This window comes from Zalophus californianus, chromosome 14 (genome assembly GCF_009762305.2).
Source record: "Zalophus californianus isolate mZalCal1 chromosome 14, mZalCal1.pri.v2, whole genome shotgun sequence".
Taxonomy (NCBI): domain Eukaryota; kingdom Metazoa; phylum Chordata; class Mammalia; order Carnivora; family Otariidae; genus Zalophus; species Zalophus californianus.
In genome coordinates, this window is record NC_045608.1 from 28,714 (window position 1) to 172,892 (window position 144,179).

Here is a 144,179-nt window from a genome sequence, read left to right on the forward strand (position 1 = left end):
AGGACCCTCCTCAAGCCCTGACTCCCAATCCTTTGACCTCAGCTCAAGTGACAAGAAATGGCCAATAGTTTAGGTGGGGTTGGGTGCACAGAGACATTTGCTTTTCTGGCCCATGCTGTAACATTGCTGGCAATTTAAAGATCTCAGGGCTTTGATTCAAAAACGGTAGGATGCCGGGGACCCCAGTCGGCTTTCTGGAAACCTGCCTCTGGGCCTTGCAGCCCTCCCATCCCACCAGTTCTGCTCAGAATCCCTCCAGGTCACAGACCCACAGTCTTGGCTCCTCAGATGGCCCGGACGATGCACCTTCAAAAAGCGATCCCGGTGGGGCAGCAGGACACACTGTGGATTCCAGCAAATACACCTCCCAGAAACTGAGGGTGCTGCTGGACGAGCTGTCTGAAAACAGCCATGTCAGGGTTCCAGGAAGATACCAGAGGCACAGGAGTAACTGAGGAGCATCTGAAGGTCAGGTAGGGGCAGTCAGAGCTTCCAGACCCTTCTTCCCTAAAGCTCCTCATTCCTCAGCCTTTCTTCCGGTGATTCTGCCTGGTTTCTATTTGCCCCAACTCTTATCCATTGCCTTAGGCAGCAGAGACTCACGTATGCCTTTAAATGTTTTGGACATTGAATGTCCTCCAGTAGCCACTTCACTACTGGGAAAGTTGGTAGCAAGCAAGAAGTCCCAGAGGACTCCAAGGGTCTGGACTTGGTGTTTCCCTCTCCTGAGATGGGGACACCTGTGGGAGGTGCAGGTGGTCAGCTGGGGGAGGGGGGCAGGCACCTGACGTGGACAGATGGGGCATAGGTGAGGCCCGAGGCCCCCGGGGTATGTGCCTGGCATCCGGACTGGACAGGTCTTCAGAGCTGCAGACTGGCTGGGATCATCTTCAGGCTGAGGAGGAAGGTGAGGGGAACAGAGGGGACTGAGGAGCTCAGACAGGAGAGGGCTGAGCCACACTTTTGGGGGAAAAGCGGGGTTAGGTTCAGGCTCACAGGGACAGACCTTGAGGCCATTATGCCATGTGAAATAAGCCAGTCCCTAAAGGACCGACACTGGAGGACCCCACTTGTGAGGGATGGAGAGCACTCCCATCACAGAGGTGGAAGGAGCTGCTGGGTGCCGGGGCTGGGGAAAGGGAATGGGGGGTTAGGGTCTCGTGGGTAGAGGTTGAGTTGGGGATGATGAAAACATTGTGGCAATGGACCGGAAGTAGCCGGTGCAGAACAGGGAATATACTTATTGCCACTGAAACGCGCTTCATGGTATCAACTGTATGTCCATTATACCACAATACAAAAGAAGTGAGTCAGGACGTCGGGGCCGTCACGAGTCCCTGGAGGGCCCAGGAGCCGGGAGCCTGTATCTTAGTTCTCGCTCTCACGCTCTGCCCCTTGTTGGGTGACTGAGCTCAGTAAGTGCTTGCTAAGACACAGTGCAGGCAGCTGGTCCAGAGAAAGTGCACAAGTGCAAACCCACTGGGGGGCACTGAGGAATCCCAAGGGGACGTGCATCCAGATGGAGCGAGTGCCCACATTTCACAAACACCAGCATAGAAATAGCCATTTATTTTTTTTAAAGATTTTATTTATTTATTTGAGAGAGAGGGAATGAGAGACAGAGAGCACGAGAGGGAAGAGGGTCAGAGGTAGAAGCAGACTCCCTGCTGAGCAGGGAGCCCGATGTGGGACTCGATCCTGGGACTCCAGGATCATGACCTGAGCCGAAGGCCGTCGCTTAACCAACTGAGCCACCCAGGCGCCCAGAAATAGCCATTTAAAACCAAGGCAGGAACCTTATATAGCCCAGAGGGCTCCACACTCCTGGAGGCCGAGCTAGTGGCCACGGCCAAGGCCTCTGGTGGTGAGGGCACTGGGGGTCTGAGAGGTGACTCGGCGCACCCTGACCCTGAAGCCCCATGGCTGCGGTGAGGTGTAAGGACTGGGAGGGAAGACCCGGCCAGCGCCTGTTCTGGCTCCATGGCTGCTACAGGGCTGCTCCCAGCCCCAACAGGCAATGTCTGTTTAGAACCAGAGAGAAAACCTTTTCCCTCAATCGTTCTTTTTAAAGATGGTTGCTCAGCATTGACACAGAAAAACCTCTGACATAAAACTGGAGCCGTTCACAGTTGCAAATGACCCCGAAATGATCAAAATGTAGTGACCACAAAGAGAAGAACGTGTGCCCCCAGGCAGGCCTCCTGTGCACAGGGGTGCCTGGGGCGTTGGCGTGCCCGTGCAAGCAGTGCTGGGCTCCACACTTTCCCTCAAGGGGACAGAAGTAGGAATCTGCTCTGACAGCTCCGCTCAAGGCAGCACCCCCTGATGGAGACGGGGGCAGCCCCTCGTGACTTCCAGATGTCCTGGTGATTCTTGGGCACAGCCATGGATCTCAGCTTCTTCATGACCCAGGGAATGATGGGGGGCCAGCCCAGGAGCCTCAGGTCCCGCAGATCCTCCAGGGGACAGCCCAGCAGCCGCGGGTCCTGCATGGCCTCTGGGGGCAGCCCCTCATGAGTTCTGTGTGTCCTGGTGATTCTTGGGCATGGCCCGAATCTCAGCTTCTTCATGACAGGGGCAGCCCAGCAGCCGCGGGTCCCACAGGTCCTCCAGGGGACAGCCCAGCAGCCGCGGGTCCTGCATGGCCTCTGGGGGCAGCCCCTCATGAGTTCTGGGTGTCCTGGTGATTCTTGGGCACAGCCATGGATCTCAGCTTCCTCATGTCCCGGGGAATGATGGGGGGGCCAGCCCAGCAGCCGGGGGTCCCACAGGTCCTTCAGGGGACAGCACCTTCATGGGCCCATGGTCCAGCAGGTACCTGTTCAGGTGGCTCTCATCGGGCCACACGGCCTCAATCCCATTGGCCCAGCTGACCACCATCGCCTGGTGACAGGCCGAGGTCAGTCGGGGAACCTCCACCACCAATCCCCCAAAAAAGGCCCCCATGTAGTAAAAGTTGCCCTGGTCCCTGGGGATGTGGGTCTGGGACTGTGGCCAGTGCTCATAGCTAAAGTCCTCATGGGCTGCCCAGTAGAAACCGGGGTGTGGGGTGCCAAAGAGGGGGAACAGGATCTCCATGCCCACGTGGTCCCAGAACTTCATTCCAACATCCACGTCCACGCACACCAGGTCTTCCACGTCACAGAGGAAGCGCTGCTCGCGGAAGCGGTGATCATCGCTCTGTGTCGCATGGACACATCCTGCTAGTGCAGGACGCCACGGACCTCAACGACCACCACCCTCTGGCCCTCCCAGATCGGCACATGGGGCACAGCAACCAGCTGGTCAGTGAAGACGTAGTAAGTGACCCTGTGTCCACCATGAGGACCACCACCCTCCGACCCACCTGGAGGGGCACACAGGGCCCGGCAGCTGGCTGATTGGTGAAAACCTAGTAGGTGACCCTGTGCCCCACCATGAAGTGCTTCTCTGCCGTCTGCAGGAACAGCTCCAGGAAGACCACGTATCCACAGGGGCAGTGGACAGGGCAGGAAGAGGGTCACTGCCAGAGGCTGGCAGCAGGACCCCAGAGTTGGGGGCCATGGACGTGTGCACCTTCGTCAAGGGGGCAGGCCCCGGGCTGCTTTAAGCAACAGCCACCTCCTGACCTTCCTGAGGGAGTCTGCCAGCAGGACCTCCCTAATGTCTGTTCCCAGAGATGGGGGCCATCAGCACCCCATCTTCCAAAGGGGAGCCTGAGGCTTCAGAAGCTGGAAACCCATGCAGCCCCACAGTCAGCATGCTGGAGCCAGGAACACTCCCCCTGTGCTGAGCTCCTGTGCAAACCCTGCAGGTGCCCTCCACTGGCCGCCCCCCCTGCAGATCCCGTCCCCACCTTCCAGGAAGGAAGCACCTTTGGGCACAGCCCTCATTTCTATGTCTTACAGAGCAGCTAGAATCAGCAGGGCCGGCCACCTGTCCCACTTTGCTTTGAGTGGGCTGCCGCTGGCCCCCACAGACCTGTCTCCACTTCCTGTAGGGTCCTCCCTGGAAGGCTACTGCGCATCCTGCTGACAAGGTGCTCAGTAAGCCACTGGTATTCCTAGCAGGGGTCACCCTCAAACTCTGCCACATCAGGAATCAGGTCCAGCCCGTGGACAGGGAAGGCAAAAGAGGACCCCAGGAAGAGAGGGGGCTTGCTTAGACCCCAGGCTCGAATCCAAGGGTGTAAGCCTCCATGTCCAGGTCTACATCTCCCCGGCCCCAAAAGATTCAAAGTCTTGTCCAACCACGTCCCATGGCTGGTCCCCCTTTAAGGGTACTACCTGCTCCCCCCTGTGAGGACAGCAGCTCCCCCATTATCAGCAAGTGTGGGGAGCCCCTCTGAGACTGATGTGTTTGCATAGGCACTAAGGCTACTTCCCTGGGCCTGCCCCATACCTGGCAGGTTAGTAAATCACTCACACAGGGAAGGCGGGCACTACATTTAAATAGGGGACAAGAACATTCAACCAGCAGACATGAGTCAGGTCACCAGAGGGCAAGTCCAGACCCAGCCAATGGGGCAACAAGCCAGATATGAAGCAGGGGATAGAAGAGTGATCCTGGCAGAAGGCACAGCAAAAGCAAAGGCTTGTAGTCAGGCCCAGGGCACATGTGGGATGACCACACACTTGGGTGGCCCACAGAAGGGGGGGGCCGTGGTGGAAGAGGTGAGGCTGGAGAGGATGGGCAGGAGGGGAGCAGACCACAGAGAGGCCCAAAGGTTATGTTCCGAAAATATCACTCTAGTTACCAGAGGAGAATGGGTTCTGTGCAGTAGAGGACAGGTAGACCCTAAATCTAACCCGAACCCTAACCTTACCCATACCCTAACCCTAACCCGCACCCTAACCCTAACCCGTACCCTAACCCGAACCCTAACCATACCATAACCCTAACCCATACCCTAACACTAACCCATACCCGTACCCATGCCCTAACGCTAACCTATACCCTAACCCATACCCAAAACGTACCCTAACCCGTACCCTAACCCATACCTTAAACCATACCCTAACCCGTACCCTAACCCATACCCTAAACTCTAAACCCCAACCCCAATCCCAACCCGAACCCCTACCCCAGGTCCAAAACCATGAACCCGAACCTGAACTCGAACCCCTAAATGCTAAACCTGAACCCCTAACTAGAACCCCAAATGCCAAACCCAAACCTGAACCCCGAACCCGAACCTGAACTCGAACCCCTAAACCTAAAACCTGAAACCCTAACTCTAACTCCGAACCCGAACCCCCAACCTGAACCTGAACCCTAACCCCTAAGCCCTAGCCCTAGCCCAAACCCTAACTCCTAACCCCTAAGCCCTAAGCCCTAGCCTGAACCCCCTAACCCTTAGCCCGAACCCCCTCACCCTAGCCCGAACCCCTCGCCCCTTGCCCTTCACCTGGACTCACCTGTGAAAATCACCCTTCTGGCCGATCGCATCTTCCAAGCTTCAGGACCTTAACCCAACCTCAGATATACACATGGGTGAACACATGGACAGACATTTCTCCAAGGATGACATACAATTGACTAACAGACACTTGTATAGTGCTCCATATCACTTGGCTTCAGGGAAATACAAATCTAAACCACAATACGATACCCCAAGACGCCAGGCGGAATGGCTAAAATTAACAACACAGGAAACAACAAATGTTGGTGGGGTGTGGAGGAAGGGGAACCCTCTTACACTGTTGGTGGGAATGCAAACTGGTACAGCAACTCCGGAAAACAACATTGACGTTCCTCAAGAAATTAAAAATAGAGCTCCCCCATGACCCACCAATTGCACTACTGGGTATTTCCCCAAGAGATACATATCTATAGTGAAAAGAAGGGGCACCTGCCCTGCAATGTTCACAGCAGCAACATCCACTATAACCAAACTGTGGAAAGAGCCCAGATGTCCATGGACAGATGAATGCATAAGGAGATGTGTTACATACATACAATGGAATATCATCCAGCCATCAGAAAGGATGAATACTTACCATCCCATCGACCTGGATGCAACTGGACGGTACTATGCTGAGTGAAGTAAATCTATCAGAGAAAGACAACTGTCATATGGTTTCACTCATACGGGAAATAAAAGAAACAGCACAGAGGACCATACAGGAAGGGAGAAATAGCTCAATGGAAAATCATCAGAGAGGAAGAAAAACCATGAGGGACTCTTAACTCTAGCAACAGAAGGAGGGTTGCTGGAGGGGAGGTGGGGGGGGGATGCAATAACTGGATGACAGGCATGAAGGATGGCACGTGATGCAACGAGCAATGGGTGTTATACACAACTGTTAACTTACTGAACACCACAACTGAAACTAATGATGTACTGCAAGTTGGCTCACTGAATTTAAACTTTAAAAAAAACTCCAAGAATCCTAACATTTTATATGAAACCACAAAAGATAATGAACAGATAATGCAATGTTGAGAAAAAAACAAACCTGGAAGAGTCACAATTCCAGATTTCAAATTATACTACAAGCTGTAGTCATCCTAACAGTATGGTACTGGCACAAAAATAGACACAGTGACCAAGGGAACAGGACAGAAGCTCAGACATAAACCCAAAAGGCAGGCAAGAATATCGAAAAGACAAAGGACAGTCTCTACAACAAATGGTGTTGGGAAAACTGGACACCTATGCACAGAAGAATGAAATCAGACCGCTTTCTTACACCATACACACAAACTCAAAATAGTTTCAAGACCTAAATGTGAGTCCTGAAACCATAAAAATCCTACAAGAGGACACAAACACTAACTTCTCTGACATAGACCACACCAACATTTTTCTACACATGTCTCCTGAGGCAAAGGAGACAAAAGCAAAAATAAACTACTGGGACTACATCCAAATAAAGAGTTTCTGCACAGCACAAGAACAATGAAAACGTAATAATAAAAAGACAACCTACTGAATGGGAAAAGATATTTGCAAATATCATATGCAATAAAGGGGCAGTGCCCAAAATGTATAGAACTGATACAACTCAACATCCAAAACACAAATAATCCAGTTAAACAATAGGCAGAAGACATGAACAGACATTTCTCCAAAGACGAAATACAGATGGCCAACAATCACATGAAAAGATGCTCATCATCACCCATCGTCAGGAAAATGCAAATCAAAACTACAATGAGATATTACCTCGCAATGTCAGAATGGCTAACATCAGCAGCACAAGAAACAACAGGTGTTGGAAGGATGTGGAGAAAGGGGAACCCTCGTGCACTGTGGGTGCGAATGCAAACTGCTGCAGCCACCATGGAAAACAGGATGGAGGTTCCTCAAAAAATTAAATCTAGAACTACCATAAGGTAGTTCTAGCAATCACACTACTGGGTGTTTACCCAACGAATATGAAAATGATAACTCAAAAGGATGCATGCACCCCTATGCTTCTTGCAACATTACTTACAATATCACAATATTCTAAGTATGGAAGCAACCCAAGTGTCTATTGATAAACTGATAAATGATAAACTGTTGATAAACTGATAAATGAGATGATAGATGTGTGTGTATACACACACACACACACACAGTGGAATACTGTTGATAAACTGATAAATGAGATGATAGATGTGTGTATACGCACACACACACAGTGGAATACTGTTGATAAACTGATAAATGATAAACTGTTGATAAACTGATAAATGAGCAGGTAGATGTGTGTACACACACACACACACACAGTGCAATACTGTTGATAAACTGATAAATGATAAACTGTTGATAAACTGATAAATGAGCAGGTAGATGTGTGTACACACACACACACACACAGTGCAATACTGTTGATAAACTGATAAATGATAAACTGTTGATAAACTGATAAATGAGCAGGTAGATGTGTGTACACACACACACACACACACAGTGCAATACTGTTGATAAACTGATAAATGATAAACTGTTGATAAACTGATAAATGAGATGATAGATGTGTATACACACACACACACACACACAGTGGAATACTGTTGATAAACTGATAAATGATAAACTGTTGATAAGCTGATAAATGAGATGATAGATGTGTGTACACACACACACACACACAGTGGAATACTGTTGATAAACTGATAAATGAGATGATAGATGTGTGTATACACACACACACGCACGCGCACACACACACACAGTGGAATACTACTCATCCATAAAAAAAGAATGAAATCTTGCCATTTGCAGCCACATGGATGGAGCTAGAGGGTGTTATCCTAAGTGAAATCAGTCTATCAGAGAAAGACGAATACCATATGATGTCACTCTTATGTGGAATTTAAAAAACAAACATAAATAAATAAAGGAGAAAAGAGACAAACCAAAATGCAGACTCTTAACAATAAACAACTGATGGTGACCAGAGGGGAGGTGGATGGAGGGATGAGTGAAATAGATGAAGGGGATTAAGAGTACACTTTTCTTGAGGAGCACTGAGTAATATACAGAATTACTGAATCACTCTATTGTACACCTGAAACTAAGATAGCACTGTATGTTAACTCTACTGGAATTAAATTTTCAAAAGATTTTTCTTTCGGGAACCTCTTTGAAAAAGCTTTTGCTACACAATGTTCATAAACCCTACTTGGGACTATTCACTCTACAATAATTATTCACTCTATGCCTCGAATTCAAATTTCACAGACTTTACCTGTTAATCCTAGCCCACGGGAGCCATGGTCCCTTTCTGTCCAGGCTCAGCACCTATGCATTCAAGAGTGTAAGTAGAGACAGATGCCACTTCCCAGTCCAGGAGGCTATTACTGTTTCTGTTTTAGTGTGAGATGGTCACAGAGTGTGGGACAGGTTTCAGAGCAGTTTCTAATGAAGTACAAGTACAGGACTACAGTGTGAACAGAGGTACACAGGCTGCATGGTAGAAGTCCGTAATTCTAACAAGGGTTGAACCCCCCATTTCACAAAACCTTCCTCTGTCCCCACGGAACTCGTGGTCTGCCCTCAGAAAAACCCCCAGGAAACAAACTTTTAATCTGAATGCTCCCTTCACCTTCTGGTTCAAATCTTGTCCAACAACAATGATATGAACCTAGAAATCAGTCACAAGAAGAAAATGGGACAGTCAAAAATATGTGGAGATTTAACAACATGCTACTGAACAACCAACAGTCAAAGAAGAAATCAAAATAAATATTAAAAGTACCTTGAGACAAATGAAAAAGAGAACCTACAAAAACTTCTGGGATGCAGCAAAAGTAGCTCTAAGGGGGAATTCATAGAAATTCAGGTCTTCGTCTATCCACAAGAAAGCTCTCCAATAAACAACCTAATTTTACATGGTAAAGAAGTAGGGAAAAAAAAAAAAAAAAAGCAAAGCCCCAAATTAGTAGAAATAAGGAAATCACAAAAAGGAATGTGGAAATAAATCCAATGGAGACTAAAAAGACAAAAGAGCAATGAAAATAAGAGCTGCCTAAATTTGGAAAGATAAACAAAACTGACAGACTTTTAGCTAGACTCACCAAGAAAGAGAGAAGGCTCAAATACAATCAGGAAAGAAAATTATTGATTCCTGTCTCACATCAAAATCCTAGAGGAGAACACAGGACCTCTTCGACCTTGGACACAGCAACTTCTTGCAAGACACGTCTCTAAAGGCAAGGGAAACAAAAGCAAAATGAACGTTTGGGACTTAAGATAAAAGGCTTCTGCACAGCAAAGGAAACAATCAACAAAATTAAAAGGCAATCTACAGAATCAGAGAAGAAATTTGCAAATGACATGTCAGATAAAGGGCTGGTATCCAAGATCTATAAAGAACTTCTCAAAATCAAAATCCAAAAAACAAATAATCCAGTCAAGAAATGGGCAGAAGACATCAACACACTTCTCCAAAGAAGACATATAAATGGCCAACAGACACAAAAAAATGCTCCACATCACTTGGCATTAGGGAAATACAAAACAAAACCACAATGAGATACCACTTCACACCAGTTAGAATGGCCAAAATTAACAAGACAGGGAACAACAAGTGTTGGTGAGGATGTGGAGAAAGGGGAACCCTCTTACGCTGTTGGTGGGAATGCAAGCTGGTGAAGCCACTCTGGGAAACAGTATGGCGGTTCCTCAAGATGTTAAAAATAGAGCTACCCTCTGACCCAGCAATTGCACTACTTGGTATTTACCCCATGCACAGAGGTAGTGAAAAGAAGGGGCACATGCACCCCAATGTTCATGGCAGCAATGTCCACAATAGCCAAACTGTGGAAGGAGCTAAGATGTCCTTCAACAGATGAATGGATAAAGAAGATGTGGTTCATATACACAATGGAATATTACTCAGCCATCAGAAAAGATGAATACCGACCATTTACATCGACATGGATGGAACTGGATGGTGTTATGCTGGGTGAAATAAGTTAATCAGAGAAACACAATTATCATATGGTTTCACTTATATGTGGAATGTAAAGAATAGTGCACAGGACAATAGGGGAAGGGAGGGAAACCTGAATGGGAAGAATCAGAGAGGGAGACAAACCATATGAGGCTCTTGACTCTGCAAAACAAACTGAGAGTTGCAGAAAGGGAGGGGCGGGGAGGGATGGGGTAACTGGGTGCTGGGGATTAAAGAGGGCCCGTGATGAGTCCTGGATAATGAGCACTGGGTGTTAAACTCAACTAATCACTGAACATTATATCAAAAACTAATGATGTACTATACCTTAGCTAATTGAATTTAAATTTAAAAAATGTGAAAAACTTTAAAAAAAGGGAAAGAAAGATGAACCATGACAATGAGTATCAGAAAAATACAAAGGATAGTAAGAGAGTACTATGAGCAAGTAGAGGCCAACACACTGGACAACCTAGAAAAAATGGATGTTTCTACCAACTACCTAGAAAGACTGAGCCGTGAAGGAAAAATATCTGAACAGACTGATCACTAGTAAAACGATTGATCTGATAATCAAAAACCTCCCAACAAATGTCCAAGACCAGACCATTTCACTGAGGAGTTCAACCAGACAATAGAAAAAGAATACCAACCCTTCTCAAACTCTTTTTAAAAAATAGGAGAGGAAGGCACACGTCCAAACTCATTTTAAGAAGCCAGCATTACCCTGCTACCAAAACAAGACAAGGACACTACAAGAAAAGGAAAGGCCAATATCCCTCATGAACATGGATGCAAAAATCCTCAACAAATTATCAGCAAACTGAATTCAACACTACATCGGGAGAATCACACAACACAATCAAGTGCGATTTATTCCAGGGATGCAAGGGTGATTCCACATCTGCCCATCAACCAATGGGATACACTACCTTAACAAAGTAAAAGATAAAAATCTTATGATTGTTATAATAAATGCAGAAAGAACACTTGACAAGATTCAATATGCATTTATGATAAAAACTCTAAACCATCTGGGTATAGCGGGAACATACCTCAACACAAGAAAGACCATATATGAAAAGCTCACAGCTGACATCATACTCAAGGGTGAAAAGCTGAAAACTTTTCCACTAAGATCAAGAACAAAACAAAGATGCCCACTCTCACCACTTTCATTCAACATAGTATTGAAAGCCCTAGCCAAAGCATTTAGACAAAAAAAAAGAAAGATATGAAATCCAAATAGGAAAAGAAAACTGTCGCTATTTGCAGATGACATGATACTATATATAGAAATCCCTAAAGATTCCACCAAACAACTGTTAGAATAAACAAATTCAGTAAAGCTGCAGGATACAAAGTCAATATACAGAACCTGTTGCATTTCTTTTTTAAAAGATTTTATTTATTTATTTATTTATTTATTTGACAGAGCACAAGCAGGGGGAGCAACAGAGGGAGAGGGAGAAATATGCTCCACATTGAGCAGGGAGCCTGATGCGGGGCTCCATCCCAGGACCCCAGAATCATGACCTGAGCTGAAGGCAGACGCTTCACTGATGGAGCCACCCAGGTGCCCCAACTTGTTGCGTTTATGTATACTTTCACAAAGAAAAACTAAGAAAGCAATGCTATTTACAATTGCATCAAGAAAAAAAATCTAGGGGCGCCTGGGTGGCTCAGTTGTTAAGCATCTGCCTTTGGCTCAGGTCATGGTCCCAGGGTCCTGGGATCGAGCCCCACATCGGTTCCCTGCTCTGCGGGAGGCCTGCTTCTCCCTCTCCCACTCCCCCTGCTTGTGTTCCTCTCTTGCTGTGTCTCTCTGTCAAATAAATAAATAAAATCTTTAAAAAAAAAAAGAAGACAAAAAGAAAAAAATCTAGGAATAAAAGTAACCAAGAATGAGAAAGACCTGGTGCACTGAACACATGGTGGAAAAGAAAGGAAAAACGTGTGTGTTGGGGCGGCAGGGTGGGAGGGGGCGGATGTATGGGTCAGTGAAATGGAAGACAACACAAATGAATGGAAGCATATGTCATGCTCATTAACTGGAAGAGTTAATAATGTTAACGTGTCCATCATACCCAAAGCAATCTACAGATGTGATGAAATCCCTATCTGAATTCCAATGGCATTATTCAAAGAAATAGAAGACAGTTCTAAAATTCATATGGAATCACAAAAGACCCCAAATACCCAAGGCAATCTGGAGAAAGAAAGCTGCAGTCACCACACTCCCGAATTTCAAGCTAGATTACAAAGCTGTAATCATCAAAACAGTATGGTACTGGCATAAAAACAGACACACAGGTCAATGGAACAAAATAGAGAGCTCAGAAACTAACCCACACATATATGGTCTTAACTGACGACACAGCAGCAGAAAATATACAACGGGGAAAGCACTGTCTCTTCAGTGAACAGTACTGGAAAACTGGACACTAAATGCAGAAGAATGTAACTGGATCACTTTCTTACACCACACACAAAAATTTTAAATGGATGAATGAATTGAACATAAGACCTCGAATCCATAAACCTCCAAGAAGAAAACACAGGTAGTAAGTTTCTTGACATTGGTTTTGGCAGAGTCTTTTAGATCGGACACCGAAAGCAAAGGCAACAAAAGCAAAAATAAACAAGTGGAACAACATTAAACTGAAATTTCTGCACAGCAAAAGAAACCATCAAAAACTTAAAAGGCGACCTAACCCAATGAGAAAAAATGTCAGCAAATCATATGTATGAGAAGAGGCTAATATCCAAAATACTCAAAACACTCATACAAATCAAAACAAAACAAAAAACCTGTATAAAGAATGGGGAGAATATGTGAATAGATACTTACCAAAGATGGCACCCAGGTGGCCAACAGACACAGGAAAAGTTGTTCAACATCACTAATAGTTGTCAGGGAAACCTAAGTCAAAACCGCAATCAGCTATCACCTCACAACTGTTGGGATGGCAATTGTCCTAGAGACAGATGCCAGGTGTGGTCAAGGGTGTGTAGACAAGGGGACCCTGTGCACTGTTGGTGGGAATGTAAACTGGTGCAGCCACTGTGACAAACAGTATGGAGGTTCCTGAAAAAAATAAATACAACTAGCACATGACCCAGTTATTGCTCTACTGAGTGGATTTATGTGGAGAACACAAAAACTACCTCAAAAAGAGAGATGCACTCCCATGTTCACTGCAGCATTATTCGCAGTAAACCAGACATAGAAACAGAGACCTTGGGAGCATTATGCTAAGTAACTCAGACACAGAAAGACAAATACCAGATGCTCTCAGGTACATTCCATATGGAAAAAAATACTGAATGCAACTGAGAACAGATTGGTGGTTGTCAGATTCGGGGATGGGGGGGCAGGCAAGGTGGTCAAAGGCACAATGTTTGAGTGATAAAATGCATAAGTCATGGAACATTCTGTGCAGCATGGAGACTAAAGCTCACCCTGCAGGATGGGGTACAGGTTCCCCCGCTATCTGAAAGTACAGTGTTCCTAGGAAACCTGTCACAGCAGAAATCGTGTAAACCAAAGAAGGAATTACCATTAATTTATATGAAAAAGTTACTGAGCATGCTCAGACTCCAAAAATGACTTCTCTTTGGCTTTTCTTAGTCCTCAGGACACAACTTCCTAACGGATGCCCAAAATAAATGGAGATGAAGCACAGTAGATGCTCACAGACACAATTTAAAGTGCTGGGGGCTGGACGTGGAAAGCGGTTCCCAGAAAGGAGCTGGTTGTGGTGCACGCCGCCTCTGCAGTGGCTTCCAGCAAAACAGATGCTGAACGCGATGCTCACTTTTCTACTTTTTTCATAAGAGGGAAATCCTCTTCAGGTTTCTTCCTGTTACTGAAGCCGGGTAATGACGTAGATCTTTCAAAAAAGCCAAAAGTAAGTGTCTTACCAGGAACTTTTAAAAAGTGGGGAATACTTGTACTTGAAAGTTGCTGAGGGAGTAGATGTTAAATGTTCTCCTGGACACACACATCAGCAGATCCACCAGGAAAGGCACCTTGCTCAGCATGGGGAACACAGACAACCTCCTACCCCCAGAAACCTCCTCCTTCCTCTCGCTCAGGACAACCAACCACAGCTGGGAGTTACCCCAATTCCTCCTTTCTCTCATTCCCAATATCTAACCCATCAGCATTCCTGTGAGCTCCATCTTCAATACATACCCCAAATAGGACTAAACACTTCTTCCAAGGCCACCTGTCTGGTCCACACTGGAGCCCATCTCTTGCCTGAGTTCCTGGAAAAGCTTCATCATGGACCTCCCTTGCCGATCCTCAACCCTCTGTCATCTGTTCTCAACACTGTAGCCAGGATGGCCCAGTGAAACAGGGTCACATGGGGTCACAGCCCTGCAATGGCTTTCTGTCTCCCTGTCACCTCCCTGAGGTCATGTCCTAGGCTGTCTCCTGTGGCCACAGGGCCTTCTTGCTGCTCCTAGACATACCTGGTATGCTCCTGCCCCAGGGCCTTTGCACATGCTTTCCCTTACGTTTAGAATGCTCTTGATGTGATATCACTCACCTTCTTTAGATCTTGACTCAAGGATCCCCTTCCTAGTGAAGGCCCATCTGGCCCCTGTGTGAATTGCAAGCACCACCCCCACCTCCCCTTCAGCACCCCAGCACTGTCTCCTGCTCTATATTTCTGTAGCAGTTATCACAGTCACCAGTCCATCTCGGCAGGGCAGAAACGGAGGCCTACACTGATGGTTTTACAACTGACTCCTTCCGATTTCCTGGTCCAAAGCCCTGGGGGAAAAGGTGCCCCAGGGCTCTTGCATAGCCAGGGTGCCCAGGAGCAGGGGGTCCACCTACTGCGCCCTGAACACCATCAGGAAAATGAGCCACACGAGGAATCCGCCTGCTCATGAGACCTGAAACCAGACAACTTCCTCATTACAGGTAAGCACACACACTTCCTTCCCTTGCCTGAGGTGCTCATCTGAGAAAGCTGAGCAGACCCAAATCTCCCTCTGGCCAAGGTCCTGGGAAACAGACATCTGTCCTCCCTGCACCAACCACCTGTGATTGACGTCCAGAATCCTCCTGTGGTCAGGCAGAATGCTGTATCTGTCCCTCTTTACTGTGATGTCATCACAAACCAGGTTTTGCTGCACAGTTTTCAGGAAGGAGCCTGCAGCAGGGTCAGCAGGCCACCCAGGCTCGGCCTCAGTCTCGCATGTCAGGCCCCACACAGAACTAGACCTTCATGGAGACTGGTGTCCTGTGTGGCCTCGCAACCTAATGGCAGGAGCTGAGATTTCAGTTCCAGATGAAAAGCGACCTCTTGCACACAGCACAGGAATGTGGAGAGGACTTCTCAGGGGTGGGGCTCTGGAAGAACTGCTTCTGCCGGCTGAATTCACACACACCAGGCAGAGGACATCTGCTGTGCCTCCCCTGAGGAAGCAGGGGGCACGATGGGCAAGAATCGATAATGCTGCCTGTGGGCTGCTTCCCACCAACCACCCTGCTGAGCCGAGGGCTCAAGCACCAAACAGGAAGCAACTCTCTCATCACATCTGCAGCAGGAGGGCTGGCCAGGGAGGAGAGCCCAGTCCCTGTCCCCGTAGCAAGCTGGCCTGCCCATCATGAGCGACGGCCCACCACCACGGCATCACAACCTCCCAGCTATCTGATCCGACTACCCTGCCAGGCTCAGACCTGCTCACACAGTGAGTCATAAGACCCAGTGACTTCTTTCCACTCCAGCTCAATGCTTCTCACAGAGAAGCAAACTCCAGCCTCACAAATGTGCTCACCATTAGCTCTGGAATTCCCTGGGTGGTGTCTACACTGGCCCACACAGGTGTCCCATCCAGACCACTCCACAAATGCCCTAGGGTTTCAAGCCACTTTCAAGCTGCCCTTAGAAAGGCAGGAACTGGCCCAATTAGGCCCACCAGCCAAGAGACTCGATGTGCTGGAAACTCGGACAACATTCTCGCTGAACACCAAGGCTTCCAAGTCCGAGCTTCAAACCTTCGCTCACTGGGCATTGAGCACCATGTCGGCATCAACACTGGTCTTGCAATTCACTTGTCTCCCATTCCTTAAAGTTGGAAACCAAGCTCCAGTCACCACTCCATTTTCCCTTCAGAGAAATAAGGCAAGTGATAGAAAAAACACTACATGTACACAGCACACTTCTATCAAAATATAATTCCTTGGTCTTTTTCATCCGGCAGCCCTACATTACCCATACTAATGACAGATACCAAAAGTTCAATCATTATATATATATTTGACCTTGTGTTTTTCCTTTTGATATTTGTATCTCAAAGTCGATGTCTATATCGCTTTCTTTTTTTATTATGTTAATCACCATACATTACATCATTAGTTTTTGATGTAGTGTTCCATGATTCATTGTTTGCGTATAACACCCAGTGCTCCATTCAGCACGTGCCCTCTTTAATACCCATCACCAGGTTAACCCATCCCCCCACCCCCCTCCCCTCTAGAACCCTCAGTTTGTTTTTCAGAGTCCATAGTCTCTCATGGCTCGTCTCCCCCTCCAATTTCCCCACCTTCATTTTTCCCTTCCTGCTATCTTTTTTTTTTAACATATAATGTATTATTTGTTTCAAGAGGTACAAGTCTGTGATTCAACAGTCTTACACAATTCACAGCACTCACCATAGCACATACCCCCCAATGTCCATCACCCAGCCACCCCATCCCTCCCACCCCCCACCACTCCAGCAACCCTCAGTTTGTTTTCTGAGATTAAGAATCTATATTGCTTTCTTGAAATAAGGGTAATAACAATGATATGGTCACATAAGGGTCTGGATCACCATAGCCAGACAACATGGCTCTGGTCCAGATAAGGATGAAGACAAAACCTCAACCCATGAAGAAAAGCCCACACCCTCAGGGATCCCAACACACCTCATGGGATGATGAGTTCCTTTGCTACACGGAGTTGTAGTACAAAGGATGCAGGCACCCTCCAGGATTCCTTCTGTTTTCTTCATAAATTCTTCAGCTCAAGTCCCAAGTGACTCACTGGGTCAAGTTTCCAGAGCCCAGGATGGGCCACCAGGTAAACAGCCCCCTCGGGGAAGGCTAACAGGCGTCTTGATTTCTGTTGGGAGCACAATGAGCCACTCCACGAGCTCCTGAAGAACCTACACTCCTTCTCCATGTGCCCCTCTCACAAAAGGGCAGGGCACCCTGTCACCGCTCTGAGGCTGTGTTTTATTTTAAAACATAATTTCTAATATCAGAATGTGGTTCACAGAAGAGAAAAACATGAACACCCACAAAGGATTCTTTTAATATTTCAGAAGATTGTTTTCCCATTGTTTAATTAAAACAGGAAATAAAAACACACAGATAGCCCCTTCCACTAGCAGGTCCCATTCACTTCACTGATTGAAAGAAGAGCAGGAAATAAAAGAGTAACAGAGGTTCTGATGACACATCATTCCCATCATCTAAGTTTTACAACTTCACACACACACAAAGAAAGAAGCTCAAACAAACGTCTCGGCCTGGCAACTCTGAGACATCTGAACTGGAGTGACAGGGACAGACGATGACGTCGTGTATGTTGGGTGAGGCTGGTGGCACAGAAGAAGGTGCTCGGCCAGCTCTCCCCCTGTGCCTCACCTGTCCTCAGCCAGGAACCTCCTCACAGCCCTCACCTGTCACAATCTCACCCGGGAGACCCACAACCACCCCTGGAGCCCGCCCTGCCCACACCCTCCTGCTCGATGCACTCAGCTCTCCTCTGAGACCCCTGTGAATTTTACCCAGACCTGGAACTCCCCCATCTGCTGCAGAGCTCCAGGATTCCACCTCTTCTTCCAAAATGACACTGGCCCAAAGGTGGAAGGCTATGTAATGAATGGTTCACTACTTTCCCCTTCTGTCGTATTTCTCTCAACTTTCCTTCCCACCTGTGCAAACTGTAAGTAGCGTATCAGTGGAACATGGACATGCTCTGAGATCTGATTCTTTCATTGCAGCTTTCTGAGGACTCCTTGTGCGATAAAATACCATATCCTATGACGGGGGGGTTTAAAACTATTATTTACAGAATAATACAGCCCAAATCACCTCACTTTTAGTTGCTCTTCATTTTAGTTGCTCTTCAGGCAGAATAGTTTCTGTGTAAAAAGGCTTTCCATAGATACTACTTTCCAGCAATTTCACAAGGAGTCAACAGAAGCTCTGTGGGATAACCTGACTCACCCAGGGTCAGGCAAGCAGTTCCAGAACTCAACCCAGGGCTCCTGACACCAAGCCCCTTGAAGTTACCAGCATGCCTCTATCCGGAATTCCCAAAGACTCTCCTTCTGACTCCACCACCAAGGAAACTACAGAGAAAATATGGCATGTCAAAATATCTAGATGATTCAGGGCGCCTGGGTGGCTCAGTCTTTAAGCGTCTGCCTTCAGCTCAGATCATGATCCCAGGGTCCTGGGATCGAGCCCCGCATTGGGCTCCCTGCTCAGCGGGAAACCTGCTTCTCCCTCTCCCACTCCCCCTGCTTGTGTTCCCTCTCTCGCTGTGTCTCTCACTGTGTCTCTGTCAAATAAATAAATAAAATCTTTTAAAAAATATAGCTAGATGATACATTTAGTAAAACTAGAAAGTCAAGCTCAACTTTTAAACAGTACAAGGGTGCTTTGAATAATTTTGAATTTTCCCTCAACCCTAATTGTAACTCTTCTGATGAAAAGACTAATCAATTATGAAACATCACCTTTGACAAATGACATCATCCAAGTCTGTATCTGACGATAAAAAGCCAACTAACTCTAAATGCTGGCCACTCAACCATATCCTAGGCCCAAATGAATAAATGTTATTAGATGAAGGAACAAATGATATGTTAAAAACACACAAAGAGTAAATTTCCCCTTCCCTTTCTAATAAAAGTTATTTCTAGGAAACAGATGATCAGAATATATTTTGTAAGCATTGAATGAACAGAGAAAATGGGATCCCCTGCAATGTTTTACCTGCAGGGAAATTAAGTAACTCCTGCACCAAATGGAGAATGCTGACAGCTACTGAACTTTTACTTCGTGGCTCAACTAGAGAAAAGAGGAAAGCCCAGGAGGTTTGGGGTTCACGAGAAGTTTTACCTCCAGTCCTGACATGAAGATGACACTGTGCCAAATGGACCTGCTGCTTTCTCTGAACGCTGACGTCCTGTGACAAGCTGCATCACTGACTCACATGCTGACGTTCAGAACTTCGGGTCTCCTGGAGCCAGAGCAGAGAAGTGCTGTCAGGTGGGGATGAGAAGGCACCTCCGACCTATTGCCTGCACACCTGCTCCGGTTTCTGGGAGAAGGGGAAACACACGCTTGTCTCTTAAGTAGTAATTATCTTCATTCTAAAGTAGACCAATGACTTTGACCTTTTTGGAAAAGCGAAATTACACTTCCAAATGAACACTCAACTCTTCTCTTCCTCATGGAACTTGAGTGGGGTCTGGTTTACTCCAGCCTCCAGGCCCCCACCTGGAAGACCCTCCTGCACCATCCTGTCAGCCCATTACCACCATCCCCGGGGGACATGGGGCACAATGCTGAAGTTGGGGGATGACTCTAGGGCTTGTTGCCACCACACCTGTGCCTAGGGGAGCAGGAACCTGGAGGGCCCTCCCAGACGACCCTGACGGACCATTACCACCATCCCCCTGAGGACATGGGCACAATGCTGAAGTCGGGGGACGGCTCTGGTGCTTGTTGCCACCACACCTGTGCCTGGGGGAACAGGGGACACCCTGCTGAACTCGGGGTGCTGCTCAAGGTCCATTACCTGCACTGTGCCAGGGGACAGGGGGCACCCCACTGAAGTTGGGCACTGTGTGCGGTCCTTACGTGCACTCTTCCCGGGGAACACGGAAAACCCTGAAATGTCCGCAACCCATCCCACAAAAGCTCGGGTGAGCGGGGGCCCTGGAGTTCACGGGTGTGGGGGATACGGCCAGTTGACGGACATCGGGCAGAAGAGACTTTCAAGGGGAAAAGAAAACTCATCTGAGTTCGCGGGATTGGCTCGCTCGCCACAGCCTTCGAGGACCCCAACTCCCACCCGGGGAGTACCGTACCCTCGGGAACCCCCCCCCCCCCCCCCCCCCCCCCCCCCCGGCCCACAGCAGGTCTCACCCAGCCGGGAACTCTTCAGGTCTACTCTCTTCAGGGCCTCTTCACCTGCGCCACCTCTGCATCTCCCCCGGCAGGTCTGGGTCCGCCCACATAGAGATAGCTCCACCCCCACGCGGTGATTGGTCGGGGGGGCGGTACCCGGAGCCCATTGGATGCCGCGCCTGCCTGTACCGGGCCACCCTCCCTCACACCCGCGCCTCCCTGCGACTGCAGGTGGTCCCGGAGGCGCCTCCTCGTCCCAACACCTGGCTGGGCGGCGCAGGCATGGGCGGTGTTGTGGGCAGGCCCCCCCCAAACACACGACCCCTTCGGCGGAACCTCTGGCTGCAGACCACCCCCAGAGCCCTGCCCCTCCTTTTCCTGCACCAACCCTGCCTGCAGAGCTGTTCCTGGCTCCTGGCAAGTCAGCTGCTCTCAGACCCTCCAAGGATTGGGCTTTAAGAAACGCAGTGGTTTCCCACATTTCCAAGGCAATTTTAAGACCCAAAAAGTAATGCTCTAAGCGGGAAGAGCTTCACCTTCTGGTCTCACCCGTGGAGTGGATAGTGCTTCTTGGACCTTCAAAGCATCCTTGTAGGATGAGCCCATTTGTGCTGGAATATATATACGTATGCTTGGTTCTGCAGGGAAGCTCCAGGATGAAGAACAGCCGCCCTTCTGTGCTGTTGCAGTTGTGAACCAGGAACATTTATTTTTCACTTAAAAAGAAAACATATTGTGGACACTAAATGAACAAACCCTTCTAAACAGTTTAGAAAGAGCCAAGATGCCCTTCAACAGATGAATGGATAAAGAAGATGTGGTCCACATATACAATGGAATATTACTCAGCTATCAGAAAAGATGAATACCCAACTTGTACATCAACATGGATGGGACTGGAGATTATACTAAGTGAAATAAGTCAAGCAGAGAAAGTCAATTATCATATGGTTTCACTTATTTGTGGAACATAAGGAATAGCAGGGAGGACGTTAGGAGAAGGAAGGGAAAAATGAAGGGGGGGAATCGGGGTGGGGGAGATGAACCATGAGAGACTATGGACTCTGAGAAACAAACTGAGGGTTTCAGAGGGAAGGGGGGGGAATGGGTTAGCCTGGTGATGGGTATTAAGGAGGGCACGTACTGCATGGAGCACTGGGTGTTATATGAAAACAATGGATCGTGGATCACCACATTAAAAACTAATGATGTATTGTATGGTGACTAACATAACATAATAAAATTTAAAAAATAAATTAAAAAACAGTTTAGAGAGAAAGGAAGAGAGTTTTATTCAAACCCACCGCAGGACAGCTGCCTGGGAGACACAATCTCCAGAAAGAAGGGAGTGCTCTGGGGAAGGAACATCTGGGGCAGGTTTATATATTTGTTCTGTGCTGTTTTACATACAGAGTTACACATCGTCATGAGGGAGAACGTTCCAGAAACTTATAGACTTCTTCGTACGTTTTCCGTTTGTGCAAGTCGGTATGACTTTAATCTTATGGGAGCCAGAGAGGTTCTTCCGTTTTTCTTATCTTTATGTTTGCAATGGCATTTGGGGGTTATCTTTTTCTTCTCAAACCAGATGTACAATATGTGCTTGGGACAGAAATAGGACCCACGCTCTGAGGTTTTGCCCATTCGGAGCTTGGTAAAATGTTAAAGGGTAGCTTCTCTGGGAGCCCAGGATCCAGGCCAATGGATGGTAAAAGATTAAAATTTCCATTATCATTAGAATTTCTACTAAAGGGAGGAACTTGAGACATAAGCACCTTTAACAATAGTACCAAGAAATCAAAATGATGCCTACAGAAGTTTACCTGTTCCATGGTCCACACAGGTAACAAAGGGGTTCAGAGACGCTGGGCTCCTCCCCTTCTCCTGCCCAAATCTCTGAAGCACACAGATAACTTAAAGTCAGAATTTTAGAACTGCCAGACATCTTAGAGATGTCTGGCACCATTCCCTTAGACTACAGAATAAAACAGAATAGCTCATTGTCACAACACTAATTTAAACATGGGGCGCCTGGGTGGCTCAGTCGGTTAAGCGACTGCCTTCGGCTCAGGTCATGATCCTGGAGTCCCAGGATCGAGTCCCGCATCGGATTCCCTGCTCAGCAGGGAGTCTGCTTCTCCCTCTAACCCTCTCTCCTCTTATGTGCTCTCTCTCTCTCTCTCATTCTCTCTCTCAAATAAATAAATAAATAAAATCTTTAAAAAAAAACAAAACATGAAGTGCCCCCAAAGCTTAGATACACTAAGTTCTTTCCTTGCAGATTTTGACTAATGTAAGTCATAGTCATACCATATAAACACTACGATGGTTGGGAAGTAAATAATCGTAGCTAAGGGAATATTTTAGCAATGTTTATAAGCACTGTCTCGCTTTGTAGAAGAGGCTGAGCTCAATGTTTTTAAATACTATTTCAGACCTGTCTTACAGCACACTCTGAACATACCAGAGCCTGAATCAATTAAAAAAAAAGATAGTTCTTTCAGTAACTTTAATATCAGAAACATATTATAATGTCTCTATTCCTAGAGATCTTTGATTATCTTCCTCAAAGGTCCTCCACCGATCATGATGGGCAGAGGTTAAAAGGCCAGCTGAGTCTATTCTAGTTGGCCACACAACAAGAAAATCCTGATACTTGATATGTTTCCAGATTGAGAAGACCAGAGATAAGAGGGAAATAGTACCATGTGTGGAATAACAAGGGATTTGGAGTCAATTTGGGGATCCCACTTGGGTTTCTGACACTAAAATACTGTGACCCATATCGTCTCTGAGCTGCTGTCCTAACCATCTAGAAATGTGATTAATAATATCTACATCATAGTTTAGAAGTTTAAGAGGGAGAATTCCATAAAGAGCCAGTGTGATGGCGCTCAAAAGCAGGTGCTCAGGAAGCCATAATTACTATTTGGGTCAATTTCTTTTCCAGAAGAAAGAACACATATTGAATCCATATTTCTTTTTTTTTTTTAAGACTTTATTTGTCAGAGAGAGAGCACAGCGGGGGGAGTGGCAGAGGGAGAAGCAGGCTCCCTGTTTAGTTAGCAAGGACCCCGACGCGTGACTCGATCCCAGGACCCTGGGATCATGACCTGAGCCAAAGGCAGACGCTTAACTGGCTGAGCCACCCAGGTGCCCCCACCAAATTCTTCTTAAGCAAAAGGATACTTTCTCAGGATGACTTCACAGGACTTCACATGGTACAGAGCTCTGCACTTTGCCTCTAGGAGGTAGGAGATGAAGGAAACTGCAAACTCTCATGGTGGTCTCCCAAACACAATGACCTTCCTGGTGACAGGGAGACCCTTATGCACACAGAAGGGTGTGCTGTGACACTCGACTGTGGCTCGCTGGCACAGAGAACCAAACCTGTTTCCCTGGCTGACGTCTCTGGGGAACAGATGCCCCATATTGTTAATGAGCCCCTGTCGCTGAGCTGTCCAGAGATGGCCATCCTCAGGGAGAATGATGATCAAGGACAATGCCAGAGGAGACCTCATCTGTCTCTTTTATCATTTCATATTTTTGATAGTGGACAAATAACTGCCTAGAAGTCCCCAGCTACCTTAGTCTCATCTGTGAATGACCCAGAGGTTTTACAAAACACTTAAGATTTTGTCCTCACAATTGCCCAAATACTTACATATAAATAGATAAGAGTACAATCAGTTCCTTAATTTTAAATGTAAATGTGTGAATAAATTCTTATTTTTTAAAAAAGATTTATTTATTTTAGAGAGAAGAGAGAGAGCCCAAGCGGCGGGGGGGGGGGGGGGGGGGGGGGGGGGGGGGGGAGGAAGAGGGAAAGAGAGTCTCAAACTGACTCTGCACCAGACCTAAGCAGGGCTCGATCGCATGACCCCGAGATCACGATCTCAGGTGAATCCAGGAGTGGGGACGCTTAACTGCCCACACCACCCAGTCGACCCAATAAATTATTAGTTTAATTTCATTCATAACCAACTTCTATGGGATCACAAAGCTAATAATTAGGCATATTCTAATCTTTAACATGAATATAAAGGAGGGCAACCAAATTCTACCAAACTTCTAAAGTGGTGAAGGGTAACAAAAATCTCCAATTCTCTAAAACACTCTTCAGGTTATATCCACAGGTTTTAATGATGTACTCAAACAACTTTAAAAAGTTATCTCTTTTTAATAAAACATACATGGTTTACTTAAATTTAACTAGTCTTTGCATTTAAGTTCCAAATGGTTTTGCCTTTACCAGGATAGTTAGAATCATCACTACAGAAAAATGGAAGGAAGTTGTTGGGTGGTTGTAACCATTTCTCATAGATTGGTAAGTTCCACCTTCATTTATCATATGTAGCCTAAAGAGATTAACTACTTCCTGCCACAAACCTTACATTTGAATTTTCTGTTATTCCCAAACCAGTTAGATTCCATCCTGAGAATGAGAGGCAGAACTGGCAAAGACATTGGGCTCTGGGTGTCCTGAAGAGGCAGGGAATGACTGACCTGCTGTTAACACTTTGCATCCCAGGCCACGCGCCCTGCTGCTGCCTTACACGCTCAAATCGCTTTCATAATAGTGTGGCATTATCTAGTGATGCTGACCCACACTCACATTCCTAGATGCAATATTTTCTAGGGTAATGCTCAGTCACCTAGCCCAAGACATGCATCTAAGAATGCTCCACAGCAGCGTTGTTAGCATTAACCCAAACCTGGAAAAATCCAAATGCCCATCAACAGTAAAATGGGTAAAGAGTGGCCTACTCATAGAAAAGAGTACTCTACAACAATATGAATAAAACTACAGCCAAACAAATTGAAACAATATTTCTCATACAAAAGTGCTAAGGAAATGATGCAAATTACAAAGGACTAGATCCCACTATATAAGTTCAAACACAGGTCAAACCAACGGTTATTTATGAACGCACATATGGGTGGTAAGGCTGGAGTTACAGTCAAAAATTATACTCACAACTAAAAATGATATCAAAACGCAGATTATAATAAAGTCACCATGAAAGGGCAGAGAAAGATATGGAGTTGGATAGAGGCCATTTGAGGTTCTATCCAGGTTCCTTCGATATACTGACCCTTCACTTTTTCATTATTCTTTATTTTTTTCAAGGAAATATACTTATTTATGATTTTCTTGGTCACACAAACATTGATATGTATATATCTAATGAACATTGTATTATGCATCATATCACTGTCATTTATGTGTCTATGACTGGGAAAAAAAAAAACAGTACATTGGCCTTCTATAGTCTTAGAAGCTAGTCCAGCTTAGGTCCTCAGTGAAAGCTTATTGAGTGAAATAACGGCAACACCAAATGATTGTCTAGTCCATATTTAAGTCTATAATCTCTGATAAATCTACGAATCCCTTCATGATCTTGAATGTTCACCATCGTGGTGTTACAGGATTTGTGTACCCTTAGTACCTGTGGTTCTTGGTCATGCCGATTCCAAGAATGAAGAGGTAGACCAGACCAAGAGTGGTGGGCAGCAAAGCAAAGTTTATTGAGCAAGAGTATAAAGCTCCCAGAGAGGGAGGAGGCCCCAAGTGGGTTGCCCCCAGAGTTTCTCAGTTTAGGGGCTTTTATGAACTCTCTTGCAGAACTATCTTAAGCAATCGGTGTGCTGAGTCATGCCGATCAGGGTTGTGGTCATGTATCTGTCTACCTATTAGTTTAATGTCCACGTGCTGATGTGGGTTTTTTTGTTTGTTTGTTTGTTTTGCTGACATCTGGGGGCTTAGGTCTTAACTGCCCCTTGCCCGTGACATTGACAAATGTTTTTGTAGTTAATTGTCTTATTTTAGCACATTTTACAAGAGTCATTTCTACAAAGGCTGCGAAGCAGAATGTCAGTGTGGTCCTGTCTAAGCTGAAAAACAGGATGTCGGTGCTTTTTTTTTTAAGATTTTATTTATTTATTTGAGAGAGAGAGAATGAGAGAGAGCATAAGAGGGAAGAGGGTCCGAGGGAGAAGCAGACTCCCCGCTGAGCAGGGAGCCCGATGTGGGACTCGATCCCGGGACTCCAGGATCATGACCTGAGCCGAAGGCAGTCGCTTAACCAACCGAGCCACCCAGGCACCCTGTCGGTGCTATTTTATGTTAGCTGTCCTGACTCCATATTTTCTTGTTGGGGACTCTGACCCTGACTACCTAACTGTCCAACTAACTCCTAACAGTGGTTACATTTTAGTTTGTTAAGGGCCTTCTTTTTTTTTTTTTTTTAAGGTTTTATTTATTTATTTGACAAAGAGAAAGCAGGAGAGCACAAGCAGTGGGAGCAGCAGAGGGAGAGGGAGAGCAGGCCCCCCACCCAGCAGGGAGCCCAATGTGGGGCTCGATCCCAGGACCCTGGGATCATGACCTGAGCCAAAGGCAGTTGCTTAACCAACTGAGCCACCCAGGTGCCCCTGTTAAAGGCCTTCTTGAAATGCACTGAACACTGAACTGAATACAGAATTCCCACCATGGTCTAACTACCAAAAAGTAAAAGGAGATTATATCCCTCGTATTTTTAAGTCTCCATTTTGACAGCACCCTAAGGAGCCATTGGATATATTAGATCTGACATTCGCTGTTAATTCAAATCCAGCTCAATCTCAATAATTACTCTTAAATCTTTTTTTTTTTTTTCAAATTGCTTTAACCTCATTTATTATACAATTCTGGCTTCCAGAGAAACACTCATAATTGCAAATTTACTTATTTTTTTTCTTGGGCTTTATTTAATTTAAATTCAATTAACGTATAGTGTATTAGTAGTTGCAGAGGTAGAGGTCAGTGATTCATCAGTCTTATATAACACCGAGTGCTCATTCCATCCCATGCCCTCCTTAGTGTCCATCACCCAGTTACTCCAGCAACACTTAGTTTGTTTCCTATGATTAAGAGTCTCTTATGGTTTGTCTCCCTTTCTGATTTCATCTTGTTTTATTTTTCCCTCCCTTCCTCTATGCTTCTGTTTTGTTTCTTAAATTCCACATATGAGTGAGATCATATGATAATCGTCTCTCTCAGACTTATTTTGCCTAGCATAATACCTTCTAGGATATCTTTCAATAGATGAATCCACAGGCAAATGGGGATGCATCCATGTGAAAGAAGCAGAGTATGCCTCTTTGGCACAAGGATTGATTTGGGCTGATTAATTTTAGGAAATAGCAGGGGTGCCTAGGTGACACAGTCAGTTAAGTATCTGACTCTTGGTTTCAGCTCAGGTCATGATCTCAGATCATGATCTCAGGTGATGATCCCCGGGTTGTGGGATCAAGCCCCACATCAGGCTGTGCACTCAGTGCTGTCTGCTTGAGATTCTCTCTCCCTCTGCCCCTGCCCCCCACCTCTAAAATAAATAAATAAATCTTTTTAAAAAATTTAAGAAACAGCAGACACAGGAAAATCTCTGAAAACCTAGTAGAAGTTGCTGTTTGGTGAGCAAAGTTTACATTTATAAAGGAAAGCTCCATTTATAATGATGTCCCTCTCTGTACCAGGAACAGAATGACTAAAGAGCTCAAGACACTTTAATGGAAGGAGAAGGCACAGACTTAAATCTGCATAACCACCACACCCTCATTTACTGTGCCTGGCCTGATAACTTCCTATAACTGGCCTTCCCACCACCCAAAATCTTTCTTTTGCTTTTAGCTGAAGATGGCATTTAGGGTGATGGCTTCAGGCATTTTGGGGAGTTATTTCATTTTCCTGAGCATCTCCCATGTATACAGGATGTATACATGCTATTAAAGTTTTTCTCCAGTTAATTTTTTTATTGCAGGAAGGGATCTCAGCCAGGAACCTAGAAGGGTAGAAAGAACACTGTTTTTCCTCCCTTATACATTCAGTGTACTATTCAGTAATAAAAGGAATGAACCATCACCCCAAAGACATGGATGAATCTTACATGTATTTTACTAAGTGAAAGAATCCAGTCTGAAGAGGCTAACACACTGTATGCCCCATTTATAAGACATTCCTGAAAAGGCAAAACTAGAAAGATTGTAAACAGGTCACGGAGTGGTGGGTTGGAAATATTCCATAGGATACTTTAATGATGGATATCCATCATTGTGCACTTTTCCAAACCAATGAATTTTTACAACACATGAGTAAATCATAATCTATTCAAATTCAATTATTTAGGGTGTGGGAGTGTCACAGGATAGAATACAGAAAGTGGCAAACAATCTAACTGTAATGGAAATGTACGGAAAAATCACTACAGGTGGTGGGGCAATAAGTGGTGAACTGAGTAACTTTAGAAATGAATGTGATCTGTAGACTAAAGGCAAAATGAACCATACATAAACAGTGGAGTCTATTTGATAAAGTTCTTTCCCATGAGGGTAGTAGCTAATCATGCTGAAACAGCTATATAATCTGAAAGGAGGCAATGGATTAAATGACAGATGGTGGGGGCCAAGTTTCTCACTGTTGGAGAAGTTACAGATAAGCAAGTGGAAAAGGTTACAGTGTCCATGTAATATGTACCCAGCTGGAGACATCAGTATGAACTCATCTTTACTTTAATATGGATACTGACAGTTCCGCATAGAAGTTGTCAACCTTCAAAATAAAACAGCCAGTTATTTTACCAGTAACTTGAGTTTATTCAGGAAAAGTAAAGGAATTGCAATTTGGGACAAGCAAATTAAGGCAAACCATACACAAGTCCAACAAGACAAAAGGAAGGTCACCTTTTATTAGATTTCAGTATGAACTTAGGGAGGGTGGGTTTTTTTTTTTTTTTAAGATTTATTTATTTGACAGAGAGAGAGAGAGAGAGAGAGAGCACAAGCAGGGGAAGCGGCAGGCAGAGGGAGAGGGAGAAGCAGGCTTCCCACTGAGCAGGGAGCCCGACGCAGGGCTCAATCCAAGGACCCTGAGATCATGACCTGAATCGAAGGCAGACGCTTAACGGACTGAGCCACCCAGGTGCCCCTAGGGCGGGTGGTTTTTAAATCTTATTTTAATTCCAGTATAATTAATACACAGTGTTTATTAGTTTCAGGTGTACAATATAGTGATTCAACAATTCTATACATTACTCAGCAATCATCATGATAAGTGTACTCTCAAAGGGAGGGTTGTTTTACACAACAGTTTACTGTAGAAGAATAACAGTTGAGGGCTGTGATGAGGGGTTGGCTGCAAGCTCTGGTAAGTGCTGGGGCAGACAAGGATCTTCCTTCTTTTCGTAAAAGCAAGAGATGAAATTCCGATGTGCAAGATTTCTTATCTTCCTTTCCTCCACTGGTTATTCAGGCTGCGAGTGCTACCGGCATCAAAACTCCCCCTCCCAACTACATGTCAATGGAGATCAATGGAGCAGAATAGAAAACCCACAAATGGACCCACAACAAAATGGTCAACTAATCTTCCACAAAGGAGGAAAGAATCTCCAATGGAAAAAAGACAGGGGCGCCTGGGTGGCTCAGTCAATTAAGCATCTGCCTTTAGCTCAGGTCATGATCCCAGGGTCCTGGGATCGAGTCCCACATCGGGCTCCCTGCTCCGCGGGAAGCCTGCTTCTCCCTCTGCCACTCCCCCTGCTTGTGTTCCTGCTCTCTCTCTCTCTCTCTCTGTCAAATAAATAAAATCTTAAAAAAAGAAAAAAGACAGTCTCTGCAACAAACGGTGCTGGGAAAACTTGGGACAGTAACATGTGGAAGAATGAAACTTGACCACTTTCTTATACCACACACAAAAATAAATTCAAAATGGATGAAAAACCTAAATGTGAGACAGGAAACCATCAAAATCCTAGAGGAGAACACAGGCAGTAACCTCTTTGACATCAGCTACAGCAACTTCTTTCCATACATGTTCCTTCCCTCCAAGGTAAGGGAAACAAAAACAAAAATAAGCTATTGGGACTTCATCAAAACAAAAAGCTTCTGCACAGCAAAAAGAACAATTGTCAAAACTAAAAGGCAACTTACAGAATGGGAGAAGATATTTGCAAATGATATATCTGATAAAGGCTTAGTATCCAAAACATAAAGAATTTATAAAACTCAACACCCAAAAAACAAATAATCCCATTTAAAAATGGGCAGAAGGGGCGCCTGGGTGGCTCAGTCGATTAAGCATCTGACTCTTGATCGCAGCTCAGGTCTTGATCTCAGGGTCATGAGTTCAAGTCCTGCATGGACCCTACTTTAAAAAGGTGGGAGGGGGGAGACATGAACAGACATTTCTCCAAAGAAGACATGTGGATGGCCAACAGACACAGGAAAAGGTGATCAACATTTCTCATCACCAGGGAAATGCAAATCAAGGCTACAAGATTATCACCTCACACCTGTCACAATGGCTAAAATCAACAAGAAAAAAACAACAGATGTTGGTGAGGATGTGGAGAAAGGGGAACCCTCTTGCCCTGTTGGTGGGAAGGCAAACAGATGCAGTCACTGTGGAAAATAGTATGGAGGTTCCCCAAAAAGTTATAAATAGAACTATCTCACAATCCAGCAATTGCACTACTAGGTATTTACCCAAAGAATACAAAAATACTAATTCAAAGGGATATACCCACCCTGGTGTTTACAGCAGCCTTATCTATAATAGCCAAAGTATGGAAAGAGCCCAAGCCTCTACCGACTGATGAATGGATGAAGATGTGGTATATATACATACATATATTTATCAGCCATAAAAAATAATGAAATCTTGCCATTTGCAATGACATGGATGGAGCTAGAGAGTATTATACTAAAGTGAATAAGGCAGTCGGAGAAAGACAAATACCATATGATTTCACTCATATGTGAAATTTAAGAAACAAAACAAATAAGCAAAGAGAAAAAAGAGAGAGGCAAACCAAGACACAGACTCTTAACTGTAGAGAACAAACTGATGGTTGCTAGAGGGGAAGTGGGTGGGGGATGGGTTGGATGGGTGATAGGGGATTGGGGAGTGCACTTGTGATGGGCACTAGGTATTGTATGGAAGCACTGAACCACTGGGTTGTACGCCTGAAACTAATATTACACTGTACGTTGACTAGCTGGAATTTAAATAAAAACCTTTAAAAAAAATACATGAGGCTTATTTTCATAAATATATTTTTATGCAGGTTGGAACACATGCATGTATTTCCTTGCATTGTGAGCTGAGCACTTTGAGCTCCCACACTGAAGTTTTGAATACCATTTTCTAATAAAAGGGGCCAGGGCTCTTTAAAGAAATAGTTGTTACTATTGATGAAATTTTGAAGTTTTGAGTTCCCGAGTGAACAGCTGAGAAAGAATTCTTGAGACTTTTTTGGTGCAAAAAGGTGTTTTTTATTATAGCACAGCAGGACCTGTGGGCAGAAAGAGCTGTGCCTGCAAGTGTGAGGGATCGCTGGTTACATATTTTAAGTTTTGTGGAGGGAGGGGAGGTAGAGATAACATAGGTTTCTAAGGAATTTTTGCCTGCTGAAAGCAGGGTCTTACAGGACCTTGAAGATTTAGCTATTGTCAAGATAAAGTTACTTTTAGTCTTTAATGAAATATAAACACAAAGGATTAAGACATCCCTGAACGCCTTGAGGTACATCACCCTCTGCATGTCTCAGGCATCTGTCAGTGGGCTGCAAGCTGTAGGGAGATTTAATTTAAATGACATTTTTCTTGCTTCTGCTCTCATCACTCATGACTGCAACAGTAAATACAGCAGTCAGGACAATCCTGAAGTATCAGAAAGTAAGAGAGCACCAATAATAAAAAATCTACAAAAATGGGATATGTCAAAGGCAAACAGGAGCCAATGGAAACAGCTCTCAATAATCACAACAGAAATCAGCTGATCAACCAAACGCTGTAGTCCTAGAGTATAACCAAGGGCCTAAAATAACTACCCACTTGTCCACACTGATAAAAATAAATGATTACATATATTTTTTTAATGATTACACATGTCTGCTGAAGATTTCCAAATAATTCAGGTAGACACTCAGCCATCTACGACAGAGGTAAACTAGCCCCCTCTCCTCAAGTGTGGGCTCCGCAGAGTGACTTCCTCCTACGCTGGACACACAGTAAGGATGTGGGACAAGAGGAACTTCAGTGGGGAAACCTAACAAACCCTATCCCGGCCAGTGACCAGCGTTAACACCAACTGTAATAAGTTGCCTTGAGAGCAGAGGAAATGGGTGATTTCCTAGTAAAAATACACATGAACAAAACAGACCTGAAAATAAAGAAAATGGAAACTGACCAATTAGCAGAGAAAAGCTTGCAGTGCTGCTTAAAATCTCCCGTTGGAAAATAACTCAGGGAGACAGTTAACTGAGCTTTAACAAATTCTGATTTTAATATCAAAGCTTGGTATATATTTCCATTTTTCATCTAATGTAGGATATGTCAGTGTTTACAAACCAAACGTCATGTTATGTACCACTATAAATATGCTGCCATGTAAACTGAACTTCTCAACACAAGAAAACCATGACCGATGAGCTTACTTCCCTTAAAGCCAGAAAATTTTTAATAAATTTTATTTTGGGTACTCATAAATTTAAACTCACATGTATTCAGATATGTTTTCAAGTTGTCAGTATATTTTTTCAACTGTGCTAGCACTGAAACAACAAAAGGCCCTTCACAACACTCATGAGGGCAAGACCAGGATGGCTGGCCTTGCAGCCGCGACGGTCGCAGTTTCTCCTTTCTCTGCGGGAGGCTCTGCCCGGAAACAACGCTCTTCTGGGACAAGTACTACAGTGTGCCATGACAGCGAGCTGCCAAAGCTTTGATGCTACATCGTGCTGAACTACTACATGACAAAGTACAGATAAACCACTGAGAGAGTCAGAAGCAGATTATGCTCACTGCAGAAAACAAAATATCTCTAGGAAAGCCACAGCAAATCTCCCTCCTGTGCACTTTTGTTGTTGAATTCTAAGAGTTCTTTATATATTCTGCAAACTGAACCCACATCACATGTATCATTTGCAAATATTTTCTCCCATTCTGTAGGTTATCTTTTTAGTTTTTTTTTTTGATGTAGTGTATCTTTTTAGTTTCTTGATAGTGCCCTTTGATACTCATAAGTTTGTAATTTTGATGAAGTCCTATTTATTTTTTTCTGTTGTTACCTGTGCTTTTGATAATCATACCCAAGAAATGATTTCCTCTGGCTCAGCACCCAGACAGGCCTCCATTTCATCCTACCTTCAAAACGTCAGCACCTCCAAGCCCAGAACCATTTCATCCCAGCCCTCACTCTGTAGGTGACCCCAGTACCACCCAAAACCCGGCAGCCAGTGGCCAGACAGGATATGGTCTTCTGCCTGAGGCACCCAAGGGGTACACTGGAGACACCACGGTGCCTTCTTGGGCCAGTTGGGAGGCGATCACTGGCAGAGGCAGGGACACCATTATGGGTTGAACTATGTTCTACAAATTTCCGAGGTTGAAGTCCTAATCCCCCAATACCCTAAATGAGAACTGATATGGAAATACGGTCTTCAGAGATGATCAAGTCAAGATGAAGTCATTCAGATCATGATTATGTTGGTAGATTTTGCTGGTATTAACAAGAACCGGGCAGAGATACACACACAGGAAGAGTGCTGTGTGAAGACTGGAGCTCTGCGGTCCCAAACCAAGGAAGTACTGGAACCTGGAGAAAGCTTCCCTTGAGCCTTCGTGACCATGACATCACCCACATCACACTTCCAGCCTCTAGACCTGTGACACAGCAGATCTGTTATTCTAGGCCACGTAGCTTGACCTAAGAGATCAACAGAGGCACCCTCTGCCCTCTCCAGCAGTCTCCACACCATGGAGGGTGGGGGTGAAGGCAGGGCCCTTCACAGACCAAAGCCATTGCTGGGTGATCACTTCTGGCCCTGATTGTCTGGGAGGTCTGGCCACACCTCTCAACCTCCTGGGGCCCACGCAACTATGAAGACAAGGAGAGGCAGAGAAGTTGGCCTCCCTGGAGCTGATCACTGAACATCCCCCCTTTCACTACTGGAGCCCAGAAAGCCTCCGACACCTCCTCTGGGCCCCTGTCAGCCATCAGCCATCTGAAACAGCCACCATATCCCTTTTTTATCTCAAGAAGGAAAGTGCCTCCACAAGGCACAGAAAGAGGACCCTTGGCCTGGTCACAGCACCTATGTCCACTGGACGCAGGCTGGCCCCTTAAGGGGGTAAGGGCAGAACACTCTCTAGGGCCAACACATCTCCTCTCTCAGAGCAGCCTGGGATCAAACAGCAGAGAGGGAAGTGTGGACCTCGGGGTGGGAGCTGGGTGCACAGGCACTGGGCATGCGGGACGGGGAGAGGTCTCCAGCCTCCAGCCACTCAGGACGTCTGACCACTGCACAGGAGCCCCTCCAAAGAAGCTCGAGTCTCAGTCAACAGTCAGCTCCAGAGACTTCAGTCCACGTACCACAAAATGGACACGATCCAGCTGGCTGAGTCCGTGCTCTGGAACTTTCAGGATCGAGCCCAGGGTCTGTAAAGGGTGGGGGAAGGAGGCTCCCCAGGAGGTGCTCCCACAGCCCGTCCAGGAGGTTCTTGCCTCAGACCGTGACACCTCACACATAGGTACTTCCTTTCGGCTCAGCAAAGGCCAAGACTGGGTCCAGAGCTCTGCACATTTCCAGGGAAGGCCAAAGGGCAGCACCGCCCATCACACCCCAGGGTTAATCCCTAACCCTCCCTAAAGTGTTTATCAACGGTGCAGATATTTTATGCAGACTTTGAATGACTGAGGGCAGGATGAATTGGATCAGTGTGCTTCCTACGGTGACAGGGGATGCACGATGAGTTACGTACCTCAATGATTACAACAAATCACCACGTAGCTGAGTGGCACATAAGGCTGAAGAGCGAATCTTCATGGGTGTACACTTAGAGACTACACGAAGGAAGCTCGTGCCGTAGCGATGCCAGAACTGGTTGGTAATGTGTTCATGAATTATGAAAATGTAAGCACTTTAGAGAAATTCATGAGTCAATGGAAAGCTTGATGAGAAACAGCATGTTTACACAGTTTCAAAGCACTACCTCCCAAAATATATAAAAAGAGTAACTGTAGTGGAGAAGGTTGGCAGAAAACACCCTAACGAAGTGATCAAGATGAGCACCAACAGCAACCGGACAATCAAATTCATGTGCTGTCTGTAAGACAGCGTAAGTGCCTCGTGTCACTTCTGGGATATTTCCTGAATTGCAGGGAAATATCCAACATGGCCACTCTGGGGGACGTTCTACAGAGTACCTGGCTTGTACTCTAGTTCTAAAGTGTCAAAAGTCATTAAAATCCAGGAGAAGATTGGGCCTGTTGTGGCCTAAATGACAAGACAGTCAATGGCACGCAGCACATGCTATGTGACGGGATTCATCTGTCATTTAGGGTGTTGCTGGGACAAGTGATTAGACTTTAGTGGGGTCTGGAAGAAGGTGGGGAAATACCAGCACCGACTTCCTGACTGGTGATCGCACGAGGAGAAGGCAGAATTCCTCATCTCAAGGAAACAGGAATCAGCTCAGTAACTTGTTCTCAAAAGGATGAAAGGAAACAATGTTTGTGTCTGCAGCTTTTTATAAGTTGTTGACTGCTTCACAATAAAGAAAGATTTGACAACTAAGATTCCTGATTCTAGGGAACAGGATGTGAGTGAGCGTCCCTGAGAGGAAGTACATATTACTGCTGGTGCTTGGGCAGCACCACTGTGGCGATGAGGAAGGGACAGGATGGGTCCAGGGTCTACAGAGTAAAGGTGAGGGGGAGGAGTACGGCTGAGAGCCCTGGGGCTGTGGTGGGGGAGCGCAGGTGTCTCACCTCAGCTGCCCCCCCCATGCAGGAAGCTCTTAGCATCTTGTCATTCAAGCACCACATACCCTGGGTTCTCAGCCATCCCTCACTTCACACCATCCTCTCAGCAACTACCCACGATTGCCTGCTTATTCCTGACGAGACTGTGAGCCGCCTGAGAGCACAAAACTGACTTCGCTCCCTGCTCAGCACACAACTGTCAACTGACACAATGGGTAAGGCAAGGACCAAGGGCCTGTCCCTGGCGGTGACAGTCCTGAGTGTCAAAGTCACCTCTGCATCAGGAATCACATCACACTCGGCCCCCGGGGCCCTGTGCGCTCGGACATGGTGGCATCTAGCACCAGGGCAATTCCTTCTCCCACAAAACAGTCAGGTGAAGGGCAAAGGGCAGAGACGCCCACTGTGACGTTGCTTATAAAACAGACACATTAGAAACAATCAGATCAATAGGGTACTGGTGCATCAGTCAATGCACACTCAAACTGAAATGCCAGCCAGGGACAGAAAGGCAAAGGCCTGACAGGGACAGCTGTCCAAGATGTAGTTAAGTGAGTAAAAGGGGAGAGTTCAGAACATTGAACTGTAATTTAATTGAATAGAACATTTGTTTTACAAACACAATGAATTACAATCTGCGGGGAAAATGCACCCCGCCCCACCCTGCCCGAGCCATCCCAACCACATTAGCTTCTGTAGAAGCCCCCACCCCCAAGACATAGAAATGTCAGAACACTGCCCATGCCCCACTCGCCAACTTAACTGTCACAGGGCAGGGAGGGTAGACAGCAGTGCAACATTCTCCTCTATCTCCAGAAAGGCATTCTCTGCCCAGAACCTGCCCAGGAACTTGACTCCACACTCTCCCGCTGCCTGAGGGAAACAGACCCCTTGGACTTCTGAGCTCAAGAGCGTTTCTCAAATGCTTCCTCTGATACAGTGAGCTGCCAACCAAACTATTCAAACATGGCAGGGGGCTACGCAACCTCAATGCTTCTCACTGGGACGCCCCAAGGAACTCTGGGGTCCTCTCTTCAGTTGGAATAAAGCTCTACGTAACATGTGTTGAAAGGCTAGATGTCCACACCTGCTCCCCTGGGAGCACTGGCTGGATACTCCAAAGGGACATCTCAACCCAGGCTGCCCCCTGAAAGCTCAAGAAGCATCCTGGCTCCCCAGAAGGCATCGCTGGAGGCCTGGCCATCGGGCCACTGCACCTGGAAAGCCAACACAGCATCACACACAGAAGCACCTTCTGCCTGGCTCCACCTTCCCACCCTGCCACCCCTTACCTCCGGACCCACCCTCTCTGGACTGTCAGAAACACGAGCCCACAGAACCCACCTCCCAGGTCCCATTCAACTGATGTCCAGCCTTGAGGCATCCCTGCCCCTTGTTACATTTGCCTGATTTATTCACTCCAAAGGTATGACCTGAGGATCCAAGAGTAAAGAGGGACACCCGCAGTACCTGGTGGTAGGGTCTCACCTGGCTGGAGGGCAAAGGCTGGCTCAGGTCCACAGCAGAAACAGGGCTGGAGAAGGAGGGGCCCGGTGCCAACTCCAGGGGACTGGAAAAGAGACGTCAGGACAAGCCCCATATCAAAGGGGCACCAGGTCACGGTCCACCCTGTGAGTGACATGACCTGAGAGCTCTCTGCACATAAGCAGCCCTTCCAGGTACACTCTTCAAGAAGAGTGTCCTCCCGAGGGGGTGCACAGGTGCTAGAGGGACCTGTGTGACACCTCAGGCGAGTGGCTTGGGTGAGGCAGAGAGCACTTGAGGAGGCTCACAGAGAAGGACCAACAAACGGAAACCTGAAGGAAGAGGTCAAGAAGGGGCAGGCCTGGGGTGCCATCGGGATCAAATTGGGGGAGCAGCAAGGAGAGCAGGGAAGGTGACAGGTGTAGCCACTCAGGACAACAGTGTGGCAGTTCCCTAAAAAGGCAAACACACACCTACAGCCATTCCACTCCTATGCGTGTCCACACCCCAGAGACACGAAGGCACACAGGCAGACCCACATGCATCCAGGAATGCTCACAGCGACCCCAAACTGGGAATGCCTACCAACAGGCGATGGATCAAAACAGCATGGTCCATCCGCATCAAGGAAACAGAACTCACAAAGAGGAATGGACTGCTGATACCCACAGCAACAGGGAAAATCCCAAAGTACTGAAGCAGAGTAAAAGAAGCTAGACCCACCCTCCCTCCACAAGATTCAAAACTTTTGGATTTCATTCACATGGAATTCTAGAAAATGCAGCTAAAGAAAGGAGATCCATGGTCCTGCAGGTGGCAGGGATGGCGGCAGGGGGACTGATCTACATGGCTCAGCACATGGTGGATACAGAAGTTGCACTCAGAAAACTCTCATTTGTACCATCCAAACATGGTGCATTACTGAATGCCAATGATGCCCAATGAATCTACTGTTCCGGAAGGAACAGGTCGTCACATCGAGCAAGGACGGGCTGGGCCATTGGAGTGCAAGCATGAGGAACCTGGTGGCGGCATTTTCTCCATCCAGGTTCCTGGTCATGAATGGAAAAGTGAGTCCATCTGCAAAGTCTGCATTCTCTCACCCTCTGGCTTTCTCAGCAAGTAGAATTTGTGACTTGAGCAACTGCTCCCCTTCTGTCTCACACGCTGCCCTGTAATTCTGCTCTCACTGGGCACCTGGCGTCCAGCTCCGAGACTGGGGAGACTATGAACACTGGGGACCTAGTCTTGGCGACTCCTATCACAGACTCCCTGTCCGCCAGAGGGCCTCCGACTTCTCACGCTCCCCTAGTCTCTCTTCTCAACCTCCAGCTTCTCCTGGCCCCCACGGCCAGAGGCTGCAGCACCTAGGCTACTCACAGGCCTCTCAAGCACCTTTCAAACTACAGTTTGGAACATAAAATCAGGATCTTGATGCTGCTTAAAAACTCAGCCTCTGTCCGGGGAAAACAAAATGCCAAAAAGCGGCTTCTGGGATCCACGGTGATCTTGGGGAAGAGGCAAAGTGTGAGCACTGTGTCTGCTCTGATATTTCCGGGTGTTCTTCTGTCTCAGGGGAAACCACCCTCTTCTGGTAGATGCAGGGTGGGGATGATGATGTATTTTCCAGAAACCCATAAGGAAAGGACTCAATCTGCACATCTGCAGTGGCAAGTCTATGAACCAGGAATACCCTACCCATGGCTCTGCGTGGCTCACCTCTGGGTTAGGAGGAATTCGGGAGGCTGTGTCCCCAGGAAGCCACCCGCCTGTTGTTCTGCCTGGCCACCGCTGGTGCCTGGACCTTCCTCCAGGTACATGCTCGGGGGGTTGCCAACAGGTGGGTCAGCGAATCCTACACAGAAAAAATTCCACAACTCAGTGCTGGGAGGACAGAACACAGCCCAAGCAGCACAATCGAGACCTCCACGGAGAGGAGCAGCATCTGACCCGGCCGGCCCCAAGCCTCAGCCTCCCTTGTTGAGGAAGGAAGAGTCACAGCTGTTGATCTCAAATGCCTTTTTAGGCTTCCAGAAACAAAAATGAAGTCCAGTTTTGTGGACTTCAAATTTTGCTTCATCAACCCAGACTTTAGGCCAGCCCCCAGTGCCAAAGACTCAGCATCCAAATCTGCCCCACACGCAGGGCTGCCATGTGAGAACTTCTCAGTCTGTCCTGTGCTGGTTCATCAAAGCCTGGGCCACGTCCACTTTCACCTTTCACCTCAGGTTTTGCCACGATTTCACGGAGATGCAAAGTATCACTACCTTACCTTGCCCCCCTCTCTATAGAGAGTGTTGCAGAGGACATCTCAGTATACCTCTGACTCTTACAGACAAGCCATGGTAGATCTGATCAGTTCTGGGTCGACAAACACTTCGGAGTGAAGGAAGGTTAGAAGTCCACCAGGTGGTAACCCTAGCGTCAGAGTCCCTGACCTAAGACAAAACAGCAGGCCAGCTGGGCCGGGCGCACCCTCTCCTCCCCGCTGTCTGCCAGAGTGACAACCTAACCTGCCAGCCAGCAGCCCAATCTCAGACCAAAGGAACTTTCCCGACCATTCAAGTATGTGATTCTACCTCCACTTTCCGCTGTTTCCTCTTTTCTGCAGAACCCTAGAAATACTCTGAGGTACGTTAAATACAATTTAAGTGCTAATTTGAGCATTTCTCGTTCAAAGTTAAAAGATCACTAGGTTACGTCTTCTTCCCCCAAGAGGAAGACAAGAAGCCAAAAGCCCAGAACGAAGGGAGAGTCAGGGGAGGGGGAATCAGTGGGAGGAAGATGTCCCCAGTTCTGCAGACCCAGGACACAAGTACCGTCCTATGCTGGTAGGGCATCTGAAAGGACGGCAGGGTACCGGTCAGGTTCCGAGAATCTTAAGGTGGGCGGTTGGGAGGGAGGGAGCGGCAAGGGAGAGCAGGGAAACATGCTGGTGCTCAGGCGGTCAGTCTGCAGGGAGGCTCACCAGTTCCTACGGAACGTCACCCCTCACACGAGCTGGACCTGCTGTGAAGACCAGCTCCCCTTGTCCGCATGTGAAGCTGGCCATGACCGCCCCACTCCGGCCTTGTTGGTAAATAGGGACTGACAAACACAGGTCTCTGAGAGTGGAAAAATGAAGGACCAATATGATCAAACTGAAAAGCTGCCTCCAGAGCAGTGAGTCTCCAGGACCCTTCCTCCTTCCAACCCCTCATCCTCCTCTATTCAGGGAAGGGCCAGAATCCACCGCCCCAATATTCCCGCCTTCAGACAACAAAGCATATTTTTTGAAACTTCTATTGAGAATACTCAGGAAAATAAAAGATACTGCATCTACAAAAAGGAACACAATCCATGATGAAAATTCAAATAAAATAACAGCTTGGAATTCTCTTAAAGCATGACTGTCAAATTGGAATTTTGAAAGACAGACTCTAACACCCCCAAAGCACATACAATAAAAAAGAAGAGAAACGTAAGAAAAAGGTAAGCACTTGGGGAGACTGGCCCAGGATTTCCAAAATCATCGTAAGATTTCTGCTCGAAAGAGAACGAAGAACATGGAGGGGGTAAATTATCAAGGAATATTATCCAAAGAATACCCAGACCTTAGAGGAGACATTGTTATCTTCTTTAAATTGAAAGGCTTAACAGAAAAGTGAATTAAAGAGACTCATACCTAGGACCATCATTGTGAAATTTCAGAACACCCAGACTTAAAGCAAACAAACAAAACAAAAAAAACTCCCAGAAAGGAACAATATGTGATCTGCAAAGAAGCCAAGAGGATGGCATCAACACCAGATGCTACGAACAATGACATGAACGTATCTGCAAATATCTAAGGGAAAATACTTAAACTCACAATTCTGTCCCTGCCAAATTGTTCATCAAATGTGAGGGCAGATTAAGGACAATTTCACAACACGTAAGGACTCAGAAAATTTATCTCGCAAGCCCCCTTTCTTGCAGTTAAATGAAGCTGTTCTCAAACATAACAAAGAAGTCAATGAAGACAGGACAAGACCTGCAATTCAGGAAAGGTGACCCAAACCAGGGAGGCAATGAAAGGAGTGCTCTTAGGGTGCTGACTCCACACCAGGTCTAGGGAAACGTCACTTGGGTGGAAACAGGAAGGAGGGCTCCCAGCCACCAGTCTTCAGAGGAGACACTTGGAAAACTGGAAGAAGTTACAGATGCGATAAAAACAAGTAATATAAGAAAAAAGGAAGGCAATTAGAAACCCCAAGAAAGTAAAGACATAACCACAGAAGACTAAGAAATTTAGGTGACGGGAAAATTGACGGTGCCAATAACCTCCTCACAAGGTACGATGTCACAAGAGATGCTTTTGTATTTGGTAGACAAACATATATCTAAATACATATTCTTTGGAGGTACTTTTAGCTACAATAAGAACTAAGATGAAACTAAGGAAATGATATTTCAATCACGAGATGTGGTAAGCTGTCCTCTGTTGCAGCAAGTGGTGACAGTAAGTCAGGTGGCCCGCAATGGGAGTGCAGGGGTGGCAGCTGGATCATTTAACTCTTTCCTCACTGTCTTACTTTTAGTCGTATGCACATTTCACTTTGCAAACTAAAAAAGTAGGAGAGTGCTGATCCTTCCCACACCCCTTCAAATGAAACCCAAGTAGTTGTGGCATCTTGTGCAGAAGAGCATGGTCTGTGTGGAATGGACCCACCTGTGGCACTGGGCTCACCGAGGGCAGTGATGGACACAGCCACAGTGGCATCTGCAGGGCGCATCATGAGGTCCAGCCCAGTCTGGAAGGAAACTTCCTTGGAGGACGCCAGTGCAAGGGACATCAGCCATGACTCAGGGGCAGCCAGAGAAGGGTCCAGCATGTCATTGCCAGCAGTCAGAGGGCAGAGGCCAGGGCCTGGGCAGATGTGAGGGAGAGTGGCAGGACTGTGGCCAGGCCCCTCCTGGTACATCTCACCGCCCTGCAGAGACCTGGGAAAGACAGCAAACACCATCCCTTGGAGGGCAGAGACTCCCTCAGGCCAGGGCAGAGAGGCCTGGGAGGAGACTCCAGCCCCATTTGGGAATCCAGGTTCCCGACTCAACTCAGCCACTGAGGGCTGTGGGGCCCACCAGATCCCTAATTGCCTTGCTTTCACAGTTCTACCTGTGGCTGCAAGGGTTCCAGAACATTTTAAAAAAATACTATTACCGGAAACCTAAGACACATTAGCAGTTCATTTAAAAGGACCTTCAATGAAGCATTGTTCCACAAAACTGAAAGCAGGAAATGATTAGGAAGATCCTAATAGTGAAATGAGTGATGATGGCTGATCTTACAGGAAAATTAGGCAGCAGTTGATAATAATTTAAAGACTCGATATTGCACACTCACTGTGTCTCAGATGGGGCTCCTGGGCTTCTGTGACGCCCCTCCCCTCCCCCTGTAATTTCTGCAACAACCTGCATCGTATTCCCTCCCCATCTCACAGATGAGAAACGCACAGCACTGAGAGCTCACAGGAGCCTGCCTAAGTTCATACAACTGGGCAGTGCCGGCCTGCATAGGAAGGGCCAGGTGCAGGGAGTGTCATGAGAGATGCTGATGTCACAATGGTAAATAAAGTGTCCACATCTTGATGGTTACACAAGGTGGAACCTGGACCCTCTCTCAGACCTAGTCCCGCTGATGGCCAGCACTTTCCTTATCCTTACATCAGGTCCATGCCTCATCCCTGGTGAGGGAATGTGCTTGGACAGTGCCTAGTGCATAGTCAGAACTCAAGAAATATTAGCTGTTACTGACTCAATGATATAGAAAAAATACAAAATACCAGAAATAAAAAAGAAACAATAGCTAGGGTTTGGCTTTAGGAAGTAAGCCTGCATATGTTTCTTTCCAACTCTGTTTTCCCCATTCTCCAATATATACATGAAGTCAGGCTGTGAGCCAGGCTCCAAGGAGCAAGTGTGGGGTCCCTGATATGGACTCCTTACCAGCGGCTTCTCCACCCCAGAATCACAGAGGTCTCTCTGCTCTCAGCAGTCACTGACCTGGTCTCACTGTCAGCCCCAACATTCACATGCCTGCTGCAGGCCTGGTCATCCACCCAAGACGGTGAAACTAAATAGGGTGATGGTCCCACGGGCTGTGGGGATGGCAGTACCTGGGAGGCAGTGGCTTCGGCAGAGTCTCATCTCCAGAAAAGTCTGGGGCCAGGGCCGGCGACTCCCATGGCCCTTGAGTGGTCTCCCTGGACTGTGCAGGCCCATTTTCCTCCTGTCCTGCTGAAAGCCAATCAGGGAGGAGGGGAGGCTTGGTGGTGCTCTGAGTCCCAGCCTCCTTCCCAGCAGGTTAAGAGCAGCCCTGCTGGCTGGAAAAGGGTGTTACTACTGAATCATTACAATATCCTTTGTTCCTTAAATATCTTTTGTCTGAAGCCAATCCATAACTACAAACCCAGGAACCCCTAAATCATGGTGGCTGGCTCGCTTCCCAAGTCGGCTAACGGACTCCTGGCCCTGGGCACCTTAGAGGACAACCTCTAAATGCAAACCAGCTACTGCAGCCTCACTGGGGCCCATCCTGAGCCCATCCTTACCCTCAGCGTCAGGGATCTCGCTCACCACAAGAGGACGTCCTAAAAGTGCACACTGGGAGTGGAGGAGCTGTCCCTATAACAGAGTGACCCTAACTAGGCCTAGCCGCAGATAAAGGGTGCCGGGCGTCAGGAAGAAGCCCGCAACCGCCAAGAGGGTGGGGCCCTGGAGCCACTCACCTGGCCACTGAGGCCTGTCCACACCCCCAGGGACAAGGCGGGGGTGGCCTGAGGGCTGCGGGGGGTCCGGAGCCCTTTCCCTCACACTGGGCTCCTCTACTGTGTCCTCCGGGGCTGACTGCAGGCGCTGAAGAAGGGCCCTTTGGCGCCGCCGGTAATTGGCGAACCAGTTGTACACTTGCTCAACAGTCAGGTTCGTCTCCAGGGCCAGGTTCTCCTGCTCCAAAACAGCACAGCCTCTAGCCCCGCCACCGTCCCCTGGGCAGCAGGGGTGTCCCGGGGCGACCCGAAGGGGCGGGCCCCGCCTCCCGCCCTGAGCGGCCTCCGGTTGGGGGACCCGGGGCGGTCGTCGGCGCCGCCAGGCACGTCCTCCAGCCCCGCCTCGCTCGCTCCTCCCGCCGACGCTAACGCAGACACGCGGCGGGCCCGGGCAGCGCCACGGCCCCGCAGGAGTCTGCGACGGCCCGTGACCGACGCACGGGACCCGGCGCGCTCCAGAGTCCGGCGTCCGAGGGCCACTGGTCCGCGAGCGGCGGAACCCAGCCCGCAGAGGGGGCGCGGCGATCACCGGGAGAGCTCTGCCGATTGGACAGGGAGCGTGGCGGGCGGAGCAGGCACAAGAGCGCTCTCTTGATTGGGCAAGCCCCCACTTGGGAAAGCCTTGCTGATTGGATGAGGGAGACAAGTAGGTGGACCTAAGACAGGAGAGCCCTGCCGATTGGACAGAGCAGAGAAGTAGGTGGAGAGAACAGGCCCGGACTTCGGGGCTGCAGGGAACCGACTCCTTCGGGTGGCGTCCCACCTGTTCCCGCACAGCCTCCCCCCCGGCTCCGTCTCTCCAGCTTCCGGGGGCTGCGGCGCGGAGGGCGCCCACCGGCCTCAGCAGGTACCGAGCTCTGCAAATACCTGCCCCCCCGACGCCGGAAGCTCCACGACGGCAGTCTCCTCACCCGGGTACCCCGTGCCTGGCCGTGTGGGGACAGGGTGACCCCACGTGAGAAAACTAAACCCTCCACGTGTGCAAGCTGGGTGGTCAGCAGCTGCCGGCCAATGAGCTCCTGCCCTCCAGGAAGCTCAGAGAAGCAGAAGCCACTCGCACCCTGGCAGAGGGGCCACTCGGAAGGCCCGGGGAGGGACGGGGCAAGGGTGGGGGTCACCTAAGGTCGGGGGGCGGCTAAGGGGAGGGTGGCCTGGCCTCCAACCCCTCGGCTCTTACCCTCTCGGCCTTGCTGGGGTTGGTGCTCACGCCAGAGGCAAAGTCGTGCAGCTTCTGGCGAACCTCTCTGGGAAAGTTCCGGCTCTTCAGGCCATCCGGGCAGAGGGAGGGGGGCGGTGGGTTCCTGGATAAGGACAGTGAGGAGGTGGTTACAGACGCTCCTCCTGCATGCACCTCATGGGCTCCCAAACACTGTGCACCCCTGGACACCCTCTCATCTCACTGGCTGCCCCTCCTCTCCAAGCTGTGTGCTGCTGAGTCCCAGGAGTTCATCTGAAGGACAGAGGGGCCCAGCATCAGACTGTTTTCACCTGCACACCCTCACGGGGGTCACCAAGCTCTCCAGCACCACTCACTGAGATGCCAGAGGCAACCAATGGCCCATAGCTACTGAAAGTGGATGATGAGGGTATACTGTGTATACACATGAATTTTTCCAAAAGGAAAAACTGATATATAAACAAATGGTACCAGCGGGGAACACCCAAGATATTCAAACAGCAACTGAACAAATCACCATGGATGTCAAAAATGCATCCCACACATACCACATCCCAAATGGAGCTTGATCCTTCACTCTCCCAATCTTCCCCCCAGGCCCCAATTCTGTGCACCTCCGTGAGAAACCACCATGTTCCAGCCAATCAGGCCAAGAGCCCTGCAGGCTGGCTTTATTCTCTCTTAACCTCCTCCAACACATCTGGCTCGTCAGCAAATCCTCCAAAGTCTGCCCTGACACACCCAGAGACTCCCAAGAGCCTCCTGCCTCTCTCCTGTACCAACCACCCTTAGGTGACACCCCTCTAGGAGACACCACCACCCTCAGGTGGTGGACCAACCATTGCTCTAACTCCGATATCACCCCCTCCTTACACTTCCAAGGGCTGCCATCCCCACACTCAGGCCCCTCTGCCAAGGCTTAGAGGAGCCTGCGCTGCACCCCCCTCCCCAAAACAAAGCACAAAGGTGGCATAGTCCTCTATTAAGCACATTCTCTGTCTAGTACGCCCCACTCTGAACCACGGGATCTACTTTGTGTCCTCTCTCCTGTCCATTGTCTGCACCCAGCGTCAGCTCCAGGAGAGCAGGGCCCAGGCTATAACCCCAGCAACTCCAACAGCACCCAGCAATCAGAGCCTCTTCACAAACACTGCATACTGATCCCTAAATCATCTACTGAACTGTACTCTTCCAGGCCATCAGCAACTATATGGAGGGACATGATTCCATTCCTGAAGACCCCCAAGGCCGATGAACTGCTGGGCTTTGAGTTATCTCATTCTTCAGCAGGCACCAGGAAAAAAAAATTCTCTCTGATCCAGAAGGAATCCATCTCTTCTTCCAGTAACCAGGCCCCATAGCGCTGGAATCCTGTTACTTGGGCTCCCAGGAGCTCAGAGCCAGATCTACAGCCCTTCCTGGTCAGTGGGCAACACCCAAGATCGAGAACAAAGGCTCTACAGTCTCAGTGTCCAACCTGGAGTCCTAGCTTTGCGTCTCTCTCCTCTGTAACCTTGGGCAAGTCCTGACCTCTCTGTGCCTCAGTTTACTCATCCATAAGTGGTGATGAAGGAATAACAGTAATTAGCAGTTGTACTGTTTCCTTAGTGCTGATAATGGCTATGGTGGTAATTACTATTAACGAGGACCCACGGTCTCTCATGTGCCAGGCAATCTCCTAAGCACCACATACATCTCGTCTGATGCTTACATCACTCTCATCTTTACCTCTCTTTAAAAGGCCCTGCAGCCCTGAGGGGTGGTGTTGCAGACCCAGGCCCATGTCTGTGGGAATCACATGACCAAAGGTACACATGCTGGGCATCTCCCACAGGAGAAGACAAGAGGAAGTTGAGTGAGGTCAGGATGTCCACCTGCTGCCTCCTCCCCTGCAGAGCCCTCACTGGAAGGCAGTGGCTCCTTCTCCTTGCCCTGCAGGCATAAGTAGGAATACACCCCCATGTCCAGCTGAGCAGGTGGAGAGTGTGGCTCAGTGCTGGACACACGGGCTGATGCAGAGCCCATTACCTTTTGACTATTACTGCTTTTTCTGACTTTTCCTGCATTTATCTCCCTGTCTCTGCCTTACCTCAGCCCCACTGTGGTTTTAGATGGCACATCCCTCAGGAGTCCTGGGGAACACGCATAAATAAAGGCTAGCGGTGTACCTCTTTCTGCAGCGGAACTTCTGCACTGGGGTTAGCACGGCCACGCCCAGCCGCTTCATGACCAGGCGGTAGTGAATGTCGTTCCAGAGCTGTACCAGCTCCTGGCTGCCTCCAGGCACCTGGCAACCCTGCCGAGAAAAGCCTACTGAGATCTGGCCGCCCTCGCCCATCCTGGAGCACTGCCCTCCAACCCAACCTGACCCTCGGGAAGAGCTGCTGGCTGAGGGGCGGGGCAAGGTCCCGTCAGCCCTTCAGCCCTGCCACAAAGCAGCTCTCAGTCACTCCTTACAGGTAAGGAACAGGAGTCAAGGGGAAGGCAAACGACAGGCCTGGGGCCACAGAACATATGAGAGGCAGACTCACAGAGCCACATGGATGGATTTGAGGGCCCAAGGTTTGACCCATATCTTGCGTGAAAGACCTTTCTCTCCCACCCAGCAGGGCTGCTCCCTTGCATGCTGGGTGAGTGCATTTTGAACCAGGAGGGATGAAGTGGTTCTGGTCTGTGCCCCACCAAGCTCACCAATCCAGTGCGACCTGTTCACACGACCAGACTCCGGAGATGGCCAAGGATGCCTGGTGCTGGCCTCCCCAACACAGCCCTATGGTCTGTGTGGGGTTCCCGCATTTAACTCCAATGTTCTCAGGATCATCTCAGCAAGGGAGGTACTGACAATCATTCCGCCTTCCCTCCACAGTATCAGAGAAAGCCCATTTTGTGAGGCTTTGACTTCCAGTCTGCTGCCAGGATGCAGCCATCAGCCTTGGGCAGTTGTCAGGGAACCCTGCCACCTGCAGGATGTGGTCCTGGGCAAGAAATGCCCATTCTTGGTGTGCTGTCCCCATCATATTTCTCAGGTCTCCCCTACACGTCAGCTCCTCAGAGACATTTATGGACTGTCCAGACGTAGTTTATAATCCCTCTCCTGGGAGTTTTCCATCACTGATGTCATTCACACATTTCATCACTGAGTGCCTCAACAGAGTTATTACAACTCCGTGTTTTCCCTTGTTTGTTTACTTTGACGGATTTGAAAAACTGAGCCCCTCTGTCTCACAGGTGTTACATTAGGTGTCGTGGATCCTGTCATAAGCACAACTGAGGTGGCCGCTCCCTCACGGGGCCTGCAGTGCAGCAATAGGAGGCAGACAGAACAAAGACCTGAGGAAGGAGCCATAGGGTGAACAAGACTCTACACTGGAGAATAAAGGGGGCACTACCTAGACAGGGTGACATTTACAGCAGAAACCAGAAAGGAAGAAAGGCACCAGCCACACAGAGGGCCCAGCTCCAGCCTCTGGCAGAGGGAGCAACACATGCTGAGGTCCCGAGACGAGGGAAGATGTCGGGAGTTGTATGAACAGCAAGGAAGCAGCATGGCGACTGTGAAGAAAGCAGGGGGAGAGTCTGACAGAGAGACTGGAGAGCAGACAAGCTCATATTGCGGGCTCAGGTGCACACTGTGGCCCATCTGCTGCTTGTGAACTCTGGCTGCTACATGAAGGACAAATCAAGGGGACAGGAGGGGACTACACAGCCTATGGGGAAGGGAGTGGAAATTGAAAGAACTGGAAAGAAAGGAGTATCTTGGGGCGCCTGGGTGGCTCAGTCGGTTAAGTGTCTGCCTTCGGCTCAGGTCACGATCCTGGGGTCCTGGGATTGAGCCCCATGGCAGGCTCCCTGCTCAGCGGGGAATCTGCTCCTCTCTCTCCCTCTGCTGGTGCCCCTGCTCTCTCTCAAATAAATAAATAAAATCTTTAAAAATAAATAAATAAAATCTTTAAAAAAAGAACTGAGTATCTCGAAGGTAAACTCAGCAGCACGAATTATGCATGAACTGTATGATGGGGTGATAGAGGGAAAAATAGGCCCTCAAATCCCTTATTTGAAACCCTTTGAGCCAGATGTATTTTGGAATTAAGAATTTCTTAGATTTTAGGAAGTAACACAGGCATGTCCTGTGTAATAAGCACCACCCCAGTATAATCTGGAGCAGGCAGCATGCTGTAATCAAACATACCAGTATTTAGGTAGCAGAATGTACCATGGTCACATTAAGTGGCTAAAGACCATAAAGGCTTCACATGAGTGCAGGTCAAGTCATATCAGTGTCAAATGCATCCAAGTAACACCAGATGAGTGACCAAGATACTTTTGGTTTGCATGCTCAGTTGCAGACCTGCAGCTAAGGGACTGAGGTTCTGGGTCTGTCTGACTATCTCACCGACTGGGATCCCAACTCTCCAAGTGAGGACCACCGCTCAATATGGATCTCATAAATGGATAGTTCGGCCTCAGATTACTGAGGTAGTTAGAACTCTGTAAAGAGAGTGGACCATTCTAGCTTGGTTTATAAAACGTCTCCCCAGGTTCTTGCCGACTAGGGGGCATTTCTGTGGTGTCTGGGATGGTGCTGTAGCTCTCTGCACGCCCCTCACAGACCAGTCCTACCTCCAGGACCCGGCAGGCAGCCTGAAGCTGCTCCTGCCGGGCCAGCACCCGGGCACACACAAGGGCCACATCCGCGTTGTCCAGGAGGTGTAGGCGGAGAGGGCTGTCCAACACGGCGGTGACCAAGGGCTGCACCTGGGCTGGGTCATCCTGGAGGTCCCGGCACAGCCTGCCTGCAAGAGTCACCAGCTCTGCCAAGGGTGGCCCAGTGCCCCCACTCTCCCTCAGCAGCTTCAGGAAGCTCTCCATCCCGCGTCGGGTTCGGGCCCTCTGCAAACAAGACAACAATCATGACAATGGCCGGCACTGCCCACAGGCTGACTGCGTGTCCATCCGCAACTCTGCAAGGCCCCTCTTGCCGCAGGCATTTGTAACATGGTGGTAGGAGCTCACCGAGAAAAGGCAGAGGGGCATCAATGCCTGCTACAATTTCCTGTTTTTAGTCCTCGTTTGTGTACTAGGCGCTCTCACTGCAATGGTTCATCTCATTCCTGTGACCCTTGAGTCTGTGCCCCATCCACAGGCCCCACACTGACCCTCCCATGCCTCCTCCTCTCTGTTTCCCCCACAGTATTACACATACACGGTAACTGTGCTGTGTTTCACTCCTTCTCTGGGCTCAGTCAGGGCAGGCACCCTGTACTGGGGTCATTAGATTTCCCCAGCATCCACCGCATGGATGCCCAGGCCTCTCAGAGCAGTAGGAGGTACCCTGAGGTAGGGGCTTGGCAGACATTGCTTACATTCCTACAAAGAGGAGCCATGGGACCTGCCAGAGATGGACTAACACCTATTATGATTTTGAAAACAAACATATTTGAAAAACACAAAATTTTAAAGATTGCCCTAATCCCACACTTTTAAAAAAATATACAAAAGGATGAACATTTGCTGGGCCTCCCTGTGCCTGGTCCATCTACTCTGCACTGCCCCCCCCCCCATATGAGGTAAGCTATGGCAAGTTGGATTTGAAGCCTTTATGATTTTTTTTTTATAAAAAGCTAACTATGTATACATACAGCAGTTTTTACCAAAAGAGACATTGCTCATGCCATTACTCAATCTGGCCACTACCACAGGCATATTCCCTAGACCATATGAATGGTCCTGCAGAGTACCCATGACAGTAGGGGCCAGACTTGTTTCAACACCTGTCCACCCCCGAATATTCGGTAGCATGATAATCCTACTACCTTTGGTTCACAATCACTCTTACTTCTATAGAACAGACTCACGTAAGCGAGGTTCAAGAGTAGTGCTACATGGCATTGTGTTTTTAGTAGATGCTACCAAGCTGCTTTCCACAAAGGTGGTTAAGAATCTGCGTGCCCGGAACTGCAGAGGGCAGGCCTGTGCGCACTCCCTCGCGGAGGGTCTGGCCTCAATTTCTAGGTCTTTCCACCCTGCACTGCCTCTCATGTCCTTCTTAGCGCATGTGGCCGTCCACCAGGGGGAAGCGCTCCCGTCTACGCCGCTGCTTCTGAGCTTTAGGGCCTTTCGCTAGATCCTAACTTAGGGCCCAGCGTTTCTCCACATCGCATTGGGCAGGAGGCCGCTGATCCCGCGTCCCTCGAGGGAGCCGAGGCTCCAAGGCTTCGGTGGGGGCGGGCTCCTCGCAAGACCCGGGGTTCTTCCAGCGCAGACCACCCCCCACCCCGCGCCCCAGCACTGGCTCTAGGAAGAAAGGCCAGGCAGGAGTCTAAGGGCCAAGCTCCTGAGGACGGAACCTCGGAGTTCAAGAACGAAGTGACCTCTTGGGGGGTACCCAGGACACTGAAGGGCACTGGCCCCGGGCAGGGATGGAGGGGCCCCGACCACCGGGCAGGGATGGAGGGCACCTGGGGGAGCGTGGCTCTGCTGGGCTCCCTGACCCAGGCAACCCCTGCCTGGCTTGACCCGCCCCCCCACTCCTGTACCTTTCGGGGCGCGCTGCTCCCCGGCAAAGCCGAGATTCCTGCCCAGCGGCACCCGCCCCGCCCCGCCAGCTCCCTGCGCCCCACTTCCGCGCTCGCTGCACGTGCTCTGCCCACACCTCCGGGGAGGAGGCGCGGGGCGCGGAAGGCGCGGTCGCTACAAAGTATCGAGGCTGCGGCCAATCGGGCGAGGGCTCCGCCCGATGACCGGAGCCTCTGGGCCTGCGCCCGGGCGTACCCCTGCGCGGAGGAGGTCCGTCTGGGTTCGCGCGGGTTTTGGGGAGGCCGAGGAGTTCTGGGGGTTCCGTGGGGGCTCTGGAGTAACCGGGAGTTTCTGGGGTTTGGAGGCGCAGTCGAGCCTGGCTCTGAGAGTCCTCAGGCCCAGGAAGGAGTGGGGCCAGGGCCTGGGGGGTCGCGGCTGTGGAGAGAGTCTGGTTGGCAGTGGAGGAGAAAGCACCACGATCCTTGAGCCCGCGGAGTCAGGAGAAAGCTGTGACCTTTGACTGACCCCATGCCACCCGCCCGGGTGCACAGCGAGCCAAAGCACAGCTGAGGTTGCAGTTCCTGGGTGGACGTCCCCAGCGCTGAGATCCGCACCCCCACCCTGGCCCCGGTGGGAGGAGGGCGCCTTTCAAATCCAGAACCCCCCCCCCCCAGGAGACGTCGGAACAGAGGCCCCAGCAGAGGGCGCGGGGTCTGCGGTGCAGGTGCACCGCTCCCCCTGCCTCCCCGGCAGTGGCCACCTGGGACAGCTCGGGCCGACCTCCACGCGATCCTGAGCGCGTGTTCAACTCAGAGATCTTCCGAGCTAGGATGGCCCCGGGGCAGGTCCCAGATTCTCACAGACCCGCGTCAAAAGATGGATGGAAATCACTAAACTGCCCACGTCCTGGATTGGACAAGGTCTAAGCCTCTGCCCAGGTGGTCTTTAAGCTGTGGGTTCTCTCACACAAGTAAGCTCCAGAAATGAGGGACCAGGACGACTTCGAGTTGGTTTCTACAGGTGGTCAAGGTCTTACTGGAAAGATTCTCTGACGCCAAAGCTTATATATGTAAGCTTATGTAAAAGACATCGGCAGAAAGATCAACATTTCAGCGTTTGTTCAAGTGCAAATCTGGAAACAATCCAAGCGTCTGGTGAAAGATTTGCTAAATAAATCACACTTCACAAAGAGGACGGGCTCCTGGAAGATTATTAGTAATTATGCTTTGGAAGAATGCTGACTTGACTGTGATCGTGATACATTATACAATAAAAATGGCGCGTAACAAGGCAGTTTGAGTGATTTGAGCCTGTTCGAAAAGTACAAACGTAAAGTGATATATGCCACATTGCTAAACCCTGGTTGAACCTAGGTGACAGAATTATTTTACTTCATAACTTTTATTGGGCATTTTAATTTTCTTCTTTTTGCCTACCCATGTTTTCTACTTTTTATAAAAAGAGGATTCTGTCTTTAGGGGTCTTTTCAAGGAGTGGAAAGAAAACAACAGGGTTGTTGGAAACAGTCCTGAATGACCAAGTACAGATGACCCTTGACCAACATGGGTTAGAACTAATGGGGTCCGCGGCTCCTGGGTGGCTCCATCCGTTAAGCGTCTGCCTTTGCTCAGGTCATGAGCAGGGAGCTGAGCAAGCAGCCTGCTTCCCCGTCCCCCTTTGCCTGCCGCTTCCCTGCTTATGCGTTCTCTCATTCTGTCAAATGAATAAATAAAATTCTAAAAAAAAAAAAGGAACTAACGGATCCCCTTATACCCGGATTTTTATTTTTTTTAAGATTTTATTTATTTCACAGAGAGAGACACAGCAAGAGACACAGCAAGAGAGGAAACACAAGTGGGAGAGGGAGAAGCAGGCTTCCCGCCAAGCAGGGAGCCCGATGCGGGTCTCGATGCCAAGATCCTGGGATCATGACCTGGGCTGAAGGCAGACGCTTAATGACTGAGCCACCCAGGTGCCCCTATACCTGGATTTTTAAAAAATAAATACAGTACCTTGAATATATTTTCTCTTCCTTATGATTTTAACAACCTTTCCTCTAGCTTAACTTACTGTAAGAGTACAATTTAAAATACATGTAACATATAAATTATGTTAATTAACTATGTTATCACTGAGGCTTCTGGTCAACAGTAGCCTATCAGTAGTTAAGATTTTGGGAAGTCAAAAGTTATACAGGGATTTTGAACTGCACAGGGTTGGCATCCCTAACTCCTGCATGTTCAAGGGTCAACTGTATTAGTGAGGCACAGGGGAAAGGAGAGATTTGCTGCAGCACACCCTCCCATTTACAGTGAAATCTTTCTGTTAATGCAGTCATAGGCTCTTTCTCTAGGACACACTAGATGCTCAATCAAAATATTCCTGATTGCTCTCCAGTGAACTGAAAAACTCAGTGGAACCTAAAATGTAAAAATACCTACGTTATTAAATTCAAATGTAATTCAATAAATTATATGATCCTAATTCACTAATATATCAGTTGATTTTTTTCGGTTGCCATTTACTGAACACTCAGTATGTCCCAAGTAAGATGTTATTGTTTGAGCCTCCTACCCCCACACCTGAGCTAAGACTGTTTCCTTGTTACTGATAAAAGAAATAGGTCCGGTGAATTTTAAAACACTTTCCAGAGGTCCTCTGGCTTTTTACCTGTCAAACCAGGAAGCCTATATTCTTAACTTCAGCACATAACAATTTCTATGTTTTCTAAATCAGGACAAACTCTTCATAAGCTTCACTTTGAATAGAGGCTTGATCTTCCAACAAAATGTAATTGACCCATGCTCACTGTAAATAAGGCCTTCTCTCCTGTTCTTCCATGCTTTCGAATGTGGTTGCAATCATCAGCACATAATACATTCTAAAGCACACTTACCTGCTATTTCCACATTTTGTTGTCTCCAGGACCAAGACTACCTGGGGTGCACAGTTCATGGGATTGAGATAATTAGTTAATACTCAAAAGGGATCCAAAACCTGGTCTCCAACAGCTACAAAACGCCCTAATATGCAAACAGACATGCAACAAATCTGACAAATCTCCCAAGAGGTTCTTACCCTGGGGCCATCAAGAGCGGTTCATGGGGCAGTGAGAATGGACATGAATTCCCACAGAGGAACCCATGGTGATGAAGGTAATTCCTGGAAGGAAGAGAGGTTCAGGGTGAAACAGAGGTTCTTAGGAGTCTGATCTAGATTGCCTCCCAGCCTTCTGTGGATCAGGGATTTAAAAAATGTATTCAACTAATCGGGGAAAACTATAAGAATCATCAGAAATTCCCCCCCCCCAAAGTTTATTTCTTTTTAGTAATCTCTATACCCAATGTGGGGATCAAAACCATGACCCCAAGATCAAGAGTCACATGTTCCTCCAACTGAGCTTGTGAGGCACCCCCAAGAGGTTTTTCTAAAAAGTAAATGTAATATGAAGTAATCTATCTTACCAGATTTTAAATGTGTTAAAAATAGTGTACAAATTAGTTTTTGATGTCCTCCCAAAGGACATTAGAAATGGCTCCTGTTTTCACTGTGACAGAAGCTGTTCAGACTAACAGCCCCGCTAGAGGGCCCCCCAACACCACCATGGCATGCCTCCATGCTTGTTTTCTCGAGAGTCCAGCTTCCCCATATTAGGGCAATGACTGAGCAGGTGGGGGGAGCCCACACTCCCTACAGTCTAGATCTATTACGGTTGAGGCTGTGTTACAGAGTACTTTATCTTCCAAATAAGGCCTAGGGTGAGGCAAGTGAAGCATAAACAAACTCCGTAATCAAGATAAACAATATTTTAATGCAATATTTTTAAAAATATAAATTAACACCAGAGAATCCACAATGAACAAATAATAAAATTGTTTGAAAAGACGAGATGATTATTACTCAGTTTCCCTTGTGCCTCAGGCTCTGAGGTGGCTAGACAGTGGTGCTCTGCTCAAACGAGGCCCCTTCACCTGTGCCTCTGGGGGTAGGTCAGGTGGAGCAAGGATCAGGGACTAAGAGTGCCAGTAGTAGTTACTGAGCAGACAGCACATTCCTAATGAGTCTGTAAGGTGGGTATTTTATTGTGATGTAGAATTCTATGGTTTTGTTATATCACGAGTTGTTTATCCATTCAACTGTTGGAACTTTTAACTGTTGGCAGTTCATATATTATCAGTAAAAATGCCATGAATATTCTTGTGACATTTTAGAGTGAACACAAGCACTCACTTCTTCTGAGTATACAGCTAGGAGAAGGAAAAGCAGTTATAGTCGTATGTTTAGTTTTCGAAGCTGCCAGCTTCCACAACTGTGTGAACTACCTCCTTGCCTCACTTAGAGCTTAACGGCTTCCTGGGTTGGTGAGGTCTCTTTGCTTTCCAATTCTTATGATTTCCAAGCTCCCGGAGACGTTTCAGTGCTGCTTCTAGTCTCTGGCTTCTCTAAGGACAGCCCTCCGGGAAGGATTATAATGCCTTGGAGTCTCTCAGTTCTCCTGACCCTTCTCCCATCTTTTGTAATAGAAAGATTTGAGTGCCTGGGGATGGTTCTCTTATATGGGGGGGCGGGGGGGGGAGCGGGGCAGGAAGGGATAGTGTGTTTCTCAGTTCTCTACCCCTCCCTCAGCCTAAAAGACCAGATTGCTTCTAAAGGATTTCCCTCAACTGTTGCCCTGTCCACCTTCCTGCCTTCAGATAGTATCCGCCTTGCACTTAGAGGACCTGGCATCTCGATGGGATTTTTTAAAGCTTTCTCTACCAAGGGTTCCATGAAGACCCATGGCAAAGAGTTGGCTGCACACTCCTTCATGGTGGGGGCTTTGAGATTCTAATGTGTCACCCCAGTCCATAGGCAACCACCTACTTGTCTCACCCCTATATGCCATGCTGGCCCTCTCCTCTTCCTGCATTTCACCAAGGATAAGAGCAGCAACTCTCTTTTCTTATATAAAGTGTTCCCTACTTTACACCGCTATGTTCATTTGGCCTTGGGTTCTCAAGTTTTCTAAGATGCTGTATGTAGGTTATCCAGTTTAACCAGAAGCAAAACACAACGAATTGTTGAAAATATATATCCAAAACAAGTCCTACTCTAATTGCAATTCTACATATTTGCCTGAAACTTATTTTAGCTTTCCTAAAGAGACAACCACATCTCCAAACAATGGAACTTTTTTTCCTGCCCTCACCCTCAATTCCTTAGTTTTCACACATTGGCTAGAATTGTCATACACTGTTCAATAAAAGTGATGAGCATCTGTATACTTTTCTTAATATAAAGGAATATATATCTACCAATAAGTGTGACATTTGTCAGTTTTTGGAACATACTCCTTGCAAAGGTAAAGGACTTAATTTCCATTTCTAATTTAATAATATTTAAAAATAATCTATGGGTATTAAATTCCATCAAATGTGTTATCTACACACATTGAGATAATCATACGGCCATTCTTATATCTGGTAGTGTGGTTAATTTTATGAAAAGATTTTCTATTATTAAATCTCCCAACATCATAATGTATTTTTATAGGGTCACATTCCACTGCATATAACAGAACCAACTCTCTTCCTACCCAAAAAAGAAAAGGTGGTTTAAACAAGACAGTTCGTTTCCCCTTATGTAGAAGATACTCAGATGGTGGTGGTGTGGGGCTGGTATACCAGATAGCCCTGCAGCAGACGGCTCCTGTCTTCCAGATGCATCCAGGCTCTGTAGTGGTTGCTCAATCTCCAAGCACTGTGTGCTGTGTATTAAAGTGAGGAATGATTACAGGACACTGAGGGGCTTTCTTCAGCTGTTTTCTTGACAACCTTCCCATGTGACAGTGTCAGCAACCTCTATCTCATTACTCAGAATTTAGCAGCAAGATCATACTTTGCTACAAAGACAGTGGAGAAATGTGGCTTTTAAGGCTGGGCCACTGGCATTATGAAAAGTACAGTGATTCTGCTGGTAATGAAGGGATACTGGACTCACGACTAGTGATCTGCTACACTTAATATTGTCATGACTTAAACAAAGAAACCCTCCACATTATTAGCATTTGTTAATGCTACATTAACATTTAGTTTATTTTCAACTATGTTCATAAATATGAGCTGCAAGTCATTTATCCCCCACATATCGATTTTGGGGAAAAATTGTAAAATGCTGGATTATCATTCCTTGAATTTTCCTGAGAATTATCAACTATTACTAAAAGTCTCTGGAACTTCTTTCTGTTCTGGGGCTGGGGCAGGGTTAGAAGGACTAGGTAGATTTTCAAGCCAGATATTCAAATTTTTACTTTTCCTTTTTGTTTACTAGTTGTAGATCTATTCATTCTGTTAAATTTCATTTATCTGGTAAACTTTCTTTTTCCTTTCTTTTTTTTTCAGATTTTATTATTAAGCAATCTCTACACCCAACATGGGGCTCAAACTCACAAACCTGAGATCAAGAGTTGCACACTCCACTGACTGAGCCAGCCAGGAGCCCTAAATTTTCTTTTTCATTTAAGATTAAGACCTTAATGTTAACATTAGCCTTTCCCACAGTATTTGATTTCTATCTTCAACATTATGTCAACATTTCTGGCTTCTACTAGGTAACGCTGCATGTGGATTTCCTCACACAATACAGAAACCTTTAAAATCTAATTGACACGGGGTAGTAGTACGCAAATCTAGACTTTCTCTTAGGTGTTCATTCTTCATTATGTGTGAATCTTCCTCAGAACATGTATGACAAAATACATATTCATATTTTCCAGATCTGGGGGACATACTTTACAAATATCTGGCATTCCTTCTTTATGCAAGTTTTCTTTTCCCTTCTGTGAACCATCCTTCTTCACCCCACATTATCTTTAGATTGGATCTTATATAATAAGCTGAACACAATAAGGACCAGGCATTCACAAATCATTAAATACCTCCTTCAAAGAAGAAACAGCTTCTTTGGGTAAAAGATAGGATTCCCTCCTGAAGTAAAGAGTAGAAAGTGGAGGGTGTTTCAGAAATATCTGCAATTTGGAATAGTCATATTCCTCCAACACAACCCTAAATGCCATGGTCCCAACTCTTTTCAGGTAAATGCTCTTTCATGTAAGGAAACTGGTGAAGAAAACAGACTTCGTAAGAAGGCAAGTAGCAGAATGACTTTTTACCATCCTGACTCTACAGCTATACATACAGGCATTACCTTGGAGATACTGCAGGTCCATTCCAGACCACCACGATGAAGCAAATGTAGCACTAAACTGAGTCAAATGAGTTTCTTTTGGTTTCTCAATGCATACAAAAGCTATGTAACAGTTATGTTTACACTACACTGTAGTCTATTAAGTGTGCAAAAGCATTATGTCTAAAAAAAAAAAAGCAATGTACACACCTTAATTAAGAATATTGCTAAAACATGCTAAACTTTCAGCAAATCATAATCAGTGATCACAGATCAACATAAGAAGTAATGAAAAATGAGAAATATTGCCAGAATTACTAAAATGTGACACAGAGACATGAAGTAACAAATGCTGCTGGAAAAATGGAGCCAACACACTGGCTCAATGCAGGGTTGCCACAAGCCTTCACTTTGCAGGGGGAAAAAAACATTACCTGCAAAGCACAATAAAATGACATGTGCCTGTACACATATCGGCAGCATCACTTACATGTATCCCTTAAACACATACCAGGTAACTCAAATAAAAACACAAGAGCTCTAGAATTATAGAGTGACAATAACTAAAGCTATCCTGGTTAGTCTATATAGAAGGAACTAATTAATAATTGCAGGAAAATGTTACCAGAAAACAAAAGCTCAGTTTGCTTTTTGGTACTTCAGGAGTCCATTAGAAAACTGAAATCTGGAATAAATAGCTCAGCCTACTTTGATGATCATGCTGACTCCTTGGCAGGGCACCACGAATGATGATCCCATCATGACCTCTTACACTGAGAGATTATCTTAATGAAAATCAATATGTTCCAAATGGGGAGGACAGAACACATTCCAGCTACACAAGCACATCGATTGTGCACTATACCGATGTATGTAACTAAAGAGGTAGTTGCCAGGCCCACTTACAAAGGGTAAGAAATAGTAGAAAAGGTTTGTAGTATTGAAATGTATTTTTAATAAATCATATTATTCTAGTAACAAGTTGCATTTGTTAAAAACAATGTTGCTAAGTACAAGTCCCTGGGCAATGGCATGTATCTAACTTACCTTTCATATGTGACATTCACAAGTAAAATGCCAAACTACACAAAACTCATATAGTACAAAGGAAGATAACATCTAAATATCCCTGTAGGTCTTACGATGTATTTCTGGTTATCCCGACTGCATTTATTTACACAGTAAAAAGAAAAATCTTTATATTCTATTTTGGACATGCCTATCATTTATAGTTGAGTGTTTTCTCCAACCCTTTCCTAACAATTTGCAACATCTGGGACACAATTTCCCTCACAATACTTTGTAAAGGAAATTATTTTCCAAAATAATCAAAATAACAGCGAGGGGAACCTTTCTACCGAGTGTTCTATTACGCCATCTGACATATTCATAGCTCTTCATTCATATATTATTATTTTTTAATGGAAGTTTGTCTTTCCTAGATCAAGAATTTCCCTAATTTATACTAGTTCCTCCAAGGTATGAGTTTCTGATACCTAAAGTATGTGTAATTTTGATAATTCTGTCATTCATTGGCTTTCCATTTTCTCATTAAAATCCTGTTAAGAAAATCCTACTGTTTAATATGAATTTCAAAGGAGGGCGTTCTATATTCAATTGCTTTATGAAACTTCCTCTTTGCAAATTTTATCACAGTAAAAAAATAACTTTCCAACATTCACTTCACTGATACTGTTCCTTACTTGTACAAACTTTAAAAAAGGTATGACTTGATGCTGAAAACTTTCACAGAGTTCACTAAATTCGTAACATTCCTGTGTGCATTTACTGGGTGGGGGGGAGGATGTGTAAAAAGCAGCTTTCTGTGGGTGACCCTGCACATGCTGTGCATTTATAGGTTTCTAGTCAGTATTAGTTGTCTGGTGTACAATGAGATGATCTCATTTATAGAGTTTCTCTTCTATAAGAATTTGCTGGTATTTCCTATGAACTGAGTTTTGGAAGAAATTTTCTTACATTTAATTCATCAAGTTTTTCATCTGCATGAGTTCTCTGATGCATAATGAGCTGTGACTTCCAACAAAAGGCTTTCCCACATTCAGTGCACTTACAGGGTTTCTCTCCTGTGTGAGTCCTCTGATGTGCACTGAGGATTGATTTCTGAGAGAAGGTTTTTCCACATTCATTGCATCCATAGGGTTTCTCCCCTGAATGAGTTCTCTGATGTACAATGAGCTGGGATTTCCTAATGAAAGCTTTCTCACATTCACTGCATTCATAGGGTTTCTCTCTTGTGTGCATTCTCTGATGTACAATGAGCCGTAATTTTCCACTGAAGGATTTCTCACATTGACTACATTTATAAGGGCTTTCCCCTGCATGAGTTCGCTCATGTACAATGAGTAGTGACTTCCAAATGAAGGCCTTCCCACATTTGTTACATTCATATGGTTTCTCTCCTGAATGAGTTCTCATGTGTATAATGAGATAGGACTTGCTACTAAAGGCTTTCCCACAGTCACTGCATCCATAAGGTTTTTCTCCAGCATGAGTTCTCTGATGAGAAATGAGCTGATCTTTCCTATTAAAGGCTTTTCCACACTCGCTGCATTCATAGGGATTTTCTCCTGTGTGAATTCTCTGATGTACAATGAGTTGTGAATTGAAACTGAAGGATTTCCCGCATTCATTGCATTCATGTGGTTTCTCTCCTGTGTGAGTTCTCATATGTATAATGAGGTATGACTTGCTCCTGAAGGCTTTTCCACATTCACTGCATCCATAGGGTTTCACTCCGGTGTGACTTCTCTGATGCACAATGAGCTGTGACTTCAAACTAAAGGCTTTTCCACATTGATTACATCCATAAGGTTTTACCCCAGTGTGAGCTCCCTGATGTACAATGAGCTGCGACTTGAAAGTAAAGGCTTTTCCACATTCACTACAACCATAGGGTTTCTCCCCTGTATGAGTTCTCTGATGAACAATAAGGTTTGACTTTGTATTAAAGGCTTTGCTACAGTCACTGCATTCAAAGGGTTTCTCTCCTGTATGAGTTCTTTGATGTATAATGAGCTGTGACTTCAAACCAAAAGTTTTTCCACAGTCGCTACATTCATAGGGCTTCTCCCCAGCATGGGTTCTCTGGTGTGAAATGAGCTGGTATTTCCGACTGAAGGCTTTCCCACATTCATGGCATTCATATGGACTCTCTCCTGTGTGAATTCTCTGATGTATAATGAGTTGTGAATTAAAACTGAAGGCTTTCCCACAGTCACTGCATTCATGGAGTTTCTCTCCTGTGTGAGTTCTCATATGTATAATGAGGTACGACTTGCTCCTGAAGGCTTTGCCACATTCACTGCATACGTAAGGTTTCATTCCTGTATGACTTCTCTGATGCACAATGAGCTGTGACTTCAAACTGAAGGCTTTCCCACACTGAATGCACCCATAGGGCTTTACTCCTGTGTGAACCCCCTGATGTACAATGAGCTGCGACTTGAAAGTAAAGGCTTTTCCACATTCACTACAACCATAGGGTTTCTCCCCTGTATGGGTTCTCTGATGTACCATAAGGTTTGACTTTGTATTAAAGGCTTTCTGACATTCACTACATTCAAAGGGTTTCTCTCCTGTATGAATTCTTTGATGTATAATGAGCTGTGACTTCAAACCGAAAGCTTTACCACATTCATTACAACCATAGGGTTTCTGTCCTGAATGAGTTCTCTGGTGTGAAATGAGCTGGTCTTTCCTACTGAATACTTTTCCACATTCGCAGCATTCATAGGGATTCTCACCTGTGTGGATTCTCTGATGTATAACAAGTTGTGAGTTGAAACTGAAGGATTTCCCACATTCACTGCATTCATGAAGTTTCTCTCCTGTGTGAGTTCTCTGATGGACAGTGAGGTAGGACTTGCTGCTGAAATCTTTCCCACATCCCTTACATTTGTAGGGTTTCTCTTCTACATGAGTTCGTTGATGCACTGCAAGGTATGACTTACTGCTGAAAGTCTTCCCACAAAAACTGCATTCAAAAGGCTTTCCTCCTACATACATTTGTTGGCATATGAGTTGTGACTTCTTGTTGACAGTTTTTCCACATTCATTACTTTCACCATATTTTATTCCAATAACAGTTTGCTCATGTTTAGAATGGTGGAATGATTCCCTATATGCACGAAACTCATTAGGATTCTTTCCAGCATAATTACTATTGAAATCTATATTATATTTAAAACTCATTCCACGTGTGATATATTTATGAAGCTTTTGTCTTGAAGAAACATAATTTGTAGTAAGAAGACATAGTTTTCCAAATGTAGGACATTCATAGCCTTTTGCCACACTTTCCAGCTTGCCTTCATTTTCCTGATGCCATTCCATATGATCATCAATTTCCCAGACTTTTTCTAGCAATGAAAATAGTTTTACGTTAAAAATAACATGAACCTGGCATAGCATAAAATTACCTTAAAAATGCCATGTGAAGAGAGTACACTTTAAGTTTCATATATCGGATCTGAATATAAATAAAATCTCAAGTATAGATGTACCAAAACTCTTGGCTGGGGAAAACAAACAAAACTAAAAATAAAGATAGGCATAGAAAACTGACAATGATTAGAAATGGTTTTAAGTTTTAAAATGTTGGTAAAGAAAGCAAAATAGGCACAAGTAAAAATAAGAAAAATATAAAGCAGTTGGAAGGGATCTCAGCATTATATTCTTTCAACAAATAATTACTGAATACCTATTATGTGCCAATCACGGTGCTGAAAACTCAGGAGAAACTCAGAAAACATTGCAAATCAGTTTACAGTCCTCCTGGGAATGAAGTTCTACTGCATACCAAAATACATGAAAATAGACACACGAGGAAAATCAGTGTGATGTTTCACAACACTGAGGACAAGCAGCAGGTAGTAAAGTTTCCAGAGAAACCAAAACTGTTTCGTATAAAGGATCAAAGTGAGAATGGCATCTAACTTTAATCTAATGACATTAGCATCATCAGAGGACAAAATGCAGAGCATTCAGGGGTAAAGTATAAACATCTTCTGAGGCACAGGTCTCAAATTTTATGTTACATGCACTCTTTCACAGGAGGCTACTCGAACAGGTGCTCCAACAAAACAAACTAAGAAAAAAGATGACACAGAATAAATATGGAAAATAAAATTTGAAAGGAGACTCCAGGATAAAACACTAGTACAGCCAGGGTACGAGGTAAACTAGGGTCATGCTGGAGCAGCTGAAGGACAAGGGAGTGACATCATCAGGAAGAGACAGACAGAATCACTAATGTGGCTGAATGTAGCACAGGAATATTTAGACACGTGAAGAGAAGTCTGAGGTTAACAAAAAATACACTAACGATAAGAACAGAGAAACCTCAGCAGGCAAATAAAACAACTCAAAAGAAAAAAAATGATGTATGAACAAAAATTAGCCATTGCCTATTTGCATGATTCTCCTGTGAATAGAAATTACACAGTCATAACGATGTAAGAACTGAAGACTGATCTAACCCAAATGAAGTAACTTTTAGTAGGATGACTGGGATATAAGGAGACAGTATGCCTATCATGGGGAGTGTGGAAGAAGGGGAGGTGAAAGAGAATTAAATCGTTACACTGTTATACTGAATAATCATCACTCGGGGAAAAAATCAAGGTGCAGTAGAATAAGCTGATTATTTAGAAATATGGAAGCGAATACCATAAAAAAAGCTAGAAGGGATGAAAGTGGTTTTACCTGGAGGGAATAGAACACTGAGAGGGGGCAGGCTGAACAGAACGCTGCTGACGACAAAATCCAAAAGCCAAAATTAGAAAGTAGAGAGGGTGGGGTGCCTGGGTGGCTCAGTCGTTAACCATCTGCCTTTGGCTCAGGTCATGATCCCAGGGTCTTGGGATCAAGCCCTGCATCGGGCTCCCTGCTCAGCAGGAAGCCGGCTTCTCCCTCTCCCACTCCCTCTGCTTGTGTTCCCTCTCTCGCCGTCTCTGTCAAAAAATAAATAAAATCTTAAAAAAAAAAAAAAAAAAGAAAGTAGAAAGAGAACAAGACACAGGACTCAGTCCTCAGGCACAATGGCAAGTATTTGGAGGCTGACCAGGAGAATGGTTGATCTAGATGTCCTAAAGTAATATGCTGACCAAGGCAACAAAGAGGAAACAGCATTAAGAGAATATGGCAGCAAGTTAGGCTTGGAGATGGCAGATCAGAGGACCTTAATACCTCATTCCAGGTTTCCCTATCTCTCAAATCTGATCACTCTTCATTTTGCACAGTCTCCAAATTGTATTTTCCCAAGTTGGGGAGTTACCTCCTCCTGGATGCACTGAGAAATGAACGCTGGGAACTTCTGACTATCATGATGACTTGGGAGGGAGTGTTACTGGCTATTCCATCGTTGTAAACTCAGAAATGTTTCCATCAAGAAAATAGGCCAGAGGGTAATTAATCTTTGCCTGGGAATCAGATTTGCTCATGTGTGTGGCTAATCGTCTTATCCCTATAGACTTTCAGAGTTCATGGACACTAAGTCTGTCCTAATCTCTACCATGTAACCCTTCTGTGGCTGGAACTGTAACCGTCCTACTTCCCCTGGTTAGCCACAGCTCTGACTTCTTGATTTCCTAGGAAACCTTAACACATTTTCTGTTGAGCATTCTCTTATGCAACAATAATGGCAGATAATGATATTATGGTTGGTATCTCAAGGGAAATTTCAAAGAATTCCAAAAATCAGGAAACAATACCAAAGCCAATGTATAGAAGACAGAATTTCTAAGCTTAAATATTATTTAAACATGACTGAAGATGATTACTGTTTGTGGTTCTCAAGTAATCCCTGGAAACTCCACTTGCACCAACAGAATTGATTCTAAAGCTACAGAATAGCATTCTCCCAAACCACCATCTTGAGTGTAGCCACAGAAGACAATGGAAAACGGAATTATGCTCAGAGAGCAGAACCAAGGGCTCACTAGGCCCCTGCCACAGCAGGAAGTCCTGGCGCAAACTGCCCAACCAGGGTGTCAACACACTGCAAACCAGACTTCTATGTGGCATTCACTGTGGCTGCTCTCCCAGAATGGGAGCTCCTATTGTACCTACGCTGCATGTGTCTCTACCACTCTGTACTTGTCTGCTTGGTTGTACATGAATAACTTAGCTTTAACTGTATGTTACCAGACATTATCTGGGAACAAAGATTCAAGACTTCCATTAATACAGCACAAGAAGGAAAATGGGTGGTGAAATATTTCTGAAGATGGATGGATTGGAAGAAGAGTATGACTAGAAGCTGCCTAGCCAAAGAGGTGGATGAAGGCAGATAGTGCTGCCTACCCCACAATCCCTCCTCCCTTTCCCTGACTGGCAAAGCCTGACTTGTCCCCCAAACCCATCCTTAAGGCCATGTGTTTCACTCAGGGAAATGGGGACCCATCACCACTGCTACCTCTACCCCACCCCCAGAAGGTGAAGCATCATTTATTGGAGCCAACAAGTGGTGGGCCCACTTCCCTTGCCAGAGTCTTATTCAGACAGGGGTATGTGATAAAAACCTAGTCCACCAAGCATGACAAGTTTGCTGAGACTTCCTGGAATAGGCTTTACCACCTGATAAAAAGAGCCATGGGGGAAAAGCAGTTTACTTATTCTATTGGCCAGTGGTATATCTGCAGGTGTCGGCTAGAACTGTAATAGCCACCTGATGACCACGAGGGGAGTGGACCTGAGGAAAATGGCAGGGTAGAGATGGACCTTTGGTGATTTACTGAATCAATCACTTAGTCAACCCTACAGCTGCCCCAATGCAGGACGTTTTGTGATGTGTGGTAATAAATAACTTCTGTTTCATAGGTTGATTTGGGATTAATCAGAAATTACAGCTAAAATAATCCTAATGATACAAAGACTAACTGGATTCATTCTGCCATGCCTGTGACAGATTAACCATGTCAGGGAAACCTATCTGACAGCAATATCAAGATGAACAAAAGGAGTAAGATGCATACCTTTGGTTAATAAATAGAATGATCAAGAAATGAGATACTGGCCTCGTTTTGGGTGGGAACTGGGAATATGGGGGCCTTAAAAGACTTCTTTTTAGGGAACCAAAACATTAACAGATTTCAGCAACACTAGTGAACAAAATTGCATATAAAGGAGATTTACGCTGACTCTCCAGTGCCAAGAGAAAGAGCTAGAAGGAGAGCAGAATTAATAAACAATCAGAAAGGTGAGAAGAAAGTACGATGTAGCTATGGAGCAATGTGACAAACAATTCCAGTTTCTGAAAATGAGACAAAGGAGTGGCACATGCAAGAAAGATGCCCAATGGACCAATCAAACTTGGTACCAAAGGCCAGATGAAAGAGGGACGGGCTGTCAATTACCAAAAGAGAAAAACAGCTTAAATCTTCAGAATGGATGTCTTTCAAAGGTTACAATATATAAGAAAAGTAGTGAATATGGAAAGTCCCTTTGGACTCAGAGGGAAGAACAAGAGAAGCCAGTAAAGCATGAAAAGAATAAGCACTTCATCATGTAGTGTGTGAGTGGGTTCCATGGGGTGGCCCATGAAGAAGGGGGAGGGGAGGGCTCAAAAGAGGATGACTAATATCCAGGGATGTAGGAATGCACTTAGAAGGGACAGTGATGACTTCTCCTAATAGATTTCAAGGAGAAGGAAGGATGTTGGGACTATGGCTGTTGACTATAAGTGTAAGAGATTTTAAAAATATAATTTAAAAAAAAGAAAGTAGAAGGAAGAGTGAAAGTCACATCAAGAGAGATATAGAGAAAAAAGCCTGTTTAACTGCGTAACAAAATGAGTCTACTGTCCTGGGAAAGTACACAGGAAACAGAGAATTCCAGAGAGGAAGAGATGGACTAAGACAGAATGGTTACGAATGAGACAAAAAGTACAAACGTGAGGTGTATGGCACATCAGAATTCACATCAATTCTGAATAAGGAAGAAAAGATCTAAATATCCTCATCACTCACCTGGATGGCCTTGACTTGGGATTTGGGCCTGCATCATCCACAGTTCTTCTTGTTCCAACTTGAAGATGATATCGGGTTTGCTGTCTTGATACCCTGTGAATGGAAAATCACAACCAACCTGGACCAAAACTACCTCAAACCCTGAAGAAGGGGGAAGAGTCAGTTTAGAGGCAGCATGATAAAGCTGCCCTTCTGCCCCATGGGAAAGTGAAGACCATTTTCAACTAGCATATTCTGATGCCAAAGGGAGACTAAGAAAATCTGGCCTTTAAATATAAATCCAAAATCACTAAGAATGTTGCAAAAGCCACCCAGCTTTCCGCCACCAAGAAGGGGAAGCCTGGAGATTACATACAGTCCTTTCAGGGAGGGAGCTCCTACCCAGGGACACCAGGTTGCTGTAGTTCTCCAACATCACACTCCTGTACAGGTGCTTCTGAGTGGGATCCAGCAGCCGCCACTCTTCCCAGGTAAAGTCCACAAACACATCCACGAATGACAATGGTCCCTGAAAGAGCACATTCCTATTCAATCTCAAATTCCTTACTGAGTTTCTGGGAAACAACAAACTGCCTAGGATGTCCATTGTTTATATTCTACTTTGTGAGAAAAGCAAAAATTTATTGAAAACATTCCATCAATGTATACTAAATCAGTTAGCCTTTCACTCAACATATGAGAATACCAGGTGCCAGATACTCAGCAAGGTGCAGGTGATATAAACTTGCGTGAAGGGACATCTGGGTGGCTTAGTCAGTTAAGTGTCCATCTCTTGATTTCAGCTCAGGTCATGATCTCAGGGTTCAGGGATCAAGCCCCGTGTCGGGCTTCACACTCAGCAGGGAGTCTGCTTGAGGATTCTCTCTCCCCCTCTCCTTCTGCCCCTGCCCCTGCTCATGCGCTCTCTCTGTCTCTCTCTCAAATAAATAAAATAAATCCTTAAAAGAAAACTTGAACAAAACACAATCCTGTCCACAAGAAGTGTTCACCACTGCATAGAAAAGCAAAGTCAAACATCTGTGAATGCAACTGGGAGTCAAAGAAGCAAAGACAAAAGAACATACAGAGTACAACAAGGGCACAAAGATGGAAGCAGCAATGCTATTCATTACAGATACATCTCTGACTGTTTAAACTATCCTAGGAACCACCTGCACAGGGTAACCAAGTGTCCCAGTGTACCCAGGACTAAGGGATTTCCCTAGACATGGGACCTTTGGTGCTAAAGGCAGGACAGCTATAGTCAAAAAGGAATGGTTGGTCATCCTACTTCTGTAACACTTCCTTACCTCCAGGTGCCTCAAAAGCGCAGGTGATATAAACAAGGATAAAAGACACTCCTGCCTGAGAGAAGCGTTTAGCATTGCAGAAGAAAGCAAAGTTTAAAACATGCAATTGCAACAGGAGGTTAAAGAAGCTAAGATGAACAAACATACAGAGTACAACAGGGGCACAAAGGAAACTAGTAATGCCACTTGGAAGTGTCAGGCTGAATCTGTAAAAGGGTACTGCAGGGGCAGCCACTGTGAGAGAAGACATGTTAAAACTTATGTGGAATGAAAGCACAAAATCTCTAAGTAGTAGCCAATTTGTGGGGCAAATGATCTGAATAAGAAGATACACAGATGGCAAATAATGATGCTCAACATCATATACTATTAAAGAATTGCAAATTAATAATAACACACCATCACACACTTATTAGAATGGCTAAGATTATAAAACAGTAATAACAACACCAAATTTCATGGAAGATGTGAATATACACACCCAAGAAGCTCAACAGAATCCAACAAATCCAACAACAAAATCCACCTGGGTGGCTCAGTCAGTTAAATGTCTGCCTTCAGCTCAGGTCATGACCCCAGGGTCCTGGGATCAAGCCCCATGTTGGGCTCCCAGCTCAGTGGGGAGTCTGCTTCTCCCCCTACCTACTGCTCTCTCTCTCAAATAAGTAAATAAAATCTTTAAAAAAAAAAAAAAAGAATCCAACAAAGATGAACTCAAAGAAATCTACACCAAGACCTATCATAATTGAATTTTCTACAGACAAAAACAGAGAGAGGATCTTGAAAGCATCAAAGAAACAATTTGTCACACACAATGAATCCTCAGTAAGGTTATAAGCAGATTTCTCATCAGAATCTTTGGTGGCCTGAAGGCAATGGACCCATATATCCAAAGAGCTAAAGGAAACAAAATTGACCAAAAATCCTGTATCTGTCAAAACTGTCCTTCAAAAGTAGGAGGGGAAATTAAGACATTCCCAGAAAAACAAATGGGAGTTTATTACCACTAGACTTGCCTGAAAGAAATGCTCAAGGGAGTCTTGCAGGTGAAATAAAAGGACACTATAAAATAATTCAAAGCTGTATGAAGAAATAAAGATCTTAATAAAGGTAGATACATGGACAATCATAAAAGGTAATACTACTTTAATTCTGGTTTCTAACTCCACATTTTGTCTTCTACATAATTATAAGAGACTAATGCATTTAAAATAATTATTAGTTTTTGTTTAGGGGCACACACTGTACAAAGATGTAATTTTGTGACATCAATAACCAAAAGGGGTGGGGACAGAGCTATAGAGGAGCAGAATCTTTGTATAGTAACAAAGTTAAGCTGGTATAATTTCAAATAAGAATGCTACAATTTTAGGAAGTTAAACATAATCTCTATGATAACCACAAAGAAAATAGCTATATAATTTACACAAAAGGAAATGAGAAATGAATTTAGGTATTTAACTAAAGAAAAAGAAATTAAACACAAAAGAAGACAGTAATGTAGGGATTGAGGGACAAAAAAAGCTGTAAGGTATATAGAATTCAAACAGAATGAAAGAAATAAGTCCCTCCTTATCAGTATTTACTTTAAGTGTAAATTGATTAAACTCTCTAATCAAATAGAGAGATTGGCAGAATGTCTTAAATACCATGGCCCAACTATAAAATGTCTAAAAGAGACTCACTTTAGATCCAAAGATAAAAACAGATGGAAAGTGAAAGAATGGATAAAGATATTCCATGCAAATAGTAACCAAAAGACAGCAGGGAGGGTAATACCAATATCAGACACAACAGACTTCAAATCAAAAAAGGTTATAAGAGGGGTGCCTGGGTGGCTCAGTTGTTAAGCGTCTGCCTTCAGCTCACATCATGATCCCAGGGTCTTGGGATCAAGCCCTTCATCGGACTCCCTGCTCAGCAGGAAGCCTGCTTCTCCCTCTCCCACTCCTCCTGCTTGTGTTCCCTCTTACTGGGGCTCTGTCAAATAAATAAAGAAACTCTTAAAAAAAAAAAAGAAAAAAGGTTATGGGGGGGCATCTGGGTGGCTCAGTCGTTAAGCATCTACCTTTGGCTTGGGTCATGGTCTCAGGGTCCTGGGATTGAGTCCCACATCGGGCTCCCTGCTCAGCAGAGAGCCTGCTTCTCCCTCTCCCTCTGCTGCTCCCCCTGCTTGTGCTCTCTCTGTGTCTGTCTCTCTCTTTCTGTGTCAAATAAATAAATAAAATCTTTTTTAAAAAAAAGTTTGTAAGAGGGCGTGCCTGGGTGGCTCAGTTGGTTAAGCGTCCGCCTTCAGCTCAGGTCATGATCCCAGAGTCCCAGAATTAAGCCCTACATCAGGCTCCCTGCTAAGCAGGGAGTCTGCTTCTCCCTCTTCCCCTCACCCCATTCATGTTCTCTCTCTCACACTCTCTCAAATAAATAAAATCTTAAAAAAAAAAAAAGGTTATACGAGACCAAAAGGGAAATTATATATTATTAAAGGTTCGATACCATAAGAAGATATAACAATATAAAGTTATACATGTAATAACAGGTCACTGAATTAAATGAAGGAAAAACTGACATAATTGAAGGAACAAAGTTTTATAATGATAATTGGAAATGTCAATATCCCACTCTCAATGGATAGAACAACTAGACAGAAGATAAGAAAACAAAACACTTAAACAAAGCAACTATATCTAACAGACATATGCTAAATATTCTACCCAACAAGAACATACATATACTTTTCAAGTACACATGGAACATTGTACAGGATAGACTATGTGTTAGCCCACAAATTAAGTCCCAATAGATCTTAAAAGATGAAGATCAGGGCACCTATGTGGCTCAGTCGATTAAGCATCCGACTCTTGATTTTGGCTTAGGTCATGATCTCAAGGTTGTGTGATTGAGCCCTGTGTTGCGTCCGTGCTGGGCATGGAGCCTGCTTAACGTTCTCTCTCCCACTTCCTCTGCCCCTCCCCTACCACTCATTGTGTGCTCAGTCTCTCTCTTAAAAAAACAGATAAAGATCATAAAAAGTATTTTCTCTGACCACACAGGATAAAGTTAGAAATCAATAACAGAAGGAAAAAAACTGAAAATTCACAAATTCGGGGAAATTAAACAACACATCTTAACAAATGGATCAAAGAAAAAATCAAAAGGTAAATTAGTAAATACTTATACATGAATGAAAACAAAACACAACATACCAAAATTCACAGGATGCAACAAAAGCAGTGTTGAGGGGAAAATTTACTAGATGGATAAACAGTACACTAGAGGAAGCAAAAGAACAGATCAATGATCCAGAAGACAGAGTAATGGAAATCAATCAAGGTGAAGAAGAGAGAGAAAAAAAGAATAATGAAAAATGAAAAAAGACTTCGGGAACTCAGCAACACCATCAAGACTAGTAACACTTGCATTATATGGACCCCAGAAGGAGAACAGAGAGAAAAGGGGGCAGAAAATTTATTTGAAGAAATAACAGCTGAAAATTTCCTGAATCTGGAGAAAGGAACAAAAATCCAGATCCAGGAGGCACAGAGAGCCCCCAACAAAATCAACCCAAGGAGGTCCACACCAAGACACATAGTAATTAAAATGGCAAAGAAGTAGCAGTACAGAATTTTAAAGCAGCAAGAGAAAAGAAAGCAGTTACATACAAGGGAAACCCATTAGGCTATCAGCTGATTTTTCAACAGAAACTTTGCAGACCAGAAGAGAGTGCCATGATATATTCAAAGAGCTGAAAGAAAAAAACCTGCAGCCAAGGATACTCTATCCAGCACGGCTATCATTCAGAAAAGGAAAGATAAAGAGTTTTCCAAACAAAGCAATTCATGACCATTAAACCAGCCCTACAAGAAATATTAAAGGGGACACTCTTGAGTGGAAAGGAAAGACCTAAGTAGGAGTAAGGAAAGTAGGAAGCACAAAAGCAGTAAAAATAAGTATCTCTACAAAAATCAGTCAAGAGACTCACAAAATAAAAGGATGTAAAATATGACACCATATACCTAAAATGTGTGGACAGTGGGGAGGGAAGAATGGGTTCAAACTTAAGCAACCATCAACTTAATACAGACTGCCATATGCATAAGATGTTATACTCAAACCTAATGGTAACCACAAATCAAAAACCACTAATATGAAAAAAATAAAGAGAAAGGAACCCAAGTATACCACTAAAGAAAGCCAATAAACCATGAGAGAAGAGAGCAAGAGAAGAAAGGAACAGAAAAGAACTACACAACAACCATAAAATAAGTAACAAATGATGATAAGTACAAACCTATCAATAATTACTTTCAGTGTAAACAGACTAAACATTTGAATCAAAAGACATAGGGTGACGGAATGGATAAAAAAGCAAGACCCATCTATATGCTCATTTTTGACCTAAAGGCACAGATAGAAAGTGAAGGCATGGAAAAGCATTTCTCATGCAAATGGATGTGAAAAGGCCAGGGCAGCAATACTTATATCAGACAAAATAGACTTTAAAACAAAGACTGTAATAAGAGAAAAAGAAGGACCGTATATAACCATAAAGGGAACAACCCAACAAGAAGATATAACAACTAAATATTTATGCATACAGCAGAGCAGCACCCAAATACATAAGGCAGCTAATAACAAACACAAAGGAAGTCATCAATAGTAATACAGTAATAGCTGGGGACTTTAACATCCTACTTATATCAATAGACAGATTATCCAACAGAAAAATCAACAAAGAAATAATGGCTTTGAATGACACATTGGACCACACGGATCTAACAGATACATTCAGAACATTCCATCATAAAATAGCAGAATATACATTCTTTTCAAATATACATGGAACATTCTCCATGATAGATCACATATTAGGCCACGAAACAAATCTCAACAAATCCAAAAAGATCAAAGTCATACCATGCATGTTTTCTTTCTTTTTTCTTTTCTTTTCTTTTTTTTTTTGAGAGAAAGAGCACAAGACAGTGCATGAGCAGGGAGGGGCAGAGGAAGACAGAGAATCTTAAACAGGCTCCACACCCAGTACGCGGAGGCCGATGCAGAGCTCAATCTCATGACCCTGAGATCACGACCTGAGCCAAAATCAAGAGTTGGACGCTCAAATGACTGAGCCACCCAGATGCCCCTAACAAGCATCTTTTCTGACCATAATGCTATGAAACTAAAAATCAACCACAAGAAAAAATCTGGAAAAAAACACAAATAGATGGAGAAATATGAAAATAAAAACACAATGGTCCAAGCTCTTTGGGATGTACCAACGCTGTTCTAAGAGGGAAGTTTATAGCAATACAGGCCCTCAAGAAGCAAGAAAAATCTCAAATAAACAACCAAACGTTACACAGAACAGAACTAGAAAAAGAAGAACAAACAAAATCCAAAACCAGTAGAAGGAAGAAAATAATATAGATTAGAACAGAAATAAATGAAACAGAAACTAAAAGAGAGAGAGGACTTGGGGCGCCTGGGTGGCTCAGTTGGTTAAGCGACTGCCTTCGGCTCAGGTCATGATCCTGGAGTCCTGGAATCGAGTCCCACATTGGGCTCCCTGTTCAGCGGGGAGTCTGCTTCTCCCTCTGACCCTCTTCCCTCTCGTGCTCTCTATCTCTCATTCTCTCTCTCTCAAATAAATAAAATCTTAAAAAATAAATAAAAAATAAAAGAGAGAGAGGACTCAAATAAAACCAGAAAAGAAAGAGGAAAAATAATAACCAACTCCACAGAAATACAAAGGATTGTAAGAGAATATTATGAAAGATTATATGCCAACAAATTGGATAACCTAGAAGAAATGGATAAATTCCTAGAGACATATAATCTCCCAAAATTGAATCAGGAAGAAATAGAAAATTTGAACAGACTGATTACCAGTGATGACATTGAATTCATAATCAAAAAACTCCCAACAAACAAAAGTCAAACATCATTCTCAATGGTCAAAGACTGAAAGCTTTTCCTCTAAGATAAGGAACATGGCAAGAATGCCTGCTTTCACCACTTCTATTCAACACAGTACTGAAAGTTCTAGCCAGAGCCATTTGGCAAGGAAAAGAAATAAGTCTTTCAAATTGGAAAGGAAGAAGTAAAATTATCTCTGTTCACAGATGATACGATCCTATATGTAGAAAACTTTAAAGATACATACACACACACACACACACACACACACACACACACACATGAATTCAGCAAAGTAGCAGCATACAATGTCAAAGATCAGTTGCATTTCTATACATGAACAATGATTAATCTAAAAAGCAAATTATGAAAACAATTCCATTTATATAATAGCATCAAACAGAATAAATGCTTATCCAAGGAGGTAAATGAGTTATAGAACGAAAACTAAAAAACTTCGCTGAAAGAAATTTAAAAAGACGTAAATAAATGGAAACATATTACATGTTCATGGATTGGAAGGCTTATCATTAAGATGCCAATGCTACTCACAGTGATTTACATATTCAATATAATCCCTGTCAAAATCCCGCGGATACTTTTTTTGCAGAAACAGAAAAGCCCATCCTAAAATTCATATGGAATCCCAAGGGACCCTGAATAGCCAAAACAATATAGAAAAAGAACAAAGCTGAAGGACTAACATTTCCTTATTTCAACACTTAGTACAAAGCTACAGTAATTACAGCAAAGTAGTATTGGCATAAAGATTAACATACAGATCAATGGAATAGAATAGAGAGTCCAGAAATAAACCCTTGCATATATGGTCAAATGATTTTTGACAATGGTGTCAATACCACATGACGGGGAAAGGAAGATTGTCTCAAATGCTGCTAGGAAAACTCGATATCCACAAAAAGAATGAAGTTGGATCCTTACCTAACATCATATATAAAAACTTACTCTAAAATCTTAGCAAAGTTTTTTTGTAGCTATCCACAAGCTCTTCTATAATTAATATGGAAAGGCAGAGAAAAAAAATAACCAAAACAATTCTGAAGAACAAAGGCAAAGTATTCCCAGTAGCCCATTTTAAGACTTCCTATAAAATCAAGACAGTGTGATGCTGGTGAAAGATCAGACACAAGATGAATGAAACAGAAAACAGAGCCTAGAAATAGACCCATATAAACACTGTCTCCTGATTTTTTTTTTTAAAACAAAGACATGAAGGCAATTCAATGTAGAAAGGAAAATTTTTTCAACAAATGGCGCAGGGAACACCTGCACATCCATAGACATAAAAAATAAACCTCAAGGGTGCCTGGGTGGCTCAGCTGGTTAAGTGTCTGCCTTTGGCTCAGGTCATGATCTCAGGGTCCTTGCTCAGCGGAGAGTCTGCTTCTCCTCCCTCTGCGTGCCACTCCCCCTACTTGTGCTCGCTCTCCCTCTGTCAAATAAATAAATAAAATCTTTAAAAAAATTTAAAAAAAAACCTCAACACATAACCCAACCCTCTACAAAATTTAAAAATGGATCATAGACTTAAATGTAAAAGCTAAAACTATAAAAGTCTAAGAAATACAAGAGAAAATTTGTATACTTTGGTTTGGGCAATGAGATTTTATTTTTATTTGTTCATTTTATTCAGTAGGCTTCACACCCAGTGTGGGGTTTGAATTCATGACCCAGAGCCAGCCAGGTACCCAAGCAATGAGATTTTAGATATGACATCTAAAACTCAATCCATTCTAAAAAATAAAATTGAGAAAATGGAATTTATCAAAATTAAAATACTTGCTCTGCGAAAGTCAGTGTTACAAAAATGAAAAGACAAGCCACAGACTGGGAGAAAACATTTACACATCACTTTTCTGATGAAGGACTTGAATCTTGAATATGTAAAGAACTCTTAAAAATCAATGGCAAGGGGCGCCTGGGTGGTTCAGTCGGTTAAGCGGCTGCCTTCGGCTCAGGTCATGATCCCAGGGTCCTGGGATTGAGCCCCGCATCGGGCTCCCTGCTCAGCGGGAAGCCTGCTTCTCCCTCTCCCTCTGCCTGCCTGTTGCTCCCCCTGTTTATGCTCTCTCTCTCTCACTATCTCTGTCTCTGTGTCAAATAAAAATAAATAAAAAATCTTTAAAAAAAAAAACAAAAACAAAATGTAATTATATATTAAAAAAAAATAATCAGTGGCAAGAAAACAACCCAATTAAAAATTGGGGAAACGATCAGACACAGAACAGATACTTCACCAGATATTCAGAGAGCAAAACATAAAAAATACCAAATAATATTAGCTATAGGGAAATGCAATTTAAAACCACAATGAAATACCACTTCACATGTATTAGTATGGCAAAATTTTTACAAACCTGACAATACCAAGCAGTGGCCAGGACGAGGAGCAACAGGAACTCTCATTCACTGCTGGTAAGAGTGCAAAATTGCACAGCCAATTTGGAAGACAGTTTTTTACAAAGATAAATACACTGTTACCATACAATCCAGCAATCATGCTCCTAGGTATTTACCCAACTGATGGGAAAACTCATGTCTACACAAAACCCATAGATGAATGTTGGCAGCATTTGTAATCACCAAAAACTGGAAGCATCTGGATATCAAGACTTACTATAAATAAAGATAGTGTGATACTGGCCCAAGGACAGAAAAGTGGACCAAGTGTAGACAGCAAGATGGACTCGCTCGTATCAAATGGTAATGCAAGCAGCCAAGGGTGTTGCTGTTAAGACCAGGTATCATGGAAACCAGCAACCAGAAATGAAAACCAGCAGAACAAGAAGAGGCCAGCAGAGGTCCAAGACTGATTAAACTCCTTTAAAGATTCATATATTGAGAGAGAGAGAGAACACGGGGTGGGGTGGGGGGAGGCAGAGGGAGGGAGAGAGAATCTTAAGTAGAATCCCCACTGAGTATGGAGCCTAATGCAGGGCTTGATCCCAAGACCCTGAGACCCTGACCTGAGCCAAACCCAAGAGTCGGACACTTAACCCGCTGAGCCCCCCAGGCACCCCTGATTGAACGCCTTTAACAAGAAGATTTTGCAGCACACTGTCTCATTCCTGTCTGAGCGTATCAGAAAGGGAAGTGCTGCTGCCGCAGGCTCTGCCCACCTGATCTCTGAGCAGAACAGATTCTCCACAGCTTGAACACAGTCAGGAGCATGTGGCAAGAGTGACCTGGGCCAGACCGGGGCCTCATCTCAACTGTGCACTCACGCACAGACTCTGCGTTTGGTTCGCTCACTTCTTACTTCTTGCTGTATCTTGTTTCTTGTGTGACTCTGTACTATGCTTTGCTCTGTTAAATGAAATGTCATTGAGTTTGAAATCCTGAACCTGCTTCACAATTATGTCAGCCTTGTTTTCTAACTGAATAAAGCTGACACAACCCGTGTGCACCTTCATAGTGTGCTCATGACACCAATGGAACAAAATGAAGAGTTAGGAAACCAAACCATACTTATGGACACCTGACACATGACAAAGGTGGCACTGAAGAGCCAGAGGTTGGAATCAATCACTTCACTGGGACCAGGATAATTGGATAGCTCTGTGAAAAAAATAAATCTTTGACTCCCACCCACACCAAACATACAAATTCATTCTAGATACATTATAAATCTAAATGTGAAAGGTAAAATAATAACAAAGAAAAATGTCTTCATGAGCTTCAGATAAGAACAAAGTACTTAAATTGGACACAAAAAAGCACAAGCAATAAAAAAATTTATGAATCAGAATAAGTTAAAATCAGAAATATCGGTTCATCAAAAGACAGCATTAACAGAATGAAAAGGGAAGCAAAAAAAAATATATTGAACAAGAGTTAATGCTATTCATACTGAAATATTTAGAGGAGGCATGATGATATCTGAAATATATTAAGAAATGCACCAAAAATAAGATGGGTTAATGGATGCATAGAGAGAGAGACAAAGACAGATAATGTGATAAAGCAAGTATAGTAAAATGGTAATGGTAAATTCTGGGTGATGGGTACACAGAGGTTTGCTAAAATCCTTTCTACTTTGCCCTCTGTTTGAAAATTTTTATAACACAATATTGGAGGCAAAAGAAGCACCCCAGGTAAAATTTGAATATGGATTTGGTATCAAGATAGTTTTAAACTTTCATGTGCAGGCATCACTGAATGTTGTTAAGATGAAGAGTCAATTATAACAGGATTGAGGTGGGACATGATATTCTGCATTTCTAACAAGCTTCCAGAACATTAAAAAAATTCATTTAAACCAGTAAGAAAAAAGACAGAAAAACCAAAGGTAACAAAATGTCAGATAAACATGACAAAAAGTACTCATCCTCTTTAGCCAGCAGGGAATGCAAATTAAACCCATGAAGAGACACCACCATACCACCACCAGAATGGATCAAATTCAAAAGACTAACGATAGAAATTGTTGGCCAAGAATGTGAAGTAAATGGAACACTCAAACACTGCTCTCCTAGCATGAGCTGGTAAAGATAAGAGCATGGGTATTTAATGAAACAAAGTGCTTACTGAAAAATAAACAACATAGCAAGATACATGTGCCACACCATTAACATAAATTAAAAATACATACACAGCAATAACAATACATATTTTGTGAACACATATAAACAAAACAAATCCATAAAGAACAAAGTAATTTTGGGGGGGTGGGGAAGGAGACTGAAATTGAGTATGGGGAAATCAGAAAATATGTAATAAAGATAGATAGGGACCTTACACAAACCAATGATGATTACAGACTATGAGCTGAAAAGCGATTAACTTAACCCTAAGGATCTCCATCCCTCTCCCCACCAAAAAAAAAAAAAAAAGAGAGAGAGAGAGAGAGAGAGAGAGAGAGAAGTACTGAAGAAAAGAAGCAGGAATAAACAAGCAAACAACTCACTCGAGACTGGGTGGTTTTTGGCTGCTCCTGGGAAATAAACAGCCACTCTAGAACCTGCTCTGTCCTGTGATTCTTGTGTCTTTTCCAGGGTCCTCCAGGGAGAAGCCTGTGGTCAGGAGTCCCTTTACCCAGGACGGATTCCTGACCTTGCAGCTCTCTGGCTCTGTTGCATGAATTCTCTTGTTCCTGGAGAGGTGGAACCTGTGGACACAAGAGCAAATTCGCTTTAATGACCAGCATTCCGCTAGGCCCCAACCGCAATCTCTTCTGTTGGTGAACACACTCACAGGAGACCAGGCTGGATGTTCTGCACGCTGTGTTCAGTGTCGCTGTGGGGCAGAACCCAGCGCAATGATGACAGTCCCCTCCCCACACTCTGCACAGGTACCCAGGAACCCTGAAGTTGAAGCAGCCACCCTAAGAGTTGAACAACTTCAAGCAGTCACTTAAATAACACAATGCCAGATGCTAGAGAGCAACAACTCTTAGGCTGGGTGTATACAAGCCATAGATTTCAAATGAGCCAGAATGAGTTAGAATTTCTTCCCTCACTATTTAGATGTCCATCAGCAATTCACTTACTCTCTCTCACGGAGTCTTACTTTTTGCTGTGGTGAACACTGGGAGTAGGGTGGCATCAGGTAGCAGTGCAGTTTTTTAATCTCCCAAGAACTCCCAATGAATGCAAATGAGAACAATCACAATGGTACAAGAAACAGCCCATAGACATCGACACCAAATCAACACAGTCTAGGTGACAGGGTCTCTTTACAAACATCAAGATAGATGCAGAGGTGACCCCAGAGCAGAAGACAGATCCCAGGAGAGAAGAGTGAGCAATGAGGGAAGATTCTGACGGGCCACACACTGCAGATCCCCAAAGTCACCAATAATGTGTGCCCCCAATGGGAGAACAATCCCAAAGTCACTAAGTGACCTGACAGCACTGTGGCTACCTAAGAACATGGGAATTCGAAAAATAACTGGCAAACAGTCCTTTCCAGACACACAGATCTTTGCTCTGAGAGAAAAGTGCTAAAAATAGTGCCCAAATTGCTCAACACAGAAGATTACGGTAGTGAGAGGAATGACAGATAGAGACAGCGGATGGGAGGGGAGGGGAGGGGAAAGGAGGAAAGAGGGGAGGAGGGGAGAATAGAGGAGAGATCCAGACAACTAGAGGGAAAGGACCGAGAAGGGAGAAAGGCTACTAGACAGTAAGAGGCAAGCATTCAGCTCTTATTCCAGAAATTAACAACAAAATATGTAAATGTGAGAGAAATACATTAGAAGACAAAGCATGTTGAATTCTAGGAAGCACAGGGCTAGAGGCAGAAAAAAGGGCTTCCTGACAAGGCTTAGCACTTAGGTTGAGTTTGTTTCCATCTCCAAAAGAATCACTGAAAAGATGAACTAGGAACAGTAAAAATGGTGACTTCTGCAGGAGGGAAAGGACAGGGCAGAAGGGATGGAAGCAAGTCAGTTTCTACTTTTGAATCATGTATACACATCTTACATAATCAAAAAGAGGGAGGGCAATCCCTAAAGTTGCAAATAAGTGTCCCCAAATATATATGTTTATCAAATTGGAAACAAAACTACAAGAGAATAATTTTTCTAACTGATCTTTAGATAAAATGAGGTACAAAGACATATTTAACCTCATTTGGTATCCTTGTTAGTGAAAATAAATTATAATTTTAAAACCATTTTATGTGCACTGTAGGATATGACAGTTATATTACTATTATTAAGAACCAAGATATCTGGGGGCACCTGGGTGGCTCAGTCGTTAAGCGTCTGCCTTTGGCTCCGGTCATGATCTCAGGGTCCTGGGATCGAGCCCCGCATCGGGCTCCCTGCTCCACGGGAAGCCTGCTTCTCCCTCTCCCACTCCCCCTGCTTGTGTTCCCTCTCTCGCTGTGTCTCTCTGTCAAATAAATAAAGAAAATCTTTAAAAAAAAAAAAAAAGGAACCAAGATATCTAGATTTAACAGATATATTCATAACATTCTATCATAAAACAGCAGAATATACCTTCTTTTTGAATATACATGGAACATTCTCCAGAACAGATCACATATTAAGCCATAAAACAAATCTCAACAAATTCAAAAAGACTGAAGTCATTCCATGCATCTTTTCTGACCACAATGCTATGAAACTAAAAATCAACCACAAGAAAAAAATCTGGAAAAAACACAAATATATGGAGGTTAAATAACATACTACCAAACAATGAATATGTCATCCAAGAAACCAAAGAGAAAATCAAGAAAATACATGGAGAAAAATGAAAATGAAAACACAACAGTCCAAAATCTCTGGGATGTTTTAAGAGGGAAGTTCAAAACAATACAGGCCCACTTCAAGAAACAAGAAAAATCTCAAACAACAAATCATACATCTAAAGGAACTAGAAAAAGAACAAACAAAACCCAAAACCAGTAGAAGTAAGGAAATAATAAAGATTATAGCTGAAATAAATGAAACAGAAACTAAAACAAACAAACAATAGAACAGATCGATGAAACCAGGAGCTGGTTCTTTGAAAAGATCAACAAAATTTATAAACTCTTAGCTAGACTCATCAAGAAAGACAGAGAGAGAGAGAAGACTCAAATAAAATTAGAAAAGAAAGGAGAATTAAAAACTAATACCACAGAAATACAAAGGATTATAAGAGAATATTATGAAACATTATATGCCAACAAACTGGACAACCTAGAAGAAAAGGATAAAATCCTAGAAACCTATAAACTCCCAAAACTGAATCAGGAAGAAATAGAGAATTTGAACAGATTGATTACCAGTGATGACATTGGAATGAGTAATCAAAAAACTCGCAACAAACAGAAGTCCAGGACCAGACAGCTTCATAGGTAAGTTCTACCAAACATTTAAAGAAGAGTTAGTATCTATTCTTCTCAAACTATTCCAAAAAATAGAAGGAAAACTTCCAAATTCATTCTATGAGGCCTGCATTACCCTGATCCCAAAACCAAATAAAGACACTACAAAAACACAAGAACTACAGGTATCTCGGATGAACACAGATGTAAAAATCCTCAACAAAATATCAGCAAATCAAATCCAACAATACATTAAAAAAATCATTCACTATGATCGAGTGGGATTTATTCCTGGGTTGCAAGGGTGGTTCAATATTCACAAAGCAATCATCAATCAACATGACAGATCACATCAACAACAGAAAGAATAAAAACCATATGATATTTCCATAGATGCAGAAAAAGCATTTCACAGAGTATAACATACATTCATGATAAAAAACTATCCACAAAGTAGGTTTAGAGGGAACATACCTCAACATAATAAAGCCATATATGAAAAACCCAGAGCTAATATCATACTCAATGGTGAAAAACTGAAAGCTTTCCCCCTAAGATCAGGAACAAGACAAGGATGTCCATCCTCACCACTTTTATTCAACACAGTATTCAAAGTCCTACCCACAGCAATCAGGCAAGAAAAAGGAATAAAAGTCATCCAGATTGGTAAGAAAAATGTAAAACTTTCACTATTTGCAGATGACATGATACAATATATAGAAAACCCGAAAGACTCCACCAAAAAACTACTAGAACTGGGGCGCTTGGGTGGCTCAGTCGTTAAGCATCTGCCTTCGGCTCAGGTCATGATCCCAGGGTCCTGGGATCGAGCCCCGCACTGGGCTCCCTGCTCAGAGGGAAGACTGCTTCTCCCTCTCCCACTCCCCCTGCTTGTGTTCACTCTCTCACTGTGTCTCTCTCTGTCAAATAAATAAATAAATAAAATCTTTAAAAAAAAAAAACAAAACTACTAGAACTGATAAATGAATTCAGTAAGGTTGCAGGATACAAAATCAATGCACAGAAATCCGTTGCATTTCTACACACTAATAATAAAGCAGCAGAAAGAGATATTAAGAAAACAATCCCATTTATAATTGTACCAAAAATAATAAAATACCTAGAAATAAACTTAACAAAGGAGGTGAAAGACTTGTACTCTATAAGCTATAAGACACTGATGAAAGAAATTGAAGATGACATAAATGAAAAAATATTCCATGCTCATGGATTGGAAGAACAAGTGGTGTTAAAATGTCCATACTACCCAAAACAATCTACAGATTTAATGCAATCCCAATCAACATACCAACAGCATTTTTCACAGACCTAGAACAAATAATCCTACAATTTCTATGGAACTACAAAAGACTCCAAATAGCCAAACAGTCTTGAAAAAGAAAAACAAAGCAGGTAGTATCACAATTCCAGATTTCAAGTTATACTACAAAGCTGTAGTAACCAAAATGGGGTGGTACTGGCCCAAAAACAGACATATACATCAACAGAAAAGTCAGAAAGCCCCCCCAAAAAACAAGATTATATGGTCAATTAATCTTTGACAAAACAGGCAAGAATATGCAATGGGAAAAAGACACTCTCTTCAACAAATGCTGTTGGGAAAAATGGACAGCAACATGCAAAAGAATGAAACTGGACCACTTTCTTACACCAGACACAAAAATAAACTCAAAATGGATGAAAGACCTAAATGTGAGACCTGAAATCATAAAAAATCCTAGAAGAGAACACAGGCAGTAATTTCTCTAACATCAGCCATAGCAACATTTTTCTAATATGTCTCTCGAAGCAAGGAAAACAAAAGCAAAAATAAACTACTGGGACTTCATCAAAATAAAAATCTTCTGCACAGCGAAGGAAACAATCACCAAAATAAAAGACAACCTATGGAATGGGACAGATATTTGCAAATGACATATCCAGTAAAGAGTTAGTACCCAAAAGAACTCAACACCCAAAAAACAAATAGTTCAACTAAAAAATGGGCAGAAGACATGAACAGACACTTTTCCAAAGAAGACATGTGGATGGCCAACAGACACATGAAAACATGTTCAACAGTGCTCATCAGCAGGGACGTGAAAATCAAAACTACAATGAGATAACACCTCACACCTGGCACAATGGCTAAAATCAACACAAGAAACAAAAGGTGCTGGGAGGATGTGGAGAAAGGGGAACCCTCGTGCACCGTGGGTGGGAAGGCAAACTGCTGCAGCCGCTCCGGAGGAGTCTGGAGGTTCCTCAAAAATGAACGAATTACCCTACGATGTGGTAATTACACTACTAGGTGTCTACCCAAAGAATACAAAAACATTAATTTGAAAGGATACATGCACCCCTAAGTTTACAGCAGCATTACCCACAGTAGTATGGGAACAGCCCCAGTGTCCATCAATGGATGAATGGATAAAGAAAATGTGGTGTGCACACACACACACACACACACACACGCACACACAGGACTATCAATCAGCTGTTAAAAAGAATGAAATCTTGCCATTTGCAATGACACGGATGGAACTCAAGAGTATTATACTAAGTGAAATAAGCCAGTCAGAGAAAGACAAATACCATATGATTTCTCTCATATGTGGAATTTAAGAAACAAAACAAACAAAGGAAAAAAAAGAGAGAGACAGGCCAAGAAAGAGACTCTTAACTATAGAGAACACATGGTTAGCAGAGGGGAGGAGTGAACCAGGTCCAGGGGACTGGGCGTACACTTACCGTGAGGAGCACAGAGTGATGTGTGGAAGTGCTGAATCCCTACATTGCACGCCCGAAACTAATACAACATCGCATGTTAATGACACTGGAATTAAAATGAAAAACTAGAAAAGAAAAACAAGGTATCCAGCACATGGCAAAAAAGTTGCAACAGTAAGTTAAACACTTGTACACAAATGTTCATGACAGTATTTATTGGAAACAACCCAAATGTCCATCAATGCATGAATGGATAAACAAAATGTGGTCTATCCGTAAAAGGTTATTCAGCCATACAAAGGAATTAACTACTGATAAATGCTACCACATGGATAAACTTTTGTAGTATAAGTGCCCAACAATTAGCTTTTTTTGACTGTAATTTAAGTGCCTGACAGCAAGCTTTTCATTGTCAAGGCATCCATTTTGAAGACATTCATCTTGGACCAACACGTTGCCAGCTACACAAACAGGCAAAAAACCAGGCTGCCCCTCCCAATAAAGTCCCCCTTTTGGAAAGCACTAGATGACCTAGATAACTGCTCGCTTGAGTGACCCTGGTTTTCCTTTTCTGTGCTCTAATTCCCACCCTTACATTTTAAATTCACCAATAAAGAGTGAACCTGCAAAACACAAGGCACTCCACCCTCAACCCCAATAAAGGCAGAACCCCAGGCCTGAGTGCACACTTTCCCTCCCCATGATCTTGCTGTGTGGCATACCACAAGCCTCCAGGACTTGTGAGTTATAAACCTTGTTTTTCCAACGTTCCCTGATGGTTGTTGCCGAAGTGTATTGTTGCCGGTGTGTCTTGCAACCACAGGAAGAACCGCAAACGCCAGTCCAACCACCACTTTGACTCCAGTCAGGGAAATGTCTGGCTACTCACCACATGGGCCCAGGTAAGTGCCCCAGGCCTTCCTAGTCGCTAGCATCACTACTAATAGGAAGAAACCAACACAAAGTAACCCTTAAAAACATGGTGCCAAAAGAAGCCAGATATAAAAGGCCACATCTGGTATAACTCTATGAAATTGGTAAATTCATAAACACAAAGTAGATTAATGGTTGCCAAGGAAAAGGGGAAAAAGGGAATAGGGAGGGACTGCAGAAGGGGACAGAATTTCTTATTGGAGTGATGATAATGTTCTAGAATTAGCGGTGAAATGTGTACAACTCTAAATACTAAAGATGACTGAATTGTACATTTGTTTTAAAGATTCTATTTATTCATTTGAGACACAGAGATACAGAGAGAGAGAGCATGAGCAGGGGCAGAGGCAGAGGGAGAAGCAGGCTCCTCGCTGAGCCAGGAGCCCGACGTGGGGCTCGATCCCAGGAGCCTGGGATCATGACCTGAACCGAAGGCAGACGCTTAATCATCTGAGCCACCCAGGTGCCCCTGAATTGTACATTTTAAAAATGAATTTTACAGTACATAAATTATGCCGCAATGAAACTTTTATAGAAAGAGAGTATTTAACTTCAATAACTTTTATTAAATTGATGGCTTTGCGGGAATCATCTTTGTCCAGGTTTACATTTATGTTGCTTCAGATATTCTGCGCGCTCCTTTGAAGCCATCTCCAACTCCCAGGCAACCATTGCCCTGCTTTTGTGTGTACAGAACTGCCTTTCCTGGACGCTTACTATAAATGGAATCATACCCTATATTGTGTCTGGCTTGTTTCACTTAGTAGAATGCCTCTGAGGTTTATTCTTGTTATAACATGGACCAATAGTGTCCCCTTTATTGCTGAACATTCCATTTTGTCTATACATTCATCAGTTAATCAATACTTAAAATTTTGAGCTACTAAGAATAATCCTGCACATTCACATACAAGTCTTTATGTAATAAACATCTTTTCCTTCATGTTGGATAAATTCCTAGAGGTCAAACAGCTGCACTGTATGGTAGATTTATATATCACTTTTTAAAGAAATTGCAAAATCTTTTCAAAGTGACTGTACCACTTTATATTCCCACCAGCAGTCTATAAAGACCCCAATTTCTCTACTTCCACTGTCTGGTTTCTGCTTAAAGCCATTCCAGTGGGTATAGAGTAGTACCTCGTTATGATGAAATATGTATTTCCCTAGGGACTAAGGATGGTAAGCATCTTTTCATGTGCTTCTTTGCCATCTATAGATCTTCTTTGGTGAAGCGTCTGTTCCACTCCTTTGCCCATTTTTAAACTGGGTTGTCTTCATACTGAGTAATGTGTTCTTTATATATTCTGAATATATTCCTGTATTAGATATATGATTTACAAATATCATCTCAGAGTCTGTGATTTGTCTTTTCATTTTCTGAATGAAAGGACTTTGAAGTGCAAAAGTTTTTATTTTGATGTAATAGTCCAATTTATAACTTCAAAAGCAGAATCTACATATAAGTTTTCTCTTTTTTTGGACACTGTGGTATTGGAGGTATAGCTAAGAACTTTGGCCTAACCCAAGGTCACGAATATTTTCCTATGTGTTTTCTTCCAGAAGTGTTATAGCTTTAGCTCTTACATTTAAGTCTATGTTCCATTTTGAGTTCATTTTTTGGTACTGTGTGAGGTAAGAGTCAAAGTTTGTCTTTTCAAAAAATTTTTAATTTTGGTAAAATACATGTAACGTAAAACTTATCTTAAGCATTTTTAAATGTACAGTTCTGTGGAATTAAGTACAATCACAGTGTTACATTACCATAACCACCTTCTATCTCCAGAAGCCTTTTCATCTGTAAAACTAAAACTGCATCCTCCGAGCATCAACCCCCATTCTCCCCTCCCCTCCCCGTCTCTGACAACATCACTCTACTTTCTATCTATGAATTTGACAGCTCTGAGAAACTCGTATCAGTAGAATCATATATCTGTCCTTTCGTGACCAGCTCATTGTACTAAAGATAATGTCCTCAAGGTTCATCCATGCTGCCGCATGTGTCATAATTTCTTTTTAAGGCTGAATCATATTTTGTGCATATCTGTATCAGCGCACATAGACACACACACGTTTTGTTTATCCATTCATCTTTCAGTGAACAGTTGGGTTACTTCCACCAAAAAGTGAGTAATTAGTAATTTTAGAAAAGTGAAAACTCTGTAATTTGAATTGGAAATACCAATATGAACCACACTTTTTTTCCTTTCCAAAGATTCCTAGGTCTGCCTAGTGAAACAGCCTAGAAGCAATGACATTCTGGTCTCAATTGTGGTCTTTGGGCACATTAACCTACTAAAAGGTATCAGGTTTCCAGGAGGAAAGGTTGATTCCAGATTTGGGACAGGAAATACTCAAATGAACCTAGAATATCTTGTTGGGCCCAAAAGCAAGGAAGCTAGGAAGCCAGCTAAGACTAAAAGAATCATTTCAAAAAGAGCTCAGGACCAAGCTAAAGAGGCTCCCTCTGGCCAAAGCTGGGATAATGTAACCCTCTAAAAGAATAAGGGCTGCAATTGATTCAAACTAACTGAACACATTAAGATTTATGAATTTCTTAATCATACTCAAATTAACAAAAAGAAAAAATCAAACAAAAAACTCATTGCTATTACCAATGGAGGTAACTACGGCATCAACTCCTTAGTGAACCCTGGCACTTAATGGGAAAGAATGAAGCACGTACCCTGCCATTCCTATATAAATTCAGGACAAGAGTGAAGAAACTGTAAGCCAGCCTCTTGTAGTCCTGCAGCCTGGGGCTCACATCCAACACCTAAAACGAGAATAAATCTGTCCTTTGCAGTACTCAAAAGCAGATGGGAAAAAAGCAAAACTATATGCACATCTGGAGTAAGGTACCTTCATCTTATGCCTTAACTTTTTCCTTCAAAGAATGTTTCTTTCTTTTTTTTTTTTTTTTTTTAAGAGAAAGAGAGAGCATGTGTGCATGCATGAGCAGGTGGAGGGGCAGAGGGAGAGGGAGAGAGAGAATCTCAAGCAGACTCCAGACTCTGACCAGGGCAGAGTCCCATGAGGGGCTCAATCTCAAGACCTGAGATCATGACCTGACCCAAAATCAAGAGTCAGTCGCTTAACCGACTGAGTCACTCAGGCACCCCGCTTCAAAGAATTTCCAAGTACAGTGACCAGCACACAAGATAACAAAACTTTCAAAAAACAAGATGACATAAACAAAACTAATGAAAGTCAACATACAACAGAAAGAAACCCTCAAAGACAAATGACACTGGGATCAATGGCCACTGATTATAAAGCACACATCTTATTATATTCAAGGAGATAAAGGCAAACTTTATAATTTGGCCAGGAATTAGACAAATGACTTAGCAAGCATATTTGAAAAAGGAAAAGAATTGGAATGGATGAAATGGATGGGGCGCCTGGGTGGCTCAGTCGGGTTACGCGTCCCTTGATTTCAGCTCAGGTCATGATCTCAGGATCGTGAGACTGAGCCATGCACAGGGCTCCACACTCAGCAGCGAGTCTGCTGGAGATTCTCTCTCTCCCTCTGCCCCTCCCCCATTGTGTGCACACGCACTCCCTCTCTCTCTCTCTAATAAATCTTAAAAAAAAAAAAGGAAAAAACTTTTAACCAAAATGTTTTTAATAGCAGGTTAGAATTAATTAAAAGACAATTATAGGAAATTATCCAGAAAGCAGCCGTTAAATTTTTTAAAAATGTCAAAGCAATAAGCAGTGTGTATAATTCCCAAACCTCTGTAGAGAGAAAAAAGAATACCAAGGCAAGAGAGAAGAAAAAACAAAAACAAACAAACAAAATACAGACCAAGTACAGCAAATAGAAAGCACACAGTAAGATGGCAGATTTAAACACAGACATATTGGTAATTACATCAATCATAAACAAAGTGTTCCATTTAAAATAAAACGATTGACTGATTAAAAACAAACTTACGCTGTTTAAAAAAGACACATCTAAAATATAAAGACAGAAAAAGATACAAAAGCTAAGGACAAAGATAAAACAAGCACTTAACCAAAAGGAAGCTCCAATAGCTATATGAACATAAAATAGAACTTAAGGCAAAAAAGAATCCCTGGAAATTAAAGGTGACTCCACAACCATCAGGAAAATGTAACTTTAAACTTGTCTGGAGAGGATGAGTACCCTGCTCAAAGTCAGCCACGGAGGGGTAGCTGAAACGCAAACCAGCCACCAAGTGACATCCTCTCTCCTCTCCAAGCTGCTGACAACTAAGGGCAGGGCCACTGGGGTTTCCCTCTCCCTGGGTTCCAGGACCATCCCTGCCACTGCCCTTCTCCCTACTGCTGGCAGCCCCCTCTGGCTTGAGCCCTACTGTCCCTTCCCCCCACACAGCTAATTCTATGGATCCTTTGGGAACACAAGCTGTTAAACACCACTCCCTGGGCTTCCTTCTGCCTCAGCTCCAATCCCGTGGCTGCCTGCACTACCACTCTATTCCCTTCTCTGACCCTCCAAGAAGACATGAGAGGCTGGGGCCAGGGCTGTCTCTAGACCTGTGTACCCTCAGTGCCAGATCAGTACCTGGAATATATAAACAAGGGTTTAGTGAGGGATGTTAGTTTTGAACAAGTAATAATGAATGAACACTGCCACATTTTAACCTTTAATTCCCCAAGAGGACCAGTTTGGGGAAAGCTACAGACAGACAATACGGTAGGCTCAGGACACCAGCCAAGCTTTCTCAGAAAGGCCTCTTTCTAGCAGAATTCCCTTCCCTCCCCCACGCTCCAGCTCACTTCAGTTTTAAATCCCCAACCCCCCGCACTGCAAACTATGAGTATTAGCAGGTCTTGATGGTGGTGGGTTTGACAGTGGTCCATGGGAGCAGAGGCCCTGCCCATGTACTGGAGAACAATGGAGACAAAGGTCGCTGATACAAATAAGTCAACTCCTATTGGAGGAAGACAGAAAGTCTTTTTTTTTTTTTTTTGGAAGACTTTATTTATTTATTTATTTGACAGAGAGACACACAATGCGAGAGGGAACACAAGCAGGGGGAGAGGGAGAGGGAGAAGCAGGCTTCCTGCGAGCAGGGAGCCTGATGCAGGGCTCGATCCCTCAGGACCTGAGCCGAAGGCAGATGCTTAACAACTGAGCCACCCAGGCGCCCCGGAGACAGAAAGTCTTTCCAAGACCTTAGGAATGGAGGTTCATAAGAAGTGAGTTTATAATAACATATGTAAGGGGGGTGGGGGAGGAGTGTCAACGGCAGAAAGTAGCCAAACAACAAAAGCAAGTGAAAAAACAAAACCGCCAATAAGTGCTCAGCATCCTCAGAGGAAACAAACAAGGCCTCAGTGAAATGTCCCTTCTGATGTTCACCTCCTTTTGCTCCGAATTCATACTCATCCAACAATCTTTTAGTTACTACGTATCACCTTGAACCCGTAAGGAGACACCCAGAATATGGGTCCAGTATATATGTCAGGGGACAGGGGCCCCTCTAGTGTACATTGCATATTATATCCTTTCAGCTTTCAGCCCGTCCCTGAATGGGGTCATCTACATTTAGACAGAAGCCCAGCTTCTCTATCATACTCCAGAGACCAGGCCACATCTACCTACTCACTCTACCCATGGCACCGCAACATACTTAACTGGTCCTGCTTCTGTCATATCCTGGGTCCAAAGGGCTGAAAAGTAACCCCTCACAGGTCAACAATAACCACGATTACAGCCCAGGATGCTGGAATCTGAGCCCTGAAAATTCCCAACCTACATCCTGAGGCAGTAGAGTACACGGACCAAGGAAATGGGAGTAGGGCCACACCACCTGGGTTCCAATCCTGACTCTACACTAACCAATGGCATAACCTGGCTCCTAACTAAAGGCATTAACTAATATCTATACAAGACTTAGCACAAACCTCACACGTAGTAAACACTGATTATTAACATTTGTTTGGCATGGTAACAAACACAGGACTACTTAAAGAACGTAAGTCACTCCGAAAAACGTCAACTGGCTAAATGAAAAGCATCAGTGGTTCTCAGAAAAGAGGACTCTACTTTCAAACAGCCCCCGGTCTGTCCAGTTTCTCCATTTCTACGGCCCTAGAAAAAACCTCCACTACCCTTCATCTGCACCACTGCAGTAACCTAACTGACCAGCCCTTTTCTACCACTCCCTGTGTCTACTCCTGTCCATCGACAACCCATTCTTTACTCAGCAGCTGGAAGGGTCTTTGGAAAACCTATGTACGTCACGCTGCCCCCTTTCTTTACAGCTTCTCAGCCTGGTCTGGTCTCTGGCCATCTTGTGTCTGTTCCCCTCCTGCTCCCCCACAACCCCAACCACATAGGCCTTCCTTCCACTGTCACAAAAGCACCAATCCTCTTCTACCTCAGGACCTTGGCAATGGCTGTTCCCACCATGCTATTCTGCCACCTGCTCTGCCTAAGGCTGACCTGGTCTTGTAAGTCAGACCTTGCCTGAACGTCACCTCCTTAGTGGGGCCTTCTCTAATCACCCAACCTTCGACATTACCAGTTTTAATACTAAATGTAACTCAACTCTGACATTTTCTTTTTATCTGAGTAGTTTCTTCATCATTCTCTGTCATCTGCCTCCCTCCACCAGAATGCAAACTTTCCAAGAGCATGGATTCTGTCAGCCTTTTTCAACAGTACATGCCCAGGACCTGGAAGGGGACCTGGTACGTGGTAAGTGCTCAATAAATATCTGGAAAGTGAAAAAATGAGCAAACATTTCAGAAGCCAAAGTGTATGGTTTCTATCTATTAGGATGTTCTTTATCTTGAGAGGGTGAATACAGTCATGTTAAGAACTCAGAGCCAGGAGCCTGACGTGCATGGGTTTGAATTCTGTCTTCTGCTATTTATGCGCCATGTGATTTTGGTAGAACACCATACCCTCTGTCACACTTTCACCTTCTTTCAAAAGGGGCTAACATTAGTGCCTTCCTCATGAGGCTGCTATGAGGATTACGGTTTGTAAAGTGGCTAGAACTTTGCTTCTCCCTCACAACCACCCATGGCTAGAACATAGTAAATACTATGTAAATGTCAACTAGCACTACTAATGCTGGAAAGCTCTCTTTATTCTTTTTTTTAAATTTTTATTTATCTATTTGAGAGCGAGAGACATCACAGAGGGAGAAGGAGAAGCACATTTGCTGCTGAGCAGGGAGCCCAACATGGAGCTCGATCGCAGGACCCCAAGATCAGGACCTGAGCTGAAGGCAGATGCTTAAGCAACTGAGCCACCCCGGCGCCCCTGGGAAGCTCTCTTTATGTAAGTCCTTCATATGAGTCCTCTGCGTTTTTTTTAGGTTTATAGCAATTTTATCTTATTGCCATTGTAAATAGAATAATTTCTTTCACTGAATTTCCTAAGCAGATAACTATTTGTAAGTAGGAAACCTACTGATTTTTAGTGATTTCGTACCAAGGTACCTTACTGGACCCTCCTCAAACTCTTCAGATTCCCACAGACAACTTCCCTAAGTCTCTACACTGCCCTGCTGCCTCGTTCCCATTTCTGCAACCAGTCGCTGTTCCCATCCCTCCACTCCATCTTCTCTTCCTGCCTAACACACATACACACTCACACTCTGTTCTGGAAATATTACCAGCAACACCCACCACTACCGTCATCACTAAATCCAATTTAAACTTTCACGATCTAACGTTACTGGACCTCTGTGGGGTATCTCACATGGCAACTGGTGTTAAGGTTTCCTTTTCTTGAACTCTGGAACACAGGTCTCTTCTCTTCTCTCATCTCTACGGGGCTCTCAGTCTCCAGCCCTCTCCTGCTACCTTCCCTTGTCAATTCCCTGAGCACCATCCTCAGTCCTGTCCTCATTCTGCACACTCCCCTTGAGCTAACTGGCCATATACCAAATCAGTGCAACCTGTCCTCATTCTGCACACTCCCCTTGAGCTAACTGGCCATATACCAAATCAGTGCAACCTGTCCTCATTCTGCACACTCCCCTTGAGCTAACTGGCCATACACCAAATCAGTGCAACCTGTCCTCATTCTGCACACTCTCCTTGAGCTAACTGGCCACACCAAATCAGTGCAACCTGTCCAGATCTTTCTTTTGAGACACATGCTTACTAATCTGCCCACCAACAAGCAGTGGCTCCAGTCCACATAAAACAGAAATCTCCACCCACCCCCCAGAAACAACTGACAGTCTTCCCTGACTCAGGGAACACTACCACTCCCAACCCAGGCCCACAGAGCAGAATTCCAGCAGTCATCCCTGGCTCTTCCATTTCCCTCACAACCAGTGCCCAACTAGTTACCAAATCCAGTTGCTTCTGCCTAACCCTTTTTAATTTTTTTAAAAAATCTTATTTATTTGACAGAGAGCGAGAAAGGGAACACAAGCAGGGGGAGTGAGAGAGAGAGAAGCAGTCTCCCCGCCCAGCGGGGAGCCCGATGCGGGGCTTGATCCCAGGACCCCGGGATCATGACCTGAGCCAAACGCAGACGCTTAATGACTGAGCCACCTAGGAGCCCCCCCCCTTTTTTAATTAATGTTTTCTACATATTTAACTAACTTATTTATTTACTTATTTATCTTATTAACGTATAGGTGATATACAATGTTCCATTAGTTTCAGGAGTACAACATAGTGGCTTATTACATTATGCTCACCACAAGCCTAGCTACCATCTGTCACCATACAACATTATTACAATACCATTAAGAACATTCCCTATGGGCGCCTGGGTGGCTCAGTTGGTTAAGCGACTGCCTTCGGCTCAGGTCATGATCCTGGAGTCCTGGGATCGAGTCCCGCATCGGGTTCCCTGCTTGGCAGGGAGTCTGCTTCTCCCTCTGACCCTCCCCTCTCTCATGTGCTCTCTCTCTCTCTCATTCTCTCCCTCAAATAAATAAATAAAATCTTAAAAAAAAAAAAAAAAAAAGGACATTCCCTATGCCAGGGGCTCCTGGGTGGCTCAGTCATTAAGGATCTGCCTTCGGCTCGGGATCAAGCCCCACATTGGGCTCCCTGCTCCGCGGGAAGCCTGCTTCTCCCTCTCCCTCTCCCCCTGCTTGTGTGCCCTCTCTTGCTGTGTCTCTCTCTGTCAAATAAATATATAAAATCTTTAAGAAAAAGAAAAAGAAGAACATTCCCTATGCTGTACCTTTCATCCCAGTGACTTGCTTCTGCCTCTTTACCATCTCTTTTCTCAAAAGTACTAGTTTATTTAAACCCTTGTCTTCTCTTGCCTACTGCAGACTATTCCAACCAAAAGTCCTTTGGGAAATCACTTAAATAAATCTCTCTTCCCTAGAGGATAAAATCCAAGTTTTTAAGGCAATCCTCAAACCCCTCTATGATCTGGTCTCTGCCTGTGGCTCTGGCCTCATTTCTTAATATACATTCCGCCACCACCTACAAACCTTCAAATTACATTTCACCAACCCTAAAGTGATCAAAGCTCCCCAGCAGACTAGGTCGTTTCAAGCCCCTCAGATTTGCATGGTGCTTCCTTTTCCCAGGCTGACCTTCAGCCCCTTATTCACATTCACCTTCCAAACCTCAGTTAAGAATGTCTTAATCATCCGAGCACTTCGTGGAGGACCCTTCCCTCCAAAACTGACCCTGTGCTGTGTGTCCCCATGTACTTCTGCAGCCTGTTCTGAGTGCCTATTAAGTTACCATTGTCCCGACAGGTTCTCTCGGTCACCGGCCCCACCAGACCTCTGCTCTCACAAAACAGGACAGGAACAACTTATCTTTGCACCCTCAGCACCTGCCCCACGGCCCAGCAAACACAAGACAATAAAAGCTGTTGCGTAAGGAAATACACGAGGACCTAATTTCCCAAATGAGGTCCAAAGAGCTTAGAAATAGATGGCGAGAGATGGTAACCCCTTGTTGAACTCAAAGCTCAGGGTACAACACTGGCGGAAGAGACCGAAAGCTGTAAATTAAAAGTCTGATGACAAGAGGAGTTTCTGGACGGCCTAACAGCCTCTGAAGGAGTCCCAGTGTCTTGGAGGAGGAGTGGGCGGCGGGAGCTCACGACAAACTCCCACCCCGCAGAAGACGGAATGCGCACCCTCGGGGCCCAGGGAGAGCTCTTCAGGAAGGAGAGGAAAACCGCGACTCACCCAGATGGCCGCCGTCCGGACCCTGGTGGCCATCCCCACGGCTGGTTCTGCGCGTCCCGCGGGTGGAGGCAGGACCCGAGCGCTGCCGCAGAGGAAGGAATCGTGAAGGCAGCGGTCTCCCCGCCGCCCCCACCCGCACGCAGGGGAGAGCCCCCCGCCCCGCACGGAGGGAGGGTCCGGGGCCCCAGCACCCGCGGAGACTCCTGCCCTCACGGAGCGCCGGGGCTCCCGTCTCCCACGCTCCTCCTTCCCAATACACGCGCGGTCGGGTCAGAACACTGTTCCAAGTCTGCGCAGGAGCGAGTGAGGTCACGACGGTCTCTACAGTCCTGCCGCCTTGAAGCTGAAGGGACTGGGCGCGTCGGGCTCCACTAACCCCTCAGCCGGCAGCCGGGGGACTCGGGGGAGACTGGCGGCCTCTACCTCCCGGATCTGCAGTCACATCGGCTCTGGCCTTCCTCCGCCGCGGGTGCTTCGGCCACGACTCTCGAGGAAGACGTGGTCGACCCCCTTCCGCTCGGGTCACCGCGACACGAAACTGACACACACCGGGAAACAGGATTCTCTAGGCCCGGCCCAGCCAATGGCGGCCGTGAGGGACGCACAGGAAACGCGTCGATGCGCCCCCCGGGCGGAGCGAACTACAACTCCCAGAAGCCCCTGCAGGAGTTCCTCCGGCGCGGGGCGGGGCAGGCGCCCTCCGAGGGCCACCCGCGGTGGGCGTGCTGCAGCGAGAAGCTCGGGTTCTCTGCGTCCGGACCGTGGGCGCCCGCGCTGTGGGCTTTCGGTACCGCAGAGAATTGCAGTCGTGAACAGCGACAGCACAAAGGCGGGAGTGGTATCAATTGAGGTAAAAATGTTCTAACTCCTCTGCTTTTGCGAAATGGGGAATGTCCAGATTTACACCATAGAAACTCAGAAATTCATAATAACGTGTTAACATTAATGACACTTTAATGAATATTAATTAAAAATTAGTGAGCAGTGGCATTGTTTGACACTTTTCGCGGGCGAAAAATCTTTTAAATGTCTGACTTAATAGAAAACGGCTGGATTCTCATGTTTGCCTCTGCGTTCAACCTGTTGCAAATGTTTCTGTGGAAGTATTTAGAGAAAATCCAGTCTCACAGGTGTGTAGCTGGAAAAGAACCGGGTATTTTAATATGCATCAGATAATTGTGTATATCCTTGGATAGCACAGGCTAAACAAGGGATACTTCAGTTGCAGTGTACAATCTGAAACCGGATTGGTGAACTTCTACTCTATTACATCAAAATCTCTTTGTCTATCTTGCACTTTGGATAGTCTTATTATGCATGCTTCTGTAACATCCTGAACTAATCATGTGCAAATATTGGTTCACTGACTTATGCAGATCTTCCAAATGTGGACACATTTCACTTTACAATATGAAAAATTGCATTTAATAATATTATCATTGATCTTAAGTATTGGGAAGCTGTGAAATTCAGTGGCAGATACAAGTTTTCCAAAGTTGTACTATTCATTTGAAAACTAATTTTGGGGGGCGCCTGAATGGTTCAGTCCAGTGGTAATTTTGAACTCAATTCAGGTTTTCATTGCAGGGCCGTGATTTCAAGCCCTGCCTTAGGCTCCACACCTAGAAAACTCGAATTTTATGTTGGCAATTAATAAATACTGTCATTTGTTTCCCTTGAAGTTACAAGCTCACTTGGTTGATTTTTGAGAAAATTTTTGAGAAAATCCATGAGTGCCCTGTCTTCAGTCCTTTTTTAGCAAGGTTAAGCTCCCAAATCAAACAATCACACAAGTGCTTTTTAATAACCATGGAACTTCAGTATGCAGCACAGAATATTTGTTGAACAGATATTAAAAAGATATGTACTTGAGTTGATTTAATAAATACTTTTACTGCTCTATCAAGGACATCATAAAGTGAAATAAATCCTAGATAAATACTAAATGTGGACAGGCTATAAAAGTTTTACACTGAAATGTAGTTAGCATCCTTTGCCCACTAATTTGTTAAATAATTTCAATCATATACTAGTTTCTCATATTCTATTAAATTTCTATGCTTCTGCAACAAGTTAACAACAAACTTGGTGGCTTAAAACAATATAAATGTATCTTAAAGTTCTGTAGGTCAAAAGTTCCACACAAGTCTTACTGGGCTAAATCAAAGTGTTGGCAGGGATCCATTCATTTCTGGAGGCTCTTGGGAAAGGAACCTTTCCCTTGCCTCTTCCAGATTTTAGAGGCCACGTGCATTTCTTGGATCATGGCCCATTTCCTCCGCATTCAAAACCAGCAACAGAGTTGAGTACTGTTCACATCATTCTGGCCTCCACTGTCTCCCTCTTCCACTTTTAAGAATGTATGGATTACATTGGGCACATTTGGATAATGCAGGGTTAGCAAACTTCATTCTCCTTTGTCATGTAACATATTCAGAGATTCTAGGATTAGGGTGTGGACATCTTTCTGGAGCCATTATTTTGCCTACCATGTGTCTGTGAATCTATCTCTAGTCTTTTTATTTCATTTCACTGATACTTGCCTACAATGAGGGTCTGCAAACTTTTTTTGGTAAAAGTCCAGTGTATTATTGTGCTAGGGGCTGCCATGATAAAGTACCATAGCCTGGGTGGCTTAAACAACAAATTTATTTTCTCACAGTTCTAGAGGCCGGAAGTCAGAGATCAAGGTGTCGACAGAGTTGGTTTCTTAAAATACCTTTCCTCATCTCCCTGTGTCCCCACATGGTTGTCCCTCTGTGTGTGTCTGTGTCCTAACCTCTTATAAGGACACCAGTCAAATTGGATTAGTGCCCACCCTAATATCATTATTTTAACTTAAAATGTTTAAATTTGAAAGACCCAAAACAGTCAACATTCTGAGTTACTGGGGATTAGGAATTCAACATAGGAATTTGGGGGAGGGAGATAATTCATCCTTTTACAATAAATTAGTAAATATTTTAGGTTTTGTGCACCACAATTACTGAACCTTGCCATTGTATCACAAAAGCAGCCACAGATTAATACGTACATGAATGAGCATGGTTACGTTCCAGTAAAACTTTAATTACAAATGTAGACAGAAAGCCAGATTTGGCCTATGTCCATTGTTTGCTGACTCCTGGTCAACACTATGCCAGTGTACCAGTCTTGTTATTAAATTAGAATAAGCCTTGAAAAGCAGTAGGTCAAAGCCTTTTTAAATTGTTGTTCTTTAAAATGGTCTGTTATTGGGGTGCCTGGGTGGCTCAGTCGTTAAACAGTCTGCCTTCGGCTCAGGTCATGATCCCAGGGTCCTGGGATCGAGCCCCGCATCGGGCTCCCTGCTCAGCGGGAAGCCTGCTTCTCCCTCTCCCACTCCCCCTGCTTGTGTTCTCTCTCGCGCTGTGCCTCTGTCAAATAAATAAAATCTTTAAAATAAATAAATAAATAAAATGGTCTATTTTTATTCCTTTGGTCTTGCATGCACATTTTAGGCTTCAATTACCACATTTCATGTAAAACCCTTTATAATAAATTATGATAGAACTATTAGGGTGTTGTCTTCATATGGTACACACGGTTGCTTCACTATCCAACAACTATCCTCTCTCCTTCCTCTTTGCTAGAAGAACTATGTACGTTTAGGTATTGGTTGGCCATGTTTATGGCATTCCCCTTCTAGATTCAGTGAATGAATGCTGAGTTCTTCAATTCATTCCACAAATATTTACTGAATGCCTACTATGAGCTAGCTACTGCATTAGGCACAGGGCATAGGTCAGTAGTTAAAACTAGGATCCGGGGCGCCTGGTGGCTCAGTCGCTGAGTGTCTGCCTTCGGCTGGGGTCATAATCCCAGGGTCCTGGGATCGAGCCCCGCATCGGGCTCCCTGCTCCGCGGGAAGCCTGCTTCTCCCTCTCCCACTCCCCCTGCTTGTGTTCCTGCTCTCACTGTCTCTGTCAAATAAATAAATAAAATCTTTAAAAATAATAATAATAAATAAATAAAACTAGGATCCTTGGGGGATGCCTGGGTGGCAGTTGGTTGAGCATCCAACTTATGATTTCAGCTCAGGTCATGATCTCAGGGTTGTGAGATTGAGCCCTGGGTCAGGCTCCATGCCCAACGTGGAGTCCACTTGAGATTCCCTTTCCCGCTAAGGCGCTCTCTAAAATAAATAATCTTTAAAACAAACAAACAAACTAGGATCCTTGAGGCACCTGGGTGGCTCAGTCGGCTAAGTGTCCAACCCTTGATTTCAGCTCAGGTCATCTCAGGGTGGTGAGATCTAGCCCTGCATCGGGCTCCACATCTCTCTCTCCCTCTGCCTCTCTCCACTGCTCTAAAATAAATAAATCTTAAAAAAAAAAAAAACACTAGGATCCTTTGTGAAGCATTTATTTTGGCAAGGGAAGACAGGGGTCTGATTGAATGCTTGATAGACTATTGCAAATGAAAGGGATAGGGTAAAGGGGATTAGCAGTACCAGTGGGGTGGCTGCAGTTTTAAATAAAGCAATGCCTGTTTCCTAGGTCACCTGTAACAAAGTACCACAGAGTGTGGGCTTCAACAACAGAGATTTGTCTTACAGTTCTGGAGGCTAGAGGTCCAAAATGAATTTGTTGGTAGGGACTGGTTTCTTCTGAGGGCTGTGAGGGAAGGATGTTACAGGCCTCTGTTCTTGGCTTGCAGACCCACCTTCTCCTGGTGTCTCCCCACATCATCTTCCCTCTGTGTGCACCTCTGTATCCAAATGTTCCCCCCTTTTAAATATAAGTACACTATTGATATTGGATTATGGCTTGCACTAATGACAACTTGATTACCTCTATGAAGACCCTTTCTTCAAGTAAGATCACGTTCTGGTAATGGGGGATGGCTTCAACACATGAAATTTGGGAGCACAGAATTCTACCCATAACAGGTAGGGTAGAACTTGTTTGTAAGGTAACACATCCTAAATCTAATATTTTTCCACAGGGCTGTGTGATAAGAGAACTTTGTCATTAAAAATATCTAAAGCTAACGGCTGAATTTCTAATGTGTAGAGCAAAAAGCAGTTGGTTTTTCCAACTCCATGAAGCCACAAATCTATGGACCCTTGCCATCTATCTCCTAAATTGGTCTCATTGCTGGGATATCTTGCCAACCTCAACCAACACCTATTTACACACACCCTTTCTTTCAACCAATTCCTGTACAGTCGCTAAGACGCTGAATACATGGTCAGCTTGCAATTTATTTAACAGCAAAATTTTCACCTTCTTCGCATTTGACAGGAAGGGCAATTCCACAGACTAATCAGTGTATGCTTAATTCATGGATGAATGTTAAGAAAATACTTTCTGGGGCGCCTGAGTGGCTCAGTTGGTTAAGCATCTGACTCTTGGTTTCAGCTCAGGTCATGGTCTCAGGGTCGTGGGATCAAACCGTGTCAAACCCTGCTTGAGATTCTCTCCCTTTCTCTCTTCCTTCCCTCTGCCCCCCCCCCCCCACATGCTCTCTCTCAATAAATAAAATCTTGAAAAAAAAAATGCTGTCTGAATCCCCATGAGCCTATAACGGTGGTGACTGAGGATACTGGGGCCTTTAAAATTCCTGTGGTTTCCCATTACCCTTAGAATAGTGCCAGGATCCTTAGCCAGATGTGGAGGCAGCAAGCAGTAGTAGAAACACTGCCTGTGCTGGAGCCAAAGGGATCTGGGTTTGAACTTTGGCTCCTCCACTTCTTACTGTGCAACTTGGGGCAAGTCACTGTGAAGTCAAAACAGAAGTAGTATACATGAACGGCATTAATGTAAAAACTAAATAAGAGAATGCATATAACTTACATGCCACTCGTTGTTTTCACAGTAATTTACTTTCTTACGTTCAGACCCTAATTTCTACTTAGTACCTGCATCATTTTAAGACAGGACACATGATACTATAGAGGGAGACAGAGGACATTATTCAAGGGAGATCTGAATGAATTTGTCTCTGGGGAAAATAAATAACAATGGTAGTGTGTACTTTTTATATTGGACTGGCTAATTTTGTAAGATCCTCTACAAAGTCCCAGACATTACCTTGCTTGAGATCTGCCACACACCTGTCTAGTTACTTTTCATATGAAGCTTCACTAGCCATGTATACTGGGGCAAATTACCTAAAATTTCCAAACTCTAGTTTCCTTAAACATAGGGGCGAGAATATGTTCCTCATAGGGTTATAGGTAGAAATAATCTATTGTATTAAAGGGCTTAGCAGATTGGCTACCTTGTATTAAGCTGTCTATAAATGAAGATGAATTATAAAATCAGCAAATACTACTATTGTTATTAGCTTTCACTTGGAGCTGCAGATTTTCTCTGATTTCCCAGGAATTCCTGGTTTTCTGAATATTTTCAAAAAATCAATTTTACTGAGGTAAAGCTTACATACAACAAACTGGATCCACTTCAAATGTACAGTTTGACAGACAAGTACAGTCATGCAACCACCACTAATCAAGACACAGATCATCCTTAATGGTTCCCTTGTGGTTCCATCTGCTATCAGTTGCTCTCCCATCCCAAACCACTGGGCAACCTCTGAATTATCTGCTGTCAAATTCCCTTATTAAGGTTCTAGTAGTTTATTTGAATATGAAAACTTTGGAAAGAAAATATTCCCTTACTGAAGAGACTGTTTTCCTGATCCTAAAAGTAGTATATATTTGTTGAGGAGACTTTGGAAAAAATAGAAAAGTACAAAAAAGAAAGGAAGAAAGGAGAAAGAGAAAAGAAAGTAGGTTAACTGTTATTAATCTTTTGACAAATTTCCTTAAGTTTTTTTTTTTTTTTTAGAGATTTTATTTATTCATTTGACAGCGAGAGACACAGCGAGAGAGGGAACACAAGCAGGGGGAGTGGGAGAGGGAGAAGCAGGCTCCTGCGGGGCTCGATCCCAGGACCCCGGGATCATGACCTGAGCTGAAGGCAGACGCTTAACGACTGAGCCACCCAGGCGCCACTTCCTTAAGAGTTTTGAGAAAGATTCATTTTCACTTATTTACAATTCATTTATTTTTATATATTTGAGTTTACTCCATATTAACAATTATTTATCATGCTTTCTTCAACACACGACAGCATCAACATTTTTCTTAACTTTGCATAATTTTAATGTCTGCATAATATTATACATTTTATACTGCAAATTCTGCACTATTATAAGTACTGTTTTAGTGATCATCCATAGACATTTCTCTCTTCCTACATTCCTTAGTGTGTTAATATTAGTAATATTAGTAGTAGGTAACACATATAGTACTTGTGTGCCAGGCACTGTTTTAAATACTTTATACACATTATCTCACTTAATCCACACAACAACCCTCTGAGGTAGATACTAGAAGTACCTCCATTATACAGTTGAGGACAATTGAGCCATAGGTTATCAGAAACTCTAAGAGGCCAAGTTAAGGGGCTACTCTTCCACTCCCATAAAGAACTGCTGTTTATCATGAAAACTCCTTTTAAAAGGAGTATATTATATTTGTCATTGGTATATATGCACCGAGGAGAGCAGTAGTAATGGAGAGACCAGAGATCTAGTTCTGGATCTAACTTCACTCAAAATGTGAGACCTGCGCCAACTCACCTTATCTCAACTGTATGATGAAGAGTACGAGTTAGATGGTCTTATGTTCCCTGTGGCTCCCAAGTCTCATGACACTAGCAATCATTTCTAGATTTTTCCTGTGAGAGAGACATCAAGATCTTTGTCCTCATGGTCTCAAAAATATTTATCATTCAACCATCAATCATTAAGCATCTAACATATATCTTGTTTGCTGGCAAATGGCAGATAATGGCTAGTCCCTACACACAGGAGATCCATTTACAGAATGAAAGAGAATTAAAACAGGTTCTATTGTTAATTCTTTGGGGGGTCATGAACTTATCACAGAATCTGAAGATTAGGCTCCTCTCCCTAGAAGATATTATCTCTGTACAAACAAGATGATTTCGTATACAATATTAAAAGCTGTTTACTGATCCTTGGAAATGAGTCAATACACCCAATATGGGCACTGATTTCCTCAGGCTAAGTGCTGACAAAGAGGGAAACATGGCTGGGAGGGAAGCAAGAGCCCTCTGAGCTCTTACACTCAGGCAGGTTTAAATTCAATGACACACACCAAGGTGAGGCAACGACAGTAACACCAATCACCACAGCTAGCAATGATAAAGCACTTAATATACATCAGGCACTATTCTAAACTGCTTATGTGTTTACTCACTTAATACCCACCACAGTCCTACAAGGTAAGTAATATCCCTAATTTAAAGAAGTGGAGATCTGTAAGTTAGGCACAGAGAGGTTAGGCAGTATGCCCAAGTTCACTCAACAAGTTAAGGACAGAGGTGGAATTTCAACTTGGGTAGTCTAGCTCAAGCTTATGCATTTAACCACTATGTTTCCTTTATAAAGATAAAGGACTACCTTGGAAGGAGGGTGGCTTTGGGCACTGCTGTTTATTTCATGAGCATAGTTGCTCTAAGTATGGCCCAAGTACCTGTTCCCACTCAAATGGGGACCCTCCCTGGTGTGCTCAAATACCTAATCTTCCTCTAGATCCCCATGTCTGAAGAATCACTGTTTCTAAATTCCCAGGAGCCTTTAGCACCCTGTCTCAAAGAGTGCAACTCTAACTATGACCCTAAACAATACAGAATGGGAAAGTCTGCTAGTAGATGGTTCTTGAATGTCCTTGATGATAGAATAGAGAAGCTGGATATCCTTTTCTTAATATTTAAAAATATCTTCAAATAATTATCAGAGTAACATGGAATAAACTATAAAACTCAATCCCATTACCTAACAAATCATTTCCGTTCATTTATCCATGGTTACTTTTCCAATTCCTGCCCACATGCAAATATATTTAAAATAAGTACCATTACTAGTAAATGTTATTTTTCTACATTACATTATAAGCATTTTCCCTGCTGCTAACCAAAATGGGGCTTAAATCAGACACATAAAACAGTAAACACTACTAAATGTCCCAGAAGGACAATTAAGTAAAAAAAGGAGGGGGGAGCATATTAACTCACTGGAATACTATTTTCCACTTTTGTTACAATAACTGTATCAATTTTTTATTCTTTGCAGTAGCAACTCTATTTTTTTGAAGAAGGTAACAAAGTTGGATAATCTCTCAACAACTCACCTACTTCTCAGATTTTAGCATTTTAAGGCTTGGTCAAGAATGCTCCGAGGACGACTGCTTTTGTAGGAATTTGTGGAAAGAAAAGCTGATATATTTGTGTACTAAAATGAAATCTTGGGTTATTCTCCCTTCTAGGACCAGTTCTCTAGTGCACAAAAGGGTAGTAACAAGACTGAAAGCATTTCTGCACAGATTACATCTACACAGCTTCTCCCCAGGAGTTTCCAATGCAAAAGAAAGTTACTGCTCTTTGTACAGAACTCTCCATATTCACTATATTAGTAAGTATTTCCTCTAATATGATTGGTCTGGTATCGAATAAGGTTAGGGCTGTTGACAAGTGCTGTCCCACACTGGTTACATGTTGAGAACTGTTCTCCAGTGTGGGCTATTTGATGTACAATCAGTGGAGAGTTCTGGCTGAAGACAATCCCACACTGATTACACTTATAGGTGTTTTCCCCAACATGAACCCTCTGATGCTTAATAAGGTCATTCTTCCGGATGAAGGCTTTTCCACATTGGCAACATTCATATGGCTTCTCTCCAGTATGAATTCTCTGATGCACAATGAGGGCAGAACTCTGGCTGAAGGATTTCCCGCAATCATGGCATTCATATGGTTTCTCTCCAGTGTGGGTTCTCTGATGGGAGAACAGGTGAGAGCTTCGACTGAAGCATTTTCCACAGTCTTTACACTCGAAGGGCTTCAGTCCGGTGTGAGTTCTGTGGTGCACCACAAGGTGAGATCTCTGGCTATAAGATTTCCCACACTCGTTACACTCATAGGGCCTTACTCTCACATGAGTTCTCTGATGCAGAATGAGATGTGTGCTCTGTCTGAAAGACTTCCCACACTCAGGACATTCATAGGGTTTCTCTCCAGTATGAGTTCTCTGGTGCCTAATAAGCCTGGAGCTGTGAACAAAAGATTTCCCACACTGGCTACATGTGTACAGTTTGTCTCCTGTGTGAGTTCTCTGATGGGTGACAAGGTGAGAAAACCAGCTGAAGGACTTTCCACACTCTTTACATTCATAGGGTTCTTCACCAGTGTGAGTCTTCTGATGTCCAATGAGGTGAGAACTCCGGCTGAAAGATTTTCCACATTCTTTACACTCATAGGGTTTTTCTCCAGTATGAATAAGCCGATGCCTGGTAAGATTAGAGCGCCAGCTGAAGAATTTTCCACACTCCTTACATTCATAGGGTTTCTCCCTATGTATACCCTTTGATATACCAAGGGATGTACCACCAGTAAGAGAGTTAACAGGATCAGGGCATTTGTAGGACTTATCTCCTGGCTGGGTTCTTGCAAACTGAATAAGGTGAATGTTTTGACAGAAGGTTGGACCACATTCACTGCTACTTGCATAGCTTTCCTGATGACCACTAAAAACTAAATTATGTTTTAAATTTTTAGTATGTGAGTCATGTTTATGGAAATACTCTCTCAGTACCAGCTGAGTAGGAAGAAGACAGTTTCCCCCATATTTACCATTTTCACAGACTCTCTCCTGAGTAAGTACTCTCTTCTGGGTGAATGCCACTTGCCTCAAATGTCTCTCCTGGTTTTCCTGATACTTGTCCATCTGGTCTTCACATTTCCAGACTTCTTCTAATGACAAATACCAGAGATCATTCTTTGCAATTCCTTCCATTTTAATACCATAGGATTGTTTATTTTTAGAAATGCTCTTACTGGAAATTGATGATTTAATCTCAACTGCAGTCTCCAAATCTGAAAAAAAAAAAAAAAAGAGAGAGAGAGAAACTTTTGTGTAAGTAAAAAAAAAACATATTAAGGTCTGAATGGTGGGATGTGGAAACAAGTATGTAGGCTGTATAGAGCTGCTTGTATGGCTGCCTTCATGGACAGTGAGGAAGGGCAGAGAAGAACAGCAAACAGGCAAGGCGCTGGGCTGTGCAGTAGGTAAGAGGAGCAATGAGGGCTAGAAGACACAGGACTGGGTAGGACACATGGGATTGGACAGTCAGTGCTAGGGGGCAATAAAAGAAATCTCACAGAAAGGCCTACACTCCCATGATCTAATCTACTAATGACACAAGAACCTAACATGTCTACTTGTTGCCAGGGCCTTCTCCTGACATGCATTCTTCCCAACTACAGCCAATTTCACATTCCTAATACATGAGTCCAACTATATGCCAAGACAGTGCCTGTTCTTGACACCACCAAAGCACTACAGAGTAATGCCCAGATAACTGGCACACGAACCTCTCAGAAAGGCCATGTGACAGGCTGGAAAAGCAACTGGACACAAGTTACCCAGATACCAGTTCTAAATCGAAGCTTTAATGCTACTAGTGGTGAATTTAGACAAGTTGTTAAACTTTTCAAGTATCACTTTGCTTATCTGTAATCCAAGAGACAACAGTATTTGTGGTGTAAGATTCTTGTTAAGTATTGTAAGGTGTGAGCTCATTACAAACTCTGACACATGTGTGGTCAAAGCAATACCACAGTAATCATTATTAATATTCTCCTGGTCTTGTATTTTGATTCCTTTGTTCTGAGACACCATGACTTAACAATTAGGACGCCTGGGTGGCTCAGTCAGTTAAGCATCTGCCTTCAGCTCTGGTCATGATCTCAGGGTCCTGGGACCGAGCCCTGCTCAGCGGGGGGCCTGTTTCTCCCTCTGCCCCTCCCCCTACTCATGTTCTCTCTTTCTCTGTCCCAAAGACATAAAATCTTAAAAAAAAAAGAAAAGGACTTAACAACTGATAGGACTCATACCATGGGACACTAACTTACAACCTGGCCCCTAACTCATATTCTCCTGCACTTTTTTGCTCCTTTGCTTATATCTGTGTGTATTACTGTACATTATGTCCCCTGGTTAAAAGCCTGTTTGTCTCTCAATGCCTTTAAGGTAAAATGTTAGGTTTTTTTTTTTCTTAAAGATTTTACTTATTGGACAGACAGCGAGCATGCACACACACAAGCAGGGGCAGTGAGAGGGAGAGGAAGAAGCAGACTCCCCACAGAGCAGGGGGCCCGATGCAAGACTCAATCCCAGGCCCCTGGGATCATGACCTGAACTGAAGGCAGACGCTTAACTGACTGAGCCACCCAGGCGCTCAAAATGTTAGGTTCTTAACCTATGGGGAGAAAAAAAAAAAGCCGTATTTTTAAAAGTGATCTCTATGCCTAACGTGGGGCTTGAACTCACAACCCCGACATCAAGAGCTGCATGCTCTATCGACATGAGCCAGCCAGGCATCCCCAAAAAACACTATTTACAAAGTACCACCTCTCCCTACACAAGTGAGGTGATATTCTATTCTTATCTGGTGTATGGGTTGAATTGTGTGCCCCAAATAAGATACACTGAAGTCCTAACCTCCAATATCTCAGAATGCAACCTTATTTGGAAACAGGATCACTGCAGATGTCATTAAATGAAGTTGTACTGGTACAGACTGGGCCCCCAATCCAAGATGACTGGTGTCCTTGCAGGAGGAGAAGAGACACAAAGACACACAGGGAAGCCATGTGAAGGCGGGGGCTGACTGGAATGATGTGCTCAGAAGCCATGGAACACCTGAGACTACCAGAGCCACAAGAGGCAAGGAAGGGTCCTCTCCTAGAGGCTGCAGAGGGCCTGTGGCCCTGCTGACACCTTGATCTCAGACTTTGACCTCCGGAGCTTTAAGAGGGCACACTTATGTCACCCAGTTTGTGGAACTTTATCTCGGCAGCACCAGGAAAGTAATTCACCTGACAATGATCCCCGTGCCAGGCTCCCGACTGCCACCTTCTTTGTGGGAACCCCACCATTCCCAATCCTCTTTCACTATTGTGTCAGTCACTAGCTTTTTCCCCACGCTGATCTCTTCTTCTGTTTTAATTTTAAATGTTTTTCAAAGATTTATATATTGGGCGGGGGGGGGGGGGGCAGATGGAGAGGCAGAGAGAGAATCCCAAGCAGACTCTCTGCTAAGCACAGAGCTGGACACAGGGGTCAATCCCACAATCCTGAGATCGTAACTTGAGCCAAAATCGAGAGTTGGATGCTCAACCAACTGAGCTACCCAGGTGCCCCTTTTTTCTGTCTTAAATTGTGGTAGACTAGGCATAACATAAAATTTACCATCTTAACCATTTTTAAGGGCACACCTCAGGTACTCCATACATTCACATAGGTGTGCGGCCATCCCCATACCTCTTCTCATCTGTAGAACTGAAACTTGGTACCTCTTAAAAAGTAAGGCCCCGTTCTCCCCTCCCGCCAGTACCTGCTAAGCACCATTATGCTATATCTTTATGATTTTGACGATTTTAAGTAACTTCGTGTACAGGAATCATACATTACTTGTTCTTTTGTGTCTGGCTTATTTCACGAAATGATATCCTCAATGTTGATCCATGTTGTAGCAGACGGCAGAATTTCCTTCCTTTTTAAGGCTGAATACCAGCCTATTGTGTGTGTGTGTGTGTGTGTGTGTGTGTGTGCGTGTGCGCTGCCATCATGATTTCTGACAGGAAATGCACCATCTTTTCCCTCTCCTCCCCGCCACCCAAGGCATCAAAATCCCATGGAAAGTTTTTCAAACCACAAATGCCAACTGGAAAATTCTAAAATGAACATGTGTGAGGAAGAGTGACGGCTGGGTACCAAAGAACAACTGTGAGTGGCGTGTCTGAACATATGAATAGGGTGCTTTCCTTCATCAAAATTTTAAAATTTGTCCATGTATTATGTAACACAACACTCAAGTGAGTTATACTTAAAACATATAACATCCATTCATCAACTCATCATCTGCATTCTTTTTAGAGATTTTATTTCATTTAAGTAACCTCTACACCCAATGTGGGGCTTGAACCTACAACCCCAAGATTAAGAGTCACACATTCCACCAACTGAGCCAGGCAGGTGACCCCCCCCATTTGCATTTTTAGATCCACTCATTATACTTTCCACTTTGATCATGAAGCTCACACAGCCATGTGTTTAAGCACATGGAACTTCAGTATTTCTTTTGACAACAAATTCTCAACAAAAATCTAAACTGTTGATCTAGTTAGTTTTAGATAGTCGTCAAGAGACATCTAGGAAAGCTTCCTACATGAAGGAACACAGGAATGAAAAAAATAAAGGAAATAATGGAGAAATGAAAGAAAACAAAACCATCTTTCTTCCCAAGGCACCAAAGCAGCTGGCTGATCAAGTTCTTAACGGTGTATTGAAGGACTTGTCTCTGAGGCAGAAAACTGAGGCAGTCACCTATAAGACCAAATGTAAAACAAGTAAAAAATAGTTTATGATATTTAAAAGTACACTTAAAGCGGAAGCTCCGAAAAGGAAGGGACCTGTACTTGACGACGAGTCATAAGAAGTTTCACAGAGGACAACTAAGACTGACAGATTTTATTCACATCACTCAAAGCTTGAGATGCAGGGAAGCACCGGATACATGTGGACAATGGGGATCAGACAGAGGCAACACAGGTCCTCACAGCATGACTAGGCCACACTGGAGTCGTGTGGAGTCACATGCCTCACCACACACCAAGGAGGCTATCTGCAGTATGCCTCAGACAGCAGCACCCAAGATGGGTGCGTAGGAAGATGCCAGAGGACTGCACTTACAAACACAGGTCAGGGAAAAGACTGCTTCTATAGAATCAAGGAAGAAGAAAAACAATTTTCTATTTTTTTTTTAAGAGAGATTTTATTTATTTATTTGAGAGACAGACAGACAAAGAGGGGGGAAGGGTAGAGGGAGAAGGAGACACCCCACTGAGCAGGGAGCCCGATGTGGGGCTCAGTCCCCAAGACCCTGAGATCATGACCTGAGCTGAAGTCAGAGGCTCTACCAACTGAGCCACGTAGGTGCCCCTTCAACCTTCTGTTTCTTAACCTAGAAAGCAGATTTTCAATGCACAGGGAAGCTGGGGAAAGGCATGATGTTCAGAATCCACATAATGATTTGCATTTTAGAGATATCAAGATGAAAATAAAATAGGAATAAATTGAGAAAACATGAAATAAAGAGCTAGAATAGAGTAAGAAAAAGGTGTTTTGGGAGCAGCAGTTCTAGAGAGAAAGGAGTTCAGCCAGCAGGAACTGGCAAGCCCTCTGCAAACTCAGAAGAGTGGTGGGTTACCGAGCCCCACTGCATGGCTTATATATAGCACGAAGCCACAAGAAGGGGCCACAGAAAAGGGAAAAGGCAGGCAAGGAGGAAAGAAAAGACTGTATGACAAATAAGAGAATGGGGACGCTAGAATCAGTGTCAGAATCAGGAAAGCAAGACCAACAGAGCTGAAACAAGTACATCAACAGAAAGATAATTTTCACGAAGAACACATCTTTGTCTCTGAATGCAAATGGTGTGTGATAAGACTGTAGAGACTGTCACGGGGAAATAGAAGGTAAATAAACTCAGTCTTCTCTATAGAAATGAGGAGAACTAGTGACCACTATGTCCAGGTATTCCAGCCCCTAACAGTTCATCTGGGTTATTGCCTACAATGTCTCTTGACTGGTACTCACCTGGATGGGTCTCCCGGTGAATCCCTCTCTCCACCAGCCACGGCTCTTCCCCTTTCTCCAATTGGAGGATCACATCTGGTTTGGGAAGCTGATGCCCTGTGCGCAGCAAAAGATAAAGAACTGGACAGGGGTTGGGGAACTCTGGGCTGGACACAAAGACCATCCCAGATTCAGCCCCAACCCCCAACCCCTTCTTAGTCCTGGGGGGACTCTGAAGAGTAGACAAGGGGAGGCTACAGAGGCAGCAAAATATGCATGTTTTTAAAATTCAACAAATCAAAACAAAAAAAATTTTTTTCCACAAAAACAGAAGTGAGTACAAAACCCTCTTCTATGCCCCAAAGAAATTAGGTCCTTAATCCCAAGCTCACACTCTGATATATGTGCTTCATTCTCCATACCTTTGATCAATAAAGAACCAAAATCATCACAGGGGGATATCTCTGAGAACAGAAGTTAGTCTTACCCAAGGAAATCAGGTTCTTATAGTTCTCCAGCATCACATCTTTGTACATGATCTGCTGAGCAGTATCCAGCAGCTTCCACTCCTCTCTGGTGAAGTTCACAAGTATATCCTTGAAGGTCACCAGTGTCTACAACATGGAACAAATCTGTAGTAAGCCCGATGTATATCTCTGCCCTCCTCTTCTTGAGTACTCACAGAAAGAGAGATTAGGCAGACAGCATTGGGGTAGGAAAAGAGGATGGACCAGAATTTATCCCAAAAGTGAGTAGTACTTATTTGGGTTCTGGTCAAGTCCTAAAAGGAATGTCCAAAAAGCAGTTCCATGTTATGCTCTAGGTTTAGAAACTGTCAGAAGAACATCTGTTTGTTTGTTTATTTTAGGGGGAAGGGGCAGGGGGAGAGAGAAAAAGAGATAATCCTTAAGAAGACTCCCCACTGAGCACAGAGCCCAACAAGGGGCTTGATGCCAGGACCCTGAGATCACGACCTGAGCCGAAACCAAGAGTCAGACACCCAAGTGACTGAGCCACCCAGGGGCCCGAAAAGAACTTTTATTTAAATCAAGTTTGTTATAAACAGCTATAGCAAGGAGTATCAGACACCAAAGTTAATCTACACTTATATTCTGTGAAATAAAGAACCTAATTCAAGGCAGAAAAAAACAGTCTTCAGTCCAAGTACAACTTAATGCCAAAGAGACTAACATCAGGGCGCCTGGGTGGCTCAGTACATTAAGTGTCCAACTCTTGGTTTTGGCTCAGGTCATGATCTCAGGGTTGTGAAATCGAGCCCCGTGTCGGGCTCCACACTCAGTGGGACGTCTGTTTCTCTCCTTTTCCCTCTCCCTCCGTCCTCCCCCCACTCGCACACGCACTCTCTAAAATAAATAAATCTTTAAAAAAAAGACCAACCTCACCATGTTTTCTGATCTAAGATAATTATCCAAGACATTTTCGTTAAACATTGAATAGCATTTTTTTAAAAATGGAGATTCTATTTTAATAGTAACAAAGTAATTTGACAAACAATAGAGAAGCAAGGCCTTCATTAGCTACATCAAAAAGAAATGCTGATTACACAAAGAAACGCTTAACTTGAATGAGGATTTTTCCCCTCAAAGACCATGAAGGTCAGACAAGGGAATAATGGTTTTTTTTAATACTGAAAAAAAGAACTGTCAAGCCATTTCTATACCCAGTGAAAACATATTTCAGGAATGATGCAAAATATACTCTAAAATAAAGTAAAAGAATTTGTTACCAGCAAACCTGCTCTAAAAGACATATTAAAAGTAGTTATTCAAGCAAAAGGGAAATGTTACCAAAGAGAAACTTTAAATCTCAGGAATGAAGCATGAGCAACAAAAACAGTAAATATCTGGGTAAATATAATAGACTAGTTTTCTTAGGTCCTTCAAAATACGTAGCACAGCTGAAAGCAAAAACCACAACACTTTCTGGTCGGATTTTTCAGTATACCAGAGGTAATACATACAGGATGCTCCAGGGGAAGCTGGACCCACACGGGACCCAGTCTCCCACCCTGGATGCTCCCAGAGGTTCCACCCTCCTCCAAGCTCCTCATGCCTGGGTGGCAGCTACCCCTAAATAAGTACATAACTTGTGCCTGAGCTCCCCATGGAGGCATCACATAGCCAGCTCCACATCTAGGACAACCAGGAACCAGAGAGACCCTCAAGGCACAACGTTCCCAGTTCCCACCTAATTTTTTAGGGAGGAAGTGTGCTGTGGACTTCGTTCCCTAGTGTGGATCAAAGCATTTTAACGGAGTGCTTAATATTACCCCACTTGACTCCTGCCCACTGTTAAACCTGCATTTCTTTTATATAAAAGGTATATGAATAGTGTAGAGTATATGAATAAAACTACATGTACAAATAAAGCAAACAAAAGAGTGCTAGTCTCCCAGACTAGTGTCCAAGATATAATTTCTGAAGTTCCTAGGCAAAGGAACTCCAGAACTTAAGCTAAAAGGGATTCTCAGTTGGAAAACAAAGAAGGCAGCCCAACTTACATGGGACCTGGCAGTTAGTGACTCGGCGTCCATGCCCTCCTTGTTTTTGATGATGCTTTTTTGAGTAATGGAGATCCTAAGAAGATGCAGCTGGAGAAAAGAAAGAAAATGAAGAAAGTCTGCTGTGACAGGGAGGCTTCATAAATCATCAACCTAGACTCCCTCACACCCAGCTGGGTATAATGCAAACACCCACCACACAAAGAGGAACATCACAAATAGTCCAAAAATATATCTACAATGTCTGAAATTCCCGGGAGTATGAAGAACTATGTAGACTGCTATTTTCCCCTTAGTCCCTAGAGTTCCATGCAAAATTCCATTTTTAACTTAATGGTTCGGCTGCTACAAATCCTCTTTTTTGAGAAAAACAAACCAAGACACAAAACCTGCCTTGATCTAACACCCTTACTTTACAGATAAGAAAAAAAGTGTTTTCTCCAGCTGATCAGAGAAGGGAAGTCAGAGATTAGAAGCACAAGAAACATGTGATGTGCCGTTACTGGCCTGCAGGTGGATGGTGTCACATAGCAAGGAATGGGGGCAGTCTCTGGGAGCTAAGAGCAAGACCCAGCTGACAGCCAGTCCTATCATAGTCCCACAGCCACAAGTAACTGAATTCTGCCAACAATCAGAGCCTCCAAATGAGAACCCAGGCCAGCCAACACCTTGAAAGCAGCTGTTGGATATCTGAGCAGAAAACCCAGCCAGAGAGGGTCAGACTTCCACCTACAGAACTGTGAGCCAGTAAGTGGGTGCTTTTGAAGCTACTAAGTTTGTGATAGTTTGTTACACAGCAATAGGAAACCAATACACGATCAATTATCTGTTAAAGATACTTAAATAATAAAGAAAAATATCATATATTTACCTACGTAGTTACCATTGCCACTGCTTTTCATTCTTTCCTGTAGATCCAGATTTCCATTTGGTTTCATTTCCTTTCTCCCTGAAGGCCATCTCTTAACATTTCCTGCAATGTGGGTCTGCTGGTAATGAATTCTTTCAGCTTTTTAAGTCTGAAAATGTCTTCATTTTGCCTTTTTTTTCTAAACAGCTTTACTAAGATATAATTCACATACCATACAATTCATCCACTCAAAGTATACAATCCAATGGTTTTTGGCAATTACATTATCAGTCTCTAAAATTGTAGTAAAAAAATTAACAAAATTTGCTATCTTATTGTTACGTGTACAATTCAGTGGCATTAATTACATTCACAACATTGTACAACCATCACTAATAATTCCAAAGCTTTCTCATCACCCCAACGGAAACTCTGAAACATTAACCAAACTCCCTATTCCTGCACCCCCTCAGACTCCAATAACCTCTAATCTCCTTTGTCTCTCTGAATTTGCCAATTCTAGAAAATTCATGTGAATGGAATCATACAATATTTGTCTTTTTATCTAGCTTACGTGACTCCACATCATGTCTTCAAGGTTCATCCATGCTGTAGCATGAATCAGAACTTCATTCCTTCTAACGGCCAAACAATATTCCGTTGTATGGAGAGACCACATTGTTTGTCCCTTCATCTGCTGATGGACCCTGGGTTGTTTCCATCTACTGGCTCTTGTGCACAGTGCTCCTGTGAACACTGGCATACAAGTATCCGCTCGTGTCCCTGCTTTCAATTCCTTCCGGTCTATACCTAGAAGTGGAAGTCCTGGGTCATATGGTAATTGCATGTTTAGCTTTTGGAGGACCCACAAAACTGGTTTCCACAGTGGCAGCATCACTGTTGAGTTGTGATGCTGAGTTCCAATTTCCCCACATGCTTGCCAAAACTTGTTATTCCATTTTTTAAATTATTATAGCCATCCTAGTTGGTGTGAAGTGATATTTCATTGCATTTTGATTTCTATTATTTTCATGTATTTAGTAGCCATTTGCATATCCTCCTTGGAGAAATGTCTATTCAAGTCCTTTGCCCATTTTTAAATTGGATAGTTTGTGTTTTTGTTATTGAGTTGTAGTTCTTTACATATTCTATGTATAAGCACATATATACTTATATACCCTATATATATTAAACCCTTACCAGATATATAATTTCCAAATATTTTCTCCCATTCTGTTGTCTTGTCTTTGTTGTTGAAATATATTTTTGCTGAATTTAGAATTCTAAGTAGAGTTAATTTTCCTTTCAGTGCTTTACATAAATAGTTCCACTCCCAATGTTCCAGGAATTACAAGAGTTTTCCAGTCTGGCTAGTAATAACAGGCAGTATTCCCCATGCAAATATCAGGACTATTCCCTCCAACCCTTTAGAGGATTCCTTCCCTGGCCTTGTGGAGTTTCCTCACACATGCGTGCTGCTCTGTGCTCTTGAGGACTCGTGGGAGACCCTCTGCAGACCTGTCCTCTCTGGTGGTCTGTCCTATGAACTCCGGCTGCTTTGCTTTCCCCAGATTCTCAGCTCCATCCTTGACTCAGGAAGTCTGCTGGGCTCCACCTCAGTTTCTCCTTCCTCTGCTGTAAACTGGAAACCCTCTCAAGGCAATAAACTGGGGCAATCAGAAGGCTTACCTCGTTGAGTTTCCATCTCCCAGGGATGACTATCCTTTGTCATCTGATATCCAGGGTCTTAGACCGATTGTTTCATGTATTTTGTCTGTCTTTGTTGTTGTTGTTGCCGTTGTCCCTGTCATTCCATGTTGGCCAGAAACAGAAGTCTATAAACGTTGCGTTTTTAAGTTGTTTTAAATTTAGATTGTATTTTTAATTTCCACCTTTTGAATACTAGGCTTGAATATTTCCCATATGTTTGTATTTACAGTTCTTTTGAATCTGTTTTCTTTCCCATTGTTTGCCCCCTTTGTCTTCTGGAGATCTTACAGATTTCCATCTCAGTTCTATGCAAATTTACATGCATGAAAGCAGTATGGCTTCTGCCCTGCCACACCACTAAACCGGTGCTCACCAATGACATCTACTACAGAGGACACTGTTGGCCTTCTGATTGTTCTTGAAGCTCTTTATTTACTTTGTTTCCTTCCTCACCTAGCTTCCCTCTGTACATCTGGGTTCTCAGTCTTCTCTAATGATTCGCTGCATCTCCCGGTCTCCACTTCCAGTGCCCCCTGGGCACTTCCAGGACACACAGTGTACCTACTTGTTTTATCCTGTCTATCCCACCGCCAGGCACACAACAGAACTATGTTTCAGCTACATGAACAGACCGCTCTGTCTTCTATCCCGACCTTGCTCCTCAACCTCAACTGCGTATTTCCAACTGTGGCTAATAGCATGGATTCTGCAGCCAGACTGCCCAGGTTCAAGTCCCTGCTCCAATACTTACTAGGAGGTTTTTTAACCTTTCCTGGAACTTACTTTTCTTTTCTTTTTTTTCAAGATTTTATTTATTTATTTGACAGAGAGAGACATAGCGAGAGAGGGAACACAAGCAGGGGGAGTGGGAGAGGGAGAAGCAGGCTCCCCGCTGAGCAGGGAGCCTGATGCGGGGCTTGATCCCAGGACTCTGGGATCATGACCTGAGCCGAAGGCAGACGCTTAACAACTGAGCCACCCAGGCGCTCCCGGAACTTATTTTTCAATGTCACATGAATAAAGGCTGAAATAACCAGGGATGTTAAACTGTGTAAGAAATTACTTTATGGAAGCAAGAGAATGGTTTTCACATATTTACAGGTCCTGTGAAACAGGGATATTTATTTTGAGTTGCTCCAGAGCGCAGACTTGGGAGTAATGTGTGCAGTCACAAAGAAATCAATTGCAAGTCAATATTATAATCATATGACACCTGGAAATAGATCAGGTTGCCTAAGAAAGCAGGAAATTCTGGCCACCAATAAATTTTCAATCGGATCTTATTAAAAAAACTACAGTACAGCCTCTACTTTACATAGGTATCTAAGGTCCATTCCATTAACTCTCCCATTTTAGGGTTATATAAAATACAAAAAGCCTGCAATTAGTCTCATGTCATCCTAATTTCCCTTAACCTCCAGTTCTGATAACTTACTCAAACCTTTATCTAAACCAGTGGTTTTCAGCCCTAACTGAATGCTGGAAATGCCAAGTATATTCATAAATTATGACACCTGGGTCCCATGCCATCCTTCTCTGAGCGATTCTGACTTAATTGTATGGTGAGGGGCTAGGCTTTTGTTTCTTTTAAATAGTTCCCTGGGTGACTCAACTGTGAAGCCATGCTTGAGAATCACTGATCTAAGCCATTATTTAACCTACACAACAATTCAAACCTATTTGAACTAATCAATTAATTAAATCCTACCATCTCTTAGGGATAATCAGATTCTTTTAAGATTTTTTTTTTTAAGATTTTATTTATTTATTTGACAGAGAGAGACAGCAAGAGAGGGAACACAAGCAGGGGGAGTGGGAGAGGGAGAAGCAGGCTTCCCGCAGGGAGCCCGATGTGGAACTCGATCCCAGGACACTGGGATCATGACCTGAGACGAAGGCAGACGCTTAACGAGGCTGAATAGACGCTTAATCTTGGGGAGCCAGCCAGGCGCCCCAAGATTTTATTTATTTTAGAGGGAAAGCATGCACATGTGCACGAGCAGGAAAGGAGCAGAGGAAGAGGGAGATAACCTCCAGCCGACTCCACGCAGAGCACAGAGCCCGATGTGGAGCTCCATCCCAAGACCCTGAGATCATGACCTAAGCTGAAACCAAGAGTCAGATGCTCAACTGACTGAGCCACCCAGGCACCCAGAATAATCAGATTCTTCTATCAGTCACCAGATACACAAAGAATCTTTCTGTGCAACTGGCCAAAACGGATTTCTCTAAAGTAACAATTATCACTGCCATGTGGGGATACTGGGATGAGTTTTGTGTTTAGGGAAACAGTTGGTAAGTTGATTACTATCTTGATGTTATATATTTGGATCTTCTTCTGTCATTTTAAATAATTAGTGGACACTTACTATGCGCCTGGCTCTGTACAAGGCCCAGGAGATAAAAACATGAATATTTATTCCTGACAGCAAGCAGCTGAGTCTAGCTGAAGACACTGAAAATGGACACCTACAGTCCACTATGATTACTGCTCTGACAACAGCATGCATGCCCAAGGGGTCATGGAACACAGAAAATAGCACCCAGCACCACCTGGTGATTTCAAGGCTGGGTCCTAGAGCTAATTAGGCAAAGAAGTGTGGGGGCCTGTGTAAACAAAGGCAGAGCCTAAGACAATGATGTATGGGGAAGGGAGCTCACTGCAGCTGGTGCATACTGTGAAGGGCAGGGAACAGCCAGAAGGGAGCCCATAGACACACATGACCAGACCTAGGTTACAAAAGGACAAAAAAGCCATTTTGAGACTCTGTCCTACATATTATAAACCCAGAAACGATACTAGATTTGCACCTTAAAAATGCTTTCTCTGCATCTGGGGCAGTTGTGTAATGGACTGATGGAAGATATAACAGTAGCAAAGGAACAAGGAAGGAGGCTAACACCATAATCCAGAGGATGGGAACACAAATTAGGACTAAGGGTAGAAATGCAGAGCAGGTAGACTTTGGAAAGATTGGTATATCCTGGAAATCAAATGGATATGGATGTGAAGATGGGTTAGGGGTTAAAGATGACTCCCAGTTTCCTGGGTGACTGATAGGACAACAACGTATCAGGAGGGGCAGGCACTAGAGAAATGATGGTACTGGGCTGTTTTTTGTTTTGTTTTAAAGAAAGGCAGACTGCCACATGCAGCACCTCATTTGGATGTGTCTGGAGTCTTTGGAAACCTGTTCTCCTACAAATGGACCTTGAGAGCTTGTTTGGAAGTTCTAGCAGGGAGCGCAGCTTCTTGTATACCCATGACCAAAGAATGGTCCTCCTCTATTGGGGAAGGTTGTCCTCTTTGAATGAACCTGCAACTTCCGGAGGGATGCACGTGGAGCAGTGAAGGAGGAAGGGGACACCCACCTACCTGCCCAGATCAGCTAAACCAACCTTGGTGATCAATGGGGTGACAGATGTTGCAGCCAGATCGTCCTCACATCCTGATGGGGCTGGTTTTAAACTCAGAAAGTGGGACAGAGAAATGACATTTAGGAGACATATGTAGATGTGAGGGTTATCCAGCTGTATCATCTGCCTTCAACATTTCTATTATATCTTTATCTATATCCAAGCTACTCAGCTGTATTCTCCAACAAGATATGGGGGTTGGGGGATGGTCTTTTGTCATAGATTTGAGAGTGACTGTGTTCTTCCACTATGAGATAAAGGTGAAGTAGGCAGATGGACAAGAGTCTAAATGAGATCATACATTCCTACCAACAACCCTATGACATAATAATTCCTATAAAGCCCACTAAGAAACAGTAAGATTTGATAAAGTCAGTTAATGGTCTTATCAGATGACACCATGGCAGTATATAAAGTCAACCAAAGATAATGTGAAGAGTACAATGAACTGTAAGACCAGGATTAGATTATTGGGAAAATCAACATTTAGGAAGCAAACAGAAGAGAAAGAAAAGCCCATGAAGGAGGCAAAGAAAGACCCACTAGAGAATGAGAAGATCCGGAAGAGAGGTGTATCAAAAGCCAGAAGAGAGAATTTCAAGGAGGGGAGACTTAAAAGAGTTCGGGTAAGTTAAGGAGCATAACGTACAGGATTGGTTAGATAAGGGTTCACTAGTGATTAGGGGACACTAGTCTCAATATATCGCTGGCAACAGCAAATTCCACAAAAGGAATGAAAAGTTTGGAGGTGAAAAAAGAAGAGAAAGGGCACACCTGGAAGAGGTGCTGGGGACTGGAGAGTGTCTGCAGACTGAGAGGAAGGAAGTAACAGACAAGCAGGTTGAAGCCAGAGGAGAGAACAGGGCAAGGGATGGAGTCAGAAGCTCAGATGGAGGCATCAATTGGAAGCTTGTAAGGCAGGAAGCTAGCAACACCAGCTCTCTCTATGCCTTTCTTCTATAGTCACATCTCCCCCTGATGCTCACCTTCTGCCTCCCTATTCCAACTCTGATGGATCTCTGTGATTATACTGGGCCCACCCAACAATCCAGGGTAATCTCCCCATCTTAAGGTCCTTAGTTGAATCACATCTGCAAGGTCCCTTCTGCCATATAGCAATATTAATATATCCACAGGTTCTGGTTCTTTGGGGAGTGATTATTCTGCCTACCACCAGGGCAGAGATGGGCTGCAAGAAGCTTTCAGTAAGAACCAGAAGGCTAGGAAAGAGACTACCCAGGGCATAAGAGGTTCTGCAGCACGGCTCCAACCAAGTCACTGGGCATACAAGCTTCACAACCATCTACTTTCACGGCCTTGACAACATTTCAAACTTAATTCCTGCTGCACTCGCCCCATGCTCTCTGGGCCTCATTTAAATGCCACCTTTTCTGACAAGCCTTCCTGTTGTCCCAGAGAGAATAACTGTTCCCTGGCCAATAATCATGGAGAACTTTGTACATGATTCTAGCACTTCAACACCCTACTTACTGCCCACCTCCCTTATAAGGAACTACTTGAGAATTGGGATAATCTCATTTTAAATCTAAGAGACTAGCATAGTGCTTTCAACTTCATATTTGTTCCACTGGCATTTGTCCAATACTTAACGAGCACCCACAAAGATTATGTCTCTGTTTCCCAAGGTGTCTGCCCTCCAGTCTCCATTTGAAGACCCAGTACTTGAGCGCCAGTACCCAGAGATAGGCAAGACCCTGTCAGGGAGAGCATTTCATTCAGGTATATGAAGTATATGCTTCTTCTTTTTTTTTTTTTTTAAGACTGATTTACTTTAGAGAGAACGAGGGAGCAGGGAGAGGGGTAGAGGGGGAAGGAAAGGGAGAGAGTCTCAAGCAGACTCCTGTCCCAGTGTGGAGCCTGACTTGGGACCCTGAGATCATGACTTGGGACCATGAGTTCATGACCGGAGCTGAAACCAAGAGTCGAATGCTCAACCAACTGAGGCACCCAGGCACCCCTGGAGTATATGCTTCTTAATAAAAGAGAACAGGATTTCTTTAGATTTTTAGTAAGTTCATTAGTTTTTAGCATGTGCAAAGGGCAAGGAATGATTAGCAAAAGGACCCAGCAGCCACAGAATTAGAACTCTGGGGCCAGGAGAGATGGCAAAGACATACTTGAAGATACAAAAGGCAAAGACCATGCACCTGCAAAAACTCAGCAAATGTATACTTTCATTTTGTGCACTTCATTTTTTATAAATTTTACATCAAAAGAAAAAGCTAAATGAATATTGAATTCTAGTTTATAACACATATACATTTTCAAGTATTTAAGGGAAGTATACTGATGTATGCAATTTACTCAATACACACCAAAAAAAGATGGACTGATAAAGAAATAGATATATGTTAAAACAAGTAGAGTAAAATGTTAATGGTGGAGTCTAAGAGGAGGGTTTACAAGTATTCTTTTAATTTAGCTGTACATTCAAAAGTTTTCATAATGAAATATGACAAAAGGTAAGAATGAGATAGCAGAGAGGTATTGTGTGAAAGAGGCAAAAATGATGGTCTGGGTGTTGGTACTGTGTCAGGGATACATATACAGCCTATGCCACACCCAGTCCTGACCCTGCTTTGTGGCCAGAAGATATAAGACATGCTAATGTGATAGGAGACAACGACTCTGATAGACATGCAAGAAGGAGTACTGCAGGTCAAGGTGTATTGTAAGCAAAACAACAGATGTTATAATATGAAGCTTCCTTTTCCTTAAAATAAAAGTTCTTAAAACCTAAAAGGTTTTTTAAACTATGTTACTAAGCCTTCAGTGTTTGAATTACGTCATGTAAACCACAGAAACCCATCATTTCTAGGAGTATTTCTCTTTAACAGAAACATTTTTTCACCAAATTATGAAAAGCAATAAGCCACTTCCATAACATTTTTAAGAAGATGAAGACATAAAGAACACAGTGCATGGGTATTCTTGAAAAAAATTCCATTTATATTTCCTTGACAACTGAATTTAATAAAAAACAGAACTGGTCTCATTCCCATTCATCCTTTATACTTCTACCTCCTAGTAAGGTTTTAAAGTGTTCTCATATAGTTCAGGCATATTTCTAGTTAAAATTAATATTAGGTATTCTATTACTGTTGTGAGTAGACTTTCTTCCAGAAACACGTGTGTTAGCTTGTTACTGAGGACAGTAAAGCAATCTGTTCACTTAACATATTTCCTTCTCAGTCACTTTATTAAAAACTCATTGATTTTTTTTTTAAAGATTTTATTTATTTATTTGACAGAGACAGCGAGAGCAGGAACACAAGCAGGGGGAGTGGGGGAGGGAGAAGCAGGCTTCCTGCTGAGCAGGGAGCCGGATGTGGGACTCGATCCCAGGACCCTGGGATCATGACCTGAGCCGAAGGCAGACGCTTCACGACTGAGCCACCCAGGCGCCCAAAACTCATTGATTTTAACTGAATCTCTTTCATATGGCGGAGGTGTAGTTAATTAATAGAATAATTTTGTAGTCTTTTTTCCAGAAGGTATGCTTTATATCTGTGTAAATACGGTATTGTCCTAAGCGGAATTTGAAGACAATGTTAATATAAAATACTGATAAACAAACTTCCTTCTTTAATTTATCTGTATCTCAAATCCTGGCCCTGTGGCTGGCACATGCTAAGAGCCCAAGAAATGTGTGTTGAGAGAAGAAATGACAAAACAAGGGAACAATTTTCAAGAATAGGCAAGAATGTGTGAAATTCACCGTCCAGGAAGCTTTGCAAGACAGAGGAAGAGTTGTGCTATTTACCTGTCTAGACAGTTAACTACAGTCAACATTGCCAACCTGACAAGGTTTATCAGCACGCGTTCTGGATGACATCTCATGTTTCCTTTCACTTCTTCGTAAAAGACAACACCTTGAAGAACTGAAATGCTTCACCTTCTCCACAGACCCTGGGTGGGATCTACGTAAGGCTGGTGTTAACCTTACCTGTGACACCATACCAGATATCGGATGAAAGATATCATTTTGAATAGCTTAACAATTCTCGTATGGAGGAAAAATAAAAACACATTAAACTTGAGGTGTCTCTGAAAAATAAAAATTACGAAAAATAAAACTACGTTAAACACATACCCACCTCCAGTTAATCTACTTGATTTAAAAAACACACACACTAAAGACCAAGGAGGTGGGAGCTAGAGATACAGGGCTTTTTCAGAATTTTTTTGTAAAAGACCACCCACCGACTGGCCTGATCTGAAAGACTGAGAATGCTGATACGACAAGAAATTGAGGAAAGTAACTGTCAATATAACTTCAACAAGTGAGAAGGTTTATTTAACTTAGTATTTTCAGACTAGACCGAGAAACTGAAACCTATCCAGCCCCTTCTACCGCTAAACGGATGAAAACAGACCCACTTCTTCAAGAAGCAAGCAGCATGCGGCTCCGACACTCTCCACGAACAGAATCCGATGGTTTGTACTTGAAAACCAGTGTAACCACGTCTGGTTTCTCCTAGGGACGAAGGCTTTTACTGCTAAGAAATTTCCTGCTCTAACAAAAAGAGCACGATCCTTTTCAGCAAATGCTAGAAAAGCCATAAGCAAAATGTCGAACGGCTAGCCCTAGCTGGGGAAAAGGAAAGCGGGGTCACAGGAAACCCCCTGCCCCTCCCTGAGTGTGCGGCTCAGGCCTCCCGGCCCCGCCACCGCCGCAGAGCGCACGCAGACACTCGGGGGTCGCCGCTAGTCCTGCCAAACAGGACCGGGGGCCGTTAACGCCACGACGTGAAGTCACGGGGTACCCCGCGGCGGGGAAACCGCCGCTCCCGCGCGGGGTGAAAATCACGCCCGGGCGACGCCCTTCGCCGCGAGGAAATCATCGTCCGCCGACAACCACGAGGCTCGCAAGCCCAGGGCTGCGGGAAGGACGCCCCAGCGCGCGCGCACACGCACGCACACCAGCGCGCGTGTATACACGCGCACGCGCGCGCACACACACCAGCGCGCGCACACACACGCACTCACACACCAGCGCGCGTGTACACACACACCAGCGCGCGCACACACACACGCACTCACACACCAGCGCGCGTGTACACACACGCGCACGCGCGCGCACACACACCAGCGCGCGCACACACGCGCGCACTCACACACCAGCGCGCGTGTACACACACGCACGCGCGCACACACACGCACACCAGCGCGCGTGTACCTGCAGTGAGCACCCAGCAGGCGCGCAGGGGTAGGCGATCCGTCACAATGGCAGCAGCAACGGCAAATCAGTGACGAGCTGGGCCTCCGCGAGCAGGCGCCCCGCGACCACCGGGGTGCGGACGGTCGGTCCGGGTGGCTGCCGGCTCTCCTCACCCCTCACCGGCCCGCCAGCCCCGCGTCCCCTCACGCTCGCGCCGCGACCCCGGCCGGTCCCACACACACCGCCCCCGTCCCTTCACGCACGCGCCGCGGCCCCGGCCCGCCCCACACACGCCCACCCCGCGTCCCTCACGCCCGCGTCCCCTTCACGCACGCGCCGCGGCCCCGGCCCGTCCCACACACGCCCACCCCGTCCCTTCACGCACGCGCCGCGGCCCCGGCCCGCCCCCCACACACCCACCCCGCGTCCCCTCACGCCCGCGCCCCTCACGCTCGCGCTGCGGCCCCGGCCGGTCCCACACACGCCACCCCCGTCCCCTCACGTTCGCGCCGCGGCCCCGGCCCGTCCCACACATATTCCCCCCCTCCTCCCGGCCACGCACGCACGCGCCGCGGCCTCTCCCCCGGGGAGCGCAGCCGGGACGCGAGCCCAGAATCCCTCCGCGGGGCGGGCCTGGGCGGCGCGGGGCCTCCTGGGAAATGTAGTCCCCGCCCTTCGGCTTTTTGGGGCCTCGTAGCGCGGGAATTGGGAGTGCTGCTTTCCTCCTCTGGCCTGGGGGCCTCCGGACGCCGCCGCCGGCCCGCCCGCCCAGCGCGCGCTCTCCTCTCCCTTCCCGCGGCTGACCGGTGGTTCTGACGCCGAGGCAGGTCCCCCAGGGACAGGTGAGCGTGTAGGAGCGCGCAGAGTTGAGGAGACGGGGCCCGTGAGAGGGGACGTGGGGGGCAGTCGCCCCGGTGCTCAGCGCCCACCCGAGCTCTGCGGGCAGCCGGGCCTGGCCCTGCGTCCGGCCGGGAGACGGGGGCTGGGAAGACGCGGAGCCGCGCCCGGAGTGTGGGGGGCGGGGGGGCCGGGGGCGGACCGAGGAGAAGCCGCCTTGGTGAGTGCCGCTGGCGGTCCGTGGTGGGCGTCCTGCACGGACCCGCCCTCTGTGCGGGAGCTTTTCTTCGATCCGTCTGAGTCCCTTCATCTATTAATGGGCTGCATCACTGTAACGAGGTCTCTGTTCTCTAAGGCAAGCCCTAAATTAAAAGGGGCTTGAAATTATACGAACCTTATTTGGACCGTAAGTCAAAGAAATTGCTTGAAAAAAATCTAATGAGATGACAAAAGTTTGAACATTGCCTATAGATTTGATATTAAGCAATTCCTGCTAATTTTGTGGGTGTGACTATATCCTGGTTATGATTTTTTAAGATTTTTATTCAGAGATAAATTCTGGGGCGCCTGGCTGGCTCAGCCTGTACAGCATGCAACTCGCTGTCGGGGTGGAGTTCAAGCCCCACGTTGGGCATAGAACTTACTTTAAAAAAAAAATACTTTCCCTCTCTCGCTGTGCCTCTCTCTGTCAAATAAATAAATAAAATCTTCAAAAAAAAATACTTATACAGAGATAAATTATGAAATGTTTACAAATAATAGAATAGAGCATCCCCACATCTTCAAAATACAGTGGGTACAAGAGTGTTCATTAAATGTTACTATTATAGTAACAGTAGTTTTTCTGCTTGTTAGTAATTCTTGCAAATGTTCCTCAAACCCTGTTTGAATGTGGTACTATTTTATTACTTTAGTACACAGTCATATTCAAGTTGTTAGTATTTTGCTTAGGGTTTTTTCACAGTTCAAAATTAAAATTGCGTTTTAATCTTCTTTCCTTGTACATCTGGGGGGTCTGCATATGTGGGGCCACAATGGGATGGAAGCCGGTGGCCCTGGCGGTGAAAAGAATTTCCCCGGGTGGAACAAAGGAGATAGACGTTTATTGAACCCACCGCAGGGGGTGGGGCGGCTGGACAGCAGAGGAGAAACCGTCCGCAGCAAGGCAGTGGGTGGGGAGGGTGAGAAAGTACGGAGATGCATGGGCGTTTTGCTGCTTTTGGTAACTACCGGTTTGTAAGTAGCCCGTTGATCAGCTATTTTAAGGTGGCTCGCCTGATGGGCAGGTGTGTGCTCAGCCAGGGGTCACTGTGGGCCCTTTCCACATTACATCGCTTCAGCCTCTTTGCCTAAAAGAGGCCTCTTTGCAGTACTGTTTTTTGTACCGTAAAAGGATTTCACAAGTCTCGTGAATAATTTGGGAAGCATAGATTTTTCTTTCCTCCTGTTTTGTAAAGTAGTTTTTCCATTGTAAGTTTTGGGCTCAAAATCTCTAGGGGTAGATATTTGACTTCTGATTCTTTTTTTTTTTTTTTTAATGGTTGTTGATGGATTTGTTTTACAGTTCTTACTGAGTCAATTTGGACACTTAAGGTTTTCTAGAAAATTGTTCATCTCCTGTGAATTTATAAGTTTGGTGGCATAAAGTTGTTCATCCTAATCTTCTATAGTGATTTTTTGGAGATTTTAAAAATCACGGCTTTTTAGTGATATTTTAAAATCATTGCTGTAATAATTGTAGCCATTTTTTCTTTTTTGAGCTTAAGTCCAAGACAAGGTCATTGATCTCCTTGCTGAAGGTGTGGTGCCCTCCAGCACAGTTACTGGCTGTGATGAGCTTCCCGTGATGAGCTGCTCAGGTGGTAGGTGCCAGTGTGAACTTCATCAGTCACTGTGGATTCCAGGTCTGCAAACACTGCCCTGGGCACCAGCACCTGTCTCACTGCAGAAGGTGTTGAAGGAGTCATCTCCTCCCCCAGTGGTCTTGTCAGTTGGCATCTGACCATTGGGCCGGATGCCCTGTTCCAGGCAGTAGAGCTCCCAAGCAGGCGTTGCCAATCTGAACACCAGCCTGGATGGAAATGAATTTGCACATGGTTGCTGCTTTGTGGCTGCTGAGCAGATGGCAGAGGAGGAGGAGAGGTTGTTGCTTCTTGCAGCGCCACTCTTAGGCCGTCGATGGAAGAACTTGCCTTCCCTCGGAATTTTAAAAGTGGGCAAAGCCAAATAGAAATGAAGCAGTGTTACCATTGAGAAGTCCTATTCCACACCTGTTACTGTTCTTTTGTATGTAACCTATTTATCATCTCTTGGAACCTTTAGATTTGTCAGTTTATTTTTGGTATTCAAAACTTTCATGTTGATAAGTTTAGTTCCAGTCTTTTAAAAAATTGCCCGTTTGGGGGCGCTTAGGTGGCTCAGTCGGTTAAGTGTCTGCCTTGGGCTCAGGTCATGATCTCAGGGTCCTGGGATGGAGCCCCACATTGGGCTGCCTGCTTCTCCCTCTCACAATGCCCCTTTTCCCCCCTTCCACTCCTGCTCTCTCTCTCTCACTCAAATAAAATATTAAAAACAAACAAAAAAAAAGAAATTGCCATTTTGATGGGTCAGTCCTTACATATTTCACTATTTTAAGGAATTTCTCCTGTATTTGATTCTCTCTTCTATTTTTCTTTCTGGAACTCTGAATAATCTGGTGTTGAACCTTTGAAATTGATCATGTAATTTTCTTACCTTTTTCTTTGCTTACCTCTTTTGGGAGTTCTGCTTTCTGGAAGAGTTCCTCAGCTTTATCTTTAAATCTTTTTACCTTTTTTGTTTTTGTTATTATACTTTTAAATTTCCTAAGATCACTTATTTTGTGATTTTATATGTTAAAATAAAAGCCATACATCCTTTTAATGTTTTATGAATGAAATATCTAATGATTTTTAGATTTATATTATGAAAATTTCAAAACACAAAAAGGTATAACAGATACCCTTGTATCCATCACTGTTTTGAAGCAGATCTTTTACATGATATATTGTAAATATTTCAGAATCTCTCTCCAATAATAGCTCCTTTAAAAATCAAAAAATATATTATCACATCTACAGAATTAGCAGTACTTCTCTAATATCAAATGTATAGGCAGTGTTCAAAGTTTTCTGTTATTTCGTAAGTGTGTGTGTGTGGTTTTTTTTTGTTTTTTGACTCATGGTCTAAATAAGTCTCATGCAGTTTTAGGTCTCTTTTAATTTAAGGTGTGCCTTAGAAAAATCATATCCCATTCTTGTTTCAACTTGCATTTATCTTATGAGCATCTTTGAGGATGCTGCTGTCACTTTGAAATATGCCAGTGTTTTTCTCACTTTTTAGGACACTATTGACTTCTAGGTTGAAACTTTTCCTTTAACACTTTGAAGATATTATTCTGTGGTCTTCTGGCTTCATCTTTGCAGCTAAAAAGTCTGTAGTCAGTATAATTGGTATTTCTTTATAGGTAATTTGCCTTTTCTCTCCAGTAACTTCAAAATTTTACTCATCATTCCTGATGCCCTACAGCTTATTTCCAGTGTATCCAGTGGATTTCAGAAATTTCCTCAGTGTGGTATGTGGTACATACATACACTTGGAGGTGAAGGACTCATATCTTTCTTTCAGCTTAGGATAAGAACAACCATTATTACTAATATTACTTCCTTTATATTCCCTCTGTCCTCCTCTTCTAGAATTCCTATTACATACCAATTTATGTCTTTGATCCAGATGGGAATGGGAATGTGTGAAGTAGAATTTGCTTTCCAAACAGATAGTCAGCTGTCCTGACACCATTTAATAACTACTCCATCCTTTCCCCGCAGTGATTCATTTATCGTATATTAAATGTCTAGCTACACACCAATCTGTTTCTGAAGTTGTTTTACTTTTTATTATTGCCCCATTACCATCTATTTAAGTTACTAGAGATTTATTTTTTTTTAAGATTTTTATTTATTTATTTGACAGAGAGAGAGCAAGCACAAGCAGGGGGAATGGCAGGGAGAGGGAGAAGCAGCCTCTCCACTGAGCAGGGAGCCCGATGTGGGGCTTGATCCCAGGACCCTGGGATCACAACATGAGCCAAAGGCAGATGCTTAACCAACTGAGCCACCCAGGAGCCCTACTAGAGATTTATAATGCTTTTTTTTTTTTTTAAGATTTTATTTATTTATTTGACAGAGAGAGAGCAAGCACAAGCAGGGGGAATGGCAGGGAGAGGGAGAAGCAGCCTCTCCACTGAGCAGGGAGCCCGATGTGGGGCTTGATCCCAGGACCCTGGGATCACAACATGAGCCAAAGGCAGATGCTTAACCAACTGAGCCACCCAGGAGCCCTACTAGAGATTTATAATGCTTTTTTTTTTTTTTAAGATTTTATTTATTTATTTGACAGAGAGAGACAGTGAGAGAGAACACAAGCAGGGTAAGTGGGAGAGAGAGAAGCAGGCTTCCCGCCGAGCAGGGAGCCCAATGCGGGGCTCCATCCCAGGACCCTGGGACCATGACCTGAGCCAAAGGCAGACACTTAGCGACTGAGCCACCCAGGCACCCCAGTGCATTTTTAAATATAGTAGGGTAAAGCACTATTTTAGTAATTGCCTTGTTATTTATGTACCTTCATTTTGCTATAAAACCTTAAAATCAAATTGTCATTTCAAAAAACCCTTATTGAATATATAGATTAATGAAAATCCAATGCAATTCTAGTTAGAGAAAAATTGAAATCTTTATAATATTGAATCTTTCCATCCATGATCATGATGAATCCCTCCATTTATTCAGATACTTTTTCCTGTTTGTCCCTAAAGTGTTCGGTTTTTCTAATTAATTCTGTAACTAGAAAAGAAATAAAACATGGGGAATTAAGGAACAAGTCCAGAGTACAATTCTTAGCTTAAAAAGCTTTAACCAGAAGACAAAGTAAGTTCCTTTTTGAATAGAAAGCATAACTTTCTAATTTTTTTTTCTTCTGAAAGAAGGGTATGGATGGGGGGAGGTTCCTTCACAAAACCTTAATTGCCATGGACTCATTCAGCTTATTCGATTAATATTTGTTGAGTGTCTGCCATGTGCTAGGAATATTCTAGGTACTTGGAATACAGTAATGAACAAATCAGATGGAAATCTATTTCTGTACAGTTTACACCAAAGTTACAGACTTATATACACTTCTGGTTTAAGGACATAGAATCTACCTGTCAAAAATATTTGTCTAAATAAAATTGCCAATTCTGTGATTTTGTTCATTAAAATTGAACTCTATTGTAGCATTGAGATAGAGGGCTCACATTTGAAGGTTATCATCTATCTGCAAAAAGTAACACCTGTAAAAAAACTAGCATAACAAATTGCATGATTTGTTGTGATCTTAAAAGTCTCTAAGCATTCATTTTTTTGTATTCACACTGTATCTTTTTAAAATTTATTTTAAAGCCTTTGTAAAAATTGTGTAGAAAAGTACTGTGCCATCTTATTAACCTTAAGACCTCATTCCCAAAGTTTGGATCATGGATCATACTTCTTTGTTGATCCCATTCAAGTTCTAGATAGAATAAATTATCATGAGGAAACATATACTCTGGGGAGAGAGATTGATTTGGTGGTAATCAAATGAACGTTTGTTTCAAAGTCACATATCTACCTTTAACAACTCCAATAAAATTCCCGAGTAGGAGCTAAATCATCAGTGCTGTTAATTATGTATGAGGTTATTCAGGTAAACAAGTTATATATAGGAAAGTAAGCATACCTAGAATAATTAAGTTTGACAGGAAAATTATTTTCCCATTCCAAAAGTTAACTAAAACGTAGCAAAGTATGCACAAAATTTAATTAATTAACCATGCCTCTTTGAACTGATTCTCTTTAGCTTTAATCTTTTTTCTTTTAATAATGCATGCTCTTTTCACACCTGTGCTGAACAGTAGTCTCCAGGAGAAGCTAGTACAACTAGCCAAGTTCTAGAAGGGGGCCAAAGATGACAATATTGTATGTGACTACAAATCCCTGTGAAGATTTTAAGCTGATCAAACCTTGCTGGGAGTAGGGGGGAGGGTCAACAATTTTTCTTTTTCCTTGCCAACAATGGGGCTTTGTTTCCACCTTTCTTTTACCTGAACCTGCCTCTTTGGCTACAGGGAGGACACCCCATGAAATGCCTTCATTCCCTGATTGGATCAGAGGAACAAGAAAATATCCTGATCTCTGTACCCTATTGTGCAGGCAGATATCACTTTCAGACTCTCAAGATAGCAGCCATTGACCTATCCCTCATATGGGCTCTGCCAACACAGGATTCTGCCTGTTTATACGTGAGAAATACTGAGGAAGAAAGGATGGTGACTGGTTTTCCAGCAACCTGGTTACGGTACCAGTGACCTTTAAAGATGTGGATGATGCTTGATTCTGATCAGAGACGAATTTACAGAGATGTGATGCTAGAAAACTATATGAATCTTACCTCAGTGGAATATCAATTAGGGAAGCCTACTATGATCTCCCCGTTGGGTCAAGAAGAGATAAGAACTATGAAAAGGAGACTTCTCTAAGGCACCTATCCAGACTGGGAGATTCAACTTAAAACCAAAGAATATTTTTAGGGAAAAATCATCCAATGGAGTGAAAATGATAAAATTCATAATGGGCAGTTGGTCCTCCACATTAAGTGAAGACCAGGAATGCCATAGATCAGAAGACAGCACAAGATCCCAGAGGGAAATTTGAGGGAAGTGACCCAAAAGAAAACAGCACCTCAGGAGAGATTCTATGACCATCATGAATTAGAGGAAAACTCTAAACTTGGATCAAAACTTGTTTTTTGAAAGAGAGTCTCCACTGGTAAACATTGCCATAAATGTTACTTAGATATTGAGAGTTTGAAAGATAATTCAATCGTAAACAATTTCAAGAGAAATCGTGTAAGAGGGAAGCTCTGTGAAAGTCATAAATATGATAGAGCTCTGTGGCATCTTGAAAAAACTCAGCACAAAAATGTGCTTGCTTCAAACATGGTATACACTTCAAGCATAATAATATGCTTCCTATATATAACAATTTTCATATGGTGGAGAATTCCTATGAATGTAATAAAAGCAAGACTTTTTGTCGTCATCCATCCAATAGGCCACAGGAGCAAACTCCTAATGGAGAGAAATGTCATAAATGTAATCAATGTGGGAAAGCCTTCAGAAAACTTTGTAATCTTATTTTGCACAAGAAAAGTCACATGGGCAAAAAACAATATGAATGTAAAGAATGTGGGAAAGTCTTCCAACGATTCCTCAACCCGAAGGAGACATGTAAGAACTCACACTGGTGAGAAACCCTACAAATGTAATCAATGTGGAAAAGCTTTCAGTCAAAAAACATCTCTTAAGATTCATGTGAGAACTCACACTGGAGAGAAACCTTATGAGTGTAATCATTGTGGAAAATCCTTTGGCACAAGTTCTTACCTAATAGTAAGAGAATACATACTGGGGAGAAACTCTGACCGCAATGACTGTAGAAAAGCCTTTACTATAAGCTCGAACCTTAAAGTTCACAAGAAAATCCACACTCGAGAGAATCTCTACAAATGCAATGACTGTGGGAAAGTTTTTAGTGGTCTCTCATCCCTTAGAATACATGTGAGAACTCATACTGGAGAGAAACCCATCAATGTAAGGAATGTAGGAAAACCTTCAGTGTTTCCTCTTCCCTTAGGAGACGTGTGAGAACTCACACTGGAGAAAAACCCTATGAATGTATTCAATGTGGAAAAGCCTTGAGTCGGAGTTCTTCACTTATACACAAAATTTATACTGGGAGAGAAACTATAAATGTTATGAATGTGGAATTGATTTATTCATTGTCTTAAGGTGGACTCCAACTCATTATTTCAGGCTTTATCGCCCAAAATAAGCATTTAAGACTATAGTCCTTTAGGGGCGCCGGGGTGGCTCAGTCGGTTAAGCGTCTTCCTTCAGCTCGGGTCATGATCCCAGGGTCCTGGGATCGAGTTCCACATCAGGCTCCCTGCTGAGCAGGGAGTCTGCTTCTCCCTCTCCCTCTGCCTGCCACTCCCCCTACTTATGCTCTGTCTCTCTGTCAAATAAATAAAAATAAGTAAAAAATCTTTAAAAAAAGACTAGTCCTCTAAATACCTCTTCAACTATGTAACACATTTTGGTCTGTTTATTTTAACTCTAAATGTATAAAATTTATTATGATTTAACGAGTCTATAGCTCTTTAGAATTGTTTTCAAAATAGTTAAAAGTTTGCAGTTATTTTCTTATTTTCTTTTTTAAAAAAGACATTCATTTTAGAGAGAGAGAGCAGGGGGCAGGGGGAAAGGGAGAGAAAGAATCCCAAGCAGACTCCCTGCTGAGTGTGGACCCCAGTGCAGGTCTTGACCCCACAACCCCAAGATCACAGCCCAAGCCAAAATCAAGAGTCAGATGCCCAACCGGCTGAGCCACCCAGACACCCTTATTATTGTTGATTTCTAAATTAACTGCATTTCTAGGAATGCATCCATTTCTTCCATTTTATCTAATTTGCTAGCATATGGTTGCTCATAATATGTTCTTATAATTGTTTGTATTTCTTTGGTGTTGGTTGTGATCTCTCCTCTTTCATTCATGATTTTATTTATTTGGGTCATTTCTGTTTTCTTTTTGATAAGTCTGGCCCGGGGTTTATCAATCTTGTTAATTCTTTCAAAGAACCAGCTCTTAGTTTCTTTGATCTGTTCTACTGTTCTTTTGGTTTCTAATTCATTGATTTCTGCTCTGATCTTTATTATTTCTCTTCTCATGCTGGGTTTAGGCTTTATTTGCTGTTTTTTCTCTAGCTCCTTTAGGTGTAGGGTTAGGTTGTGACCTTTCTTGTTTCTTGAGAAAGGCTTGTATTGCTATATACTTTCCTCTAGGACTGCCTTTGCTGCATTCCAAAGATTTTGAACAGTTGTGTTTTCATTTTCATTTGTTTCCATGAATTTTTTAAATTCTTCTTTAATTTTCTGGTTGACCCATTCATTCTTTAGTAGGATGCTCTTTAGCCTCCATGTATTTGAGTTCTTTCTGACTTTCCTCTCGTGATTGAGTTCTAGTTTCAAAGCACTGTGGTCTGAAAATGTGCAGGGAATGATCCCAATCTTTTGGTATCGGTTGAGACCCTGATTTGTGACCTAGGATGTGATCTATTCTGGAGAATGTTCCATGGGCACTAGAGAAGAATGTGTATTCTGTTGCTTTGGGATGGAATGTTCCTAGAGATGTATAAATTACCAAAACTGAACCAGGAAGAAATAGAAAATCTGAACACACCTATAACCACTAAAGAAATTGAAGCAGTAATAAAAAATCTCCTAACAAACAAAAGCCCAGGGCCAGATGGCTTCCCAGGGGAATTCTACCAAACATTTAAAGAAGAATACCTATTCTTCTGAAACTGTTCCAAAAAACAGAAATGGAAGGAAAACTTCCAAACTTGTTTTATGGGGCCACCATTACCTTGATCCCAAAGCCAGACAAAGACCCCATCAAAAAGGAGAATTACAGACCAATATCCTTGATGAACATGGATACAAAAATTCTCACCAAAATACTAGCCAGTAGGATCCAACAGTACATTAAAAGGATTATTCACCACAACCAAGTGGGATTTATCCCTGGACTGGAAGGTTGGTTCAACATCTGCAAACCAATCAGTGTGATACAATACATTAATAAAAGAAAGAACAAGAACCATATGATCCTCTCAATAGATGCAGAAAAAGCATTTGACAAAGTACAGCATCCTTTCTTGATCAAAACTCTTCAGAGTATAGGGATAGAGAGTGCATACCTCAATATCATAAAAGCTGTCTATGAAAAACCCACAGTGAATATCATTCTCAATGGGGAAAAACTGAGAGCTTTCCCCCTAAGGTCAGGAACACTGCAGGGATGTCCACTATCACCACTGCTATTCAACATAGTATTAGAAGTCCTAGCCACAGCAATCAGACAACAAAAAGAAATAAAAGGCATCCGAATCAGCAAAGAAGAAGTCAAACTCTCACTCTTTGCAGATGATATACTTTATGTGGAAAACCCAAAAGACTCCACCCCAAAACTGCTAGAACTCATACAGGAATCCAGTAAACTGGCAGGATGTAAAATCAGTGCACAGAAATCAGTGGCAATCCTATACACCAACAATAAGACAGAAGAAAGAGAAATTAAGGAGTCGATCCCATTTACAATTGCACCCAAAACCATAAGATACCTAGGAATAAATCTAACCAAAGAGGCAAAGAATCTGTACTCAGAAAACTATAAAATACTCATGAAAGAAATTGAGGAAGACACAAAGAAATGGAAAAACTTCCATGCTCATGGATTGGAAGAACAAATATTGTGAAGATGTCAATGCTGCCTAGAGCAATCTACATATTTAATGCAATCCCTATCAAAATACCATCCACTTTTTTCAAAGAAATGGAACAAATAATCCTAAAATTTGTATGGAACCAGAAAAGACCCCAAATAGCCAGAGGAATATTGAAAAGCAAAGCTGGCGGCATCACAATTCCGGACTTCAAGCTCTATTACAAAGCTGTCATCATCAAGACAGCATGGTACTGGCACAAAAACAGACACATCAATCAATGGAACAGAATAGAGAGCCCAGAAATGGACCCTCAACTCTATGGTCAACTAATCTTCGACAAAGCAGGAAAGAATGTCCAGTGGAAAAAAGACGGTCTCTTCAACAAATGGTGTTGGGAAAATTGGACAGCCACATGCAGAAGAATGAAACTGGACCATTTCCTTACACCACACACAAAAATAGACTCAAAATGGTTGAAAGACCTAAATGTGAGACAGGAGTCCATCAAAATCCTAAAGGAGGGGCGCCTGGGTGGCTCAGATGTTAAGCGTCTCCCTTCGGCTCAGCTCATGATCCCAGCGTCCTGGGATCAAGCCCCGCATCAGGCTCCCTGCTCTGCGGGAAGCCTGCTTCTCCCTCTCACACTCCCCCTGCTTGTGTTCCTGCTCTCATCGTCTCTGTCAAATAAATAAATAAAATCTTTAAAAAAAAAATCCTAAAGGAGAACACAGGCAGTAACCTCTTCGACCTCAGCCGTAGCAACTTCTTCCTAGAAACATCACCAAAGGCAAGGGAAGCAAGGGCAAAAATGAACTATTGGGACTTCATCAAGATGAAAAGCTTTTGCACAGCAAAAGAAACAGTCAACCAAACCAAAAGACAACCGACAGAATGGGAGAAGATACTTGCAAATGACATATCAGATAAAGGGCTAGTATCCAAAATCTATAAAGAACTTATCAAAGTCAACACCCAAAGAACAATGATCCAATCAAGAAATGGGCTGGGGTGCCTGTGTGGCTCAGTTGGTTAAGCGACTGCCTTTGGCTCAGGTCATGATCCTGGAGTCCCAGGATCGAGTCCCACATTGGGCTCCCTGCTCAGCAGGGAGTCTGCTTCTCCCTCTGACCTTCCTCCCTCTCATGCTCTCTCTCTACCATTCTCTCTCTCTCTCAATAAATAAATAAAAATCTTTAAAGAAATGGGCTGAAGACGTGAACAGACATTTTTCCAAAGAAGACATCCAAATGGCCAACAGACACATGAAAAAGTGCTCAACATCGCTCAGCATCAGGGAAATCCAAATCAAAACCTCAGTGAGATACCACCTCACACCAGTCAGAATGGCTAAAATTAACAAGTCAGGAAACGACAGATGTTGGCGAGGGTGTGGAGAAAGGGGAACCCCCCTACACTGTTGGTGGGAATGCAAGCTGGTGCAGCCACTCTGGAAAACAGTATGGAGGTTCCTCAGAAAGTTGAAAATAGAGCTACCAGACGACCCAGCAATTGCACTACTGGTACCCCAAAGATACAAGTGTAGTGATCTGAAGGGGCACATGCACTCCAGTGTTTATAGCATCAATGTCCACAATAGCCAAACTGTGGAAAGAGCCAAGATGTCCATCGACAGATGAATGGATAAAGAAGAAGTGGTATGTATATACAATGGGATATTATGCAGCCATCAAAAGGAATGAAATCTTGCTGTTTGCAATGACATGGATCGAACTGGAGGGCATTATGCTGAGCAAAATCAATCAGAGAAAGACATATATCATGTGATCTCACTGATATGAGGAATTCTGAATCTCAGGAAACAAACTGAGGGTTGCTGGAGTGGTGGGGGGTGGGAGGGATGGGGTGGCTGGGTGAGAGACATTGGGGAGGGTATGTGCTATGGTGAGTGCTGTGAATTTTGTAAGACTGTTGAATCACAGACCTGTACCTCTGAAACAAATAATACGTTATATATTAAAAAAAAAAGCAGGAAGGGAAAAATGAAGGGGGGGATATCGGAGGGGGAGACAAACCATGAGAGACGATGGACTCTGAGAAACAAACTGAGGGTTCTAGAGGGGAGGGCGTGGGGGGATGGGTTAGCCTGGTGATGGGTATTAAAGAGGGCACGTTCTGCATGGAGCACTGGGTGTTACATGCAAACAGTGAATCATGGAACACTACATCAAAAACTAATGATGTGTGGTGATTAACATAATAAAATTAAAAAAATAATTAACTGCATTATGTTTAGAGTATCCAGGGTGGCTCATATGATATTTATTGGTATTTTCTTGGGAGTTGCTTTCTGGCCTGTTGTGGCAGGTATTGTTAGTAGGCAGGCAGCCATCCAGCTCATCCTTCCCTATTGATAATCCTATTTTAACTCACAATAGCAATATATCCAGTTACAAAACTCCTCAGTCTCCTTGCAGCCAACTGTGGCCATAATCATCATTCCTGATTAATCAAAAATAGTATCACTGGAAACAGACCTATCTGGTTTTTTCTCCTTGCCTTTTGCACTTTACCTTTCTGCCTTCCCCATTCTTTTCCCTTTCAATTTTCCACTCCTAGAGCTGAAGGAGCCATCTGTGACCATGAGAGGTCACCAAAGCCAAATGATCAGAGAAGCAGGGAAATCCCAATATTTGAGTATTAGAAATCCAGAGAGTTTTCAGAGAGGGGAAGTTACCAGTTTTAGTTGCTGAAAGCAGCCCTTGAGATTTTGCTACTTGGTCTTACAGATACTGACCAGCTTAGCTCTAATTTATTAAGAAACAAAACATAGAAAGAGGAACCTATGATGGAAGAAAGAGGTAGTAGGTGCAGTTTTAGTCATGATACCTTTATAGAGTTGTGAAACATCCAGATGAACAGGGTGATATGCTGCAGTTCTGGACCTGAGGAGGTGTCTAGGACAGAGATGCAACTTTAGCAACATCAGTAGATAAGACTATAGTAGGTCTTGTGAAGGTGACTAAGATTGCATAGGGAAAATGGATGGTGGAAAAAGACAATGTCTACCACTGATCATGAAGACCTGCTATATTTAGAGGTAGACTTAAAAAAGGAATCTTAGTAGATAAGAGGAGAACCATAAAGACAAGTTTTGCCAGACTAAGACAAACTAGTGTCTCAAGAAGGAAGATAAAGTTGGTTCTTTTAAATACTACTTAGAGGTCAAATTCAATGAAGTCTTAAAAAGTGAACATATCACAGAGCAACATGAGGAATATTGTTGACCTTGGTTAGAAATAATAATGTTGAGGATGGATGGTAGGTTGGGATGAGTTTAGTAATCAATAAAGTAAGTAAAGACTGAATATAGACAAGTTTGAATACAAGAGAAAGGGTAGTAGCAAGAGAGATTTGGTCAAGGCAAGAGATTTTTAAAACAATGAGAAACTAGGGGTGCCTGGGTGGCTCAGCTGGTTGAGTGACCGATTCTTGGTTTCAGCTCAAGTTGTGATCTCAGGGTCATGAGATCGAACCCAGGTTAGGCTCAGCACTTTGCGTGGAGTCTGCTTAGGACTCTCTTAAATGAATGGATAAATCTTAAAAAAAAAGAGAGAAACTAGAACATGTGTAAATCCTAATGTAATGTATCCACTGTGGAGAGATTAAATATGCAGGTGTAAGGAGAGAGAGTCAATAATACAAAGTTCCTGAGATGGGGTTGGAGGTGTCTGGAGCACTGCGTGAAAGTATTGTTAGCTGTAAGAAGATACTTCCACAAGCAAAGGAAAGGAGGAGTGGGTGGGCTGGTTTTAATTACTTGTTCGTTTACTTATATCTGAGTTATTTGAGCTGTCCTCAGTATCTGAACTATAAAGTGCTGTTTGGTTTTTTAATTTAAGAGGTAATTTCTGAAGGAGGGAAAACTTCCAGATTCATTCTGTGAAGCCAGCATTACCCTGATACCAAAACCAGTTAAAGATACCACTAAAAAAGCGGGGGGGAGGGACTACAGGCCAATATTATGAACATGGATACAAAAATTCTCAATAAAATACTAGCAAGCTGAAACCGACAGCATATTTTTTAAAAAAATCATTCACCAAAATCAAGACGGGATTCTTCCTGGGTTGCAAGGGTGGTTCGATTTCCAAATCAACAAATGTGATAAAGTGATTTCACATTAATGAAAGGATAAGAACCATATGATCACATCAATAGATGCACAAAGCATTTGATAAAGTACAGCATCCATTCATGATGAAAAACCTTCAACAAAGTGTTTAGAGGGAACATAACCTCAACATAGTAAAGGCCATATATTAAAAACCCATAGCTAATACCATTCTCACTGGGGAAAACAGAGCATTCCCCCTATGGTCAGGAACAAGACAGGGCTGTCCACTGTCCCTGCTGTTATTTAACATAGCACTGGAAGTCCTAGCCACAGCAATCAGACAACAAGAAATAAGCAGCATCCAGGGGCGTCTGGCTTGCTCATTCAATACAGCATGCAACTCTTTATCTCAGGGTCATGAGTTCAAGCCCCATGTTGGGCATAGGGCCTACTTAAAAAAATAAAAGATAAAAGGCATCGAAATTGGAAAGTAAGAAGTAAAACTATTTGCAGATGACATGATACTCTATATAGAAAACCTGAAAGACCACCAAAAAAAAAAAAAAATGCTAGAAGTGATAAACGAATTCAGTAAAGTCACAGGATACAAAATGTACAGAAATCTGCATTTCTACACACCAATAATGAAGCAGCAGAAAGAGAAATTAAGGAATCAGTCCCATTTGGAATTGCACCAAAAACAATAAAATACCTAGGAATAAACCTAACCAAAGAGGTGAAGTGAATGCAAAGAAGTGAAGGGAATGTTTAGGGAACTCATTGAGGGCATAAAGGAGCTGCTTTATCATTCAGGGGAATCTAAGAGGGCACCATGTAAACAATTCCCAGAAGTGCAGGAATTTGGGATTTGTGGCTGGGACATGAGAAATACCAAAGAGTGTTGTGATAGTATTGACAGAGAAAATAAGATCAGAGCTGGGGGTGGGATGAGACTTTGGGCTGTGACCAGTGAAAACAAAGGGAGGATAAATTAAATCTCAGCAGGCTCTAAAAAGATGGTGGATACTTAGGTCTAAAAGGGTTCATACATAGCTTGGAAAGGAGAGCCTGCAGATATGCCGTGGAACCAAGTGTTCCTTTTGTTCAGTAGCTGTTAGCAATCCTCGAGTGTATGGCAGTAGCAGACAGCAAATAGAAAGTGATCCCAAGGGCGCCTGGGTGGCTCAGTTGGTTAAGCGACTGCCTTCGGCTCAGAAAGTGATCCCAAAAGCATGTGGTCCATGCATGAGGAGATACATTAAGTGGTATTCGGGGCTGTGCTCCGCTGGAGACCGGGGTCTGCGTACGCATGTGGGCTGCAGACTCAGGCACAGACTCACCCGGCATACCTCACCCGGGTTTTAGCGCAACAGGCTCCTACCTGGTTTCTCTGACTTGAATCCTACTTTGTTCCAGTATGTTTTCCATGCAGCTGCCACTGTAGCCTTCTGTTATTTTTTATTATGGTTAGTGGTTTTTAATTATAAAACAAATACATGCATATGAGAAAAAAATGTAAACAACTTCTGTCCTAGATAAGAGAAGGGAAAACCTTTGCTCCTTCTCACATTCTAGTGCCCTAGAAAGTTAACATTGTAGAGGAATATGCATTCTGTCACACTCTATTCTATATACATACAAATATATTGTTTTCTTCTTATAAAAATTGAGTCATACCTTTGCCTCTTTATAAAATCTATTTTTCTACGTCAATACATATAGTTCTTTTTTTTTTTTTAAATAAGCTCTATGCCCACCATTGGGCTTGAAAACATGATCGTGATCAAGAGTTGCATGCTCTACCAGCTAAGCCACCTAGGTGCCCCAATATATATGGTTCTGTTTCATTCTTTTTTTTTTAATTTTTTTAAGATTTACTTATTTATTTTTGAGAGAGAGAGAGCATGAGGGGGGGAGGGTCAGAGGGAGAAGCAGACTCCCCGCTCAGCAGGGAGCCTGATGCGGGACTCGATCCCAGGACTCCAGGATCACGACCTGAGCCGAAGGCAGTCACCCAACTGACTGAGCCACCCAGGCACCCGGTTCTGTTTCATTCTTATAGCTGCTTAGTATTTGATTATATGGATGTAATGTATTTAATCCATTTTCCCCTCCAGATGTTTTATAATAAACAATATTGTTCATTGCAATGTTCACATCCAAACAATATTGTTAATCTATCTTGCTTTCCTGTCATTCGTTCATACTGCTCCCAGGGTGATCCATCCAATGTGCTAATCACATTATATTACAGTTCATGTTTAAATCCTCCACTGGCTTTTTCATTCCTTTAAGCTAAAATCT

General features: G+C 43.9%; 3 protein-coding genes and 1 pseudogene across 18 annotated transcripts; all 4 read right to left on the minus strand.

Moving 5' to 3' along the window:
• Nucleotides 1-1,690: 1,690 nt before the first annotated feature.
• Nucleotides 1,691-3,557, minus strand: LOC113933930 (annotated as a pseudogene).
• Nucleotides 3,558-17,133: 13,576 nt separating this feature from the next.
• ANHX (anomalous homeobox) lies at nt 17,134-52,414 on the minus strand. 5 transcript variants are annotated; one of them, XR_003517112.1, is made up of 10 exons: nt 52,309-52,414; nt 50,393-50,662; nt 47,941-48,068; nt 45,773-45,896; nt 44,557-44,773; nt 43,945-44,065; nt 42,498-42,769; nt 21,057-21,236; nt 19,507-19,627; nt 17,134-17,494 (listed from the first exon to the last, which is right to left on the minus strand). XR_003517112.1 is itself a non-coding variant. In XM_027577242.1 (10 exons), the coding sequence occupies exons 2-10, from the start codon at nt 50,639-50,641 to the stop codon at nt 37,453-37,455; spliced, it is 1,413 nt and encodes a 470-aa protein (XP_027433043.1). In that variant the 5' UTR covers nt 50,642-50,662; nt 52,309-52,414; the 3' UTR covers nt 36,901-37,452. The 5 variants fall into 5 exon arrangements, 4 of the variants coding, with proteins under 4 accessions (XP_027433045.1, XP_027433043.1, XP_027433044.1 ...); XM_027577242.1 differs by lacking the exons at nt 17,134-17,494; nt 19,507-19,627; nt 21,057-21,236 and adding exons at nt 36,901-37,539; nt 37,811-37,892; nt 39,527-39,662 and having other exon boundaries at nt 43,945-44,062; XM_027577243.1 differs by lacking the exons at nt 17,134-17,494; nt 19,507-19,627; nt 21,057-21,236 and adding exons at nt 36,901-37,539; nt 37,811-37,892; nt 39,527-39,662 and having other exon boundaries at nt 42,516-42,769.
• A 3,701-nt stretch (nt 52,415-56,115) lies between these two features.
• ZNF268 (zinc finger protein 268) lies at nt 56,116-98,056 on the minus strand. 5 transcript variants are annotated; one of them, XM_027577202.2, is made up of 6 exons: nt 97,637-98,056; nt 97,214-97,295; nt 80,569-80,769; nt 68,821-68,947; nt 68,440-68,532; nt 56,116-63,831 (listed from the first exon to the last, which is right to left on the minus strand). In XM_027577202.2, exons 2-6 carry the CDS (start codon nt 97,244-97,246, stop codon nt 61,397-61,399), a joined length of 2,889 nt encoding a protein of 962 aa, XP_027433003.1. In that variant the 5' UTR covers nt 97,247-97,295; nt 97,637-98,056; the 3' UTR covers nt 56,116-61,396. The 5 variants fall into 5 exon arrangements, with proteins under 5 accessions (XP_027433003.1, XP_027433002.1, XP_027433001.1 ...); XM_027577201.2 differs by having other exon boundaries at nt 97,590-98,056; XM_027577200.2 differs by having other exon boundaries at nt 97,214-98,056.
• A 6,123-nt stretch (nt 98,057-104,179) lies between these two features.
• Nucleotides 104,180-127,506, minus strand: ZNF10 (zinc finger protein 10). 8 transcript variants are annotated; one of them, XM_027577221.1, is made up of 7 exons: nt 126,602-126,855; nt 115,425-115,514; nt 113,391-113,517; nt 112,925-113,020; nt 108,100-108,138; nt 107,896-108,015; nt 104,180-107,796 (listed from the first exon to the last, which is right to left on the minus strand). In XM_027577221.1, exons 2-7 carry the CDS (start codon nt 115,455-115,457, stop codon nt 106,676-106,678), a joined length of 1,536 nt encoding a protein of 511 aa, XP_027433022.1. In that variant the 5' UTR covers nt 115,458-115,514; nt 126,602-126,855; the 3' UTR covers nt 104,180-106,675. The 8 variants fall into 8 exon arrangements, with proteins under 8 accessions (XP_027433022.1, XP_027433019.1, XP_027433018.1 ...); XM_027577218.1 differs by having other exon boundaries at nt 104,180-108,012; XM_027577217.1 differs by having other exon boundaries at nt 104,180-108,015.
• Between the last annotated feature and the right edge of the window lie 16,673 nt (nt 127,507-144,179).

Excerpts from the sequence above, each read along its gene's own strand:
- ANHX (XM_027577241.1), bottom strand. The coding sequence starts at position 50,641 with ATGGAGAGCTTCCTGAAGCTGCTGAGGGAGAGTGGGGGCACTGGGCCA. Across the intron at positions 44,066-44,556 it reads GGACAGGCCTCAGTGGCCAG|CAGGACAGGAGGAAAATGGG; the intron begins GTGAGTGGCTCC and ends ATTGGCTTTCAG. Across the intron at positions 37,893-39,526 it reads GAATTCCTCCTAACCCAGAG|TCCCCTGGAGTTGGCACCGG; the intron begins GTGAGCCACGCA and ends TCTCTTTTCCAG.
- ZNF268 (XM_027577202.2), bottom strand. The coding sequence starts at position 97,246 with ATGGCCACCAGGGTCCGGACGGCGGCCATCTGG. Across the intron at positions 80,770-97,213 it reads TCCGGACGGCGGCCATCTGG|GTTCCACCTCTCCAGGAACA; the intron begins GTGAGTCGCGGT and ends TTGTGTCCACAG. Across the intron at positions 68,948-80,568 it reads CAAAAACCACCCAGTCTCGA|GGACCATTGTCATTCGTGGA; the intron begins GTGAGTTGTTTG and ends GTGCTCTTTCAG.
- ZNF10 (XM_027577216.1), bottom strand. The coding sequence starts at position 115,457 with ATGGACGCCGAGTCACTAACTGCCAGGTCCCAT. Across the intron at positions 113,518-115,424 it reads CACTAACTGCCAGGTCCCAT|ACACTGGTGACCTTCAAGGA; the intron begins GTAAGTTGGGCT and ends TCCATGTTGTAG. Across the intron at positions 108,139-112,924 it reads TCACCGGGAGACCCATCCAG|ATTTGGAGACTGCAGTTGAG; the intron begins GTGAGTACCAGT and ends TTTTTTTTTCAG.